Source organism: Macaca nemestrina, chromosome 11 (genome assembly GCF_043159975.1).
Source record: "Macaca nemestrina isolate mMacNem1 chromosome 11, mMacNem.hap1, whole genome shotgun sequence".
NCBI lineage: Eukaryota > Metazoa > Chordata > Mammalia > Primates > Cercopithecidae > Macaca > Macaca nemestrina.
Genome location: NC_092135.1, coordinates 69,360,113 through 69,504,291, shown reverse-complemented (window position 1 = coordinate 69,504,291; position 144,179 = coordinate 69,360,113). Strand labels below are relative to the sequence as shown.

Here is a 144,179-nt window from a genome sequence, read left to right as displayed (position 1 = left end):
CTCCCAAAGTGCTGGGGTTACTGGCATGCATCACCATGCCCAACCCTATTTCCGTGTCGTTACCCTACTGTGCCATTGAAGTATTTTGCCATTGAGGCATTGGAGAGACAAAATAACCTCCAGTTAAGAATCGCTACTCTAGGGCCTGAAGTCCAGTCTTTAAACTTTTGCTTGATGCCCAGAGTCCTGGTATCTGCTGACAAAACTTCCTAATACCAAACGCAAGGCAATTTCTCCAAATATAGCTTATTCCTGACATTCCCATTGTCATGCCCCGCTGTCCTGGGAAGATGCTGCTGTAATTCTCGCAGCCTCTTTCTCATGCCAACAGCTTGGCTGGACTGTTGATTGTTCTTTAGGGAGGTACCATTTTCTCTGACTTGAGAAAGTGACCCTTCATCTCCCATAACAAGATTTCCTATGGGGATGGGGTGGGGCTGGTTTCGGTCTTTGGATCTGGCCTGTTGAGATCCAGTTTGTTCTTCCAAGAGTGGCTGTGTCATGAGATATGACACTGAGGAATGTGTTTGTTTTCCTTGAGAAAGTAATCTTCCCAGTGGTTTTATGTGAGAGAGCATGTCCTTTTCCTATGTAAGAGGACATGGAGTTTTCCAAAGGGGATAAATTGTCCCATTTGACTGTGCAACAAGTCAGTTGGGAATGAGCAGCAGAACCACAGAATTGCAGCATTAATAGATGCCAGCAGTACAAAGGTGGTGAGCTTAATAACAGAGCCTTAGAGAGGGGGAGAGAGTGATTGATTGACTGAAAGCTTAGAGCAGAGAACAGAAGGAGGGAAAAAACATTGTGTAATGCTTTTCACAGAGAATATGTCTAAGAACCACAGGGTGGGGAGCGAGAGGGAAAGTATAGAACAAATTGTACCTTGCACTATCCTAAACCTGGCCTAGTTAATTACATTGGGATAGGGGGTGCCAAGAGGGCCCAGAACCTGAGACAGATACGACATTGGGTGGAAATCCACTCAAGCATGTAAGAAATCGTATCCAATGGCTTTAACATGTGAGAAGATTATTCCTCTCTCACAGGAAAACATGGTGGCTTTCTTTTGCTAGGTAGTCAAGGGCTTAGGTCTTAGTCTTAGTGTTCTCTCTTGTTCTGTGATGTGTTGGGTGTTGCCTTTATCTTCATGAACAAGATGACCCACTCCCACCCCCATATTCCTGCTAGCAGAAAAAGGGAAAGAAGAGAATCATATCCCTTCATCTTAAAGGCATAACCCGGAAGTTATACACATTATTTTGACTCGCATTCCATTGGCCAAAACCTAGTCATCTGGCTAATATGGTCACACCTAGTTGCAAAGGAAGCTGGAGATTCTGGGAAGCTGTGTGCTCAGATAAAAGCAGGGGTTTCCTCTGAGAAATTTCTCTACCACCACTAGCCTGAGTGCTTTTTGTCCTCAATCTTCTTCCTTTTCCTCCAAATTCAATTTCCTAAAAGCCCAGAGAACATATCTGGCAGACCCATCCTCAGAAGAAAGAAGATGAAGAAGAGGAGGCAAAGATGGGATCCTCTTTAATAATAAGGGGTTGCTAAATAGTTAGATTTTGTTACCACTAAAAGAAAGGGGACATTAAGCATCATCAGGAAAGCCAAGTGATACTTAAGGTCCTCTCCTGGGGTCCCCACTTCTACCAGAAGAGTGACCAGCTAGTCATTGCGATGAAACTCTACAGAAAATTCAGAGGCAATGCTGTGGGCTCTTGGCCAGTGAGGGGCACAGGCTTCTTGAGTTGGGACCTGAAGTACATCCAGTGTTCTAAGACAATCACCCGTAGGAACACTCATCTTCCAAAAGGGGTGCAATTTTATTTATGGAAGTCAGCACTTCTCTGGGGCTGAAAGAGTTAGAGACCCAGTGGGGAAATGTCTTTGGCCACATTGGAAGAGATGCTTCATTATACCCAGAGACTCTCGATTCTGTGGGCTATGGTCTGTCAGCTGGAAGATCACAGCAGTCTAGCATTTACCTGGAGGTCGGTGTTTGCCAAACATCACAAGATTTTTTTTTTTTTTTTTTTTTAAGAGATGAGGTTCTTGCTTGTTGCCCAGGCTGACCTTGAACTCCGGGGCTCAAGTGATCCTCCCGCCTCAACCTTGAGAGTAGTTAGGACTACAGGCACATGCCACTACTCCTGGCTAATCACAAGATTTTAAAAGCAGTAAAGACAGAAATGGAGTTAGGAAGGAACTATTTAAATAAAAAACATTTTAACACAGTGTATATAATTTTGTAAGATTATATATTTTATTTTACATGTAAATAAACTTTTATTTTAGTTTTACATTTTTAGAAAAATTAAAAAGATAGTACATATAGTTCCAATATGTATCTTCTATTTTTAAATGAAGGCATTTCAATTCTGAACATTTTGATAGGAAATAAAGTTTAGGAACAAAAACTCATCAGTAATAGAAAATTTTAATAGGTACCATTTTCTGTTCCACTTCCTGAACATGAGATTTTTAGAAAATCACTTAATGTGTTTGAATCTCAGTTTTCTCACTTATAAAACAGAGATAAAACTAGTGTTTCACAGAGTTGCTATGGTGACAACGTAATAAAGTACATGTGAAATGTCTGTATATGGACACAATGTAAATTCTGAAACACTGATCAAATCTTAGTTCTGGTAATGATTCTGCAGTACCCTCTAGTATTTTAACTGATTGGGCACAGTATGTGAGTTGACAAGCAGGGTTTAATGTGCTTAATTAGCTTGTTGTAGGGTGGGCTGCCATCTTACTAATGAGGGGTTGCTAAACTGATGCCAGGGGAAAAAAAAGCTTGAAACTACTAAACAATTAAATTTCCATTTGTAAAACAAGTGGAGTAATTTTGCTATGAAAATAAATATAAAATTTTAGATGATTTAATGGCTTTCCCCAAGGAAAACATATTTTATATGATTCAGAGGGATATAAAGAAGAAATCATTCTTGGCTGGGGATAGTGGCTCATGCCTGTAATCCCAGCACTTTGGAAGGCTGAGACGGGCTGATTGTCTGAGCCCAGGAGTTTGAAGCAAGCCTGGGAGACATGGCAAAACCCCATCTCTACCAAAAATAGAAAAACTAGCTAGGCGTGGTGCATGCATGTAGTCCCAGCTACTCAGGAGGCTTAGGCAGGAGGATCATTTGAACCTGCAAGGTGGAGGTTGCAGTGAGCTGAGATGCACTATGGCCTGAGTGACAAATCAAGATTCTGTCTGAAAAAGGAAAGGAAGAGAGGAGACGAGAGGAGAGGAGGAAAAAGAAAAGAAAAGAAGTAGTTATTAAGAGTGTCTCAGATTGACTATGCCTACTTCCTAGGATAAGGGGCAGTAAAATTGGACAAGATTTGTGTCTGGAAATGAGGTATAGAATTTTACAAGACAGAAGAAATGAGAATTTCCCTAATTTGCTGAGGCATCTGGAGGCGTATGTCATAGATTTTTAATAATGGTTGTATCTGGATAATGAGATACAGGAGTAATCTTTATTTTCTACTTTTCAATGTGTCCAAATTTTCTACAATGCACATGCATTTTTCTTTCTTTTCTTTTTTCTTTTTCTTTTTTTAGACTTAGTCTTGCTCTGTCACCGAGGATGGAGTGCAATGGCCCAATCTTGGCTCACTGTAACCTCCACCTCCCAGGTTCAAGCAATTCTCCTGCCTCAGCCTCCTGAGTAGCTGGGATTACAGGCATGTGCCACCATGCCTGGCTAATTTTTGTATTTTTAGTAGAGATAGGGTTTCACCATGTTGGCCAGGCTGGTCTCGAACTCCTGACCTCAGGTAATCTGCCCACCTCTGCCTCCCAAAGTGCTGGGATTACAGGCATGAGCCACTGCGCCCGGCCAATGTATTGTATTCTTAAACATTGCTAAGACAGTAGGTTTTGAGTGTTCTTGCCACCAAAAAATATATGAAGTAATACATATGTTAATTTGCTTGATTTAGCGATTCTGCAATGTACACATATTTCAAAAATAACAGGTTGCACACAATAAATATATACAATTTTTATCAATTTAAATTTTTAAGAATTTAAAAGTTTCACTTTTTACACCATATACAAAAGTCAAGTCGAGATGGATTAAAGCGGACATGTGCGGTGGCTCATGCCTCTAATCCTGACACTTTGGGAGACTGAGGCGGGTGGATCACTTGAGGCCAGGAGTTCAAGACCAGCCTGACCAACATGGGGAAACCCTGTCTCTACTAAAAACGCCAAAAATTAGCTGGGCATGGTGGTGCAAACCTATAATCCCAGCTACTTAGGAGGCTGAGGCACGAGAATCGCTTGAACCCGGGAAGTGGAGGTTGCAGTGAGCCATTGCACTCATGGCTTGTTTGTCTCAAAACAAAACAAACAAAAACACACACACACAAAGAGATGTATTAAAGACTTAAATGTAAAACCCAAAACTATGAAAACCTTGGAAGACAACCTAGGCAATACCATTCCGGACACAGGAACTGGCAAAGATTTCATGATGAAGATGCCAAAAGCCATTGCAACAAAAGCAAAAATTGACAAATGGGGTCTAATTAAACTTAAGAGCTTCTGCACAGCAAAGAGTAAACAAAGTAAACAGACAATCTACAGAATGGGAGAACATTTTTGCAATCTGTGAATCTGACAACAGTCTAGTTTGAATCTAGCCTAATAGAACCATCTAATAGAATCCAGCATCTATAAATTTACAAGAAAAAAACAACCCCATAAAAAAGTGGGCAAAAGACATGAACAGATACTTCTCAAAATAAGACATACATGTGGCCAACAAGCATAAGAAAAAAAAACTCAACATCACTGATTATTAAAGAAATGCAGATCAAAACCACAATGAAATACCATCTCACACCAGTCAGAAAGGCTGTTATTAAAAAGCCAAAAAAATAACAGATGCTGATGAGGTTGCAGAGAAAAGGAACACTTATATACTGTTGGTGTTAGTTCAGCCATTGTGGAAAGCAATGTGGCAATTCCTGAAGAGCTAAGAACAGAACTGCCATTCAACCCAGCAATCCCATTACTGGGTATATTCCCAGAGGAATATAAATTATTCTGCCATAAAGACACACACACATGAATATTCATTGTAGCACTCTTCACAATAGCAAAGACATGGAATAAAAAAAAAGACATGGAATCAACCTAAATGCTCATCAATGACAGATTGGATAAAGAAAATGTGGTACATATACACCATAGAATACTAGGCAGCCATAAAAAGAGAACGAGATCATGTCTTTTGTAGAAACATGGATGGAGCTGGAAGCCATTATCCTTAGCAAATTAATGCAGGAACAGAAAACCAAATACCACATGTTCTCACTTATAAGTGGGAGCTAAATGATGAGAACTCATGGACACAGAGAGGGGAATAGCAGACCTTGGGCCTACTTGAGGATGGAGAGTGGGAGGAGGGAGAGGAGCAGAAAAAATAACTATGGGGTACTAGGTCTAGCACCTGGGTGATGAAATAATCTGTACAACAGACCTTGTGACATGAGCTTACCTAGATAACAAAGCTACTCATGCCCCAAATCTAAAATGAAAGTTAAAAAAAGAACCCAAGTTATTTAAATGCCAAGTGTCAATATTCCAAATACTAAAAACTGAGCAGTATTTATTTTAATCTGGCCAAAAAAAAAAAAGTCGTGTTTCCCAAAACATTCCAATTACAGGCATGTTCATTATACTTCAGATAAGCCACCCATGAAACGATTCCTATAATGAATGGATGAAAGAATATTTCTGCTTTGATGTTCACTTCTGAAATCTTTGATATATCAATCTCAGCTATAAAATCTTAGAATTTCTCTTTTGTATAATTACTAATGTTAAAAGAAAAGCTGCCTGTAGTCACCTGGAAATTAGAGAGGACTAAAAATAAAGGAAAATTTTTTTCTTTCAAAAACAAGGTTCAAATGAACTGACTTGAATAAACACATATTAAACATAGATATTCGATTCGACCCTGCCCCTTTATTTGTGGACGTCATTTCATTTATACAGTTGGGAAGCTCAAAGATGAAACACAGGTGTACTCAGCCGAATGTGATAGAGCGGTGGCCTGTGCTCCTCAGGTGTGGTCCACTGACCAGTGTCTCAGCGTGCCCTGGGAGCTGGTTAAACAGTGCAGAATCTCAGGCCCCACTCCGGAGAGGCGGGGGCTGAATCTGCATTTTTGACCAGATCCACCAGTGATTTGTATGCACATCAAAATTTGAGAACCCCTGTTTAGTGAATGTTTGGCTAATTTTGAACCACCCTGCATGATAGTATTGGCTAGGAAAGCCACTGTTCTGGAGGCACTGCTGAAATGAGGAGGTAGTTCATTGATGAGCACCTTCAAGAAGCTCAGCTACCTGTCGCTGACTCATCTAGAATCCTGCCCGAACGGGTCAGGAGTAAATACTAAAAGTGAGGTAATGGCTGGCTGTGGTGGCTCATGCCTGTAATCCTAGCACTTTTGGCGGGTGAGGCAGGTGCATCACTTGAGCCCAGGAGTTCAGAACAGCCTGGGCAACATGGCAAAATCCTGTCTCTACTCAAAATACAAAAAAAAAAAAAAAAAAAATTTAGTTCAGCATGGTGGCAAGGGCCTGTAGTCCCAGCTACTTGGGAGCCCGAGGTGGGAGCATCACCTGAGCTTGGGAAATCGAGGCTGCAGTGAGCTGAGATTATGTCACCGCACTCCAGCCTGGGCTACGAGAGGGAGAACCTGTCTCAAAAAAAGAAAAAAAGAGAAAAGAAAAAAAAGTAATTATTCAAAGAAATTATCAGGACTGCATGCAAAGAGTGTATTGAAGGAACTTCTAATGTTTTTAACACAGAATAATTGAAAACAACTTAATATTAAATAATAAGAGATTAAAGAAATTGTGTATCCAATAGCTGCAAAATATCTATTAAAAACTGTGTCATAAGGCCGGCATGGTGGTTCACTCCTGTAATTCCAGCACTTTGGGAGGCCAAGGTGGGCAGATCACTTGAGGTCAGGAGTTTGAGACCAGCCTGGCCAACACGGTGAAACCCCATCTCCACTGAAAATACAAAAATTAGCCAGCTGTGATGGTGGGTGCCTGTAATCCCAGCACCTCAGGAGACAGAAGCAGGAGAATCGTTTGAGCCCAGAAGGCAGAAGTTGCAGTGAGCCGAGATAGCACCACTGCACTCCAGCCTGGGCAATAGAGCGAGACTGTAAATATAAATTAATTAAAAAACTGTGTCATAGAAAAAAGTATTGGCATGGAGAAATGTCCACATTGTGTTCCTGAGTGAACAAAGCTGGCCATAAACATGCAGGGTTCCATTTTCATTTTAGAAATACATATTTATGCACAAGGGAAAAAACCCTGCAAGGACACGTGCCAAAGTGTTAACAGCAGCTACAGATTAGGAGTGCTTTTGTCCGATGTGTTTGAACCAGAGAGACTCCATCTTGAATAGGGGCTGAGTAAAGTGAGGCTGAGACCTACTGGGCCACATTCCTAGGAGGTTAAGGCATTCTTAGTCACAGGATGAGATAGGAGGTCACCACAAGATTCAGGTCAAAAAGACCCTGCTGATAAACAGGTTGTGGCAAAGAAGCTGGCCAAAACCCACCAAAACCAAGAGGGTGATGAAAGTGACCTCTGGTCCTCCTCACTGCTCATTATATGCTAATTATGATGCATTAGCATGCTAACAGACACTCCCACCAGCCCCATGACAGTTTATAAATGCCGTGGCAATGTCAGGAAGTTACCCTATATGGTCTAAAAGGGGGAGGAACCCTCACTGCAGTGAATTGCCCATCCCTTTCCTGGAAAACTCATTAATAATCTACCCCTTGTTTAGCATATAATCAAGAAGTAACTATTAATGTAAGTATACTTAGCTGAGCAGCCCACACCACTGCTCTACCTATGGAGTAGTCATTCTTCTGTTTCATTTTTGTTTTTCTTTTCTTTTTCATTTTTAGGGATTAGGGTCTCACTATGTTGCCCAGGCTGGTTTTGAACTCCTGGGCTCAAGCCATCTTCCTGCCTTGGCTTCCCAACAGGTGTGAGTCACTGCGCCCAGCCCTTTTGTTTCTTTACTTTCTTAATAAACTTGCTCTCACTCTACTCTATGAACTCACCCCAAATTATTTCTTGCACAAGGTCCAACAACCCTCTCTTGAGGTCTGGATTGGGACCCCTTTCAGGTAACACTTTTGTTTTGATTGTGCTTTTCACACTTTCTGCATTAAGTGTGTATTTCTTTGTATAAAGTCAGTCATAAAAAGAAAAGTAATCAAGACACAGCCCTGTATTTCTAGCCACATAGTTTTTTTCCAATTAGTAACTCATTTCTACTGACTGATGACAGCCAATATTCAACAATGACACTAACTTCCCTGTCAATGCTGACTGCATGTTACCATTGCCAGGGGACCTTCAACCCACCAACCAAACACCACTAAAACGATGGATGCTTCTCTTCTGCTGGCCAGCAAAAAAAAAAAAAAAAAAAAAAAAACTCGTGAGCACTGGGACGTTTAAAAACCTTCCCAGTGTTGAGAACCGCTGTTCAGTAATGTTTGGAAGGATATTCATAGTTCATTCATTTTTGAAAATCATTCCCGCCGGGCGCGGTGGCTCAAGCCTGTAATCCTAGCACTTTGGGAGGCTGAGGCAGGCAGATCACCTGAAGTCAGGAGTTCAAGACCAGCCTAACCAACGTGTAGAAACCCCATCTCTACTAAAAATACAAAATTAGCCGGGCGTGGTGGAGCATGCCTGTAATCCCAGCTACTCGAGAGGCTGAGGCAGGAGAATCGCTTGAAACCCGGGAGGTGGAGGTTGCAGTGAACTGAGATCGTGCCATTGCACTCCAGCCTGGGCAATAAGAGCAAAACTCTGTCAGAAAAAAAGGAAGGAAGGAAGGAAGGAAAGAAGGAAGGAAGGGAGGAAGGGAGGAAGGGAGGGAGGGAGGGAGGGAGGGAATCATTCCTACAATATGTGTCTTAATTACTAAAGGAAAAAAAATGTTTCTCATGATACTCCTGACACCAAATGCATGGGTTTTTTTCCCCCTCATACTAACAAATTTTCCAACTCTCTGACAACTTTGTATCTTATCATTTAATTCAATTCTGACACTAACTACTGGGAGTTCACACAGACCCCACAGGTGGAGTACCCAGTCCCACAAAACTGCCCACTTACAACTTCAGATGCCAATTGCAAGTCATGGGTCCCTGGGTGACTCATGCTTCTGTCTGACTTGGCTACAAACCAGACTTCCATGTACCACTTAGGTTCCATCTTTTGCTCTAGCCCCTCACAGCGAGGAGAGTGAAATCAGCTGGTGACCACTGAGCACGCACTGGAGACAAAAACTCCTTATCTGAGGAACTTAGAAGGGAACAAAGACACCTGGTGACCATCAAACAGGCAAGACTCCTTGTCTGGAGGAATTTAGAAGTAATTAAACTTCCCTAGTATCTAAAGTCAGCTTCTGGTTCCAGGCCTTTTTCCAACTTAAAATGTATAAGTAACTAGAATTTCTATACATCTCCAGAATGCCATGCTGAAACTCAGTGTGCAACCCTTGTTGACATTAAGGCACCAAAATGTCTACAAATGTAATCATTTATCATGACCTACAAGGCTAATATGGCCCAAATTACCCTTCAGCTCCTGCCTTAAGGTCCATAAATACCCCTAAGGAAAAAAAAAAACAGTGTGTGGTGTGCTCAGTCTTCTTGCTGAGATGCCCCACTGCACTCTTCTGCAGTGTTCTTTCTTTCTTTCTTCATTTTTTTTTTTTTGAGACAGAGTTTCGCTCTTGTTGCCCAGGCTGGAGTGTAATGGCGCGATCTCAGCTCACCGCAACCTCCACCTCCTGGGTTCAAGTGCTTCTCCTACCTCAGCCTCCCAAGTAGCCAGGATTACAGGCATGCACCACCACGCCCAGATAATTTTTTGGTATTTTTTGTAGAGATGGTGTTTCTCCATTGGTCGGGCTGGTCTCGAACTCCCGATCTCAGGTGATCTGCCCGCTTCAGCCTCCCAAAGTGCTGGGTTTACAGGTGTGAGCCACCGCACCCGGTCTTCTTTCTTTTTTCAAACCTATCTGTTGTCAGTAAAGTCTTCTTACCAAACCGGGAGTCAACCACTTTCTGATGCCGTGGCTCTGACACCTTGCCGGCACACAGAACATAGGCAAACACTTTGCTATTGCCAGATTATTATAAAGGATATAGTGAAGAAAACAAATGAACAGTCAGATGAAGAGGTACCTAGGGGGTGGTCGGGAAGAACCCTGAACACAGGAGCTTCTGTCCCTGTAGAGTCTGGGGTGCAGCACTCCTCCTGGCACATGGATATATTCAGCCCGGAAGCTCTCCAAACCCCATCATTTAGAGTGGTTATGGAGGCTCCGCTACATAGGCATGATTGATTAAATCATTGGCCATCTGTGACTGAACTCAATGGCCACCTCCTCTCTTCCCTTCCCAGAGGTCTGGGAGTGGGACTGAAAGTTCCAACACTCTAATCATATGGTGGGTTCCTCTGGCAACCAGCCCCATCTTCTAAAGTGGACTCAAGTGTGGTGGACTCAGGTATGGTTGAAATGCTTATTATGAAAAACAAAAGACATTCCTCTCACCCCCATCACTTGGAAAATTCCAAGGGTTTTAGAAGCTCTGTGCCAGGAACTGGAGACAGAACAAATACATATTTCTCATATCACAGTTACAAAACTCTATGACTATGTACTTTTGGCAGTCTATAAAAGTCCTCTCATCATCATTTATTCAACATTTATTGAAAATCTAGATGATTCCATTTGAGTTTCACAGCAACCCGTAGGTCGGCAGGAGTGGTGTTATTAAGTTCGTTATACAGAAGAGACATCCTAGATTCCACAAAATGAGGCAGAAAATTAGGCGGCATCTGCTGAGAAAATTCTGAAGGCCACCATCTAATCATCCTTCAGAAGACGGGCTGTCAAGGGTTCAGAGCATCCAAATCTGGCACAGAAAGACACAGCCTTGATGTGCCATTTCTCAGCCGATTCTGAATTTTAGCAATAATGCCCTACAAGAAGAGACGGCTGGATCCAGTTGTAATTTACCTGCTGTCAAATGATTCTGTCCTTTATAAAATGCTAATTATTTGGAAGACTGTTTCTCTTTGAATATTGTAGATATAGATTTTTCAGGGTACCTTTCCTATATAATTGTCATTATTTTGTAAATGTTGACATACCTAGCACACTTTTGGAAACAGGTATTTTTTATAAGATTTTATTTTTTAGAGTAGTTTCATGTTTACAGCAAAATTGAGTAGAAGGTACAGAGATTTCCCATATCCCCACCCCTGCCCTGCATATGCACTGCCTCCCCCATTATCAACATTCCCCAGAGGGTACATTTGTTACCTTATCACCCAAAGCCCACAGTTTACCTTAGTCCCAAGTGCTGGGATTATAGGTGTTCACTCTTTATGGTGTACATTCTATGCGTTTGGACAAATGTATAACTACGTAGAAGTCATTATGCTATAATACAGAGTATTTTCACTGCCTTAAAAATCCTTCGTGCTCCACCTATTCATCTCTCTCCTCTCCAACCCCTGGCAAACCGCTGATCTTTTTAGAGTCCTCATGGTTTGGCCTGGGCATGTTTTTAAAGTAATGAAGCATTTCACCATCGAGTGTCCAAAAAAGAAAGAAAAAAAAAGGAAAGAGAAGGCTGCTTATACTAGATATCGAATTATGGTTGTATGATTGGCATGAATAATTTTTAATTGAAAATAATCACAATGTTTGTCTAAATCCTACCGCTCAAGGAAACAACCAGATCTGGTTTTAAAACCAAGACCGCCCTGTTGGCGATGAGGAAGTCAACTGCGCAGCCTCAGTCGCCGGTGGAGGCCCCGGGCGGGCGGCCGTGACGTTGCTGCCACCTCGTGTATATTGTAGGTAGTGCAGCCAGCGAGGAGTCCTCAGCCACGCCGAGGTAGCAAGCGCTGGACAGCCCACTCTGATGGTCTTCAGCTTAGCTCATGTACTACCTAGGAAGACCAGGGGCCCGTGCAGTTTATTATGGGTTTGTGGTGTTTATTAATCCACAGAAGTATTGTTTTTGATAGACAACCTAAGATTAAGGCCAATAAAAGACTCTGAGAATGTGGACTCAATAATTTTGTTGGCTTGAGAATAAAGAAAAAAGTCAGTAAATGGTACCTGGATCCTCCAGTAATTACTCCATCTTATAAACTACTATTTTCTCTCATTCCAGCCCACAGTCTGTCATTCTAGAAAGTGTGATATATTAATTTTTAGCTAAGCAATTTCCACAGGGAGTAATCAGAGTTGGCACTGTACAGGTGTTTTTCCAATGAAAAGGTTACTTTTGGAATTATTTATAAGCAACATCAGAACACTGAATAACAAAGTGAATTTCACCTGGTTATTAAGTATCAGGAGATACATATGCACCAAATCATCCCGCTTTGACCTTGAATGGTCGTATGTTTATCCAAGAAAGAAGCTCCCCCACCTTCAAGGTGCTATTAACCTTCCTTTTTATCCTTTCTCATTTCTTCCCTTTTAAATTTTATTATAATGAAATAGTTAAGTCCTACACAAAGGTGTAAACCTATGATACTAATCCTACATGACTCTGCCGCTCAGCTTGGGAAACACATTATTATCCAAACAGGTGAGGCCTTTGTGCCCCCTCAGCTGTATTCCCTTCCTTCTCTTTACAGTTTCCACTTCTCTAAATTTGGTGTTCATCATTCCCATTTGTTTCATTATGCTTTTGTCAATACATACATATTCTTAAATGGTACAACGTATGGGTTTCACGTTTCTGAAATGCTGTTGAGATGGCATCCTTGTTTTCTGTAACTTGGATTTTTTTCATTCAGTGTTAGGATTGTGAGACCCATGCATCATATTAATTTCCCAGAATTGTCATAGCAAACAACCACAAACTGGGTGACTTAATAAAATGAAAATATATTCTCTCAGAGTTCTGGAGGCCAGAACTCTGAAATCAAGGGGTGGGCTGGGCTGGGCTCCCTCTGGGGCTGTAAGGGAGAATGTGTTCCTTCCTTCTTCCAGCTTCTGGTGGCCCCAGGCATTCCTTGGCTTGTGAATCTCTGTTTCTGTCTTCACATGGCTCCTGCTCTCTGTTGTGTCTTCCTGTCTTAGAAGGACACTTGTCATTGGATTTAGGGCCCACCTGATCCAGAATGATCTCATCTTCAGGTCGTTAATTACATCTGCCAAGCCCCCAGGAAATACATGGTGGAGTTGGGTGTCCAACCCATGCATTTTGACCAACTCCTCCAACCATTGGGTGACATTGCCTCTAAGCTCAGATAGTTGCAATTTCTGCTTACGCAAATAATGGGCATTTAATGTGGCACTGGATCCAATACTCAGTTTATATAGGTGAGAACTAACTAGTATTGGGGGGTTACAGGGCAAGGAATTGGGCATCAGTTGGAAAGGCAGGCAATCTGGGTCCTAAAGCTAATTCTCTGTTGATCCCTAAGCTCCAAGAAGTAGGATGCTGCTTCATCCCTGCCCCTCTTCCAAGCCACTTTACCTGATTTAACAAGAATGGAGGTCAGTGAAAAGAACTAATCTAGTTTGGACTGGGAATGCACAATAAAAATTTTAAAATATATGCATTTATTTGGATTGTTAAAGTAAAAATATTACAGAAAATTAGGGCAATGGAAGAAAAAATCATTCCCCCACCACCACTCCTCTAATCCCTCTACTTCTCTTCTGTGCACACTTAGAGTTGTAATCATTTGATTCTAGTGTTATAACTGTGGAGTCAAATGTGGCTCCATCTTGGACGCTAACCTGTCAGGTTGACTTCTGGTTAGCCCCAGTCCCGTGGATGCCTCCTGATTCCTACTTTATTTGCTGTCCTTAGCGTAAGAACATGTCAACTTTGCTGTTATTACACGAATTATAGGATATGACACACAGCCTTCTTGCCTGTTCTAGAGAGTTGCCTTTCATTGTCTTGCTGGAGCACATATACCTTTTCCCCATGGTACGTCAGCCCTAGGTCTGGGGAGTAACCGTGCAGAGATCTACCTGTCTTGCTGCTGCCCAAGACCACACTTCTGTCTGTAAGTTCCCCCATAAAATGTGCTTTACCGACACACTGGATTTGTCGGCTACCTTCTTTGGTTTCTCGGCTCTTCAGCATTTGGGAGCAGCTTTGCCTATCTGACCATTTCACAGAACAATAGCCTATAATATATTACCATTTTTCTTCTTGTTACATCGCTTTCGTAATTGCTTTTCTACAATAAGACAAGTACTGATATACAACATGGTGACTCAGACAGCCAAGGAGTGCCCACTGGGGTGGAGTCTCCGGAATTTCGCTCCGTTCGCAGGCGGGGAGGAGCCTGGCCTCTCCTATTCCAGGGTGGAACCTGGAATTCAATCTGTGATTCTGGAAAACTAGCTAGCAGGACTCTCACTCTGCTGAGAGTCCCTGTTCCCCCCAACAGCTCCCCCCCCCCCCGGCTTTTTGCCTAATAAATTCCATTTTTCTCATCCTCCAAATTGTCTGTGAGCCTAATCTCTCATGGCCATGTGAGAAGAACCCGGCTTTCAGCTGAACTAAGGAGAAAGTCCTACAACTGCAGTTAATGATATGGTACCGTGTACTTAAAACTTGCTCAGGGAGTAGATCTTAAGTGTTCTCACTAAACACACACACACAAATGGTAGGCTTTGTAGGTGATGAATGTGTTAACTAACTTGATTGTGGTAATCATTTCACAATGTACAGTATATTGGTCATCACATTGTACACTTTAAATATATATAATTTTGGCCAGGCAAGGTGGCACAAACCTGTAACCCCAGCACTTTGGGAGGCTGAGGCAGGAGGATTGTTTGCACCCAGGAGGTCAAGGCTGTAGTGAGCTATGATTGTGCCACTTCACTCCACCCTGGGCGACAGATCAAGACGCTGTTTCAAAAAAAAAAAAAGATGAAAGAAAGAAAAGAAAGAAAGGAAGGAAGGAAGGAAGGAAGGAAGGAGAGAAATAAAGAAAGAAAGAAAGAAAGAAAGAAAGAAAGAGAGAGAGAGAAAGAAAGGAAGAAGAAAGAAAAGAAAGAAAGAGAAAAGAAAGAGTTTTATATGTCAATTATGCCTCAATAAAGCTGGAAAAATAAAATGACAGGTATTCTAATCTTCACTTTATAGCTACAGAAACTAAAGCTCAGGAGCCTGACTTGCTGAAGGTTCCACAGTTGGTAAGTGATAAGCTGGGGACCATGAAGCCATTGTAATTCAGAATGTATAAAATGTTGCAACAGCTGCAAGATTTTATTTCAATATGTGGATTTTTTCTTTCTTTCTTTCTTTCTTTGGAGACAGGATCTTGCTGTTACCTAGGCTGGAGTGCAGTAGCACGATCATGGCTCACTGCAACCTCAACCACCTCTGCTTAGCGATCCTCCCACCTCAACCTTCCAAGTGGCTGGAACCACAGGTATGTGCCACTGCACCCTGCTAATTTTTTAATTTTTACAGAGATGGGATCTCACTGTGTTGCTGAGGCTGGTTTTGAACTCTTGGTCTCAAACGATCCCATCTCGGTTTCCTGAAGTGCTGGGATTATAGGTATGAGCCACTGTACCTTACTGATATGTGGATATTCTAAGTAGGCATTTGCATATCAATATCTGGTTACCTGTTGCTGTAAAACAAATCACTTTAAACTTTGTTCCTTAACATAATGACTGCATTTATTTTGCTCGTGAATTTGTAATTTGGGCAGGTCTTGAGAAGGACAGTTTGTCTTTGCTTCTCTTGGCATCAGCAGGGGTGACTTGAGGCTGGTGGCTGGAATCATCTGAAATCTCACTTATCCACAGGTCAGCCAGTTGGTGCTGGGAGCTCAGCAGGGCCTATGGCCACAGCACCTCCACACGACCTTTCCATAGGGCTCCTTGGCTTTTTCACACAGTGCTGGCTGTGTTCCAAAGGTGAACATCCCCAGAGAGAAGAGAAGAAGGCAAAAGCTGTGTCCCTTTTGGCGACCTCGGAGAAATCTTACAGGTTCACTTCTGCCATGTTCTATTGGTTAAAAGTAAGCCGCTGAGGCCAGCCACGATTCAAGGGAAGGGGAATTAGGTTCTACCTTTTGCTGAGAAGAATATCATAGAATTTGTGGACATATTTTAAAACCATCACAATTTGCCCATTGGACATAGATTACCTACATTTTCCCCTACTTGCAAAATAGACTCACTCCCCTCCCTAAACCCCTTAAACATTGTATCTCCTGTAGCATCAGGCTGGGGCTCAAGGTCCATGACTTTAACATGTAAATCAGGTGCAGGAGTGGCTGAGGCTCCTTGGGCACTGTTCCTGGAGTAGAGCTCCTGCAGTGCAGTTCCTCTCCACCTGAAGACCTGTGAATCAAAAGACAAGCTGCCTCTCTGCCCGCTGCACCCGATATATTGTACAATAGTGGAGCAAGCACAGGATAATCGCTGTAGAGGCTTCTGTTCAAAAAGGAGGCAAAGGGGAGGCACACAACAGCCACTGGAGCACAGGGATTCTGAAATCCAGCTGAGTGTATGTTGCCAGTTCCTTGATGGGGCTTGGTCCTACACCTGGAAATTGTCCACCTTGCTTTTAGCTCCACCCACTGCGCTCTCAGTCCCACCTTCTGAGCCATTCTTTCTTTTCCATTAAAAGTGGTCCATGTTGGGCCAGGCACAATGGCTCATATCTGTAATACCAGCACTTTGGGAGGCTGAGGCAGGTAGAGCACCTGAGGTCTGGAGTTTGAGACCAGCCTAACCAACGTGGAGAAACCCCATCTTTACTAAAAATACAAAATTAGCTGGGCATGGTGGTGCGCACCTGTAGTCCCAGCTGCTTGGGAGGCTGAGGCAGGAGAATCTCTCATGACCTTGGGAGATGGAGGTTGCAGTGAGCCAAGATCATGCCATTCCACTCCAGCCTGGGCGACAAGAGCGAAACTCCATCTCAAAAAAAAAAAAAAAAAAAAGTAGCCCATGTTTGCAGCTGAGTGACAGTCTTTTTGGACTGCTTCCTGCTCCTAGAAGCCTGGAATCCAAAGGCCTGAATGTCCTTTTCAGTCCAAGCTAATTCTAATTCTTTTTTTAAAAAATTATAGTCTTCTTGTAACTCCATTAGGCAAAATCCGTACCAATAAATCTCCTTTAGCCCTTCTCTCCCTTCTCTTAAAGCTGCAGTCCGATAACTCCCTTGAGATCTGTAGGCCTTTCAAGCCAGCAATGGTGTGTTGAAAACAAATAAAGAAGGAAAAAACAAACAAACAAAAAAGTTGCTAGGCCTTTTGTCTGCTTGAAAGGGCCTGTGAAACAACACCTTATAGACTTTCTGAGGTCTCAGCAAAGAGTTTTATAGTCACACCCAAAAATAAACTCACTTTATTTTTGGACCATGTTTTTCTTTTTCTTTTCTTTCTTTTTTTTCTGAGACGGAGTCTCACTCTGTCGCCTAGGCTGGAGTGCGGTGGTGCAACCTCCTCTCACTGCAACCTCCGCCTCCCGGGTTCAAGCGATTCTCCTGCCTCAACCTCCCTGGTAGCTGGGACTACAGGCGCATGCCAACATGCCCAGCTAATTTTTGTTAGTAGAAATAGGGTTTCTACATGTTGGCCAGGTTGGTCTCCTGACCTCAGGTAATCCGCCTGCCTCAGCCTCCCAAAGTGCTGGGATTATAGGCGTGAGCCACCCCACCAGGCCCTCAAATTGTAGATTCATGAAGAAATAGATGTTGTTACTGTTTTAAGTTATTAAATTTTGGGGTGGTTTGTTATGCAGCAATAGATAACTGGAACAGAGTTTGGTAGCACAGCAAAAACTGTTAACATGTGGCAATGGCTTCAGGACTGGGTGGCAGGCAGAATTTGGAAGGGTCTTCAAGAGACTGTTAGTGGAAACCTTATGGTTCTTGTAGAAGTCATTGGTTAGGGCTTATGGGAAAATGAGGAAAATGTTACTGGGAGCTGTCATATAGCAGCAAAAAGTTTAGCAACACTGTCACCTGTGGTAACATGGAGAATAGAAAATATACCAAGTTAACTTAACCATCTATCTAAGGGGATTTTTGGGAAAAGTGTTGAAGAAGCTGCCTGGTTTTTCTCACTGAGTATAGTAAAATTCAAGAGAAAGAGAGAAGTGAAAGAGAACTGTGAAATATAGAGGAGCCAGGAGTTGCTGGGTTTGAAAATAAAAGTTCCTCCTTTCTAGCTTCTTCATATGGCAAAATGAAATGGCTTCCCGGTGAAGATTGAAACCAGGAGGCGGAGGTTGCAGTGAGGTGAGATTGTGCCACTGCATTCCAGCTTGGGTGACAGAGCAAGACTGTCTCAAAAAAAAAAAAAAAGAAAGAAAGAAAAAAAAATTTGGGAAAAACTAGAAGGGGACAGTTTATCTCTGCTCTACTCAGTGTCAGCTGGGGTGGTTCAAAGATTGGGGGCTAGAATAAACTCAAAACTCACTCACTCACATGTCTGGAGGCTGATGTTGGCTGTTAGCTGGGAGCTCATGCAGAACTGTTGTCCAAATATCAACTTGTGACTTTTCCATGTTGATATGGTTTGGCTCTGTGTCCTCACCCAAATCTCATGTCAAATTGTAATCCCTATGTGTGGAGGGAGGGACCTGTCATCCCCACATGTTGAGAGAGGGAGGTGATTGAATTATGGTGTTAGTTTCCCCCATGCTGCTCTCGTGATAGTGAGTGAGTTCTCATGAGATCTGATGGTTATATAAGGGGCTTTTCTCCCCTTTGCTTGGCACTTCTCTCTCCTGCTGCCATGTGAGGAAGGACACATTTGCTTCCCCTTCCACCGTGATTGCAAGTTTCCTGAGGCCTCCCCAGCCATGTGAACTGTGAGTCAATTAAAATTACTTTTTAAATTACCCACTCTCAAATATTTCTTTATAGCATGTGAAAATGGGTTAATACACATGTAGTGTTTGGTTTCCCCATCAAATGACAAGGTGGTTGGGTTCCCAGAGCAAGCCTTGCAAGAGAGAGAGAGAAAGAGAGCTAGGAAACCTTGTCCCTGAAGTCACATAGTATTGTCTGCTGCCTTCTTGTTTTTTGTTTGCTTGTTTGTTTGTTTGTTTGTTTTAGAGATGGGGTCTTGCTCTGTTTGCTCTGTTGTGTAGGCTAGAGTGCAGTGGCAGATCATAACTCAGTGCAGTCTTGAATTCCTGGGCTCAAGTGATCCTCCCACCTAAGCCTCCTGAGTAGCTGGGACTACAGGTGTGTACCACCATGCCTGTTTTATCTTTATTTTATTTGTAGAGATGGGGTCTTGCTATATTGTCCAATCTGGTCTTGAACTCCTGGCTTCAACCTTGGCCTCCCAAAGTTCTGGGATTACAGGCACGAGCAACTGCACTAGTCTTGCCTTTGATTCTTTACAAGTGAGTCACTAAGCCTGGTCCATGTTTAAGGAGAGGAGAACAAGGTTCCATCTTTTGATGTGAAAGAGTGTCAGACAATTTGAGGACCTATTTTAAAACCAGTGATATTAATGTATCCTTAGCTCCATTTTATAGATGCATAAGCTATAATTCAGAGAACTTACTGAAGTTCTCGAAATTAGTAAGGGATAAGGCTTGGGACCGTAAAGTGACTATACTTTACATATTTAATTATATTATATATAATGTACAATCTGTAAGGCATTGTAATGCTATGACATGTTATTTACTGTCTCAATTGAGCTTTCATAGCTTCTTGACACAAGGAAGAGAGCCCATCAGGCATATGGGTTATGAATCAAGAAACTTTATTATTTTTTGTATAATAAAACATGAGTTTGTTTTATTCATAAGTGTTCATTTATCAGATCAATCTATCATAATGGCTGGAAACGCCTTCTGTCCTGATTTCAGAACATGTAACTAGGTTCTATATTCCTATTAACCCTCTATCTAACTTAACATACAGCGTACCTTAACCTTGCTAGCCCTATCTTTGGCTAAGACAGCTGAGTTGAGGGGAGTTCTTTGACATTGCATGACATGGAGCTCTCACCAAGAGAATGTCCTCACCAAATTTTGCTCAAAGGTATTTTTGATTTTATAGTTACATTTCTGGTTAATGATCAGTTTTGCTAATTGAATACCTCATATTTCTTTTTGTTAGATGGCATTTATCGGTATCTGTGTGTGTATGTGTTCAAATGTGAGTGCATATCCTCATGGGAGCATGTTTCCAACTAGTTTGTTTTCTAGTTGTTTATTACTAACAGACCTATGAATTTTCTTAATGGGCACTTTCTTGTACAATGAGGGAAAACAATTAACTGCACAAAATTTTTGTGTGATGGCAAAAGACAATCAAATTATAATATATCAAAAACAAAATAGAGCAAACCATTGTGCCTAGCAATGTATGGAAATATCTTCTGAGAGGCATACAAATAACTTTTCCGGACACCATGGTCTTTTTTAAGGTTATGTTTAGTTTGCATTATTTTTTTCATGGAAAAAAAACCAGTCTCTATTGATTTTGGCTCATAGTCCCCATATTTCTTAAAACCTGTGACCTTAGCCATTGTGTACAGTATTAGATCTTCAAAGGTGTTTTGCTCGACCTCTCCTTCTCTTGCAATAGTAGCGAACACATAAACACCATTTGGTACAAATTATTGTTGCCAGAAAAGAATAATGAATTGTACATTGTGGTGAATAGGTATTTAAACCACCATGTTTGGGAATTTACCACCATGATCTGTAATTTCTTTCATTGCTTTTTGCTCAGGGTTTCATTCCTCCTCCCTGCCCTCCAAGCTAATCTGGGCCAAGCGGATTCTGTTCTGACCCACGTCTAACTCTACTCAGTCTATTCCTTACCCCATTTTGCCTCTTTTTTTTTTTTTTTTTTTTTTTGACATAGCATTTCACTCTGTTGCCCAGGCTTAAGTGCAGTGGTACCATATCAGCTCACAGCAACCTTCGCTTCCCGCCTCCGGGTTTAAGCGATTCTCCTGCCTCAGCTTCCCGAGTAGGTGAAATTACAGGTGTGTGCCACCACGCCCAGCTATTTTTTTGTATTTTTAATAGAGACTGGGTTTCATTATGTTGGCCAGGCTGGTCTCGAACTCCTGGCCTCAAGTGATCCACCCACCGCAGCCTCTCAAAGTGCTGGGATTATATTCGTGAACCACTGTGTCCAGTCCCATTTTTGCCTCTTTTGTCACTTTCTTTTTTTTTTTTTTTTTTTTTTTTTGAGACGGAGTCTCGCTCTGTCGCCCAGGCTGGAGTGCAGTGGCCGGACCTCGGCTCACTGCAAGCTCCGCCTCCCGGGTTTACGCCATTCTCCTGCCTCAGCCTCCCGAGTAGCTGGGACTACAGGCGCCCGCCACCTCGCCTGGCTAGTTTTTTATATTTTTTAGTAGAGACGGGGTTTCACTGGGTTAGCCAGGATGGTCTCGATCTGCTGACCTCGTGATCCGCCCGTCTCGGCCTCCCATCTTTTGTCACTTTCACAAAGCCTACTAACAGTCTTTCTTTTTTGGAACCCTCGATACCTAGATTACAAAGGTTTATTCCACTTGTAAGCCATGACAATTGTAGGTAATTCTGTGCTGACGGATAGAAATGGTGTATGAATTAAACTGGCTGCAATAATCTATAAAATAACAGACTCATAGAATTCAGCATGAGCCCCAGGCAGTGCCTATGAGCGGTGCACACAGGAAAGCCTCAATCACTAACTGGTGAGTGAATATAAAAGGACCTGTTTTTTGTAGCAGATGGAGAGATGAAGCGGCTTGCCCAAGATTACACCCCTGGACCATGATAGAGTTCCTACAAGAATCCAGATCTTTCTGCTTTGTCCAGTTCTCATAAGTATATACTGCCCAGCTTCCAGTAATTGCATTACCTTTGGAAGACTTGTAAATGTTTATGTCTCTGCCATCTGGAGATTAACGATGCTACAAAGCAAATAGTCCCTCAGGTCATTCCGGTATCTGACCAAGTTAGGCTCTTGGCAAACGCTTTAGTTCCTCTTTCCTGGTGTTAGGAAAGCATTTATTTTACTTACAAATGTGTTATCTTCAATTTCTTGATAAATTAGACTAAGCAAACATTTGGATGATGTCAATAAGGCAGATGGGGTTCTGATAATACATGTTTTTCTTAGTACAAAAGTAACACTTAATTATAGAAAATACAGAGAAAACAAAAAGAAGAAAATGAAAAATGCCCATTATCCTACCATGTCTCAAAGATAACCATTTTTTTAAACGATTTTATTCGATTTTATTTTATTTTACTTTATTTTTTGAGACAGTCTTGCTCTGTCACCCAGGCTGGAGTGCAGTGGCACGACCTTGGCTCACTGCAACCACCACCTCCCAGGTTCAAGCGATTCTCCTGCCTCAGCCTCCCGAGTAGCTGAGATTACAGGCCACCACATCTGTCTTTTTTCTTCTTTGTATTTTTAGTAGAGACAGCATTTCACCATGTTGGCCAGGCTGGTCTCTAACCTTAGGTGATCCACCCACCTTGGCCTCCCAAAGTGCTGGGATTACAGGCATGAGCCACCACACCAGGCCAAAGATAACCATTATTAACTAATTAACTATTTGGTATATTATGCTTCCAGTTATTTGAGAGTGTATGCACATTCACATTTACAAACCTTTTATATTCCATTTATTTCACTTAATATTTTATGAACATATTTTCATATTGCTAATTATTCACTTGAACAATATAATTTTTGATGACATAGTTTTTGTATAGTATAACTTTGTATTTGCCATTCTTTATTAGACATTGTTTCCAAATACAAGAAATCTTTAGGATGATTTGCCATACACATACAATCACTACAGTGGTAATTCTCAGTCTCTGCTTGCATTCCATTCGCAATCTAGTGCTCTGGTAAATGAGACAGAGAGAGAGAGAGAGAGAGAGAGAGGTTGAGAGAGAGAGAATAATGGAGGAAGGCTAGGTAAGGAGAGGCCTGAATCCTAATCATCACTCTACACTCTTCCATGTCCTTGAGTTTTATTTGCACTTTTGCTTGTTCTTGGGGTGAATTAGCTCACACTTAAGGCTGTCACTGCTCCTCTTGCCTCGCACTCTTTTACTTCCTTCATGTGCATGTTCCAGGTGAGTTCACTGGGCCAGAACCTCCTACAATCTGCTCAAGACCTAGAGGTTTGAAGGGGAACGTGAGTGCTGATACAGACAGAGAGCCAGGTTGTGGGCTGGGGAGGGCAAAGATGCTTCCCACCCTCCTCCTTCATTACAGGTGGCTACTCTAGGGGAGGGAGACCTGCCTGCCTGTGTGTGCCAGGGCTGAGCTAGGGCCTGGCCCCCTGGAGTTCTACAGTCCCTCTGGCCCCTGAGCCACAAGAGAGGGACCTGTTCAGGAAATCTAAACTTTAAGAGGAATCTCAGAACTTATCCATTTCAACAATCACCCAATGCTTATATTTCTCTTTTTCACCTTCATTCCACAAGAGAGAGATCTGTGACATGTCTCAGTCTAGCCTTAATGTGATAAGATTCATATAAATAGATATGAGTATATAGAAAACATTTATTTGGACTAGACTTCAGACTAAATTTCTACCATAACATTAACCAAACTGAGGGATTGCTTATGTACAGTTCTGACCCTGAGGCTGACAACCAGATATTCTTCCAGTTGAAACAGAAAAACTCATACTATTCCACTCAGCCTAGAAATTTCCTAGTTATGTACCAGTAGATATTAAACCAACCAGATTGCCAACTGTGTTTGAAAGTCAATCAGAAAGCTCCTCCTTCCAAAATTCTCACCCTAATAGAACACTCACCAGCCAAACCCTGCATAAGCCTTCTTCCTTTCACTCTAAACCTCACTCGCCTACCACGCCCCTTGAGCTGCTACCAGAAGGAAAGTGATGGTAGCTAACTCACTCTAGTCAGATCTGAAAAGAAGGTTTCAGATAATTCTATAGACACTGTCTTTCTGACAAAACAAAAATGTATTCTTATGGATTGGTGATATAAATGAGCACTGCCCTGTGGGCTACCTCTAACATGAACAAAGGTCGGCAGACATGTGCTCCGGGACCGCTCCCTTGTCCGGCATCCTCACCCACCCAAATTGGCCTGTCCTTAGAATGGCTGGCCTTACGGGCTGTGCCTCTGTGGTGAGTGAGGGGAACCCTTTTCAGTTTGTGCTTCCCACTCCTCTATTCTAGCTCCCTGAAGCCTAGTATCCTATGAAGATGTATTCTCTTGGCTCCAAGACATTTCTTCATGCAGCCGATAATCATGGAAGAAAGTCCACATTCCTTTAAGAAGAGATGTGGACCCAGGGGAATAAATGGTAAGGAGTTGTTTGAAATGCTTGTTCCCAGGAGCTGTAAAGAAATAGCACTTGAACATAAATTTAATTTATTTAGTAAGGCCATTTTTTACTTCCTGCAGAAAGGGTACACTCGCCAGAAGTTTTGCCACGAGAGTACACTGAACAAATGAGACAGGGTCATTTATAACCTGACGCATTCACCCTAGTGCTGTGTCCGGTTTCCATTGGCTGGAACAGGACCTCACATTCTGTATTTTTCCCGACTGGCTAGCAACTTAGAATTTAAAAGAGGCAAAGGTAGAGGAGAACAAAGGAAGGAAGAAGTAACTTGTGGAATGCTGAGAAAGGTAAAAACACTTTTAAAGAGGAAGAGGAACAGGCTATGACCTCATGTTTGCTTGGACCAGTATAAGCAGGCCAGGGCAAATATTTAGGCTAACCTGTGGGAGCTAAGAACATAAAGCACATTGACTTCTTTATTACGGCTAGCAGATATTTAAGAATGTTAGCACAGGTCTTTGAATACATTTTGCTTTTAAGAGAAGTTACTATTTATTCCTAATTAGATGGGGAGGAAAGTCTTTGAAAAGGAACCTCTATTTTACTTTTTACAGAGTCGTCCTAGATCTTGTCTAAGAAGGCTACCTACAAGGGCAAACACTGTCTTAGAGCAGAAAAGCCGTAGGTATCACCAGATGTCTAGGCGCTGGCTAAGGACAGAGGAAGTGAGCCCCTTGGAGAGACGTGCTTTCTGCCCAACAGGCCCAGGCCTGGGGCAGCAGTGGCCTCTCCTTTGCTCCGTTATTGGAGCGGCAACCAGCCTGTCTCCCCAGCGTTTACATTTTCAAGGTGGAGGCAGACACTTGTTCATGATGCTCCCTAAGTTCCTAGGGCACATGTCAAGCTGCCCAAACAATCCCAGGAAGCTTCCCTGAGATCAAGGTACCCTCCCCGCCCCCATTTTGCCATACCATACACCTTAATATGAATGACTTTCAATGAGGGGAAAATAGTAGGCTTAGGGCACTGAGAAACTAAGGAGGGAAGAGATTAAGAAAAAATGTCAGTGATCTAGGAAGGGAGATTAAATTCAGCCCAGAGCGAATCCCACAGTTCTTACCATCCAGTCGCAGAGCTCTCACTGGTTCCACCATCCAAAGCTACTCTCTCTTTTCCCCCTACTTCCCAATTCTCTTGCTATGACAGTCTGCTTATCTTTTTGATTAACCTTCCATAAACATTCAACAAATACCTGTCTGGCCCTATCACAAATCCCAACTCGCCAGTACTTGTAGAAATCAATGGAGGAGAAGCAATGAGCCATAAATACAATGTGATAAGATGGGCTCGAAGCAGGAACCAAGTTCTTTGAATGCTCTGAGGAGAAACACTCCACCCAGACTGTGGCGTGGTGGGAGCAGGGGCAAAGGACATGAAGCAGGAGCCGAGAAGCTCTAAAATCTGAGTTTTAGAGGAGATGCTGAATTTCGCAAGGTGGAGAAAGTTGGGTAGGATATTTGAGTATGTTTTACTAGATCCTGACTATATTGTAGCTATTACAAGGCAGAAATCTTAAGCCTGGCAGAGAACCACTACTTAGAATAATTTGCTATTCCCATAGACTATATTAATAGTGTACTAGAATACTGTAGTATCCTGTACAATAGTGCTTCACGTACCACATGTACTTTATGAACTAATGACCATTATTAACTTCGCATAATCTTTTCTTTCTTTTGTCCCCTTGGCTTTCCTCTTCTATTTCACCCTTCTTTTCTGAAAGGGAACATAATTTCCGTACTAAAGAGGACATCATCTGGGACAAGATCTATATGCTTTCCTTAAGTGGATACTAGATGATATAATGCAATTAATTTATTCCTAGAAGATATCTTATCATGTCTGCAACTTACCTTAAAAACTGTGTGGGAAGGAAGAGATGGAAAGAAAGAGAAATCAAATGTAGCAAATGCAAAATGTAAATAATTGTTAAATATATTAGACAGTATGTGTCTTTATTATACCATTTTTCAATTGTTCTACAGTTTCAAATTTAAAAATAGAAAGTTGGGAAAAAATGAATAGCTTGCTCACTTGGAACAAAAGACTGAACTGGTCAGTAGTAGATGCAAAAAATGCCTTTGCCTTTACATGATGCTTTTTGCTTCATGTATCTATTTTTTGCATGAATTTGTTTCGTCCGTATTTCCATCTCAGTGTCAAGCTGCCAGAATACAATCTTACATGCAGAATTTTTCTCTCATCCAATAACCCAAACCTCGATGCTTAACATTTTTAAGTGGAGATCACAAGTACTTAATATACTCTTACCATACTTACCTTACAATGAGGGTCAAACTCTTGCCTTTAATTGCAAGGTATTTAAAGCAGCTATGATTTCCACAGCACTTAATTAGGCAAACATTAAATTTAAGTGGATAAAAAGCAAAGTCTGTAACTTGGCAAACAGTTGTAAGGGCATCTTGAGTAAAGCTGTTCTTGGACCAACTTTTCCCAAAACAGAGCAAAGTAGTAATTCTGTAGCTGTTCCATTAAAGACAAAAATGAAAACTCCTTGATCAAGTAAAGAAAATATCATAACTATAAATACTGTACATTATATTCCCTATCTTGGAAAATCACATTACATATTAGCAATTAAAAGTGTTAAAAGTTCTGGCTTCCAGCAATGGAGGCATTAGCTTCTATTGGTACAAGCTTCCCACAGATAACAACTAAAAATTCTGGGCAAAACATTTTTTTAAAAAACTACCTGAAGAGGCTGGGCTTGGTGGCTCATGCCTGTAATTCCAGTATTTTGGGAGGCCAAGGCAGGTGGATCAGTTCAGCTCAGGAGTTCAAGACCAGCCTGGCCAACATTGTGAAACCCATCTCTACTAAAAATACAAAGATTAGCCCGGCGTGGTGGCATGTGCCTGTAATCCCAGTTACCTGGGAGGCTGAGGTGGGAGAATGGCTTGAACCCAGGAGGCAGAGGTTGCAGTGAGCTGAGATCCTGCCACTGCACTCTAGCCTGGGTGACAGAGTGAGATTCTGTCTCAAAAAATAAATAAATAAATAAATAAACTAATTTTATACAATTTAACACCCATTCATGATTAAAAATTTAAAACTCAGCAAATTAAAAGTCCCCAACCCGATGAAGGCCATAATGACATATTTAGTGATAAAATATTGAATGTTTTCCTTCTATGATAGTAAACAAACCAAGAATGGCCAGCCACAGCAATTTACTGACGTTGCAATATTTTGAAATGTGTCAGAAATTTAAGATGATAAGGAAGAGAATCTAAAAAAAAATTTTAAGAGGAAATATTTGAATAAAGAGATGGATAGATAACTAGAAATGTGAATAAACAAAAATAACAAATTATTAAGAATAGACTATAGGGTAATGTATATTACCTATATGTTATGTAGTGCAACTGTAAATTAAATTAAATGAACTTATATATGTAAAATTGTATGGTAATCTGCTTGAGCCATAGAGTCGTAAGTGTTGAAAGTACTTGCCAATTAAGATATCTGAAATGAAATACAATTCTTCTGAAATTAATATAAGTTAGTGACAAAATATGATGTAACATAAAAATTCAATGCATACATAATATTATAGCTGTATGGGATAATAGAACATGTAGTATTATGGTGTTACTACAGCAACATGACATAAAATACCATGGAAACAAAAAGTAAGTGAGAAAGAGCTAAATGAGTGACCATATTAAGAGTGGATGAGTTTTGGCACTACTTGAATGCTAATGAAACTTCTTTCTTATTTGGAAAAAAAAAACCAGTTCACCTATTATAAATTATGTACCATTATAATTTATGTACTATAAACACAGAGTTCTGTAATAACTGACAGTTTTAATAGACTCTTCTTTCATGATTTTCCAACTGAAACTGCATCTGTGTGGGCTGCCTACATCTCTGGCACCTTTTCTACACTACAGAATGTGGCTCCAATTCAGATCTTGTATGGAAGAGAACACCATGACGATTTTCAAACAGTCCTCTGATACTTGTAGCAATGTAAAAGGCATGGTACCAATATACATTTTAATGAAAAATCGGACAGCATTTTCTATTGTAAACTAAAAATAAAGTCTTAACCCCACTCCTCACCCCCCACTGACTAGACTCCTTTTTGGCCAAAAGTACCCCAAAAAAGTCTTAAAAACTGCATTCCCAGCTACAATCAGAAGGGAGGTCAGACACCCTTCATGATAGCCCCTCCCTTTTGGAGTTTAGGTACAACAGACCAGCATTAATGTTAAAAATAGAGATCATACGACTAACAAAATGCCAATAAAATACCAAATTATATACAGGACTTAAGGTCATGTCAGATAGGGGTTAAGTCACACACCCTTACATTTCACCCCGATTCAGTGTATTGGTTAATGGAGCTTCTTATCTTAAAATATTCCTTTCTGTTGACTCCTTTTTTTTTTTTTTTTTTTTTTTTTTTTTTGAGACAGGGTCTTGCTCTGTCACTTAGGCTGGAGTGCAGTGGCATGATCATGGCTCACTGCAGCCTTGACTTCCTGGGCTTAAGTGATCCTCCCATCCCAGCCTCCAGCCTCCTGAGTAGCTGGAACAACATGCACATGCCACCACACCTAGATAACTTAATTTTTTTTTCAGAGATGGGGTCTTACTTTGTTTCCCAAGCTGGTCTTAAACTCCTGGGCTCAAGTGATCACACCCCAGCCTCCCAAAGTACTAGGATTACAGGCATGAGACATTGCACCCAGCCAACTCCAAATTTTCAGACAGAGCTCTATTCCTTTAGCCAATTGCAAATTAAAGAGTCTGTGAATCTACCTATAAACTAAGCTTCTGTTTCAAGTTATCCCACCTTTTTGGGGCAAACCAACGCATACCTTCCATACATTGATTTATGCCTTTCCCTATAACTTCTGCCTCCCTAAAATATATAAAACCAAACTGTAATTCCGACTGCTGGGGCACACTTTCTCAGGATCTCTTGAGACTGTGTTCCCCAGGTCATTGTCACTTGTGTTGGCTCAGAATAAACCTCTTTAAAATATTTTACAGGCTACTCTCTGCGTAGGGGGCAGCACTGCTCCACAGGATCAGTCATGGTGCTGTAACACTGCTTCTTCAGTAAAGCTGTTTTCTTCCACCTCTGGCTTGCCCTTGAATTCTTTCCTGGGCAAAGCCAGAAACCTACACCGGCTAAGCTCCACATTGGGGCTCCCCTGCCCTGCATCAGTTTCTTTAATCTCTTACTGCTCAGGAATCAGGTGGCCAGAGGTCACAAAATTTGTGACTTCCCCAGTTGCTCCTATAGATAACATCACTATTGTAGAACCTAAGATTGGTCAGGTAGCGAAGAGCTGACCCCACCCGGACTTGTGACTCATGACTTAATTGGTCCTGTGGCCCCCCTGCAGAGGGTACCCTGCATGAGGATCGTTTTCTACACACCTATGATTGCATCCCCAACCAATCAGCAGCATCCATTCCCTTGTTCCCTGCCCACCAAACTATCATTGGAAAACCCTAACCTCTGAGCCTTCAGGAAGAGCGATTTGAGTGATAACTGCAGTCCTTCTGCTTGGCTGCTTTGCATTAATTAAATTATTTACTGTGAAAAATTTTATATAAAATATTGAATATTATATATAATTATATAATATTAATATTAAATAATATTATAAAATATGTATTATATATTACAGAATCTGGTTTTTCAGTTAACATAATCAAGAAACTGAAAAAAGACTACCTCTTCTGAAAAACAAACAAACAGACCAAAAACCATGGCAAAGAAACTTTCACAACAATGCCTACCCCTGCTACCCCGGACAAATAGATAGCACACAAAGAGCTTCCAAAATAACTTTTATTACTATATAAAAAGAAGTCAAGAAAAAATAGATGCATATTTTTCCTACAAAATTATAAAATATTCAGGATAGTTAATATTTTTCCATAAATGCACTAAGATAAAAAGATAGAAATCTTTTCCACTTAAGGTTTTCAAGTACCTCGTAGGAATTAAAGAATAATAATTTTCTTTCTTCTACATTTTCCTGAAGACATAGCAGTTACAGTTTTCTGCTGGAGTTATCTAAAAAAGGACATACCAAGATAAATTTTCTATCATATTGAATAAAAATAGCATAAAGCTTTACTTCTTTGTGCTTTTAGATTGGCAACTGTGGTCAATCAGTGCTGCACTGGAATTTCCAGCTCAGCAGGGGAAAGAATCTAATTAAAAATGACATGCACTCTGTATTTTGTCCTTGAGAACACAGAAACCGCTTGTGAGTATCCCTTAAAAAGTGCAATTGCCTTCTTTGTCATTTATTTGTAAAGTCGGAGATGTTGTTTCTAAACAGCACAGCTTACATGAAACCATGCAAGGAAGGAAAGTGCTTTAGAGGGCAGGTTCCATTTGACACAAGCAGCACAGGAAGCCGTACACTTTGGATGACATTAATTCAAAAAGTATATTCATTTGAGTTTCTTAATAAGCGCTTTGAGAGAAAAGGCTTTAATGTTGATTCAGATGAGTGTTAAAATAAAGCTTTCCTTTCTGAAATTAGATTATGGGGTAAACCAAGCCAGACTATATCTGGAGATGACAGAAGTCATAATTATTTTGAGAAATTTCAATCACTGTTTTGGAATTGATACCTAAGGCTTTCTTCTCCCCTATTATTTGTGGGATTTTTAATGAGATATTTTTCTGGGGAGATGCTTAGGTAGGAAATATCAGCTTTTGAAAGATAAAGGTACAATTATCATTAGAATCAAAAGCCCATTAAAGAAGAGTCTCAAACAGAAAGGTTTTCTAGATATATTTTATATGCACTGTTTTCATAAAGATAGAAAGAAAAGAAATTCCTATAATATCTGTAAGATTATCCTCACATTAGCCCACATGAAAGATAAAATAAAGGGCTGAGATGAGGGGTGCTTAAATATTTTGCAACAGAGCTATTCTAGTGCCAAAGCCATAATTAACTTTTCACTGATAACCTGTTTCTTAGCCTATATAAAAAGGAATGGCTGCCTCAATTCTGGCAGCTTAGTCACCATCTAATCCCTTCCTCCAAAAACCCTGGAATTTTGGTACCTCTATGTAATGGAACATCCAACTTATCAAATGATGTGTGACTATGCAACTACTCCTTCTACGGCACCAAGACTGTATCATGCTCTACCCATACTGAATTTAATTGTGCTACCACTTTGTGCCAAGCAGATGGCTGGGTACTGGGGATCCTTCTGGCTCTATTACCAATTTTGGAAATAGAATTTAGTAGAGAAGAAGAGAACAGTGTTGCAGCAAGGGGATCTTGAATGGTTTTTCATGAAGTTTAAGGGATATGGTGGAGTGTGGCTTGTATTCAGTCTTTGGAAGTAATTACCAGTTACCTAAAAAGAAATCCACTAAGCACCAAAATGTTTAGTGTATTTGGTGTAGAGTTTCTACCCACATTAAAATGCTTCAGTTTAAAATTGAAGGGAAGGCAAAACAATCAACCAAAAAATGAAAAGTATCATTTCAGCATAAGCACTACTCTAGGTTTTAATTTGTCAGCCCAGAGCCCAGACAGAGATGATACTCCATGAATGAAAAGTCACCTCCAAGTCTCAATTCACTACTGAGGACCCAAAGCTCAAAATATCCCCTAAAATTCCATAAAAATCAGGAAAGACCCTAGCTATTGCCCCAGGGAAGGGCAGACCATGAGATAGGTCTCTTTTAGCTCCAAACTGAAAGTTGTTCAGCAGCTAAAATCCTGAAGAAAAAAAAAATTGCAATTAATTAACTTGAAAGCCACAGATGTGCTTGTCTAAATCTTTGTGTTACCAAGACACAATTTTAAGATCAAACAAGAATCAAGGTAGGCCATGGCTTGTTGGCAGTGGCAGGGGCCCTATGGCCTATTTCGAGGTATGGGTGGCCCCTTTTCCTTGGTTATCTGGGGAATCTGCCTCAGCAGACAGCAAAAGGTAAAAAGCATCCCCTTAACTCCACCCTACTCCAGCAATTGAGGTTTATTCAGGGGTAGGTCAAAGTAGTACAAGACAAAAATAGCATAGTGAAATGGTTAGAATCCAGACTGAGGTGCCAGGCTGCCTGCATTTGAGTCTCAGTCCCACCATGTATGAGCCGTGTGACCTTGGTGTGAGTTACTAGCCTCCCCAGCCTTCAAATCTCTCACCTGTAAAATGGGAATGGTAACAATACCTACTTCATCCTGTCTGTCTAGGAACTGAATGAGTTAATATTTGTAAAGTGCTTAGAGGAGTGTTTGGAGCATAGTAAGTGCCGTGTGAGTACTTTCAAAAATAAAAATAAGAACTTGGGAAAAAGTGCTCTTTGAGGTTTGTAGGGCAGTGTATGCTACTTAAGTGTTGAAGCATATTTGCATTCTAAGAGGTTTAGCATCTGGATCATAAAGTACACCAACCCTAGGGAAGTCTTGGGGCTAAGCTCAGTTTTGGAAATTCTTCCAAGTCTGACCAGAGAAGATCTCTTCAACCACCTGCTCTAATCTATCAATACCCTAACATAAACCCTTGTCTCCAGGAACAATTTGAGCCCAAACCAGCTGGGGAGGGAGCAGAAGGCAGGCATAGGGAGAAAGGAACCAGGTGCTTTCCTAAATTTTTTTTATACACTCTCATCATGGTATCTGTGTAGCGTCATGATCTAAACCCTGTCCCAGATATTCATGATCTGATTTTAAACCTTTAGGACTGCTTTCCTTGAGTTGTGAAATCATTGGCTCCCAGAATTAACAGGAAATGACTGCATGACAACAGGCCAGGGATGCTGCCAGTTTATCCAATTAACCACTAGTAGACACATATTGAGCATCTATTCTGCACAAGGCACCGTGCTAATGCTGTGGTCCTCAACAAGATAAAGGTAACGTAACCACAATTTGTATCTGCTATTATTTATATTAATCACTTCCTTTCCAGTTCAGGTCAGTTCACAGGCCTCAATCAATACAAATTATTTCAAGAAATCATCCTTTGTGATTAAAGTAAATATTGATACTACGTAGCCCAATAATCATATGGCTAATAGGAGAAGCTAAACTGTAGAGCTAGTTTTGAAACGTGAAGTTATATGGCTCTATCTCTACAGCATTTTACATGGTAGATCTCTGCCCAGCCTCATCAAGGGCTAAGTTTCTTTTCCTTGCTGCTACTTCATTGTTTAGCTCTGAATCTGATTTGTCCATGTTGTTGCCAGAGTAGGCTGGCATGGAACCTCTTGCTCCCTGTTCAGTGCCTCCATCTGGCTGAAGAATGGTAGAATTTGGCTCCTTAGGACGTTTCCATTGCGGTCTGGTGACTATCCAAAAAATGAGGGCCCCAAACACCAGGATCAGAAGGCCAAGCGTATTTACGAAAACACCTTCTGGTGGGAAGGTACTGTATGCAGGATTTCTCCTATGAAATAAAAGATGTATCCAATTACTAACAGGATGATACAGCAACATGCAAAACAGTCTTGAATTTATCTGCTCAAATGCACACTAGTACAGTTTCAATGTAAAGTCTCAAAGCTTGCTATTAAGGAGAAATATAAATTATACTACAATTCACTCAGGAATATATAATGAAATTGATTTAAAAATAATAAATACGAAGATAATATAGCATCTGTAACACTTGTTTTGAGGCAGGTAGGGTCTGGAGGCGGCAACCTCGAGTCAATTCACACAGACTTCCTAGAACTAAACCAAAAGGAAAACCCCAACTTTCCACATCTAAGCAGCAAAACGACCGGATGCTACTCCCTTTGCAAACCCCGCTTTTCTGCATGGCAGATGGAAAATTGAAAGTATCTCTGATTGGTTGCTTTCTATAACCAATCAGACATTTGCATAGGAATGTAACTTTGTAACTCAACTTCAGCCTCTAACTGGTTGCTTTCTGCAACCAATGAAACTGACTGCGGGCCACCACTTCATTTACATGGGGTGAACACCAAGTGGCCAATGGGAAACCTCTAGGGGCTATTTGGACCCAAGAAGATTCTGTATCAGGGCCCTTGAGTGGCTGCTCAGGCCACTCACACCCTGTGGAGTGTATTTTCATTTTCAGTAACTCTGCTTTTGTTGCTTCATTCTTTACTTGCTTTGTTTATGTGTTTTGTCCACTTCTTTGTTCAAAACGCCAAAAACCTGGACACCCTCCACCAGTATCACTTAAAATTTTAAAAAAGGATAAAACAAAAATGTATGTACACTATAATTACAATTAATATAAAAACATGAATATCAACAAGATTGAAAGGGAATGTATAACTTCAATAGTTGTTTTGTAAGAATAGTACAATTTGTCAGACTTTTTGGTCCTTCTAAACTTTTAGTAATATCATATTACCTATATGATATAACAGATTCTTTAAAATATTTTTTTAATTTTAATATCTAAAAAATTTTGTTATATTTATATTACATTTTCCCAGTGAACAAGTCTTTAACATTTTATGGCTTAAGTATTACAATTAAGAAGACTATGCAACTTACAGGGAAAAAATTAGTTTCTCTGTCACTCCCATAAGTGCCGTTGCAATCACTGTTCCAAAGATGACAAGTCCAGAATAAACATGTATGGGCATGAGAAATGCTCGGAGAGAAAGCCGAGCCCATGGAAGCAGAAAGATGAAAAAACCTGAAAGAAGCTAAATACCAAAAAGTGCAAAGGTTATCATTTAATTTTAAGTTTTAAACTAATTTTAAATTATTATTTAAAAAGCAACATGTGTAATATGAGAAAACCTTTCATATAGAACCAAAGAAAGTGAGGTTTCCTCACTCCAGTTCCACTACCCAATGTAACCCCTTTTATCACCTTCTCATGGATCCTTCCAGAAAATTTACTATCCCTATACATATTGTTCCGCATCTTGCTTTTTTCCCTTAACAGAATGTCTTGGAAATCTTTTTCATATCTATACATTTATCTAATTTATTCCTTTTAATGGCTAATATCCTAAGGTATAACAATTTATTTATACAGTTCTCTGTATGGATGTTTCTGTTTGGTTTTTGCTATCCTTAATCCGACTATAGTGAACTTTCTGGTACTTATAGGTTTGTTTTTACTAATCTCCTAAGGTTGCTAAATAGGAAGGGAAGGAACAGATTTTTTAAATCACTAAAACCAAGTACATGAGGACACAGAATTTAGTGAGTTCAACCTAAAAAGCTATGTGGAAAGAAGTTGACCTTTGTTTTATGAGAAAGAAATGAATTCTGCAGAAAAGTTTTCTTCATTTCCTTGATAATTAAATCGCTAGTGGGATACATCTTTGCAGAGAAGACAGCAAGGTTCCTATATAAACTGAAGTCTGTTATGTTTTCATGGTTTTGTCACCCAACACCTTTGCCCATCAAGTATCCTCTCTTCAACAAGATAAAGATGACTTAGTGGCTACTGAATTACTGAGTTTAAAGGAATTTTTTTTTCAGATGCCTATTTAGGATCTACCATCCTAGCAAAACAATTATGAAAAGAGAGGAGAGTGGGGAGAAAGCAGTAACATCACTGTTCAGTCAACTTTCTTGATTGAGATCCAAGGGCTAATGGGGAGATACTAGAAGAAGGGGGTCGGGGGAGGAGTCCAACACACTAATTCACACTGAGAATCAGCTCATGTGTGATACAAAATAGTAATAAATGGAAACTAATAACAAAACAATTTGTATGATTTGTCACTTTAACAGACTGCAGAGGAAAAATCATATAATCATCAGAACAGATGGTGAAAAACATTGGTAGGATTCAACTGTCATGTACGAGATGAGATGTTTTAACAAACTAGGAATAGAAGATAATTATTTTAATCTGATTATATTAGGACAGAACATGGTATAGGAACTAACAGGCTCCATTTTCAAGAGCTTAACATATAAAAGTATATTTCTTGCTCACACACAGTCTGCTTGTGCTCTATAGGCATTTCAGATTAGCTCTCTTCCAAGACATGACTCGGATGCAGAAGGGATTTGTCTTACATCCCTTATCACCTATTCCTATTCAGCATTTTTCTGAAAGTCTCAGCTACTGAATTAGGCAAGAAAAAGAAATATGATGATAGAAAAAGAAACAAAACTTATTAATCACATAAGATTATAAAACAATCCAAAAGAATCCTGAGATTAATTAGTAACATAAGTTTATCAAGTTTGCTAGGTATAAATTTATACTTGAGATCAGTTGCACTTTTTGTAAAGAGGCAACAAGTGAATTAATTTTTAATGATACCATTTTTAATAGCAAGGAGCTAGCAATAAGTTGGAGACAACAACTCTACAAAGAAAATATAAAGCTTTGCAATATTTTGGAGAAGGCTAAAAAAAAAACAGGCTCATGATAATTAGTTGGATGACTTGTATTATACAGATGTCAGTTCTCAAATTCATCTATAGATTAAGTAAAATCCTAATAGATTTTTTGGTGGAATTTGATGCATTGATTCTAAAATTTACATAGATCAAAGGGCCAAGAATAGCCAAGATTAACTTTTGTTTTCTGAAGTATATCCTAATACAATAAATTCTGTAATTTACATTAAAAAAAGTAATAACAAATGCATTTGATAGGTTGGTTTGCATATTTTATTATTTAGTTAATACCCAAAATGCCTGAATATATTAGAAATGGTTCAGAGGGTTCCCTCTTGGTGGTTCAGAATATTCCTAAATCTTCAGTGAACTTCAGTGATTTTATTAGTATCAAAGAGCAAGCTTCCTGATGTCCATGTTGTGCTTTCTGTATGAAAATGGGGTCCAAGTGCGGTGCCTCATGCCTGTAATCCCAGCACTTTGGGAGACCAAGGTGGAAAGATCATTTGAGTCCAGGAGTTCAAGACTAGCCCGGGTAACATGGCAAAACCCCGTCTCTACAAAAAATTAGCTGGGCGTGGTGGTGCATGCCTGTGGTCCCAGCTACTCTGGAGGCTGAGGCAGGAGGATTGCTTGAGTCTTGGAGATGGAGGTTGCAGTGAGCTGAGATTGTGCCACTGCACTCCAGCCTGGGTGACAGAGATAGACCCTGTCTGAGAAAGAAAAAAGAAAAGAAAGGGAAAGAAAATGGGGCTCAGGGATTTAGCACAAATATATCTCCATAAATCATCATATCTTTTCTGTGGCTTACCCACAGAAACATACATTTCTCATTCCTGCTCTCCTATTTTCATTCCTAAGATTCTTTCTGTTTTCTCTCTTTTCCTGGTGTATTTTGCTGTTCTCTTATAGTTAACTAAGTGAATAGCTTATATATTTTAAGTTTTCTTTCCAAAAAATGTAATGAAAGCATTTAAGCCTATATTCCTCTGGGAACCATTTTAATTAACTCCAGAGATTTTTATTTATTTATTTTTTTGAGATCAGGGTCTGTCTCTGTTGCCCAGGCAGGAGTGGCATAATCTCAGCTTACTGTAACCTCTGCCTCCTGGTCTCAAGGGATCTGTGCACCTCATCATCCCAAGCAGCCAGGACAACAGGCGTGCACCACCCTGCCCAGCTAATTTTTGTGTTTTTGTTTTAGAGATGGGGTTCCGCCATGTTGCCCAAGCTGATCTCAAACTCCTGGGCTCAAGCGATCCACTGGTCTCAGCTTTTCAAAGTGCTGGGATCACAGGAGTGAGCAGTGCACTATGCCCAGCCAAGACCCAGATTTTTAAATAGGTATTCTCTTTATTGCTAATTGTTAGATCGAGCTCTCTCTCTCTCTCTCTCTCTCTCTCTCTCTCTCTCTCTTTCTTTCTTTTATTTGTGGAGACAGAGTCTCCCTATGTTGCCAAGTCTGGTCTTGAACTTCTCAGCTCAAATGACCTTCCCACCTCGGCCTTTGAAAATGCTCGAATTACAGGCCTGAGTCAGTGTGCCCAGCCTGATATTTCTTGATTTTACATATTAAGATATAGAGCAGAGTATAAGTTGGTTTTTAGAGAATCCAGATTAAAAGTTATATCCAGCATAGGAAATCTTGATTTCTTATTATTTTATTCTGCGAATTCTGCAATTTTGGTGCCTCCTTAGGGGAAAACAGTTATAATAGAAACAAATGTAAAGAATGTTTAGAAAACATTTGCAGTCGCCAGGCGTGGTGGCTCACACCTGTAATCCTAGCACTTTGGGAGGCCGAGGCTTGCGGATCAACTGAGGTCAGGAGTTCAAGACTAGCCTGGCCAACATGGTGAAACCCCGTCTCTACTAAAATACAAAAATTAGCCAGGCATGATGGTGGGTGCCTGTAATCCCAGCTACTTGGGAGGCTGAAACAGGAGAATCACTTGAACCCTGGAGACACTGATTGCAATGAGCCGAGATCGCGGCATTGCACTCTAGCCTGGGCGGCTAAGTGAGACTCTGTCTCAAAAAAAAAAAAAAAAAAAAAAAAAGTACAGTCTCTGAATTGTTTTTATAACTTGCTTGTAAATACACTGAAATACTGACCTGTAACAAATACCATATGACAGCTATCAGTCCAACCCAGCTGTGCAGACTGTACATATTGGGTATATTGTTAACATTGTGGTTCTCAAACACGGCCACCAGAGCGATAATTGCAAGAATGGCAGCAACTGCATTTAACCCTGCATGGATGCATTTCATCAGGAACTTGCTGCATTTCCAGGTCCATGGCAGTCTGTAGACGATGATGGCTAGGGAGAGATGAAAGGACACAGAATGTGTTTTGTTTTGTTTTTTAATCAACACAAAACGAACAGTTTGATACACTGGACACTCCCTTTTTGAAACCTTTTTCCCTTGGCTTCTGCTTCTCCCCTCTTCCCCATGTTACCCCTGCCTCTCAGTAGCTCCTTCTAGGGGACGGTGGAGGGGCTCCTTTGCTGGCATTTTCTTTGCCCGCAACTTGTGAATGAACCTTGGTGCCTCTCAGGCTCGGTCCTAGGGCTTTTTCTCCCTCTGGACTCCCTCTGTGGGTGATCTCATTCACTCTTTCACTGAAATGCTCTCTCCATGGCAGGGACTCCAAAATTTATATCTCCAGCCCAGAACTGTCTTCTAAGCTCCAGACCTGCATAATCCAGTGTCTTCTTGGTATTTCCATACGGTGTTTGCTTCCCAGACATCTCAAACTTATCACATCCAAAACCAAATTCCTAATATTAACAATCTGATTTATGCCTGTTGTCTTCTTTCTTCTTAAAAATGTCTTAGTTTGGCTGGGCCTAGTGGCTCATGCCTGTAATCCCAGCACTTTGAGAGGCTGAGGCAGGGGTATCACTTGAGGTCAGGAATTCAAGCCCAGTCTGGCTAACATGGTGAAACCCTGTCTCTACTAAAAATACAAAAATTTGCCAGGCATGGGGTGGCGTGCACCTGTAATCCCAGCTATTCTGGAGGCTGAGGCATGAGAATCACTTGAACTCGGGTGGCAGAGGTTGCAGTGAGCCAAGATTGCACCACTGCACTCCAGCCTGGGCAACAGAGCGAGACCAAAAAAAAAAAAAAAAAAAAGTCTTAGTTTGATAAGAAAAAGAAAGCGACAGAAAAACATGCAAATTTAAACCATGCAATAGAGAAATACAAATTTAAACCAAATGAGAATACCTCTACCACATATCTGAATGGCTAAACCTGGAAAACACTGAATATCAAAATGGATATACAGCCGTCAGAACTCTAATGTTCTGCCGATGAGAGCTTTAATGAGAACAAACTTTGGAAAACTGGCAGTATCTACTTAAGGTAAAGTTATGCATACCTTATTGTCCAGCAATTTCACTCTCAGGTATATGCCAAAAATAAATATGTATATATGTTCATCAAAAGATACTAGAATATTATTAGCAGTACTATTTATAGTAACCAAAACCTGGAAACTCCCCCAAATACCCATCATCAATAGAATGAATAAATAAATTTACACCATGGAAAGAAATGATCTACAACTAGAACTATACCCAGTAATATGGATCAACCTATAATGTCAATCTCAAGAAGTCAGACATTAACAAGTATACAGTGTAATTCAATTTATATGAAGTATAGAAACCAGCAAACCTCATCTCTGCATTGGAAAAGTCAGAATAGTAGCTGCCTTAAGCGTATAGCAACTACAATGGAACACCCAAGGGGTTTTGAAGACTCTACTAACATTCTGTTTCTCAGTCTAGGTGCTGGTTTCACAGGTGTCATAGAAGATTCATCATTCTGCATGTAGAACAAACTCCAATTACATTTTTTATGGCCGGGTGCAGTGGCTCACGCCTGTAATCCCAACACTTTGGGAGGCCAAGGTGGGCAGATCATTTGAGGTCAGGAGTTCAAGACCAGCCTGACCAACATGATGAAACCCTGTCTCTACTAAAAATACAAAAAAATTAGCCAGGTGCGGTGGTGCATACCTGTAATCTCAGCTACTTGGGAGGCTGAGGCAGGAGAATCACTTGAACCCAGAAGGCAGAGGTTGCAGTGAGCTGAGATCATGCCACTGCATTCCAGCCTGGGTGACAGAGCAAGACTCCATCTCAAAAAAAAAATTTTTTTTTACAAAGTGCTTTCTTAAGCATCCTGGTTTAAGCAATAAATTATATGGCCACCTTAACCAACATGCAGTTAATTTTTGTTCTGAAGATAAAATCCTGCCCCTATCCATCCCTCCAGTCTGTGTCAGGGAAAATTTAGATATCTGGAAATGTGTGGCAGATTGAAAAAGTTTATAGAATACTTCCTCAGAAGATGGATTCCACTATATCAGCAGGGTATCACGTATATTTCTTTCTTTTTTTTTTTTTGTTTTTTGTTTTTTTTTGAAACGGAGTGTCGCTCTGTCGCCTGGGCTGGAGTGCAGTGGCGGGATCTCAGCTCACTGCAAGCTCCGCCTCCCGGGTTCACGCCATTCTCCTGCCTCAGCCTCCTGAGTAGCTGGGACTACAGGCGCCCGCCACCTCGCCTGGCTAGTTTTTTGTATTTTTTAGTAGAGATGGGTTTCACCGTGTTAGCCAGGATGGTCTTGATCTCCTGACCTCGTGATCCGCCCGTCTCGGCCTCCCAAAGTGCTGGGATTACAGGCTTGAGCCACCGCGCCCGGCACATATATTTCTTTTATTTTATTTTCTTTCTCTGTCACCCAGGCTGGAATGTAGTGGTGCGATCACAGCTCACTGCAGCCTTGATCTCCTGTGCCCAGGTGATCCTCCCACCTCAGTCTCCTGAGTAGCGGGGACTGCAGGCACACACCACCACACCCAGCTATTTTTTCTATTTTTAGTAGAGATGGGATTCCATCATGCTGCCCAGGCTGGTCTTGAACTCCTGGGCTCAATTCAACCACCCACCTCAGCATCCCAAAGTGCTGGGATTACAGGCATGAGTTACAGTGCCTGGCCTCATGAACATTTCTTAATTCCAGAAAATAAAAAGGAGCCTCACTTCACCAAAGGCTTTTATAATTTTAATATATAAAACTTCAGGCCAGGCGCAGTGGCTCACGCCTGTAATTTCAGCACTTTGGGAGGCCAAGGTGGGTGGATCGCCTGAGGTCAGGAGTTCAAGACCAGCCTGGCCAACATAGTGAAACCCAGTCTGTACTAAAAATACAGAAATTAGCCGGGCATGGTGGTGGGCACCTGTAGTCCCAGCTACTTGGGAGGCTGAGGCAGGAGAATTGCTCGAACCCGGGAGGCGGAGGTTGCAGTGAGCCAAGACTGAGCCACTGCACTCCAGCCTGAGCAACAGAATGAGACTCTGTCTCAAAAAACAAACAAACAAATAAACAAAAACCCAGGAACTTCATAGGATTATAAAAATATAAGGGATTGTCTATTCCTTTTTCAGGCAGAAACACATCTAAACCTACAAACACAGATGTGAATTCAGCCCCTTTAAAGCTTTCAGCACAAGATGTCATTTTTCCTATTCTTTGGTTCCATTCTAACACTTAACAGTCCTCACCATTAGGACAATATTTCTTTTACTTAATCCCAACCCTGAAGGATTGCTACTTACTAAATGTAGTGTGTATATGGGTATCCTGTAAATGTTGATTGGTTATTCTTCCTTGAGAATGTGGAGACTTTTTGGATAATCATTTCTATATTCAAGGAATCTTTTCAAATGATTTAATGCAATACCTTAAAAAGTATACTTTTAAAGCAAGCTCAAGGCCCCTCTCACCCTTACTTCATCTTCTCTGAGGGCATTAATGTGTCTTGCTGTTTCTCTACTGTATCCCCGGAGCCTAAGGCAGCCCTGGACTCAAAGCATGTAGCTCCTCCATAAGTATTTTTAAAATCTCTGTATTTTTCTTTTTGAGATGGAGTTTTGCTCTTGGTTGCCCAGGATGGAGTGCAATGGTGCAATCTCGGTTCACTGTGACTTCCATCTCCCGGGTTCAAGAGATTCTCCTGCCTCAGCCTCCCGAGTAGCTGGGATTACAACCCAGCTAATTTTAGTAGAGACGGGGTTTTGCCATGTTGACCACGCTGATATTGAACTCCTGACCTCAGGTGACCCGCCCACCTTGGCCTCCCAAAGTGCTGGGATTACAGGTGTGAGCCACTGAGCCCGGCCTAAAATTTTAACTTGACATATAATAATTGTACATATTTATGGGGTACATAGTAATGTTTCAAAACATACAATGTATAGTGATCAGATCAAGGTAATTAGCATATTTATCACCTCAAACTCATTTCTTTTTGTTGAAAACATTCAATATCCTCTCTTCTAGCTACTTGAAAGCATATAGCATATTATTGCTTAGTCATCCTACAGTGCTATATAGAACACTAGAACTTATTTTTTAAACTATTTTGAGATTATCGTAGATTCACAAGCAGTTGTAAGAAACAGTACAGAGAAATCTCATATACTCTTCACCCAGTTTTCTCTAACATCTTATATAACTATGGTACCATAGCACAACCAGGAAATTGACATTGATATAATCCTCTGATTATTCAGGGTTTTTTAAATTTACTTATTTTTTGTTTTTTTCTCTCCCTCCTCCTGCATCCCTTATTCAGATTTCACTAGGTTACTTGTGTGTATGTGTGACCCATAAGTTTTGTTTAAATAAACAAGCGCAAAGCACTTTCTACAGACTCATCAAATCTAGAAACTAAACTGATGTCAATGCAAACACTGTGGTTTCCCCTCCTCATGCTTTTTCTCCTCTAAGCACACCGTATATAATTCTCTAGTTTTCTGGGAAAGCAAATCCCTCTTTACCCAATGACCTAGTGACCTTTTATCTACAAAGTGGAGCCTTCTGCAATCTGTGTATGATCAGACAATAGTAAAATAAAAATGTGCGATATATGAAGACCTAATAACACATCTCCCCTTTGCCTGGGTTGGGCTCATTTATTACACACGCGCACACACACACACACACACACACACACACACACACACACACAATTCAGTCCTTGCTAGATAGTAGGTATCATCTAAGTGCTTCCCGGTTTCATTATAATTCTCACCTCAACTCTGTGAAGATAGAATTATTACTACTGTACAGAGGAAGCCGAGGCAGAGAGGGTAAGTAGTTTGTCCCTCCTCAATTCATGGTTTAAAATTAATATTGTTGTTTTTTTGTTATCATCATCACCATCATATTATACAAACACCACCCTGGGTAAGGAGTCTTAGATGAGTGAATTTGAATATCTACATACAGAAAAAAAAATACTCAGGGTTTCAACACTCGAAAAGCAAATTATGAACAATGAACCACAGTAGCATTTTCTCCCCAATCTGGATCATATTATATCAAAATTTCCCAAAATAAAAACTAATCTCTGATATTAAAAGTCAAGAGTAGGCTGGGCGCAGTAGCTCACACTTGTAATCCCAGCACTTTAGGAGGTTGAGGCAGGCAGATCATTTGAGGTCAGGAGTTCAAGACCAGCCTGGCCAACATAGTGAAACTTTGTCTCTGCTAAAAATACAGGCTGGGTGCAGTGGCTCATGCCTGGAATCCTAGCACTTTGGGAGGCCAATGTGGGTGGGTCACTTGAAGTCAGGAGTTTGAGACCAGCCTGGCCAATGTGGTGAAACCCCGTCTCCACTAAAAATACAAAAATCAGCTGGGCATGGTGGCGCATGTCTGTAATCTCAGCTACTTGGGAGGCTGAGGCAGGAGGATCGCTTGAACCAGGGAGGCGGAGGTTGCAGTGAGCAGAGATCATGCCACTGCACTCCAGCCTGGGTGACAGAACCAGGGTCTGTCTCAAAGAAACAAAAAATTAGCTGGGCATGGTAGCATGTGCCTGTAATCCCAGCTACTTGGGAGGCCGAGGCATGAGAATCGCTTGAATCGGGAGGCAGAAATTGAGGTGAGCTGAGATCGCACCATTGTACTCCACCCTGCCTGGGGGACACAGCAAGACTCTGTCTCAAAAAAAAAAAAAAAAGAGGAACTATCATGATATCATGACTCAAAGGAGTTACAAGGGTTGCTGGGGGGGTTCTGATGTGCCTAGAATATTGCTTCTTGGTCTGGGTACCTAGAAGTGTTCATGTGATAAAAACACATCCCTTCTGATTTAGGTACTTTTGTGAGTGTACGTTGTTCTTCAGTAAAAAAAGTTTACTTTTTAAAAATGTTGGGGCCAGGCACAGTGGCTCACGGTTGTAATCCCAGCACTTTGGGAGGTCAAAGTGGATAGACTGCTTGAGCCCAGGAGTTCAAGACCAGCTTGGGCAACATGGTGAAACCCCATCTCTACAAAAAAATACAAAAATAAGCCAAACCTGGTGGTGTGTGCCTATAGTCCCAGCTACTCAGCAGGCTGAGGCAGGAGGATTGCTTGAGCCCAGGAGGTGGAGGCTGTAGTGAGCTGAGATCGAGCCACTGCACTCTAGCCTGGGCAACAGAGCAAGACTCTGCCTCAAAAATAAATAAATAAATAAATAAATAAATAAAGCCAAAACTTCAAAGACAACTGTGTTCCCAGTAAAGACTTCTTACTCTTTCTAATACTATGAAGCATCACAGAGAAATGTGTCAAATTTGCTGTAAAACTGAACTTCACCCCCTTTGAGTGTGAAAACTTGATTTTAAAAAACCTTTTACATTTATGCAAATTGGCTGCACACTGGCTTTCCCTGTCCAGCAGTAGAATGAATAGAATACATTCAATCTTTTATTGATCATTTGGGGTCATCAAACACCGATTATTAACCTGTTACTCTAAGGAGAAGCCCTTAGGGGTTTCTGAAGCAGGAGAGGTGCTCACCTCTGATCCAAATGAGCCCGGACAATTATGGTGTGAGAGTCTCCCTGGGTCTCTTTAAGAGTTTTTCTATCTCGTTTTGTTTCTGGCTTGGGTTAGGGCACCTACTTACAACCTCTCTCCTCCATCACTTTGTCTCATCCTTGATTTCCACCAGCTCTAAGTTTTAGCTTATAAAATGTCTTATTTTTATTTATTCATTCATTTATTTTTAGACAGGGTCTCACTCTGTCACCTAGGCTGGAGTGTAGTAGTGCGATCTTGGCTCACTGCAACTTCTGCCTCCCGGGCTCAAGTCATCCTCCCACCTCAGCCTCCAGAGTAACTGGGACTACAGGTGTGTGTCACTATACCCAGCTAACAGCTTATAAAATTTTATGTTGCTGAAAAGCTTAACATCTGTTAAGTCTGGGTCGTGGGTACTTAGGGATCTATTATGTTTTTTCTTATGGTTGAAACAGCTCATTCCAGTTGTAAAGTTAAAACAATATTTTCATAAGCCTGCAAACCCACTAGCCAATTAGTCTTACCTACTCAATAGGCATCTTGCGGAGATTTGAGGAGCTCTCCCACAAGTGAGGCATGTGACCTCTAGCACATGGAGTTTTCACAGCATCTATCCTGGCTACATAGAGGCTCTGCTGCAAAGTTCAATATGCTTCAAAATGCTCTCTGGATAAATGAAGGATAAATGCAAAATGTTGCATTTGCATAAGCTGTTTACATTCTTTTTAAAATGTATAAGCAACTGAAATATGGTGGACTTTGGGAGAAAAGGGCAATCTTAACAAATCAAGCCATATTTCCTAAACAAGAATCTATTCTCGACAGTTATAAAAACTGCCTGGAGAGTGGAATTTAAATATTTCTTGCTTCTTTGGCTTGGCACTTACCTAGACACCATTCCTGAGGTTCAGTGAGAAGGAAGAAAAAGGTCCCCTAAGCCCACAAGAAGGGGAAATGGTATAAAACAGCTACTTGTGACCAAAACAAGGGTTTGCTGTTAGAGGCTCTAGTTGGCATTCCATTTCTCCCAGAAAAGGAGGGGAAATACAAACATATATATGAGAGAAATATACTTTAAATCCTTTAAAAGAAAAGATATTGATGGTGGACCATGCTAACATGATAAACTTAAAAAGAAAGGGAGGGAGGAAGAAATTAATACCTGTGTATAATTATCTTAAGACAATGAAGAGAAAAATATAGTAACTTGAATTTGGGTTTAATTATTAGAAAATGTCGGCTGGGTGCAGTGGCTCACACCTGTAATCCCAGAACTTCGGGAAGCCAAGACGGGCGGATCACTTAAGGTCAGAATTTCAAGACCAGCCTGACTAAAGTGGTGAAACCCTGTCTCTACCAAAAAATACAAAAATTAGCCAGGCATGGTGGCGTACGCCTGTAGTCCCAGCTACTAGGGAGGCTGAGGTGGGAGAATTGCTTGAACCGGGGAGATGGAGGTTGCAGTGACCCACTACACTCCAGTCTGGGCAACAGAGCTGGAGTCTCTGTCAAAAAAATAAAAAAGAAAAAAAGAAAGAAAAGAAAAGAAAATGTCTCAGCTCCTTGTTGCATAACCAAAACTCAGGAATATATAAAAATATATACTCTCTAAAATGTATACATTTTAGATATTTAAAAATGTCTGTGGTTTGACACCAGATTTCCATCTATATACCATTACAAAACTATTTATATATATGAGTTTGTCTTATAGCAGGCAATGCAAATTTGGAATCTGTCAAAGTGTGTGTGGTAGGGGAAGAGTGCTTAGAGGGAGAGAAATGTCCTCAAACATGGAAAACATTTTGACTCTAGTTCTTCTGTGTTAAAATCTTGTGACTCATGAGGGTGGGAACATGCCTATCTTGTTCACTGTCACATCCCAGTATTTAGCATAGAGCTTGGCATACAGTAGGAATTCAGTAAGTATGTTTTTGTTTTTGTTTTCTGAGACAGAGTCTCTCTCTTTGTCACCCAGGCTGGAGTGCAGTGGCGGGATCTCGGCTCACTGCAACCTCCGATTCCCAGGTTCAAGCAATTCTCATGCGTCAGCCTCCAGGGTAGCTGGGATTACAGGCAAGCACTACCACACCTGGCTAATTTTTGTATTTTTAGTAGAGATGGAGTATCACCATGTTGGCCAGGCTCGTCTCAAACTCCTGACCTCAAGTGATCCGCGCACCTCAGATCCCACCTCCCAAAGTGCTGGGATTACAGGCGTGAGCCACCATGCCCGGCCCAAATAATTCTAAATAAAGCACAGGAATAATTGCTAATAAAGCACCGTAGTTCATTCAGTATGCCCAGCAAATGAGCAAATCCTCTTTTACTTTTTTTAAAATTTATTTATTTTTTATTTTATTTTATTTTATTTTTTTTGAGATGGAGTCTCACTCTGTCTCCCAGGCTGGAGTGCAGTGGCCGGATCTCAGCTCACTGCAAGCTCCGCCTCCCGGGTCTACACCATTCTCCTGCCTCAGCCTCCCGAGTAGCTGGGACTACGGGCGCCCGCCACCTCGCCCGGCTAGTTTTTTGTATTTTTTTAGTAGAGACGGGGTTTCACCGGGTTAGCCAGGCTAGTCTCAATCTCCTGACCTCGTGATCCGCCCGTCTCGGCCTCCCAAAGTGCTGGGATTACAGGCTTGAGCCACCGCGCCCGGCCTTAAATTTATTTTTAATTAAGAGAGTTGACAAATAAAAATTGTATATATTTGTGCTATACAACATGATGTTTCCATATATATACACACACACACACATTTCCATATATATACACACACACACACACACACACACACACATCATGAAATGGTTAAATCAAGCTAATTAACATATCCATCACCTCACATATTTATTTTTTAGTCTTTTTTTTTTTTTGAGACAAGAGTCTCACTATGTCGCCCAAGCTGGAGTGCAGTGGCGTCATCTTGGCTCACTGCAACCTCTGCTTCCTGGGCTCAAGATATTCTCCTGCCTCAGCCTCCCGAGTAGCTGGGATTACAGGGGCACACCACCATGCCCGGCTAATTTTTGTATTTTTTTGTAGAGACAGGGTTTTGCCGGCTACCATGCCAGGCCCATAAAATGCACAAATAAAAAAACTCAGAAAAATTGTACTGCTGATCCAAGTATTAGCTAATAGAAGACCAAATGGCCCTTTCAAATAAGTAAAAAGCATTCTGCACTTGGACCCACTTAACAACTTGAAGTGAATTCAAAAATAAAATAAGAGTAAGTTATTGAGTTTGAAGTACACTGGAATTTTACAACACTTACGAATTCTACTTAAACATGGTGTGCCCATTACACTTCCCTTCCCTCTTTGAATAAAGTATTATTTCTGTCTCCTTAGCAGAATGCTCAGAACAGGATTATCAGTCTCCATAACTCATTTCCCTCTGCACGCAAGAGCTTACCAGATTCTATCCAAAGGATCTTAAGTTTAAATGAAAAAGCAGAGAATCTGCTTTAAATAAACTTCTTGAAAAGATTCCTGCAGTGGCTGTCAAAGAAAATCAGAGCTTTGAAACATGGCTGTGCATTCAAACTGTCTCACAGCATGAAAGTCATGAAACTGAAAATCTCTGAAAACTCAAAATGAAGGAAGTGATTCAGATGATTTGGAAGATATTTTTAGGCCTAGAAACATCTCTGAGTGATTAAAATCCTTGCAAAGGCAGCTACATCGTACCAAATACATGTATAAAAAGAAAAAAAATCAATTAATTGAATACACATTTAAAAATATTCAGAAATTGTGTGTTTTCAGAAAGATCAGCTATATTTTCTTGTGCCTCATATCAGTATTATGATGGATTAGAAAGAGTACTGGCTCTGATACTAGCTGGTTGTCTGACCCTGGCCAGACATTTGGTCTCTAATATGAAGGGTAGAACTTAAGGTCCCAGCCAGCTCTAAATATTTAAGGATCAGTATAAACTACATCTCTAAACAAAACAACAAAAATCCCCATCATAATTTGAGCTGGGACGGTGTGGAGGTTCACAACTGTAATCCCAGCACTTTGGGAGGGGTGGAAGAGTCACTTGAGCCTGGGAGGTCAAGGCTGCAGTGAGTCATGATTTCGCCAATACACTCCAGCCTGGCTGACAGAGCAAGACCCTGTATGAAAACAAACAAGCAAAAAGAAAGAAACCATAATTCGTGTCCAACCAAATCAAATGGGAACAGCTTGCAGACTGAGTTGTATCTTACTTGTTTTACAGTGTCTGGCACACAGTAAGTACTTAATAAATATGTTAATTAAATGGATAGGATAATATATTAAGAAATTGAACAACAACAACAACAAAAAACTTAGAAAAGTACAGCCGAAGTCTGTATAGACATTTCAAAGCTTGTTTTGACCTTTTAAGGAAGTTTCTATATAAAGAAAAAAGTTATAACAAAGATTTCTAGTCTAACCTTCTTTTGTTCTTTTTTTTCTTTTTCTTTTTTTATTTTTTTTGAGACAGGGTCTCGCTCTGTTTCCCAGGCTGGAGTGCAGTGGCATGGTCACAGCTCACCGCAGCCTCAACCTCCCAGGCTCAAGTGATCTTCCAGCCTCAGCCTCCTGAGTAGCTGGGACTTACCAATACACACCACCACGCCTGGCTAATTTTTGTATTTTTTTTGTAGAGATGGGGTTTCACCATGTTGCCCAGACTTGTCTCCCTACGTGGCTTCCCAAAGTCCTGGGATTACAGGCATGAGCCACTGTGCCTGGCCCTCTATCTTTCTTAAAAAGGAAGAATGTTCTACCTTTTAAGGGAAAAATGTAAAACCTTGCAAAGTCAAGTCAGAAAACCCTAGCAGGAGTCACCTGTAAACTGGAAGCTATGGACTGGAATTTGGTCCAAAGATGTTGTTTTGTTTGATCAGCCCAATGTTTTAGAGGTTTTGTTTTTGTGGCTGGTTTACTTTTCGTTTGAACCAATTTTTTAAAAATCTGGATTCTCTCGGGACAATTAGAAGCCCTGGCAACCTTGGACTGGCATCCTCACGTAGCCATGACCCACTAGGGCTAAGTGGAAACTTCCTGTTTTGCCAGGAGTGGGCACTCTGTAGTTCCCTACAGTTCCCACCTCTCACACCTGTGCTCTGCTGCATGACGATCTGATCTTTAATTAACTGTCCTCGTAAACAGATAAAGTGGCTTGTCACCAGTTATTAGGCAACATTGGTAATAATAAAAACTGACCCAATTGGTAAACTGTGTCTGGACTGAAACAATGAAAAATCTGTAAATACCTGATGACGATACCAATACTTTGGGCTTCCCAGAGTGCAGTGATAACTGTTATATCCTATATTAATCCTCTAGAGCCACCATAACAAATTACCAGAAATTTAGTAACTTAAAGCAACACATTTATTCTTTCACAGTTCTGGAGGCCAGAAATTAAAAATCAAGGTGTTATAATAGCAGGATGGTCTTAAGGAAGAAGCCATGCCATACCCTCTTTGGCCTCTAGGGGCGCCGACAATTCTCCATTTTCCTGGGCTTGTGGTCACATCACTCCAATCTCCGCCTGTCTTCACATGGCCTTCCTCTCTGTGTGTCTTTGTCTCAAATCTCCTTCTCCTTTCTCTTATAAGACGCCAATCATAGGATTTAGGGCCCACTCTAAATCCAGGGTGATCTCATCTTGAGATCCATAGTTAACATCTGCAAAGATCCTATTTCCAAATAAGGTCACATTCACAGATACCTGGGATTAGGATTTGGACATATCTTTTTGGGGGCCACTATTCAACCCACTACATATCCCTTGCAGGGATCATGGAACTAGGCATACAGAGTACTACAAAAGACAGTTCCTATGTGGCATGGGGACTTTAAGCTCTGATCTCACCAGTGCAGATCTCATCTCCCAGTGCCTGAGCTGTCACCCGAGGAAAGGATAGCTTACTGAGGGCTATGTTGACTGCTGCTGCAAGGATGCCCACTGCCACTGCCCTGCCACTGCCCTGCCAGCAAGCTCTGGCTTCTGTCCTACATCATTCTGAGTAGACTGGTGTCCAGTATGGTCTTAATAGTCCCTCATGTCTTTTTTTTTTTTTTTTTTTTTGAGACGGAGTTTCGCTCTTGTTACCCAAGCTGGAGTGCAATGGCGTGATCTCAGCTCACTGCAACCTCCGTCTCCTGGGTTCAAGTGATTCTCCTGCCTCAGCCTCCTGGGTAGCTGCGATTACAGTTATGAGCCACCATGCCCGGCTAATTTTGTATTTTTAGTAGAGATGGGTTTCTCCATGTTGGTCAGGCTGGTCTCGAACTCCCGACCTCAGGTGATCTGCCCGCCTTGGCCTCCCAAAGTGCTGGGATTATAAGCGTGAGCCACCGCCCCTGGCAGTAGTCTCTCGTGTCTGAATATCTAGTTGAATCCAGAAAGACACCCTGGTGGGTGCTGTATACTAAATTGACTTCACCTATTTACTTTGTACACTGATCCTTGTAGGTGTGACCCTCTGGTTTAAAGAATTGGCCAAACTTCCATCAATTTAGTAAATATTTATTGAATGCTTATTATGTGTTAGGTAATGCTATGGATACAGCATTGAAGAAAACAGACAAAATCCCTTCCTTCTGGGAGCTTATATTCTAGTAGGAGAAGACAGACAATAAATTAATAGTCAGTGGTCAGAATTTGGATAATACTGTATTTTGAATTTGGAGTCTCTAAGATTTTCTAGTGAAATGCCTGAGGAGTATGGAAGAGAAGAATCATAGATGACTGCATAATTTTGTCCTGAACGGCTAGAAGGGTAAAGTTGCCATTTACTGAGATGGTGGAGCCTGTGCTGGGAGGAGTTGGTTTTGCAGGCATGAGGAAGATCAAGAGCTGAGATTCGGATATGTCTATTTGATATTCAAGTAGAGAGTTTGAGTAGGCAAATAGATATTTGGATTTGGAGTTCAGGGAACAGTCTGGGCTGAATACACAAATTTGAGAGGGTTCAGTGTGTAGATAGTACTTAAAGCCAAGAAGAGACTGGATAAGATTGACCACTAAAGAAGTGAGTGTAGAAAAAAAAGAAGTGGTCAGAAGACTGAGCCATGGGATACTCTAACCTGAAGTCATCAGGAAGATGAGGAAGAACCAGCAAAGGAGACTGAGGATGAGGCAGCCAGGAAAGAGAGAAGAGTCACGAGAATCAGGTGTCCTGGAAGCCACCCAACTTACCAGGTGAAGAGAAGCCAAGTAAAGAAAGTGTCCTGGCTGGGTGCGGTGGCTCACACTTGTAATCCCGGCACTTTGGGAGGCTGAGGCGGGTGGATCACCTTAAGTCGGGAGTTCAAGACCAGCCTAACCAACATGGAGAAACCCTGTCTCTACTAAAAATACAAAATTAGCTGGGCGTGGTGGCGCATGCCTGTAATACCAGCTACTCAGGAGGCTGAAGCAGGAGAATCACTTGAACCCGGGAGGTGGAGCTTGCAGTGAGCCCAAATCGCACCATTGTACTCCAGCCTGGGCAACAAGAGTGAAACTCTGTCTCAAAAAAAAAAAAAAAGAAAAAGAAAAAAGAAAAAAAGACAGTGTCCCAAGGAGTGAGGGGTCAATTATGTCAAATGCTGCCTTCCACTCAAACACTATGAGGACTGAGAATTGACCAATGGAATTAGCAACATGGAGATCATTAGCTACCATGTTAAGCACAATTTTGGTGGAGCAGGAGGTGAAAACCTAATTGGAGAGGGCTCAAGAAAGAATAGGAAGAAAGGAACTAGAAACTGCAGGTATGGACAAAAATTTCAAAAAGTTCTGTGGTAAGGCAAGCAGAGAATTGAGGCAGTAGCTGAGGGACATACAGGGTCAAGAGTGATTTTGTTTTGTTTTCGAAGATGATAGAAATTATACTATGTTGGAAATAAGCCAGTTAGGGGGGAAACTTGATGCAGAAAAAGGAGAGAAAACTGGGATGAAGGGAAAAGGAGGCACAGACTGTACTTAAGCAGCAACATTCTCATCAGCTAGAGGCCTTAGAATAAAGATGCATTTGCAGTGCAATAGATGTCCATTCTTCCTGGAGGTTGATAAGCCAGTGCTTTTAAACTGGCTGAACAGGAGAATCGCTAGGGAAAGACAAGCGTGTATTTACTTTAGACACTATTATTATAGTCACAAATAAGTGGCTGTAAATTGCATTTTGTTACTAACAATTCAATGATGGTACGGAAATAATCATTCATTCAACAACTACTTACTCATCTACCATGTGCCAGTTCCCAGTGTTATTCTAGGTGCTGGGGATATAGAACTGAGCACCACAGTCGTATCTAAAACATTTTTATTGGTTGCATTATTTTAAAATCTATGTGTATTTGTTTACAACAAAAAATATGTTGGGGATATTTTTTGTGGTTTTCTTCACAAAATTTCTTTAAATCATCTCTTTATGCTTTGTAAAAACCCTTGTATCGCTAAGATTGACAGGTTTTATTATCAATGGTGTCCCTGAAGCTTATTTTAGAGTAGGTATTTGGGGCACTTTCTCCATTTTCTTATTTGCTGGATTTTACCCCAAGAGCTTTTCAAGTCTATTTAAGTAATCATGGAATTTGGTCACTTTTAGATAAATTAATAGGATATCCCAACTGCTTTTTAAGAACTGCTCTTAATTTCTGTTAGTCTTTTAAATGTTACTTAAAGGTAGTTATATTCTCTCACAAAATCAACTTGAGATCATTAAACTATTTAATTTCTCTTCCTTCAGTTTATACAATAAAACGAGTTCTACACAGGAAAGGAAGGAGTATAGAATTGCCAAGGCTTCTTTTCACTAAACTTAGATACCTGAATTTTCTACCTTTCACTAAAGAACACATTCCACCTTGCTGAACCTTTAAAAGGTCAACAGCCACTTTGAGAGCGTTTGTTTCAGTCTTTTCTGTGGCCTCCTTTTCAAGGTTCATTTCTCTGATTTCCTAGTAGTATACTTATTTCATGGGCAACATTTCTTTCAGAGAAGCACAAAGCCTCTTCTAAACTCTTCCTCATTCATGTCAGTCTGTTAGCTAGATTTCCCACTAGTTTAAAATTTTATTTTAGTTTTAGATTTCCCATGATCTGCTATACTTGAATATAGAATATATACATTTTCCAAAATATACTTGGAGTGTGGGAGGTGGGGAGAGAGAAGGGGAAAGGAAGGGAGAGCGAGAGAGGGACACGGAGGATAAAATGGGACAAGGAGAGGGAGGGTTAGCGAGAAAGGGAAAGGGGAATAAAGGAGGAGAGGGATATTTGTTTTGTAAATTCTATGTTAACTTTGCTTCTTTGGAGCTTTTTCTTTTCTTTTCTTTTCTTTTTTTTTTTTTTGAGACAGAGTCTTACTCGATTGCCCAGGCTAGAGTGCAATGGCACAATCTTGGCTCACTGCAACCTCCGCCTCCCAGGTTCAAGCAATTCTCCTGCCTCAGACTCCCGAGTAGCTGGGATTACAGGCACGTGCCGCCACACCCAGCTTATTTTTGTATTTTTAGTAGAGACAGGGTTTCACTATGTTGGCCAGGCTGGTCTCGAACTCCTGACCTCAGGTGATCCACTCACCTCGGCCTCCCAAAGTGCTGAGATTACAGGCGTGAGCCACCATGCCCGGCCAGAGCTTTTTTTTTTTTTTTTTTTTGAGATGGGAGTTTCGCTCTTGTTGCCCAGGCTGGAGTGCAATGGTGAGATATCCGCTTATCGCAACCTCCGCCTCCCGAGTTCAAGTGATTCTCCTGCCTCAGCCTCACAAGTAGCTGAACTGCGCCGGCCCAGAGCTTACTTCTTAAAGGTGTTTCAAAGGACTCATACCTGTTCTTAATTTCAAATATTGTTTACTATTTGTATATTGCATTTCTAAAACATCTTATACTTAGAGTAATAACTGTACTTTAGCCTTCCTTTCCTCATCTCCAAATATTTGTGTATTACAGAAGAGAAGAACTCCATTACATCGTGTTCTTTGTTAGAGATCTGAAATCTCATAGCCTAAAATTTTCCTCCTTGCAGCAATCACACACAGTAAAAAAGTCTGCTATAACATGGCAAGTCTGTAACGTGTGGGTCCCTCACGGCCTATAAAGTTTATTTATTACTCCCCCTCCTTCCACTGGAGCCTTCCTAATACTTAGGGTGAGGAATGTGGGTGGGTGGGCCAAGATATGGAAGAACTGGGGAGAACTATGCATGTGCCTATATTTATGAAAACATTTATGCTCATGTCAATTAAATGCATTATATGATTAAAGTGATTTGCACATCCAGGCTCCAAACAGGAAACACGATGAGTAATGACGGGACAAACTCTGGACCACTGATACAAATACAGTAACTGAACCCAAAGAAAACAAGATCGGCTGGGTGCGGTGGCTCACATCTGTAATCTCAGCAGTTTGGGGGGCCAAGGCAGGTGGATCACTTGAGGTCAGGAATTCGAGACCAGCCTGGCCAACATGGTGAAACACTGTCTCTACTAAAAATATAAAAATTAGCTGGGCATGGTGGTACGCACCTGTAATCCCAGCTACTCGGGAGACTGGGGCAGGAGAATTGCTTGAACCTGGGAGGCAGAGGTAGCAGTGAGCCAAGATCGCACCACTGCACTCCAGCCTGGGCGACAGAGCAAGACTCCGTCTCAAAAGAAAAAAAAAAAAAAAAAGAAAGAAAGAAAAAAAGAAACAAGATTTTCATAAGAGCAGCAGATGAAAATTGCCAAAATTTACACATTTTTGTCCAAGAGTAAATATGAACAGATTAAGAGAAGTACAAAGTTTAGAGAAATTAAAAAACCTTTTAGGAAAACTGTATATTGGACTCTAACATGAATGAAGAGTTTCAAAACATATTTTACATGAAGGTTTTCGCTGTCTAAAAAGATTTGGCAGAAAATAAGCATATTGCCATAAAAGCAGAGAATCAAACTTTGACGATAAGGTCACTGAAAAGCCTTAAAACAGCTTTCATGGGTAAGTTACATAACTCTTCTCTGTCTCAGTTTACTCTTACATACATGTGACATAATGCACTTAGTGGACATACAGCATGCAATCACTGTTAGCCATTCTGACGGCTTCTCCTCTGTGGCAAGTCAGGCAACGAGTAATAACACTTGTTCCCTTAACCTCAATTATGAGAAGATATTCCAAGACCTCCAGAAAGTTTTTTGGTATTAGAAGCTGCTCTGAAGAGTTGGGTAGAAGAGGAGACTGGTTCTACTCTTTGAGCAAACAAGCTGTAGACAGCTCTGGGCCAAACTTAAGGGTTCCAACCATGAAGGAAAGAGTGCTTCTGACAGTTACTTTGGAACTTGAGTATGTTTTTCTCTTATAAGCGTAGTGGCAAAATAACTGAGAGTTACGCAACGAAATGCCTTAGGTGCCCAGTGGTGCTCACACCCTGATGCCGATCTCACATCAGGGAACCCTTTGAATGCTGAGGGTTAGTAACACCTTCCACTACATTCCAGAGTGGGAGAATGCTGGCCACACTTGCGAAAGCTGCAGTACAAGTTTAAAACAACCAACAAAAACAAAAACCAAAATCACTTTTCTTTAGGAATGAGGTCAGCACTATGTTGCACACTCGTTTGTGGGGAGTTGAATATTTGGTGAAGAAAAGGCAGCCTGCCCGGAGGCAAAGCTAGAGATTTCGGCCAGTGGGCATATCTTTCCAAACCCTTGCTACTACTCTCGATTATCTTCTGCGACATAACCCCAGTCCACCCCTTGCTGCCTTTCTCTAACTACTTTCTCAAGGCCATGCCTTTTGGGAAGTGGTTACAAATAAGCTGTTTGCGCCACAAGCTAGAGGTTCCTCCAGCTACACGGCAAACCGAAGGAAGCTGTCAGGACATTGTGAGAGGCACTACACAACGACAACAAACACTGCCAGCGACTGCCGAGCCCCACCCCCACGCCAGCCTCAGCCCAGAGAATGCAGGCCCTGGGCTGGCTCGCCGCGGGCCAAAGACGGACGCAGCTCGCGCCGCTGGCAGCCGGAGCACAGGCATCCCTCGGTGCAAGGCAGCCGCGGGCCCTCTCCAGGGATCTCCCACCCGGAGTGCTGGGCCAGTGCCCAATAGGAAGCCCGGCGGGGGAACTTTCGCCCTCGGCTGCCACATAAACCAGTCGGGCTCAAGACTGTCCAATGACTGGGCAGGGCGGCGAAACATTCTTTGGAGTCCTGGCAGCTTCCAGGTCTCGACTGAGCTTAACGCTCTAGGAGGAGAGGAACCTAGGGCGGATGCTTCACTCGCCCCCCTTGGGCTGCCCCTTCACCCAGGGCCGAGGATGTTACAAATAGGGGCAAATTCTCGCCCCGGCAATCTTTCCCTGGGGCCTTGCCCTCCTCGTCTGCAGGCTGGAAGCAAGTTCAGCAACAGGCTGGGGCGAAAGTGTTTCCGCGCCCCCGACTGCGCAGGCTCGGTACACAGAGGCGACTTTCCGGGGGGAGTGGGCTGCAGCGGCCCGACTGCGCGGCGCTCGGGTATCGCTCCCTGGCTCAAGTTTCTGGGTCTTGGAGGCGCCTCCAATGCGTCCCAGCCACTCGCCGCAAAGAGTTAACCAAGTGGGGCGGGCCACGCTCCGCCGCCCCCAGCAGCGCGTCTCCACCGCGCACCCCCAGCCCCGCGCTCGCTGCTATCCGCCCGAACCGCAGCTGCGTCTCGCCCCCAGAGCGGCCAGCCTCCCTCTCGCGCCGCCTTCCCACCCCGCCAAATTGGCTTCCCGCGCACTCCTCACCGCACTTCTCTGGGCCCCGCGATACTCCAATATTTCCTCAGCTGGGAGGCGCTTCACGGAGGACCCTCTGCCCCCAGTCGCTTTCCCCGCTTTCCTCCCCGCACCCCCCAGGAGGTGCCAGTACCGATGCCCTGGATGAAGACGAAGCCGGTGACCACGAGCACCGGGTGCCAGTTAAACTCGAGTGCGCTCCCGTCCCAGCCAAGCCCCTCTCGGTAGTGGAGGACCCAGACGAGGGTGAAGATCACCGACAGGAAGCCGACGAGCAGTGCTGACCCCAGCAGCGCCAGGAAGCGCCAGTAGCCCTCCATGGCCATCAGCGCCCCATACTCCGCACCGCGGGGTCCACAGTAACTTGGAGAGGCGGCGGCAGCCTTTGGGTAGTGGCCGGGCGGCGGGACCGGGGCGTCGACTTCTTGGGGCTGTCTCCGCCTGCGGGGAGGGACTTTCTGGGCTGCTGGCCCGGAATGTGGGGCCCTTGGGGGTGGGGAGCTAGCCCCAACTCAGAAACGGGCCCCACCCCCGGGATCACGCGGCCGCCGAGGGCGCTCACTGCCTGGTGGCCTCACTCTCGCCCAGCATCCAAGCTCGCAGAGGGCTTCAGTAACAGCCCTAGTTAGTTGCTCAAAGAGAGAATTCCGAGGATTTTATACCCACCACTTGCTTTTAATCCTTCCCGTATCTCGTCCTTATTTGTGGGGAGGCTGAGTAGGGCAGTGGTGCGCCCTCTTGATTAAGAGAAGAGAGGGATCCGTTGGGTAAGGTTATGTGTGTGCTTTTAACTCTAAAGAAGCCTCCTTAGCCGCAGTGCTGGAGAATTGCTGTCTCTGACATCAAAGGGTGTTAAGGAGGAACCCGTAGGGTGGTGTAAACTAAAAGTAAAATCCTAAGCCCCTCACTGACTGAATGGACCCCCTTGGCCAAGCAGACCCCAGAAAACCTTAAAGCTGAGTTTCTAGCTACAGCCAGAAGGGAAATCAGGAAGTCTATCCCCTCCCTTTTGGAATTTAGACTCAACAACTCACTAGCATTAATGTTTAAAAGAGAAATCATAAGGCGGACGGAACAGACTCTTTGTAGCAATAGGACATCAAATTATAAAAAGGACCTAAGTCACACCCTCCTACACTTAAGGAATAAACTATGGTCTAACTGCCACAAAGGTTTTCTGTTTCTCTAGAGGCACTGGTTTGAGATAAGCGATGTTAAAACTATTACAACTTAATCAGCTCACAGACGCTGACCAACTGAACCCCTGTTCCACAAGCCAGAACTACAGCATTCATTGGACAAGAAACTGATTTCAGGAACTTTTTCCTGATAGGAAGACCACCGACCATGGACTAGTTCTGGCCAGTTTACAGGATTTGCACTTGTATGCATTCACGGCCTAAAAAGACCTTTTGAAGTATAGGTTTGAAGTAATACATTTAAATGTATTTGAAGTAATACATTTAAATGTTAAGTCTCCACCCCAAAGAGAACATGTTACATGCATGTTTGTTCAATATGCATGTGTAAGGACCACCTCCATCAATATTCATAGTTCCTCCTGTAACCTGTTAAGTATGTATGTTTGGCCAAACTGTTCAGCATAAAGCTTCTACCCCAACCCCTCTGCCTTCCAAGTGCCTGTCTCTGGTCTTAGGCCAGAGGCTGTGTTTATCAGCCTATGGAATGGCCACCTTGCAGGCTATAACCTTTTAAAAGAAAGTCTCCTCCTTTTTCAAATTTATAATTTTTTGTTTTAAGTTAACAGTAAAGGCCGAGCGCAGTGGCTCACACCTGTAATCTTAGCACTTTGGGAGGCTGAGGCGGGCAGATCACTTCAATCCAGGAGTTTGAGACCAGCCTGGGCAACAAGGTGAAACCCTGTCTCTACTAAAAATACAAATGTGTGCACCTGTAGCCCCAGTTACTTGGGGACTGAGGAAGGAGGATCATTTGAGCCCAGAAGGTCGAGGCTGCAGTGAGCTAAGATTGCACGACTGCCTTCAGCTTGAATGACAAAGTGAGACTCTGTCTCAAAAAACAAACAAAAACCAGTAAACCGGGGTCCGCATGAAGTGTCTCACGGCTGTAATCCCAGGGCTTTGGGAGGTGGGGGCAAGAGAATCACTTGAGCTCAGGAGAGCTATGATCGCACCACTGCACTGCAGCCTGGTGACAGCTAGACTTTGTCTCGAAACAAAACAAAAACAGCATGGGCAGCAGTGGGCTTGGCCTTATCCTGCAATGAAACTACTTGCAGTTTGCTGTTGAGAGAGGGAAGACAGGAACCTCCTGGACCTGGACTTGCCATTTAGTGTGATAAATGGATTTTCAAAGTGCCAGGCCACCCAAACCGATTTGAACCAAAGCCCCTGTTGATGAAGTGAAGCTCGCTCCCTGCCCTATTTCCAACATCATCCTCACCCTTCTCCACTGGACAAAAATAGTATCAGCATTATCTAATGCTATCAAAGAAAAAGGGTTCTGACCGCCAGGGCCTCCAGAATGCATTTGGGAACGTTCACTTCTAGCCCTCTTCTGTAGCTTATCTCCAAGGACTAGTTTGCTGTATTGTCTTGTTGCTGTCTTGAAAGACCTTAGAATGTGCAGGAAGTATATGGAGGTGATTTTCAAAGCAGACTAAAGAAATAGGAGTGGCAGGCCATGGTAGTAGGGCAGGATTAAGGGCTCAGAGTAAGAGGCTGTAGACCTCACCTGTGTCATTATTTTTCCCTTGGTGGGGAGAGTAAGCAAATGGAAGAGAAGGACACCTTTCCCCAGCACAAGGCTTTGATCTGGTCCAGCTTAGCCCTCCCCTCTAGTCTCTTACCATAACCTGACTGGCTCTGATGTCCTTGGCTGTAAACTGCTCTGGCAGCTTCTGACCACTTCCTACCCACGCCCCTGCCTCTAAATTTCCCTGACCCCATCTCCTCTGAGAAACCTTCCCTGAGTCTGCCCCTGCCCAGACTTTTATATCCCACTGACCTCCCCATCCAGTGCCTCCTTGTGTCACCTGTCAGGATATAATATAATGATCTGCCTCTCTGGCTGTCTCCACTCTCAGACTGCCCTATTGAAGGCATTGATTCTCCAATTAGTCATTTTATTCCTCCTTGACGTGGTGGTTACTCAATAAACATGTGTTGGGAGGCTAATAAGACTGAGTGTGTTAATCAGGGTCCTGGCAGAAAACACACAGCATATTGGAATTGAGTAATTTAATAATGAACAAGACTGTTTATGAAGTTGTGGGCAGTGTGTGGCAATCCTCAGGGTTAGGCAGTGCCCCAAGTCTGAAGGGTAGAGAATTACTGGAATCCAGAGAGAAAATTGTGTGGAGGGGGAAGTCCGATAGAGGCCTTGAGTACAGGGATGCAGCCAGCCTGCAGAGACCCCATAGGGAGAAAGATGGAAGCAGATAAATATTCCAGCCTTACTCTTCTCCCCTCTGATCTTCTGCCCAGGGTCTCCCAGGGGCTAACCAGAACCTAATCAGATGCCACAGGGCAGTTCATGTAATCCATCCCAGGTCAATTTAGGGCACAGAGCAGAGGAGAGAAGAGTGAGATCCCTAGGAATACATGGAAACTATCCCTGAATCTTCCACTTTTATTTTTTCAGACCTTTTTTTTTTTGGTGGTGGTTCCTGAGTGCTGCAAACATTCCGTGTTTCATCTTACATTGATTCTTTTCGTTTGTGAACTTTAGCTTATAATTCTATAACGACATCATTGTATCTCTATCCCTCTCCCTAAAAGTATCTAGTCTTTTTCCCCAATTAATGTTTTCACCCCCTTGAAACATTACTCCTAACACCTTCACTCCACTCTTGAGTTAATTTTGCTTCATAGCAGCAGCAGATGAGAATCTCTGGGATTCCAGACCCCATTTAACAAAACGTTTCAGGAGGATGAAAACATGGCCAAATGGTACCAATGGTATTGAATCATCTTGAAGTTATATGTAAAACTGAGAGAATTTCAACTTTTAAATTATCTTTTAAGAATCTGGCCGGGCGCAGTGGCTCAAGCCTGTAATCCCAGCACTTTGGGAGGCTGAGACGGGTGGATCACGAGGTCAGGAGATCGAGACCATCCTGGCTAACATGGTGAAACCCTGTCTCTACTAAAAATACAAAAAAACTAGCCGGGCGTGGTGGCGGGCGCCTGTAGTCCCAGCTACTCGGGAGGCTGAGGCGGGAGAATGGCGTAAACCCGGGAGGCAGAGCTTGCAGTGAGCCGAGATAGCGCCACTTCACTCCAGCCTGGGTGACAGAGCGAGACTCCGTCTCAAAAAAAAAAAAAAAAAAAAGAGCCGGGCGCGGTGGCTCAAGCCTGTAATCCCAGCACTTTGGGAGGCCGAGACGGGCGGATCACGAGGTCGGGAGATCGAGACCATCCTGGCTAACACGGTGAAACCCCGTCTCTACTAAAAAAATACAAAAAACTAGCCGGGCGAGGTGGTGGGCGCCTGTAGTACCAGCTACTCAGGAGGCTGAGGCAGGAGAATGGCGTGAACCCGGGAGGCGGAGCTTGCAGTGAGCTGAGATCCGGCCACTGCACTCCAGCCTGGGCGACAGAGCGAGACTCCGTCTGGAAAAAAAAAAAAAAAGAATCTAACTTTGATATTAAACAAAACTGTCACTGAGAAGGGGAAATTTTTCAATAAATATTGTTGTGGCTTACTGTTAACCTTTTAATTAATTATTTTTCTTTTTGAGACAGGATCCCACTCTGTCACCCAGATTGGAGTGCAGTGGCATGATCTCGGCTCACTGCAACCTCCACCTCCTGGACTCATCCTCCTACCTCAGCCTCCCAAGTAGCTGGGACCACAGGCATGTGCCACCATGCCTGGCAAATTTTTGTATGTTTGGTAGAGAGGGGGTTTCATCAGGTTGCTCAGGCTGGTCTCGAACTCCTGAGCTCAGAAGATCCACCCGCCTTGGCTGCCCAAAGTGCTGGCATTATAGGCATGAGTCACCACCCCTGCCTGTGAACTTTTTTAAAACAGAGTTGTTAAATGATAGAAGTTTCCCTCTGGAGATTGTAAGCAGTTTGTCACCAAAGTATCTAATCAGACTCAATAACCTGCAGCAATGCTGTTGGGTGATTCCTGATGTAGCAGGTAGGGGACAGCATTGAAGAAGATGGCCTTTCTGAAAAACCTAGATGCTGGCTGGGCACGGTGGCTCATGCCTGTAATCCCAGCACTTTGGGAGGCCGAGGTAGGCAGATCACAAGGTCAGGAGACTGAGACCATCCTGGCTAACACAGTGAAACCCTGTCTCTACTAAAAATACAAAAAATTGGCCAGGCGTGGTGGTGGGCGCCTATAGTCCCAGCTACTTGGGAGGCAGAGGCAGGAGAATGGTGTGAACCTGGGAGGCGGAGCTTGCAGTGAGCCGAGATCCGGCCACTGCACTCCAGCCTGGGCGACAGAGCGAGACTCCATCTCAAAACAAAAAACAAAAAACAAAAAAACACCTAGAGGCTAGAAACATGTTGATGCAGAATTTTTTGTCCCTGACAGAGATGTAGAATGTAGAGTAAGGAGACATGTTGTGAGGGTTGTGGAAAGAAAACCAAAATCCCACCCATCCGGAGATGAGGTACCGGGTGCTCTAGATGCCATCTGTCTGTTGAACTTCCACAAAGTAAGTCGTAATAAGCCGCCCACGGTGGTTTGCTTTGTGGGATAAGCTGACCATTTTTCACTTCTGATTGTTGACTGTGTGTTGGTTCCTCTCTGTTTGCCCCTCCGCTCTCCACCCTTTGCCTTGGCTTGTGCTCTGGGAGGCTGACGCCTACAGACTGTGTCATCTGACACTTCTTGTCCTCTGGCTTCCAATTGGGTTTGGCTGATGGCTGGTGCTGACCGGGGATTAGAAGGCAGGAAGCCAAGTCAGCCTATTTATCCCACTGTGACTCCTTGTTGGGACATGGTTTTGCAGTGGCTGCATTCCTCTTTGCCACGGGACTTTCAGGTGTTCCCTCCTCCACAGCTGTGGCTCTCACAGGGGTCAGGTAACACCATCACCACTTGCTTCTACGCATCTATGAGTGGCACTGGCTTCCTGCTGTGCTTGTCCCTGGTCTTCACCACTCTTCGCCGAGTTCCCTTAAGGCTGTTGCACCTCTGTAAATAGTTCATTTATTAAACTCACTTCAATTAAATGATTTATGCAAACCAGCTGTTTCTTGCAAGATCAGATACGAGTGGGGAAAATATTCTGACCTAATACTCCTGTTCCCCTAGCCTTTTGTTCATGCCTTCTGAGGACATATGATGAATGGAGGAACGGACGCAGTATGAGAAAATCACAGGCAGAAGGGATGAGCTCACATGCTTTCCCATTTTTTCTTTTGTCCCTTCTGCTGGTTAAGAGATTTGGACCAGTGGCCGGGCACAGTGGCTCACGCCTGTAATCCCAGCACTTTGGGAGGCTGAGGTGGGCGGATCACAAGGTCAGGAGCTTGAGACCAGCCTGGCCAACACAGTGAAGCCCCATCTCTCCTAAAAATATAAAAGATTAGCCAGGTGGGTGCCTGTAAGTGTAGCTACTCGGGAGGCTGAGGCAGGAGAACCGCTTGAACCCAGGAGGCGGAGGTTACCGTGAGCCGATATTGTGCCATTGCACTCCAACCTGGACAACAAGAGTGAAACTCCGTCTCAAAACAAAACAAAACAAAACAAAAACAAAAACAAAAAACCAGATTTGGACCAGAAAGCTGCCCCAGATGACCAAGACAAAGGAACTCCCTGCCGGCACCATGACTCATGAGGCAAGCCAAAACTGGAAGTGCTCAGAGGCTTCTTAATGAAATAAAGCAAGGATTACTGCTTTGAAGAGAACATAGCCAAACCCATATTAATGGGAGGAATAGCTTTCTTCATGTGAGGCTGGACTATGTTGTCTAAAACAAACACCTGCATTGCTGAGGGACTTTTCCTCTGAGGGAACTGGAGAGATTAGCCTCTGCTCTCACTGTGGGGATAATGGCTGTGGAAGCAGCCTCTACCGGTTCTCCAATTCAAGAGGCTCTGGGTCCACCTGCTGCATGTGGGCAGGGCTGGGGCAGTGGAAGGTTTCATTTGTATTGGTCCGTAGTCTCTTCCTTTGGGAAGAGGCAGGAAGGAACTCTCTTACTAAGGGAACAGAGTAAGACACTGGACTGACAAGCAGACACAAGGATAAGAGAAAGGTGTCTGGGAGAATGGGGAGTGAGCAGAGCATCTTTGAGAGGCATTCAAGCAAAATGTCTAACTCAACAGAGCTTCTTTCATGCTACGTGGGGAGCATGGGAGAAGAACATGGGAAGAAGAGTAGGTTAGACCTAGGCATGACTTCTGTTCCCTCCACACTACACTGCTTTGTAAGATCTGCCTCATCCTCCATTTAATTTTTAAATACTTCTGTGAACTCCAAGTGACTGAGACAGGCCCCAGTCAATTTAGAAAGTTTATTTTGCCAAGGTTAAGTACATGTGCCCATGTCATAGCCTCAGGAGGTCCTGACGACATGTGCCCAAGGTGGTTGGGGCACAGCTTGGTTTTACACATTTTAGGGAGACATGAGACATCAATTAATATATGTAAGATATACATTGGTTCAGTCTGGAAAGGCAGGACAACTCAAAGTGGGGAGGGGCTTCCAGGTTATAGAAAGTTGCAATTTTTAAAGTTTCTGATTAGCCTTTTCAAAGGAGGCAATCAGTTATGCATTTATCTCAGTGAGCAGAGGGATGACTGGATAGAATAGGGAGGCAAGTTTGCCCTAAGCAGTTCCCAGCTGGACTTTTCCCTTTAGCTGAGTGATTTGGAGGCCCCAAGAGTTACTTTCCTTTCACACTTCAGTCAGCATCCAGTGCAAGTTTGGTTTAAGGAAAACTGGTAAGGCAGGAAGCACTCAGGAAAGACATTGGTAAGTCTTCCTAATCATCTCCCTCCCCCTCCTTTTTTTTTTTTCTCTCTTTTGAGACAGGCTCTCCCGCTATCACCTAGGCTGAAATGCAGTGGCATGATCACAGCTCACTCCAGCCTCAAACTCCTGGGCTCAAGCAATCCTCCCACCTCAGCCTCTCGAGTAACTGGGAGTACAGGTGTGTGCCACCACACTCAGCTAATTTTTAAAATTTTTTATAGAGACAGAGTTTCCCTATATTGCCCAGGCTGATCTTGAACTCCTGGACTCAAGGGATCCTCCTGCATCAGCCTCCCAAAGCGCTGAGAGTATAGGTGTGAGTCACCACACCTCTTCCTAATCATCTTGCATCTTCCTAATCATGTGGCAAGAAAAAATTAAAAGGACCCTATCCTGGTCCTTTCTCTCCAGCCTAGGCATTAGTAGGTGGAGTGTGCTCTAGGTAGAGTCTGGTCTTTATCCAGGCAAAAGAGAATTAGGATTAAATCCTTGATTCCCCAATTCTCATCTACCACCTTTACCCCACATGTTAGCAGAAAATACCCAGGTGGGGAAGAAAAGAATGGTGCTTGGTCACATCTAGGTTCTATTTATTTTAGAGCCCATGCTCATGCAAATTTATAAACCCTAGGCTAAAACATAAGCTCCTTCAAGGATTTTCAGCTCTTCAAAAACAGATTTGGTGTGTCTTACTTGCTGCTGTTCTTCCATCCTATTGTCTAAAAATGTACCTGGAAATTGTTTTGAGCAGATATAGTACAACACAGAGACATAAAATGATCGCCGTGAAGGAAGGAGGTTTTTTATGTTCACAGTCCCCTAGAAACGGGAGGCAAGGCATGGCAGGCAGGGCCACACAGGGAAGGACCAAAGCCAGATGAGCAGGCAGAAAGTGCAGAAGCCTTTGTTGTGGTTTTTGAAAAGAGGAAAAGGGAAAGCGAAGTAAGCAAGCAGAACAACCTTATGATTGGACAGTTTGAATAATTTCAGCAGCCCTGTAGCGATCTGATAAAAGGAGGTAGGTTGGGCTTGGAACCCTAATTGGTTGGTTTGCATATCAAAGATGTGCTGGCAGGCAAATTGTTATCTCTAGGAATTAGTTAACTCTGGAGGGGTGGTTCCCCAGGTCCACAAGGCTCCACATGCCAGAGATCTAAGAATACAGACAAATAATATAGCCTAGAACAGTTGTCAACAGAGAAGAGGCCATTAAAAACAATTCGTGCACTGACTGGCTGACAGACTAACGAGAAGTTTAGACGGCCTAAGACAGAGAATTAGCAAGGAAAGAAATGCCCTGGCACATTTTTTTTAAAACCAAATTTTATAAGACATCGAACTGTTTGGATGGCACATTTTAGTATGTAAGAACTGGGTTATACTATTATTGTAGAGTAGCCAGAAACATTGTTTTACCTTTGGAGTTTTTTTTTGTTTTTTTGGGTTTTTTTTTGAGACGGAGTCTCACTCTGTTGCCCAGACTGGAGTGCAGTGGCACGATCTTGGTTCACTGCAACCTCCACCTCCTGAGTTCAAGCAATTCTCCTGCCTCAGCCTCCCAAGTAGCTGGGACTACAGGTGCGTGCCACCACATTCGGCTAATTTTTTTGTATTTTTAGTAGAGACAGGTTTCACCATGTTAGCCAGGATGGTCTTGATCTCCTGACCTCATGATCCGCCCACTTCAGCCTCCCAAAGTGCTGGGATTACAGGCCTGAGCCACCACGCCTGGCCCTGAAGAATTTTATTGGATGCTTTCTTGTTTGGCTTTGTAATAACAGGAATAAATGTTCTAATTATAATCTCTATCACATGCGTTTTTTTAAAGGACGTTCACTGGCAGTGTCTCAGAATTTTGGCTCAAAGGTCTGAGGGCCTTATTGAAGTATGGAGGAATCATGCATGTACAAAAAGAACTCTGAATGTAGACCAGAGAGGCCCTCTTAATAGGTCAAGTGTTTGGCTAGATAAATTTTGCCTACAAACTTTATCTTACATTTCAGTGGATCTTAGGAAGGCTTGACTACATTTCTGTTAGCAGATAAAGCTTTTTTAAAAAGCGAAATCAAATGGTATAAGTCAACCTTTTACTTTTGTCGCAAAATAATTTAGCTTGACTTCTGTCATTTGTATGTTGCTAAAGCCAATGCTAAATCTCTGAGATTCTAGTCAACAGGAAGCAGTTTGGAATAAGGGAATAGACATTGTTCTAGGCCTTCAATCTGCTACTAGTTTACTTTGTCATCAAACAATTCACAGGGGTCAAAAACTGGGCTGCAGTTTGCTAATCCATGACAGGACACTTTGGGACTAGATTAGTGTTCTTAACCTGGTATATGTGGACAGAACATGGATGAGGGGAAATTGCATCTTTATTTTCAGTAACTCCTAGCTGAAATTTAGCAATTTCTTTATTATGAATGCAGCAAACCCTACTAGTATTCATAGGACCTGTGACCTTGTCACCAATAGAAATCACTGATAATTTCATGTTGCGTCAGAATTTTTGCAGTTATCTCAATTTATCAATTATAATCAGCACTTCTTCAAAGTAACCCATTACTTTGTAGGGAGGGAGGAGGGAGCCTCAGAGGGAGGCTCCCCTGCTGAGCCTCTCTGGCTATAATTCCTGTCACTGCTGTACAGCCTGTTCCTCGGCTACTGTTACCCGCTCAGCTCTGGGTTTTTCATTCAGACTCTTCCTATTGCAACTTCATCATCTGCTTCCTCTTCCCTAAGGCAGGAGCAAAAACACCTGTTCCACAGGAAATGACCTGTTTACTCTGTCCTGACAAACTCTGGGAGAGACAGGCTGAGCTGAACACAGCTGCAGACCTTCATCCTCTGAAACCAAAGCAGATCACCAGCTCATCTTTCTTGCCCTTTAGGTTTCCTGAGCAGCAGTTAGACTGAGTCCTTTGTGGCCCCAAACTCAAGGGGATACAGATTAAGTTCTCAAAGCCCCTCTAATTAGTGAAGGGAAGGGGAAGATACCCTCTGTCCCTTCCCACTGGGAGGGGGAGTGCAAAGTCACTGCACAGCTCTGCCCAAAGAAAACCTCACAAAGTAGTCCATCTCTGTTTTGCCATCTTTCTATATCTTCCGTTGAGTTTGAGAGCCGCATCATATATTCTAGGCCATCCACTTGGAAATTCCCACTTGGTATTCTGGCATGCATGGTGGTCTTGACCATTTATTATGTTATGGTGCAGTATTAGTTTTCCATTGCTGCTGCAACAAATGACCACACGGCAGCTTAGCTAACACAAATGTATTATCTTACAGTTGTGGGGCATGTAAGTCTGACATGGGTCTCACTGGGCCAAAATCAAGGGCTCACAGGGCTGCTGAGCTCCTCTTTGAAGCTCCTAGGGGAGAATTCATTTATCTGCCTTTCCAATTTCTATAGGCCACTGACATTCTTTAGATCATGGCCCCTTCCTCCACTTCAAAGCAAGCAATACCTGCATCTCTCTGACCCTTCCTTCCATTGTCACATCTCTTTCTCTGACCCTCTTCTCCTGCCCTCTTCCACTTTTATCCACTCTTAAATATTCCACCTAGATACTTCAAAATAATCTCTACTTTAAAGTCAGCTGATTATCAACCTTAATAATTCTATCTGTAACTTTAATTCTCCTCTACTGTGTAAGCTAACATATTCACAAGTTCTGGGATTAGGAAGTGGCCATCTTTGGGATGCTGTTAGTCTGTTTGCCATAGCAACTCAATAGCATTTCGTATTTACACAACCAGGTACAATAATAATGTATTGTGAACATATGTTCATGGGCTTAAACATCCTTTTATGTCCTTTATAATATATTTTAATTTCAATTTATTTTTGAGACAGAGTCTCACTCTGTCGCCCAGGCTTGAGTGCTGTGGCACAATCTCAGATCACTGCAACCTCCGCCTCCCAGGTTCAAAAGATTCTCAAGCCTCAGCCTGCTAAGTAGCTGGAATTACAGGTGTGTGCCAGCATACCCAGCCAATTTTATATTTTTGGTAAAAATGGGGCTTTCACCATGTTGGTCAGAATGGTCTTGAACTCCTGGTCTCAAGTGATCCACCCACCTTGGCCTCCCAAAATTGGGGATTAAGGGCGTGAGCCACGACACCCAGCCCTCTTTGTAATATATTATAATGTGTGGATGTTTCATATATTTTTAACCATTTCTGTATTGTTGGAAGTTAGGTTATATCCTATTCTTTATTATTACAGGTAATACTGCAATAAAAATCTCTGTAGTTAATTTGTGACAAACATTACACAATGACTTTGTATGGTGTCAAGTAAACTGGACTTTACATTTCCCAGACCCCGCCTCCCTGCATGCTTCTGAGCTAATGAGAACCATGAAAAGACTGCATGAGATTTGGATGGTGGAATAGTAGCAGCAATCATGCTTAGGCTTGGAAGATTGGTGCAGAGTCAGGCACCATTGCAGCTCATGTATATTGTCATGCTGGCCCACCTTGTTAAAGGAGCCAGCAACCAGGCCAGTAGCAATTCCAGCTCTATCTCCATGGGGTAGCATCTGGGCCCAACAGATCCAGCTTTCAACTTCTCCAGATTTTGGCCCTGGTACATGTGCAGCTCCATGGTGGAATGCATTAGATCATCTCAAAGTCTTCCACGTCATTGAAGTTGGATGTTTGGAAGCAATGAGAGGCAGATGCAAATTTCAGTTTTGGTTTATCAGTGTTAGCTCATCCTGTGAATCCCCATTTGTCCTTGCTCACTCCCACTTCACATGCATCTTCCCTTTCTAACTACAGGCCCTGCTGACTTCAGGTTCAGTACCACACAAAGGACCACAGTCATACAAAGACAATGCAACCAGCTCCTATACTGACTTAATGTGTAAGGTCTGTCCTCTACACAAATCCCTCTGGATCACTCACAGTGGTTCTGCTTCTCTGATCAAACCTTAATTGACATTCATAATTATTTCATTTGGATAAATTCCTAGACATGCAAAAGCTGAGTAAAGATAGTTCAATTTTATATTACCTTAAATATTTATTTTTTGTTCATTTTTTTGTATTTAGTAAAATCTTTTTTTAAGAAAAATTCCAGTTTATTTCTATTCTATCCAGAAGAATTAAAAGAAGGTATTTTTGCCCACTTGTGCCAGAACTTTAATGGCATAGTAGTACACCACTGAACCACAGTGCCCATGGCAATAGCAAGAATCCAGAGGAGGTGAAATTCAAGGTGACACCTTCTGAATCACTCCTTGATGACACCCCGAGCTGACAAAACCTATAAGATTCTGTTTTCTGTTAAAGACAGAAATATTTCCTTTTGGGTCCATCTTCTTATTCTGGAGTCCTACCTCTGAATCTTTGACTATTGGTAGGCTTTCTCTGTTCCAACTGTATATATTTCCTATTTAGACAACTATTTATTTATCATTCCTGCATTCCCAATCTATGCTTGGTCTATTTGTTAGGACATACCATCTACATAAATAGCATCATCTAGGGTTGTGCAGTGCATGATCTGAACAACCATATGTGGGAGCCTGGATCAGCTTTATGATACCTCGGGTTGCATTTTCCTGTTATTGAGTTGGTTTTTCTAACTGTTGTTTATGGCCATAGCTTTTGGATACCATGTTCTGACTGCTGGGCTGGACATCCACTCATGGCCATCATTAGCTGGGTCTGTCCCTTCAGGGTCTTCTGCAACCTGGTAGGTCAATTAATTATGAAATCAGAAACTATAGAAAGCAGCGCAACCCAGATCATAGCCATTAACCAAACCAAGTCCAGGTCTAGCCATGTTACAAGCTATGACAAACCCAGCTTCTAGAAATTCCTCCAAGTCCACCTGCCCGTCTCGTAGGTAATACATTTACATTTGAGGTGTGTCAAGATGGTTACTTAGCTCTAAAGTACTAAAACGGTGTTAGTAACCTCCTGGCTTTCCTCCTGTAACATCATAAAGGCTTTCTTTACTATTTAATCAAATATAACTTAATCAGTGCCTCAAGCAAAGAAAGTATAAGAATATATTCTGCTAGTAAAATACACATAAGCTATTAGGTCCTTGAAGACGTCAAGTAACGTGAGCATTAACTTGCTTTACTCTGAAGATATTCTGCATTAGATACCCTGGTGTTCTAAACTGGAAAACTTGGAAGACATGAACATCCTTTTTCTTTATTTGCTTCCAAAACCTTACAACTATAATCTTAAAGCAAGAAATGGACTTCAGTTCAATGAGTAATGTACTAAGTTAATGATAATTTATATCCTTATCATTTAGATTTATTTGTTTATGAATGCTTAAGAGGCAGGGCTAGTTTTCTATCATAAAAATATCATGGGAAGGTGCTATTAACTTCTGTGTCCAAAGGAAGAAAGACAAAAGAATCTGTTACTCATTTTAGCATCATACCTTCAATTCCATGACATCTAATCTGTTATGAGACTACAGACTTGCATGCACAATTGCATCATTTATTGAACTACTTTCAAATAAATGATTCACAAATTTATTGACTAGATTAAAAGTTTGACAGTAATAAATCTTTGTAAAGATTGGTTCTTGATAGGGAAAGAAAAACAAGATATTCTTCCACATGTAAAGAATAGCATTTGAGACACTTGAAGCTCATGAAGCAATGAACTTGCTTCATGGTCCAGCATTTGATCAATTTTGCTTAGTATTCCAAGAGTACTTGGAAAGTTTTACTTTTTCCTTCAAATCTCATAAAATCTCCTTCTTAATGAGTTCAGTGAAATATCCAAATTGTAACACTGCATTGATTCTTTGTCAAAAAGTAATGTGGTATATTTCTTTTAAATTACATAAAGCAACTATTCCATGTAAATTTCAGCATGTATAAACAATATAAAATGATAAATTGATACAACCTCTATGAGGGAAATATGACCCAGTAATTTTATTTCTAGGAATTTATAATACAGATATACTCACACAGGTGTGAAATGACACTGCAACATTGCTTGTGATAGCAATGGAATCTACAGATCAATAATTGGGAAACTGGCTAAATAGATTCCATACAACAGATGGCTATGCAGGCTCATAAAATGAAGAAGCTCTATATGTAATGATCTGGAGCACTATGCAAAATATATTATTAGGGACTTTCAAATATCCTATAAAGGCTGACTAGGTTTGCTGACGCACCCTTCCGCTATGGAATAATTAGACCTTGGATAGACTCATTTCTCTGAGATATTGTTAGTCTCTTAAGAGTTAGGGGAGGTCTCTAAAGAAACTTCCCCTCCAAAAGAGAAAACAAACCCAGAGTTGTCCTGAGAAAAATGCTGATAGTAGTAGCACTGCTATTAAAATACTAAGGTTTTGGCCAACACATGGTTGGGAAGGATGAATTGAGCCAAGACGCTGACGTGATCCTGAAATGGTAGTAGGTTGGTGCAAAAGAAATTGTGGTTTTGGCCAAGTACAGTGGTTCACGCCTGTAATCCCAGCACTTTGGGAGGCTGAGGCAGGTGGATCAGCTGAGGTCAGGAGACCAGCCTGGCCAACATGGTGAAACTCCATCTCTACTAAAAATACAAAAATTAACCAGGCATGGTGGCATGCACCTGTAATCCCAGTCACTTGGGAGGCTGAGGCAGGAGAATCGCTTGAAACTGGGAGGTGGAGGTTGCTGTGAGCCAAGATTGTGCCATTGAACTCCAGCCTGGGTGACAAAAGCAAGACTACATCTCAAAAAATAAAAAATAAAAAATAAAAAAATTGTGGTTTTTGCCATTAAAAGTAATTGCAAAAACTGCAATTACTTTTGCACCAACTTAGCATCTTTGGCTACAAACAGAAACAGGAACAAATCCTCTCTGGAAGAGAGCTTTCCACTTTGGAGCTATAGGATCCACAGATTCAGATCGAGCTTGCAATCAAAGATGATCAAGTTCATGAGAAGAAAAAGCAAGCCACCATTAGTGAGAATCTGCATAAACAATAAACAAAATATAAAACAGCTATAAATGAAATGTTTAAGGAAAGTTTTTTAAAAACACAAAAATCAGTTCCAGGGATATGAAAGACCTAGCTAAGAAAAGCAAAATAATGCTCCTAGAAAAGAATGTATAATAATATCTAAAAACAATGCAGTCTTTTGAGGAATAGATGTTCTTAATTTTAATGTGGTTGAATTTATCAGTCTTTTATTTTATGGTTGTTATAGTTTGGATCTTTTTTCATAAATTCTTTACTATTCTAAGGCCATGACCTGCAACAAAGCAAATAACCACATAACTCATTCCCCAGGTCAAAAAATAGATTATCATTGCACCCTACAAGCTACATGCATATGGCTTCCTGATAATAATTCTCTCTCTCCTCCAAGATATAACCACTATCCTGACTTCTATTATACTAGTTATCCTGCTCTACTTTATAAATTTACTCTCTCTGTATGCATATCTAAGGAAAAGAGCTTATTTTATTCTCTTCTTGAACTTTTTAATTCCCTCATACCATACAAAACTTACTTTGTGATAGATTATGAACTTAAATATAAAAGCTAAAACCATAAAACTTTTAGAGAAAATTGAGTATCTTCATATTCAGAGATAGGTAAAACATCCTTAGATAAGACACAGAAAGCAATAGCCATATAAGAAAATGTTGATAAACTTCATCAAAATTAAAAACTTTGGCTCACCAAAAGGCACCACTGAAAATAAATATAGCTCTGGATGTGGTGGCTCATGCCTGTAATTCCAGCAGTTTGGGAGGCCAAGGCAAGGCAGATGGATTGCTTGAGCTCAGGTGTTTGAGACTGGCCTGGCCAACATGGTGAAACCCCCGTCTCTACAAAAAAATTAAAACTAGCTGAGCATGGTGGCTCACGCTCGTAGTCCCAGCTACTTGGGAGGCAGAAGCAGGAGTATCACTTAAGCCTAGGAGGCAGAGGTTGCAGTGAGCCGACATCATGCCATTGTACTCCAGTCTGCGCAACAGGGCGAGACTCTGTCTTAAAAATAATAAAATAAAATAATAAATAAATCAATAAAAAGAAACATAGCAAACCACAGACTGTGAAAGAATATTTCCAAAATGTATACCTGAGGGCAGTTTAACATAAGAAAATCAATCAATGTTGTACACCACATTAATACAATGAAGAAAAAAAAGCATATGATCATTTCAATTGATGAAGAAAAAACATTTGACAAAATCCAACACCCATTCATGATAAGGAACACTCAGAGAACTAGGATTAAAAAGAGAACTTCCTCAACATGATAAAGGGTATTTATGACACTTCCCTCCAACATATACAAAGCCCTCAGTTAACATCACATGCACTGGGGAAAGACTGAAAGTTTTCCCTTTAAGATCAAGAAAAAGATTGGGATGCTTGCTTTCATTGCTGTGGTTCGACACTGTACTGGAAATTCCAGTGAGAGTAATCAGGCAAGAAAAAGAAAAGGCATCCAAATTAGAAAAGAAGAAATAAAACTATCTTTATTCGCAGATGACATGATCCTATGTATAGAAAATCCCAAAGAATACACACATGCACACAAAATACCACCGCCACAACTAACAAGAAAACCACTAGAGCTAATAAATTCAGCAAATTTGTGGAGTACAAAATCAACACGCAAAAGTCAGTAGCCTTTCCTTTTTTTTTTTTTTTTTTTTTGAGACGGAGTCTTGCTCTATTGCCCAGGCTGGAGTGCAGTGGCCAGATCCCAGCTCACTGCAAGCTCCGCCTCCTGGGTTCACGCCATTCTCCTGCCTTAGCCTCCCGAGTAGCTGGGACTATAGGCGCCCGCCACCTCGCCTGTCTAGTTTTTTTTTGTATTTTTTAAGTAGAGACGGGGTTTCACCGTGTTAGCCAGGATGGTCTCGATCTCCTGACCTCGTGATCCGCCTGTCTCGGCCTCCCAAAGTGCTGGGATTACAGGCTTGAGCCACTGCGCCCGGCCTTTTCTTTTTTTTGAGACGGAGTCTCACTCTGTCACCCAGGCTGGAGTGCAATGGCACAACCTTGGCTCACTGCAACATCTGCCTCCTGGGTTCGAGGAATTCTCCTGCCTCAGCCTCCACAGTAGCTGGGATTATAGGCACCTGCCACCACATCCAGCTAATTGTTTGTAGTTTTAGTAGAGATAGGGTTTCACCATTTTGGTCAGGCTGGCCTCGAACTCCTGACCTCAGGTGATCCACCTGCCTCAGTCTCCCAAAGTGCTGAGATTACAGGTGTGAGCCACCGCGCCTGGCCAGCAGTGTTTCTATACATCAGCAATGAGCAAATTCAAAAGAAAATCAAGAAAACAATTCCATTTACAATAATGTCCAAAAGAGTAAAATACCTAGGAATAGATTTATCCAAGGAGGTTGTTCTGCAGTGGGCAGGTCTATGCAAATCTGCCCCAGAGTCTGAGGAAGCTGAAAGGGTGAAGAAAGAGATTGACAAATCCAATTTCTTGGAAAGAAACATTTAATAGGAACTTAAGAACAGAAGTCATGTCTGTCTTGGGTGGTGGTGAGACAAGATGGTGGATCCCTGCAACATTACCCCTCAGACCCAGGGCTTATCTACCACAGGGAAAGAGTGACTCAGAAGGGATGTGTAGGACGAATGAAGTACAATAACATCAAGGTCGTTTGACCTAAGGTCAGAACTCCTGACTAGCCTGGTGAAACCCCGTATCTACTAAAAATACAGAAATTAGCCGGATGTGGTGGCGGGTGCCTATAATCCCAGCTACTCAAGAGACTGAGACAAGAGAATCACTTGAACTTGGGAGGTAGAAGTTGCAGTGAGCCAAGATTATGCCATTGCGCTTCGGCCTGGGCCACAGAGCGAGACTTCATCTCAAAAAAAAAAAAAAAAAAAGATTAAAAAAAATAAATAAAAAGGTGGGGGGTTCATTAGGGTGCGTAATGGGTAATGCGACTGATGTCTGTATAAGAAGAGGAGATTAGGACACAGACACACACATAGAGGGAAGATCATGTGAGGACACAGGGAGGATACTGTTATCTACAAGCCAAAGAAAGAGGCCTCAGAAAATACAACCCAATTGACATCTTTTTCTCCCCTCATTAGTCCATTGGGAGAAGACTAATTGACATCTTGATCTTCAGCTTTTAGCCTCCAGAAGTGTGAGATTATAAATTTCTGTCTTTTAAGTTTTGTAGTCTGTGGTACTTTGTTATGGCATTCCTAGCAAACTAGTACTGTGTTAGTCCATTATTTTGTTGCTATAAAGGAATACCTAAGGTTGGGTAATTCATAAATAAAAGTTTATTTGGCTCACAATTCTTCAGGCTGAACAGGCATGTCACCAGCATGAGTGACAGACTAGTTGTGAATTTGTGAAAGACTCGTTTCCCTTCGTAGAATTTTTTTCCCTAAGCAGAACGAGACAATGGGAGAGTTCAGTTTGCCTTTTTGGCCCAGCTCCCAGCCTCACAGATCACCCTAAAACTCAGACGAGAAACTAGCCTTGTATTTGGGTTTTTTCAGTTTCTTACAGGTCACAACAGCCCTGTGTGACTGTCAAAAGTTCTACTGGTTCTTCTGCTACTAGCGTCTTTCTGCCTGGGGGTCAGGCCCACAGGTGAAGAAAACAAAGACAATTGTTAGTTCATCTAGAGAGGGTTCTTACCCTTCTAGAATTTTAGTTCATCTATTCCTCCTTCTTCCACAACTCTGATATCTTTAAAAATATAATTTTGCAATTTATTCATTTTATTTTCTAATTGTTGCAGCAAAACATTAGACTACTTCAAATTAATATAAACTGCTTATAAGTTAAAATCTTCATTAAACAAAATAATAGCAAACTAAATCTAAGAAAACATAAAATGATACATCACAACAAAGTTGGGTTTATTTCATGAATACATGATTTTTTTTTTTTTTTTTTTGAGACAGAGTCTTGCTCTGTCACCAGGCTGGTTGGTGGCAGTGGCATGATCTCGGCTCACTGCAACCTCTTCCTCCCAGGTTCGAGTGATTCTCCTGCCTCAGCCTCCCAAGTAGCTGGGACTACAGGTGTGCACAATCGTGCCCAGCTAATTTTTTTGTATTTTTAGTAGAGACAGGGTTTCACCATGTTGGTCAGGCTGGTCTCGAACTGCTGACCTTGTGAGTTGCCCGCCTCAGCCTCCTAAAGTGCTGGGATTACAGGCGTGAGCCCCCGCACCTTGCCGATTGTTTTAACATACAAATAATCAATGTAACTTACTACATTGACAGAAAAGGGAGAAAAATTATGATTATCTTAATAGATGTAAAAACGTAAAATTCTACATACAGTCATGAAAAAAACCTCAGCAAACTAGGATAGAAGGAAACTGCTTTAATTTGTTAAAGGGAACCTATTTTTTAATACTACAGAAAACATTGTACTTAATGGTTGAAATTGTTTACTCTAAATAATTAGAGTACTAATTATATTGGAGGTCCCAACCAGTACAACAACAACAACTACAAAATGGAATTAAGGATAGAGGAAGTAATAACATTCAATTATTTGCATTCCTAGTTAAGCATCAAATGATTAAAAAATGAAATTTAAGTGAGATTCCCTTTACCATAGCATCAAAATGTATCAAATACTTAGTAACAACTCTAAAGAAAGGTATGTAATACCTCTGTCAGGCCTCTGAGCCCAAGCTAAAGCTGAGCCCCTGTGACCTGCATGTGTACATCCAGATGGCCCGAAGCAACTGAAGAATCACAAAAGATGACATTCCACCATTGTGATCTGTTCCTGCCCCACCCTAACTGATCAATTGACTTTGTGACAATACACCCTCCCTGCCCTTGCAATAATGTACTTGGTGATAATCCCCTGTCCCTGTGAATGTACTTTGTATGATACACCCTCCCCATCCTTGAGAAGGCACTTTGTAATATCCTCCCCCGGCCTTAAGAAGGTACTTTGTAATATTCTCCCTGCCCTTGAGAAGGTACTTTGTGAGATCCACTCACTGCCAGCAAAAAATTGCTCCTAACTCCACCGCCTATCCCAAACCTATAAGAACTAATGATAATCCCACCACTCTTTGCTGACTCTCTTTTCAGACTCAGCCTGCCTGCACCCAGATGAAATAAACAGTCTTGTTGCTCACACAAAGCCTGTTGGTGGACTCTCTTCACACGATGCATGCGATAACCTCTATACAGAAAACCTAAAAAAAATTTTAAAGAAATGGAAAATGACCTAAATAAATAGAGGCATGTGCTTTGTTGATGTATTGAAAGACCTAAAATAGTAAAGACGTCATTTCTAGTTAAGTTTGTCAATAGTCAATGAAGTTCCAATCAAAATTGCAGTGAGTTAATTTTTGTGGAATTGACAAGTAGATTCTAAAATGTGTATTTGTTTGGGTCAAGAATAGTCATGACACTCCTGAGAAAGAAGAATGTGCAAGGACATACTCTACTAGATATTAAGACATGTTATAAATCTACACTAATTGAGACAGCGTGATACTGGTACAAATATGGACAAATAAACCAATAGAGCAGAGTCCATATGTAGAGAACTGACTTATGACAAAGGTGGTATAGATGATGCTGGATTAATAAACTTCTTCTTTTTTTTCTTTTTTTTGAAACAGCATCTCACTATGTTGCCCAGGCTGGTCTTGAACTCCTGGGCTCAAACGATCCTCCCACCCTGGCCTCCCAAAGTGCTGCAATTACAGACATGAGTCACCACACCTAGCCTAATGGAAGTTTTTTATGAAGGCAAGGAAGAGTTAGCCCCCATTTCACATTATAGATAAAAACAATTCTAGGTAGATTGTAGCTCTACATGTAAAAGATAAGGATCAGGAAGAGAGATAATATGGTTTGGGTGTTTGTCCCCTCCAAATCTCATGGTGAAATGTGATTCCCAATGTTGGAGGTGGAGCCTGGTGAAAGGCCATTAGATCATGGGGGCCCATTCCTTGTAAATGCTTTTGAACCATCCCCTTGGTGATAAGTGAGTTCTTGCTCAGTTAATTCACACAAGATCTGATTGTTTAAAAGCATGTGGCACCTTGACCAGGCACAGTGGCTCACACCTGTAATTCCAGCACTTTGGGAGGCTGAGGCGGGTGGATCACGAGGTCAGATTGAGACCATCCTGGCTAACACAGTGAAACCCCGTCTCTACTAAAAATACAAAAATTAGCTGGGCTAGGTGGCGGGTGCCTGTAGTCCCAGCTACTGGGGAGGCTGAGGCAGGAGAATGGCGTGAACCCGGAAGGCGGAGCTTGCAGTGAGCCGAGATTGCGCCACTGTACTCCAGCCTGGGCGACAGAGCAAGACTCTGTCTCAAAAAAAAAAAAAAAAAAAAAAATGCATGTGGCACCTCCCCCTCCACTCTTACTCCCCTCTTACCCTCTGATGTGCCTGTTCCTGCTTCACCTTCTGCCATGATTGGAAGCTTCCTGAAGCCTTACCAGAAGTTGAGCAATGCTGACCCCATGCTTGTACAGCCTGCAGAACCATGAGCCATTAAACCTTTTCTCTTTATAAATTACCCAGCCTCAGATATTTCCTTATAGTAATGCAAGAACAAACCTAGAGAGTTCAGAAACAGACTGAGAAAGGGGATGAGAGGGTGATTTACTTTTCATTTTTGAACATTTTGAATTTTTTTTTTTTTTTTTTTGAGATGGAGTCTCGCTCTGTTGCCCAGGCTGGATGGAGTGCAGTGGTGTGATTTCAGCTCACTGCAAGCTCCGCCTCCCAGGTTCACGCCATTCTCCTGCCTCAGCCTCCTGAGTAGCTGGGACTACAGGCACCCGCCGCCTCGCCCGGCTAATTTTTTGTATCTTTAGTAGAGATGGGGTTTCACCGTGTTAACCAGGATGGTCTCGATCTCCTGACCTCGTGATCCGCCTGCCTCGGCCTCCGAAAGTGCTGGGATTACAGGTGTAAGCCACCGTGCCCAGCTCGAATTTTGTAATTGCAAATGAACTTTTGTGTGTGTGTGTGTGTGTACTTTCTTTGCCAGTGACCATACAGCAAATTAACTTTGAGGTACCCTGCTACAGTATATCTAAGTGACACTGAGACATGGTAGTTCACAGTAATTCTTGGGTCTTTGTTTTTTTTGAGACAGAGTCTCACTCTGTTGCCCAGGCTGGAGTGCAGTGGCACCATCTTGGCTCACTGCAACCTCTGCCTCCCAGGTTCAAGCAATTCTTCTGCCTCAGCCTCCCGAGTAGCTGGGATTACAGGTGTGTGCCACCATGCCAGGCTAATTTTTTTGTATTTTCAGTAGAGATGGGGTTTCACCATTGTGGCCAGGTTGGTTCCCTGACCCCAAGTGATCCATCTGCCTCGGACTCCCACATTGCTGGGATTACAGGTGTGAGCCACTGTGCCTGTCCAGGTTCTTTGAAGAGCTCTAGACCTCTTTCCTGAGATACAGCTCAACTTAGGAACGACGCTGTCAAAAACCATTTCAAACCAGGTTCTTTCCTTTGTGATGCTGATCATGAGGCCAAGAAGCTCCATCAAACTGTGATCCCAGGGTTTCTGTCCTCAGTTACATCCTGAAACAGTCCAGTCCCAAGTGGGGCATTTCCAGCTGCTTCGAACATCTTGGATAGCTGCTGCATGAAGACATTTCCCTATCCTGCAGTGTAGTTCATTCACAGTCCTTCATGAGTCTGGGCAGTTCTGCTAAAAAGAACCATGTGCCAATTCTGCTCCTTCCTGATAAATCTGTGGATTCTCTTTGAATCGCCAATATATTTCTCAAAACTTCTAAGACAAGTATTACATGTTCTAGGTATTTAAACACATTAACTGCAGTACCATAACCCAAATGACATTCTCAGAATGACTGTCAGGGACTATGTACTTCTGAACGCACCTAAAAATGGGATTTCTTATTCAACAGAATTTTAAAGTAACATCAGCACAGATGAAAATAGTTTTGCTTCATCAATCTGTATATAATCATAGTATTCTTTGATGTGGAAATTCTACTTTCTAGCTACATCTCCCTATCTAATATACATGTCTTCTAGCAGGTATCAATAGTTATCAAAATGCATTTTGTTTATTTTATTCCTACATAATTAAAAGCACAATTGACTGCTGTTTCTTTCTTTTTTTTTTTTTTTTTTTTTCTGATAGAGCATGTACTGAGTTCAGTGATCAAAGTCATGAAATAGACACACAGGTCATTGTGTATAAATATAGCTGTTATTATTTTGTAATGTAGTTATGACTACAGTAGTTACTACTCTGTGATGGGGTTATTACTCTGTGATGACTCAAAAGCCTACTTAGACACTTGTATGTAGTCTATTAAGTTCAAAATAACGAATATTTATCACAGCACATTGACGAAATTCTGATAGGTTCACAGACACAAAAGGTTAACAATTGCTCGCATACAAGCTAATAACATAGTCACTATTTTGCTGTCACCTATTAGTGTCAACATTTATAAAATAACAGGTATTAATTTCATAGTATCATAGAATGTGTAGTCACTTACTGTAGGAGCATATGAAAACCATATCCACCTGAAGATTGGGGAAATATACTTAAGATGATAGAATAGATAGCCCCTCTCAGTGAGCCTGTACTGGTGTGTTGGCAGTATCTTTGTGTTTCTCCCATACTTCCTCTTAGGAGTAGATAAAATCTTGTTCCTCCAGCTCTAAGTGAGGCCAGTGGCTGGGGCTTGCTTCTGTCACCAATTCCTGTTTCAAAGTGGGCTCCCAGCAATATCTCTTATGGCCCTCATGCTCACCCCTCATGGGGCAGTCCCCAGCCTTGTATTAGTGAATACACTTAGAATCAAACACCATTTGTTTCCTGTGTAATAGAAGGAGGGAATAAGAAAGTAAATAGTGTTAACATTAAATTCCATTCGTTCTAAGATTATAGATTAAAATAATGTAAATGTAAGAGCTAACTGAAACCTCTTAGAAGAACACATAGGAGTAAGTCTTTGTGAACTTAGACAGTTGTTTCTGAAATATAACATGAAAAACATAAGTAACAAAATTAAAAAAATGAATCAGACTTCACCAAAACTAAAACTTTTTGTGCTTCAAAGAACACCACTGAGAAAAAGACAACCCACAAAATGAGAGAAAATACTTGCAAATTACGTATCTGATAAGAGGTTTGTATCCAGAGTATATTAAAAAATTCTTACAACTCAACAACAAAAAGATCATCCCGTTAAAAATTGGCCACAGATTTGAGCAGACATTTCTCCAAAGAAGTTATACAAATAGCCAATAAACACATGAGAAGACGCTCAAAATCCTTAGCCATTAGGGAAATACAAATCAAAATCATAATGAAATACCACTTCATACCAACTACGATAGCTATAATCAAAAAATGGAAAAGAACAAGTGTTGGCAAGGATATGGAGGAATTGAAACTTTCATACCTTGCTGCTGGGAATGTAAAATGGTATAACAGTTTGGCAGTTGCTCAAAAAGTTAAACATAGTTACCAAATGGCCATTAATTTCACTCCTAAGTATTTACCCAGGAGAATTGAAAACATATGTCTACACACAAACTTGTATATAAATGTTTACAGCAGTAGTATTATTATTTAGAAACAGCATCTTGTTGTATTGTCCAGTCTGGTCTTGAACTCCTAGTCTCAAGTGATCCTTCTGCCTTGGCCTCTCAAAGTGCTGAGATTACAGGTATAAGCCACTGTGCCTGGCCTACAATAGCATTACTGATAATAGCTAAAATATGAAAATTATCCAATATCCATCAACAGATGGATGGATGTGATACACACAAAATGTGATAGATTCATAAAGTAGAATATCATTTGGACAGAAAAAAATGAAATTCTGATACGTGCTATAGCATGGATGACATTTTGAAAACATTATGCTAAGTGACAGAAGCCAGACACAACAGGTCACATTTTGTGTGATTTCATTTATGTGAAATGTCAAGAATAGGCAAATCCATGGAGACAGAAAGTAGATTAGTGGTTGCCAGAAGTTGTGGGGAGAGGGGCATGAGAGTGACTGCTAATGTGTACAGGGTTTCTTTTAGGGCTATACAATGTTCTGGAATTATATAGTGATGATGGTTGCACACCTTTGTGAATATACTAAAAACCACTGAATTCTACACTTTAAAAAAAAATTAGCAATATTTATTCTGAAAAGTAATTGTATGTTTCAAGTAACAGATATTACCTTCCAATATAATCTCTAGGCATACTTTGTAGTTCTGAACCATGTTTTAGAAAAACATTTCCAGCAGTCTGTGCAGAATTTATTTATATTCCATCACTGGCAGTAATTGCACTTGTTGCAGCAGAAACTTTAAATTATTCTGCTGCAATCTTTAAGACTGCTGTGAAAGGTGTACTTTCAGAAACACTGTGTACTTTGTACAGCAGCCGCAGGTCGGACGTCAGAGTGATCTTAAAGGAAACCTTTTACATGGTGAAGCTGGTAGGAGCAGAGAACCTGTGCCAACTCCAAGTAGCCCCCTTTCCTCCATGAACTGTACACTTTGAAAGGGTGAATTTTATGGTATAGGAATCAGAGCTCAATAAAGGTATTACATTATAAAAAAGCAGTAAGGCAGAGTCTCCCTCTGTCGCTCAGGCTGGAGTGCAGTGGCTCAGTCTGGGCTCACTGCAACCTCGGCCTCCCAGGTTCAAGCGATTCTCTTGTCTCAGCCTCCTAAGTAGCTGGGACTATAAGCGCCTGCCACCACACCCAGCTAATTTTTGTAATTTTTTAGTAGAGACGGGGGTTTCACCATATTGGCCAGGCTGGTCTTAAACTCCTAACCTTGTGATCCGCCCGCCTCGGCCTCTCAAAGTGCTGGGATTACAGGCGTGAGCCACCGCGCCCCACCTTTTAAAATTTTTTTTTTTTTTTTTTTTTTTTTTTTTTGAGACGGAGTCTCGCTCTGTCGCCCAGGCTGGAGTGCAGTGGCCGGATCTCGGCTCACTGCAAGCTCCGCCTTCCGGGTTCACGCCATTCTCCTGCCTCAGCCTCCCGAGTAGCTGGGACTACAGGCGCCGCCACCACGCCCGGCTAATTTTTTGTATTTTTAGTAGAGACGGGGTTTCACCATGTTAGCCAGGATGGTCTCGATCTCCTGATCCCGTGATCCACCTGCCTTGGCCTCCCAAAGTGCTGGGATTACAGGCGTGAGCCACCGCGCCCGGCCTAAAATTTTTTTTTGAGATAGAATCTCGCTCTGTTGCTCAGGCTGGAGTGCAGTGGTGCGATCTTGGCTCACTGCCTCCTAGGTTCAAGCGATTCTCCTGCCTTAGCTTTCTGAGTCGCTGGGACTACAGGCGCGCCACCATGCCTGGCTAATTTTTGTATTTTTAGTGGAGACAGGGTTTCACCATATTGGCCAGGCTGGTCTCAAACTCCTGACCTTGTGATCTGCTTGCCTCAGCAGAATTTTTTTTTTTTAGAAAGATAATTTATTTTTTAGGAAAAGAGCCATAATTATCTTAAATGTGAAAAACCACATCCAATAAACTGATATAAGTTTCTGGAACAAGGCAGTATCTTGTTACGTGTTCACAGTGAAACCCATTTTAATGCAGGTCCAGCGCCAACTGCAGTCCTGTCCAATCCCCCGTAGGTACAAGGGCCTGGCTCCTCTTCCTGTGTACTGCCGGACTTCCTCATCTCATGGGGTCCAGCCTAAAGCAGATGCCCATTGTCTTCCTCGCATATTGTGATTGTGGCTTAGAGGTAGGCACAGTGCCGCTCCAGCAGCAAGGGGTTAGCGTTACTTAAGAACAGCAGCTCCTTTTTCCCTTCTTCTGTATGAGCTTTCTCATGTTGAAGCCAATTGTTTTCCAAATAATACTGAATACAACTTTCGAATTCCTTTGGCTTATAGCTGGAAACCAGGATGGGAATAAAGGGATCCAGGGCATCAAATCCGTCCTTTCCCAGCAACTCCTTGAGCAGATACCCTTTCCGGGGCTGAAAGAGAGACCCAGTCTGGCTCAAAGTCAACACAATGGCACCTCCATGCCAGTCGTTTTTCATCATTTTCCTCAGGTTGTGAAACAAGTGCTAATTCCTCTGGGGCAATTGGGCACTTATCTTCTCTTTTCAGAGCGATCCTTCCCCAAAGAGCATTGATTCCATCCATGGCCACCAGGAGGTGAAAAACATCCAAAGAACTTTGCCTCTTGAGCTCTTTCAGCACAATTCCAGCTGCATCTGTGGCGTTCCTCACCCGTGTTATGCCCTATTGGGAGAGACAGTGGATTGCAGTGCTGCCAGAGGCCTTCTCTCATTCACGTTACATATTCTGTGTCTTCTTTTTTTCTTTTTCTTTTTTTTTTTTTGAGATGAAGTTTCACTCTGTTGCCCAAGCTAGAGTACCGTGGTGTGATCTCGGCTCACTGCAACCTCCACCTCCCGAGTTCAAGAGATTCTCCTGCCTCAGCCTCCTGGGTAGCTGGGACTACAGGAACATGCCACCATGCCCAGCTAATTTTAGTATTTTTAGTAGAGATGGGGTTTCACTGTGTTGGCCCAGCTGATCTCAAACTCCTGACCTCGTGATCCTCCCACCTTGGCCTACCAAAGTGTTGGGGTTGCAGGCGTGAGCCACTGCGCCTGGCCTCAAGAACTGTTATTCTTACAGTGGATCAGAACTCAAAGACATATATGAAGAAATCTGAGTCCAGGATCCAAGTTTTTTTCATTTACCTCTTTTTTAATTCCAATCTTTTTGGTCTCACTATTCTCTTGTTCCAGCCACTGTTACCAAGACTGTTCTGTGTGGACTCTGAACTTCTAGCTGGCAAGACCTGCCAAGCCAATAGTACTTCATGTACGTCATGTTGCTCTGAGTCCTCCTTGCTGCCTGTCCACTGATGTCAAGGTGAATTCTGCCTTGGGCAATCTGAAAATTCAGGAGAGATTATGTTCTGGGGTGAATCTTTGAGGAGTGGCAGATAAGAGCTGAGGAATCATAAATTCTTCCCAACCCATCTCACACATACTGTTTGGAGGTGTGGTTTATGTGGTTTCTCAGAGGTGTGACCACGAGATTAAGCATTTCATTGCACTTATTGGTGGCCAGCTTGATGTCACATCCTCATAATGGGTTTCCTTCTAGGTCTGCTTCACTCTGCTTACCCCCCATTTTTGCTCTCTGAGATTTCACTCCTTACCAAGGAGGTAGCATATAAGCTTTTGCCTCAGGGTCTCCTTTTGGGGGAACCCAAGCTAAGACATCTCTCAATCTTTTACAACTATTTTGAACACACTGCATTTGACAGCAATTTCTAGTGACCCAATTTTAGCGAGTCTTTCCAAAGTACTCAATCTTTTTAAAATAAAAAGCAAATTTTTAATCACATTTCATGAGTAAAGTCATAAATATATAATTATAATAACACACATAACTGGCAAAAAGAGGTTTAGAAATAAACACACTTGGCCCTTGCTAGGTATACAGCCCATGAGTATGCTGGAGAGAAGCTTGCAGATTAATTTTGTTTGGCTTGTGCAATATTTTAATATTCTAATTAAGGGCTGTCATTTAAAAATTTGAACATTTAACATAAATCAAAATTTCTACCATTAAAAAAATTGCAAGACCTGGCAACACTGGACTCGTATAAATGGACTCCAGATAGGTATGGGGAAGTCTAGGCCTGCTAAGGGATATTAAATCTAGGAAATTAGGGTCAGGTACGGTGGCTCACGCCTGTAATCCCAGCACTTTGGGAGACCGAGGCGGGCGGATCACAAGGTCAGGAGATCAAGACCATCCTGGCTAACATAGTGAAACCCGTCTCTAGTAAAAATAAAAAAAATTAGCTGGGCATGGTCGCGGGCGCTTGTAGTCCCAGCTACTCAGGAGGCTGAGGCAGGAGAATGGTGTGAACCTGGGAGGTGGAGCTTGCAGTGAGCTAAGATCGTGCCACTGCACTATAGCCTGGGTGACAAAGCGAGACCCCGTCTGAAAAAAATCAACAAGAAAAAAACCAGGAAATTAGACTTCATCTTATATAGTCTCAGAGTAAAAACAGGCATGTGCTGAGATTGCTTTCTACTAGTTGTACCTGGTGAACAGGTGGCACTTAGAGTCTCTAGAACCAGGAAAGTATAAAATTCCCTGTAACAGAGCAAAATTGAGTAGCTCATGCCTGGATGAACATCACTCTGCGTAACGGGTAACATCGTCAGCTATATAACTTAGTGAGAATTTGTAAACCCTGTGCCTCCAGCATGCTGTGTTGTTCTGTCATTTTTGGGATCATCTCTGTACATTTCATATACTTTTCTATTACAGAAATGTTTCCCATCCTGTTAGTGTGTTTGTATTACTTTATATCACTTTCCTGTTTGACAATACAAATTGGTGTCAGAAATGAGACTAATACAAAGACCCCAGACCTTAAAGCCTAGGTTAATTTGAGGGAGACATAGATGCACTGCAGGAGAAAATATGATCCTGGAATGCCAGGGCAGCAATAGGACCACCCTTGGCAGAAGAGACTGTAAATGATTTGTAGATAAAAATGGAAAATTGTTTCAATGGACTATGTCCATTACCCCTTTGACTGATTATGGGAAGTCTGGCATACCAGATTGAAAAGAAATAATAATCTGTAAATGGGCAGATTTACGATTTCCTGGTTACTTTTATTAGCTCTAGCTGGGGTGACCATATATTCCCTTTTGCTCACAATAGGCTTGGTTTGTGCCTGTTGTCCAGACATAATGATTATTGGTATCTCCTTTCACTTTCAAAAGTGTCTGGGTTTGGACAATAAATTCTATGATCACTCCAGAGGGGCAGAGGCACTCAAGACTTTCTACAGAAATTGAAAGAGGAAACTACTGGATCATGATTCCAGCTGGTAGGGCAGACCAAGACAAACTCTGAGAATGGGACATTTGGGATGTTCTATTAGGTGTGGCAGTGAGGCCGAAGGACCTCTTCAAGTCTACATTGGATTCAGCACATCGTCAAGCAGATGTTGTGTAATAGCTGAGGTTTTAGATGAGGTAGGGATTGGGGATTCCTTTAATTCCCACTGGTTTTGCTCTTTAAAGAGAGGGAGACAGATTAGAGACAGGAAAATTAATTGTTATAATGGCTTTTAAAGTGCAATTCTTTTAACATGCTTTAACTAGTCTTGTTTCTTTAACTAGTCTTGTAACAGGTAAAACTTGAAAAGCTGTGCCTTTGGAGCTTGTGCTTCTCAAAAACACAAGTGGTGTTTAGAATAGGATTCGAAAATGGCTGTCTGCTTGAGCACATACCCTTTTAAGAGAAAATAAAAAATACTTGAGCCATAAAACATTTATTGTTACAGAGCATTTGCTCGTAAATGCTATATGGCAAAAAAAAATTTGCTAAATTATTGGTAAGTAATTCTCTTTTGAAAATTTCACTTAAGAGGTCAATTTATAGATGCATATTATCTGGGCAGGTAGAGTGTCCTGAGTATGAATTTCACTTTCACCGACTGTTATCTTTATGAATTTTGTTAACTAGAAGTTTCATCACTTCCATGGTGATTCAAGGTTTCAAAGTACATTGAACTAAAATAGGTTCAAGGCATTAACTAGGTCAGAGCAGGTATTAACTAACTTTAGACATAATTTATTAGATATGAAGTACTTTCGATAGAATTTTATTCAGTATATGATCCTTCTGAACTGAGATAAGATTGGGAGAGGCTGGCAACATGCCCAGAGCTTCTTCAAGGTTGTAAGTCCTAGGAAGAAGATAATTTGAGTCTGTTAATATTTGTGCCTTTGGCCAGGTGTGGTGGCTCACGCCTGTAATCTCAGCACTTTGGGAGACCGAGGTAGGAGAACTGCTTGAGCCCAGGAGTCTGAGAACAGCCTCGACAACATAACATAGTAAGACTTTCTCTCTCTCCATATATATATATATATATATAATTTTTTTTTTAAGGGCTGAAGATTTTGGTTGGGCACCTGTAATCCCAGCACTTTGGGAGGCCAAGGTGGGTGGATCACTTGAGCTCAGGAGTTTGAGACTAGCTTGGCCAACATGGTGAAACCCCATCTCTACTAGAAATAGAAAAATTAGCTGGGCATGACGGCGCACACCTGTCGTCCCAGCTACTTGGGAGGCTGAGGCATGAGAATCTCTTGAATCCGGGAGGCAGAGGCTGGAATGAGCTGAGATTGCGCCACTGCACTCCAGCCTGGGTGACACAGCGAGACTGTCTCAAAAAAAGAACTGCAGTTTACTGCACGTCAACTATACCTCAATAAGTCTATAAAGAAAATTTAAAGATCTCTGATAATTCTAAGTAATAATTTGATTTTATTTGCTGACATCTTTTAACTGGATTTACCACCTTTGCAAAGTTGGTTATTCTAATTCTGAGAAAAAAAAGTGTAGCCAAAATTCTTTATGAAACTCAAATTCAATGTTGTCTCTAATCAGGAATAACACTTGTATCCATGAAAACAAAGAGTTAAAGGAGAGTATCAGACAAATCTTACAGGGTTTTGCTGATCTCAATCCTCCCTTTCCTTGCTATTGTCTGTTAATCTCAGTGGGTTCTATCTGAGAGCCTAGTGTTCAGAGCATGGTGTTTTTTAATGTGCCCATATAGGAGGCTGAGAGTCCCCCTTCTTCCCACCTTTACCCTTATATAGGACTCAGGTTATAATGAGGAAAGGAACTGAACCTGCAAACTTCGGCACAAATTCTAAGACACTTGAATAGAGAGTCAAAAAGAGTATAAATAAATAAATACTTCTGAAATTTTGTGCACCTCTAAAATTTGAATATACTAATTTGCTATCACAACATATCCAGCCTAGAATACTACAGTTAGTGAGAAAAGGATACAGCTTGTTTAATATGCTTTCATATTAGAGAAAAAAAATCACCTGATTTCACCTGTTATCATGTTTATGAAAACATGAACTCATAACTTTTAAAGAAAAAAGTCACCTTTCTGCTTTTATTACAATGATTGCTGTGACCTCTTCTCCAGTGCCATTTTGTCCAGCTCCAGTAGTCATGTGAAACACATGTCCTTAGAACCCAGGTTGTTCCCAACTATAATCTCCATTAAAGGAATCAGGGTTCTTTGATAAGCAATGTATCCCATGTTTGAGAAAGAATAATTCAAGCTGAGTTTTGGGGTATCTTAACTATTATCACAAATAATGTTTTCAGCAGTTCCTGGGGAAGGAAAGAGGTCAAGTTGACAAGAGGGTTGCTAACCACAAGTAGAAACAATCTGAGTTATCAACTAGAAATGATTACACACCCAGCATAAATACTAAGATAAAGAAGACTAACAACCACAAATGTTGGAGAATGTGTGGAGCAAGTGGAAGTCTCCTACATTGTTGCAGGCATGTAAAATTGTACAATCCTTTGGGAAAAAGGCCTGGCAGTTTCTTATTAAACTAAACATACACCTACCCAAGGACTCGAAAATTCCATCCCCAGATATTTACCCAAGAGAAATAAAGACATGTGTTCACAAAAGAATTGTCTAAGAATGTTCATAGCAGCTTTATTCATAACAGTAAAAAAAAAGCAGAAAGAGCCCAGTGTCCATCAACAGAAAGATAAACAAACTGTGTGACATAGTCATACAAAAGAATACTCAGCAATAAAAAGAAATGAACCACTGACACATGCAACAACATGAATAAATCTCAAAAACACTATGCTAAGTGAAAGAAGCATTACATTTTGTATAATTTCACTTATATGAAGTTTTAGAACAGGTAAATTTAACCTTTGACATAAAAGAATGAGAACAGTAGTTATACCTGAGGGGTGGGGAGGGGATAGACTGGGAGAAGGATTTAGGAAACTTTCTGAAGATGACTGCAATGTTCTAAATTTTGGAAAGGGTTTGGGTTACACAGGTGTATATGTCTGCAAGATCTCAGTAAATTTATACTTGAGATTTGTGCATTTTATTGCAGGTAAATCTTAAATCAAAAAAATTAAAAACTAAATAAATACTAAACTCTAGTTAATAATATGCAGCTGAAGTACTAGGGGGAAGTGTATCAGCAACTGCAATTTATTTTGGAATCCATCAAAAAGTATGCTGGATAGTAAAATAACAAAACAAGTAGAGTAAGATGTAGAATCCCTGTGGTCAGTATTTCAGTATTTACTATAAAATTCTTTCAACTTTACTGTATGTTTGAAAATTCTTCATAATAAAATGATGGGAAAAAGACCTCAGTAGGTCTTATCTTTCTATTGTATGTCCCTTGTTTGAAATAAATTATTCTTTCTGCAAGATACAGATTTGATAGCAACACAGGGAACAGAAATTAGCTCCCTGGGATTCCAAAAGATGGATGATACATGTGAACATGGTAAGAAGGAGAAGAAAATATAAAAATTATTAATAAGGAAGCCAAATAATATGAAGACTAACTACTAATACTTATTTTATTATCACCACAAAGGGAAAGTACCTTTTAATGACTGCTAACCACTGAATGAAGAACTACATTTTCTGTCAATTTATGTGTGACTTGTATCTTACCCAAATTTGTTCAAAATTTAGACATTGAATAATCAGTAAAAAACAATTATTAAGCATTTTCCTATATACCCAGTATTATAGTTGTTGGTATGCTATATATGGGATAAAATAACACACATTGCCTTTTGAGAGCTTTGGAGGAAATTGGGCACAAGTTTATGCCGAACAAATCTGGTTCTGCTTCCCACCTCTGCACTTATTAGTTGTGGGACCCTGGGCCAGTTATCTTCTGTAAGCCTCACTTTCCTCATTTGTACAAAGGGGGAAGATAACAGCAGTTCATACTTAATGTGGTTATTTTGAATATTAAATAAGACAACCCATTTTACTTATACTGTATCACAGTGACTAGTAGATAGAAAGTACTCAATAAATGTATTATTAAAAAAAAAGAACTGTAAGACACAAAACTTTCAATTGGTGGAAGAATGTGAAGTGCCTTGTCTAAACAGAGCAATATCTCTTCACTAGGGAGCACAAATAGTAAATAGGATAGGATTTGTTTTGTTTTCTCCCAGAGCTGTGATAAATATTGTAAAAAATTAAGGAACAATAAGCTTGCTGCATCGATGCTCTGAGAATACAGAAACTCAGATCCAGGAGTGCAATGCAGAATGTACCTCTTTTCAGCTTAACATCTGCACCTGATAGAAGCTACCCTGCTTCACCTGGGCTTGCATTAAACACTCAGAATTGTTACCCATAATGTTTTGTACCTGTCACTAGTACCTGTTAAGTAGGTGGGCACGTAGCTAGCATCTCGAATTAAAATAGTCAGGTAAAGAGGGGGTTTATGTAGGGCAGGAAGACATTAATGTCTGGCAGGTGGCAGAATGAGCAGCTGTGTGACACTCTGGCGAGCTAGGAAGCATGCTTCATTGTCTCTTGCTATATGTGGTATCCAAATTCCCCACATTCTTTGCTATCTTCTGTATCTTTTGGCATATTTTTACCACCTATCTTGTTAACAATCATGCAGCCTATATTCCCACATACTGTTGCAACTGGCTGAAACTAAGCAGTAGCAGCTCCTCCTTTTAGTTGGGGCATCGCTCTCCTGTTACACTGCCCACAACTCCTTACTGTCTTTCACATGAGGTACATTTCCTGCCTGGCCTGGATGGCCTCTGGACCCTGGTCTAGTTAGATTTAGGCAATGGTGACATGTTGGGGGTTTCTTAGTGGTAAGTTATATCTAGATGAGAAGTATTCTACCCTCTACCCCCAGCAAAAAAGCAGCCAGGAGTCTCAGATATTTCTCAAATGCCTTTCAGAGCAGATGAGTTCCTTACTATCATTTCATAAAAAGAAGGTGATGACTTAAAAGGAGAAGGAGAAACTCAATAATCACCTAAAAAAAAAAAAAAAATCTCTGACATGATTGAAGTCTTAAGACATCCTATTCTGAAACACTCTTGGAAATGGAGAATGAACATTCTACTTTTACACAGCCTTGCATCTGCTTTGAAACTCACACAACATTGGTTTCTTTCTTTAGTACTTTCCCTGTCCTCTTACTGGTCTTATTTTTCAAGATGTAAGTTTACTGAGTAGGACTATTTAGCTAGTGTCTAATTGAAAGTTTGGGGCAATGTCTAGCACCAGGGCAGAACTGGGAAGAATTCACATCATTCTTAACATGGCATCAAGCCAAAACTGAAGAAAAAAATGGAAAGATTTTAATGTAAATCATCCAAGCTAAAAATTCCATATTTTAACTTTAAACTTGAATCAGCAATGATTGTTGCTGCTGTTTCCTTCCTTTATTACTAATTATTCTTTTGAGGTTAAATCAGAGAAATGTGCAGAACATGTGAAATGGAAGCAACTGAATTTCTCAAACAGGAAGCACAAAGAAACATTCTCTCCCTTTAATTGGGTTGCCTTTATTTAACATTCTAAAGAATGATTATTAAAGTTCAAGGATCATATTTAGATCTTTCCTAACAAAGAAGAAATAATGCTTGTTTCATAAGCAAGCCAAAATTTTCTCTGGTTAATCAGGCAACTCCCAAGCTAGTAAGAACTCCTCCTGGGACCTTATCTATTCTTTTACAGGAAACAGAACTAGTGCAGGCAAGGGTACCTTTATCTTACTGCATAAATATCAAAATATTGCCTAAACAAGATCAGAAAACTCCTAAATGAATAGAATGGTGAGATGAGAACATCCTTAATACATTAAGAGCTAAACAGGATGCATATCAGAAAAAAATTTCACTTAAGGTTTGCTTGGATCTTTTACATTAGTCTATATAGAAACACAACCAACTATTCAATGTGAACATCAAGCCAGGAGAACAAAACCAAGGAAGAAAAGATAATTTGGGAACTAGAACCAATTCCTGATACTATATACAAATACAAAACACATATAAATACATGTATAAGATTTTAAAAACCTGTGATGACATATTTTGGGCTCAAAATAATGTTCTCACATAACACATCTCATTTATCATCCTTAAGCAAAGTTTGGTATAGAGGATATGTGGTTTCCTGCTGCGTGTTTACTTTTGTCTCTCCCTGTCTTTCCTAGCCTTAACAAACAAAATTCCAAACCATCCTTTAAGAACCCATCAATGACCCATCCCATCAATGACTTACTCCTCAACAATTGGAATTAACCTGTCCTTTTCTTTTCCCAGCATTTGATATTTGCATTACCATCTAGCTCAAAGCTGCAAAACACTAAACTTCTTGGAACAGTATTCTAAAAAACCTTTACAAAAAATGATGTCCTCACCATCTTTTATAGGAAGAGTTTAAAAAAGAAGTCATAGTTATCTGAAGTCAACACAAGACTTTTTTGGAAAATATTGGAGAATGTGCCATGCAGATAATAAAATGGATTGGACACAGCTGCTGGGATGTTTGGCTAAAAGTCTCTTAGGTTACAATTATCTCACTCTTTTTAACAGCTTCTGTTTATGGTTTCTTCTTCTTCTGCAGTGTTACATACCATCTGGTAAACATAGCAGCTGAAGACTCTGTTGGGTTTCTGCTCTATGTGTAGCACTAAGTCTCTGTCAAAGTAGACTTCATGGCTATATGTCTGTAACAAAAACACAATCAAATGGACTCTCCTTTTCACACAGCCATATTCACTACTGTGTTACTAAAATGTCACAGTACCTATGCTAGGGATCTTCGAATATACACTTAGAAGAAAATAGTTGCTAGAAAGAGGTTTATTTTTCATTATTTGTGGATATGCATATTATTAACAAGAAAAGGCATTCTACAAAATATAGAGAATAGAAAGAACTCTGGACTTGGGAGTCTAAATACCCAGATTCTATTGCCAACACTGCTACTATCTATCTTATTGTGTGATCATGTATGAATTGCCAAACTTCCCAGGTTCTCCACTGATAAAACAAGACCTGGATAAAATAGTGTCTATTGTTCCTTATAACTTTGACATTCTATAATAGTTGAAATATCAGACAAATGTATTCAAGAGTACCTGGGAATCCTACATACTTAGATACGGTCTCTATTAAATAACTGTCTGGATTTATTACTGTATTCTCTTATTTTAAAAAATTTTTCCAAATTTTTAATTGAAAGAAAATCAAAGACTAGGGTAAGGAAAGAGACAATAAGTCTCAGGAAAACACATGAAGTTTTATCTTTAAGGCCACTGGTGCCAAGGGGAGGAAGGCTTAAGAAGTACTCTTTTGTTCTGTATATAGGACAATAACCTCTTTCACGTGGTCATTGGCATAGGTGAGTCTGGACTGACATGAACACAGTAACATCTGTTCTAATAAACGGCACCTATAAAGAAAAGGTTTACAACTTTGTATTCCATGGACTCTACTTACCACATCCCATGACTCCACTAGTGGAATGCTTTTAAGTAAAGTTCCATATTCATTACAGTGGAAATCCAGGTGAGCTTTTCCTTCAGCGTCTATTTGAGTAACCGCTACCACAGAAAGCAAATCTAACTCATCTTCATAGTCCACAATTTTGAAAGTCTTTGGGATAGACAGATAAAATAGAGGGAAAGGGGCAAAATCCAGTTATTCAGGCAGGCTTATTTCTGCATTTATAGTTTAAGTATTCCATTACTTACAAAAATATGAGAGAAGAATGAATTAATGGGAAGAATAATAGGTAGAAATGTATCTATTTATATGCCTAGTAAAACATCAGCTCCAAGATTTTCAAGAGTTAAGCAGTATCCTACAGATTTGATAAACAAAACCAAGTCTATGTAGATCTCAAAGTATAACTGAAATTCTCTACGGTGACAACAAATCAGAGCTTCTCTAAATTTAAAAGAGTATTCAACTGCTGCCTCTCACAAGTGTGTTTGCTGATTCCTGGACAGGACTAAACACATGAAGCTCAGTTCTGAAACCTGAAGACTGCTCACTGAGCTCTCAAATTTCTCACACTAGAAAAACATAGTCATTTCTAGAAGGATGGATAACCCATCATACACTATTTACGATTTTTTACCACCTTTAAAAAAAATCCTTTTGGTTTTTTAAATAAAGCAAAAATGGCTGCTTATTCTTGAGGAAGACTATTAGGAAATGAAATCCAACCCACAGAACAGGACTGGGACAAAAGGGTTATCTATGGTAAAAAGAGAAAAATCCCAGAACTGTGTCTCAAAGAAGAAAACCCAAGATTTCAAAAACCTTGCAGGGAAAGCAGATCAGTGCCCAACCATCCAGGAATGGACCACAGGAAGGTACATCTTGGCTGAATGCCTGGCATCAACTTTAAAGACAGGCATAGCATGTTTCTCTCAATCACTATGCACTAATTCTTCGCCTATGTTTGGTCAACTGCTCTCTAATACACTGACATTTTCTGCCTTTGCCACCTTAATACATAAAAATTTATATGGATTTATCACCTTTGATTAAAATGTACTTTTATGTTATTTCCTTTTTGCCTTCACCTTACCATGGTCAAACTTCAAAGGGTGACTTCTTGCCTTGGTGTCAGTGATTTTATAGATTTTAGTCACAATTTCTTCAAACTTTTCCTTTACAGGCTAAAATATTTTGTTTTTTAATCTCATGATATAGAGCATCTCTCGTTTAGCTACCACCTCTCCCCTCTGAATGAATTATGCTACCTTTTGGAAATTTTAGTACATCTTTCTGGAATACGGTTTTATATGCAGAGTATGTTGCTTTCTTCTTTGTTCTCAATAGGTGTGTATGGTCCAAAATAATAATTTTTTGTGTGTTTTTTGGAGAACTGCTACATATTGGGCCACCTCTAACATATTTTAAAAGAAGTTCAAAAACTGTCCTTAGAAGGCCACTCTAATGTTTCTACCTAAAAATGGTCATACAAATAATATAGTTAGATAGTCTAAATGGATTTAGAATTTATGCAATGGTTTATATATTTAAGGCATGATCACTCAGTTGATTTCATAAATACTTCCAATGCTTCTTTAAAGGAAGGGGATAAAAATGTTTTAGCTCAGTGACTCATAAAGTCAACTTGAAGATAAGAGCTGAACTGATTTATCACACCCTCACATCCTCTTCCTCTGACCTATGGGCATTAACAAACATATTCAAGTCTAGCAAGTAAAAAATAAGGCAAAAACCATAAAGTCATCAGGATATAACTCAAGAATTTTCCCTTAAGAGATTTCCCTAGAAAATATACACATCAACAAAACAAAACAAAACAATAAGCTAACAGTGTTTTCAAATTATTTTGGTCCTATGAACAACTTTTCTGCAAATAAAACTTTAAGAATAATTACAATATGAAAAGAGAGGATGGTGGGGTTGCACTGGTTGAAATAGCACGCACAACCCCAACCAACTGGCCTGCCTGGAACCCCTCAACCCCAGCCTCTACCCCAGGGTATGGGGAAATATTAATATGAAATTCACAATGCAAGGACACACTGGTTTGGTTTGTCATCTCTGGCCAAAGCAATACCTCTTGTTCTGGGTCATCATCCAGAAGGTTAAAACTTTTTTTTACCACCCGTCCAGAAGCTGTAACAGTGAGTACATTTTCATTCTATCATATGGAAAGAAATAAAAAGATATGACAAGTTCTATTACATGCAGTCAAAAGTAAAATTGTATTAACAAATTTGGTAAAACTTACCAACCCTTCTCCCGCATCACAATTATTTCCTCAACTGAGAAAATTCTGAATCAGATTTCTGATCCTCCGTTTCATATTTTGAGACAGGGTCTCATTCTGTTGCCTAGGCTGGAGTGCAGTGGTGCGATTTTGCCTCACTGCAGTGGTACAATCTTGGCTCACTGCATCCTCTGTCTCCCAGGCTCAAGCGATCCTCCCAGCTCAGCCTCCCAAGTAGCTGGGACTACAGGCATGTACCACCATGCCTGGCTAATTTTCTACTTTTTGTAGAGACAGGGTTACACCATGTCACCCAGGCTGGTCTCGAACACCTGAACTCAAGCAATCTGTCTGACTTGGCCTTCCAAAGTGCTGGGATTACAGGTGTGAGCCACTATGCCTGGCTCAAAAATACTTCATTAAAGTTTTTAATGGCTAAAATGCCAGAATGGGCAAAAAAATAAATTATTTAAAAGATTATAGATTAGCTGCCTCATTCACCTGACTTTTGCCTTAGTATACAGTACAGCAAATAAAAAGTGGATCTGTTTTAGATACTTCCCGCCCCATAATTTTCTTTGTGGTCTTAATTTATACACTAAAAGAAAAGTACCATCTGGAGTTAAAGTATGGTATGTGATTTTTAAAGATTTATATATTACCCCAATTAAATTTAAGTTTGCACAATTAATTAGACCCAAAGGTTGATAATTCATCAATAAAAACTTAAAAGGAAACTCAGAAAAGAAACAGAAATAAGCAAAAGAGAAACTCAATATAGTCAACTTTCTTTAAATCTCAAATGTACATGGGGTTAAAACTGGCTACCCATGTAGACAAAATGAACAGACTTTTATAGGGCTGTGCTGTTGTTTTCTGCTACACTCAAAGGCAAATATATTAGCATATTATAGTCTTCTACAGAAAGACAATGATATACAAAGGATTTTAAAGTACTCTTGACTTACTTTATTGTTCTCCCTGTCGGCCAAAATGACAAAATCTTCAGAGATCTGATGCTGAAAACTATTATTTTCTATTTCAGTTAGCTTCAAAACTCTGAGAAGGGAAAAAGGATTCTGAGAACATAAGACTTCAAAACACCATCACAGTGCCAAAGTTTAAGTACTGAAATAAAACTCAACAAATAAAAATTATAGTAACAACACTGAGGTAGTTCTCTTGATTACTCTGCAGTACTAAGTGATCATTGAATGTCCATGAGCTCCTTCAAATTCAGAGATTCTGTTAAACAGAAAAACGTGGGAACTTACAACAGGTACCACTGAAGTAGGTAATGATCAGCTTGGTCAGGCCTAAGCTATTTTCCAAACTGGCTTAATAAAAGTTACTCTGAAGAACCTTATCTCTGCTATGCTATAACAGGTCTCTAACATTTCAGCTCTAACAATTATAGCAGATATTTGCATTTTTATTTCTGAAGTAGGATGAGATATCTATGAGCAACACTTGGGGTTAACTATAAAGAAATTCAATTAGCAACGAAATCTATACCAAATAGAAACTAAGAGTTTTCATGATAGAATAATATTTAAAAGTAACAACTGAAAATACTCTTCTTTTTTTCTTAGGATTGATTATATTTAAAGATTTGGGTTTTTTGAGTGCAAATGGCCTCATGGATCAAGCCTATTTGCTCACCACCCACGGAAATCTGTTTACATCGTTAACAAGCTTCAAAAGCACAATGTTTTACAAGCTCAAAGTCTCAAATGCAGAAAAAAAGAACAGCAGAGAGAAGCAGCTATGTGTCCAGAGAGTGCTGGAGGCCTCAGAGTTCCCGAAGACCAAGAGATCAAATAATAATTTAAATTACTCACTTAGTGTTTTTAGAGGCAATATTTTTAAATGCTTATATTTTAAAACCTGGCAAAAGGCCATACACTCTTTTTGGGCCTTATTTTCTTAAGTTCAAACTAATATGGGTGGTAACAAACATTAAAAGTAAGGCTTACTGAAGTGGAACCACAGATTAAGATGTGTAAAAATTAATAATCTTATTTCATTAAATCCTTTCATCTTCCTTATATGAATAGTAGATCCAGAGAGGTAGACTGATTACCATGAAGCATAAAAAATAAAGGCAGACACTTCCCTTTTTTATTTTTTATTTTTTTAGAGACAGGGTCTTACTCCATTACCCAGGCTGGAGTACAGTGCTACAATCATAGCTCACTGCAGCCTCGAACTCCTGGGCTCAGCTGATTCTCCTGCCCCAGCCTCCTGAGGTGCTAGGACCACAGGTGCCCACCATCATACCTGGCTATTTTTTATTTAAATTTTTTGTAGAGACGAAGTCTCACTATGTTGCCCAGGCTGGTCTCAAACTCCTGGTTTCAGGGGATCCTCCTGCTTCGGCCTCCCAAAGTACAGGATGATAGACTTAAACCATCATGCCCAGCCCCTTCTCTTCTTACTCAACAAATACTGAGCATCTACTCTGTGCCAAGGACTATGCTTAGTGCTGGGGTTATAGGTGTCAGCAAAACAGACTCCTTCCCTGTCATCATAGAGTTTATGATACCAAATAAGGTATTTAAGCAGAGGATCACAAAAATAATTTATTTAAGTTGCCCTAAGTGCTACAAAGGAAGATGACACCATGGGTAAAATGAAAATACCATGGGCAAGCAAATCTGACAAGGGGCATCAGGGAAGGTCTGTGGAAAAGTGACATTGAAGCTGGGTCATAAAATATGAATAGAAATTAGGCAGAAGAACAGGTAGGGGAAACAGACTCCAAACAGAGGGAACACGCCCTCCATTTTCTGAAAAGACAGCATGACTAGAGTAAACTGAGTGGGAGGAGGGTCTTTCGGACCATGCTAACTATGTTGATTTTTATCCTAAGAGCAATGAAAAGCAATAAAAAGGTTAAAGCATTTGAATTCACTTGTATAGGTTTTTGTATTTCTTCATGTTCTTAAAAATCATGCTAGCTGCTGAGAAGAAAACTGACTTAGTGCAAGAGTGGATCCTGGAGCCCTGGAGTGGGCTATTATTGTAACCTAGGCTAGTGATGACAGTGACCTGACCAAGACGATGACAGTGGCCAAGGGCAGAAATAGGCAGATTTAAAAAATATTTTGTAGCAAAATAAACTGGATTGAGAGGATATATGGTGTGTATGTATGAGAGAAAGAGAATGCCTCTAAGTGTTTAAATGTATGTATACTGATGAAAGACAAACTGGTAAGAAGGTATCAGGAATGATTCAAGATTTCTGGAATGAGCTTAGATGAGAGGTTGGGGTTAGTATATACATTTTGGAGTTTTCATGTATACATGATCTTGAAGCCAAAGGAATAAACAGAATCAAGCAGAATGGAAATAGTGAGAAGAGAAGAGGGCCTAAGACCCAACTATGGACATCCAACAATTAAAGTCTGGGTAGAGGAGGAGGAGCACAAAAGCATACTAAAAAAGATAGACGAAAGAGGAAAATATTCAGAACCGTGGTGTCAGGGATGCCAAATGAAAAGTGTTTAAGGAAAGGAAAGGTCAGTTTGTGAGAGATGTGTGTGCCCTGAAACCAATCAAAATAAAACAAGATTTACTTCAAACAATCCACTTCCTTTCCTGTGTCTAGGCTGTCTTTCAGAACAAAGAGAAATACTTTTCTTTCTTATTGACCCTAGAGAATTAATTAAGATCTGATGAGAAAGGGCCAGTCTGTAATTACCTTTTACTTGCATATCATCCATCAAATAACTTTTTCAAATTTAATACTTACAAACAGTAATGTTGAGGCTGAAAGAATAAATTCAGGTTTTCTATATGCCAGTCTCTGAGAAAGCACTCAACAACAAGCTAATTCTTTCCATTAATTGGCTCACTAGTTCGCTGGCAAAAATAAAGATGCCAATAAATGCTACCAAAAACTGCTCTTAACTTTCAAGAACTAATGAGATTACTCACTTGACTTGATTTGGGCCAACATGTATTATTCTACCAGAAGCATCAGGATGGAAATAGATCCAGTCAGATTCTAGAGAACAACAATCCATTTCCTGGATCCCGTTTTTTGCCTGAAGTTGGAAAAAAAATATTAAAGACAAAGATTAAGGGAAAATCAAATGATTTTCAAAATCGAACCCAAGTGATAGATCAGTAGGTCAAAGGTACATGGAAGAAAAAATATTAACCAATTAAAGTGGAATATATTTGAGGACATTTCTCAAATGAGGACATGCAAATTTGAGAAATTCTGAACATTTAAATTCAGAAATATCATGGATTTGCTCTGTAACATACCCTATATCTCACAAACAGGTGTAATAACACAAGAGATACCATATCTCAAGCATCTACTTTGTGTCAGGAACCGCATTCGATGCTTTACAGTCACTGCTTCGTTTAATAATAACACTCAAAGGAAGTACTGAAAACTGATAGACAAAGAGAATAAATCATTTGTCCAGTTTTTTTTTGGTTTGTGTGTGTGTGTGTTTTTAAATAGAGATAGAGTCTCGCTATGTTACCCAGGCTGGTATCAGACTCTGGCCTCAAGTGATCCTCTCACCTCAGCCTCTTAAAGTGCTAGGACTACATGCGTGAGCCACTGCACCTGACCTTGTCCAATATTTTGAACCTACTAAACAGCAGATCTGACTCAAAATCCGTGGACTTTCCATTATATAACTCTGCCATAATCACGCACATGCAGTTCTCCACAACTTCTTCCTCTCTTCCCTGTCCCCAACTATCTTTCAATGAGAAGAGCAGATAACAAAAAAATGAACATGTAAACAAACCTAAAGTCTCAGACATGGGTCACAGAATCTTGGATAAGTCAAATGTTGAATTCTAGTATCTGAGGAAATGATCTAATACTGCTTAGCTTTTAAGGCAAGAAGAGATTTCCCTGTAGTATATTTAGATATCAAAATAAAGAAAAAACCCATCTGATATGTTATCACATGTGTACACAAATGTTTTACCTTATATCCAGGAGCACTGGGAACGAATACCAACTTGGATATATTAACTCCACTGGCTTTACAGAAGTCATTTAATTTAATTTCTCTAATGTAAAATGAAATGATGCCATATTTCCTACTAGATACTCATGAGTTTTGAAACACTAAAGCTTTTAAATTCCATTAGCATACATTGATAGGCTACTATGTTCTAGGTATCAGACTAGGCATTCATGCCTCACATCAATTAAACAATCCTTGTCGTCAAGAAGCTTATAGTCTGGAGGGAGGCAGAAACATAAATAAAAAAAAAATAAGGCAGTTATTGTGAGCTACGATTGTGCCACTGTACTCCAATACGTAATTGACCCATGCACCAGACAGCCAAGTGAAGAGAATTTTGGGAGTTAAAAAAAGGTTGAAATGAGCCTTAAAGGATAAGCAGAAAATAGCTACAAATAACAGACAGCAAAATCAAAAGTACAGAAGTGTTACTCGGCCGGGGGCAGTGGCTCACGCCTGTAATCCCAGCACTTTGGAAGGCTGAGGCAGGCGGATCACTTGAGGTCAGGAGTTCGAGACTAGCCAGGCCAACAAGATGAAACCCCATCTCTACTAAAAATACAAAAATTAGTGGCTATGCTGGTGTGCGCCGGTAATCCCAGCTACTGAGGAGGCTGAGGCAGAAGAATCGCTTGAACCCAGGAGGTGGAGGTTGAAGTAAGCTGAGATCATACCACTACACTCCAGCCTGGGCAACAGAGTGAAACCGTGTCTCAAAACAAAACAAACAAAAAAACCAAAAGTATAGCGGTGTTAATCCATACAGTATGCATATAAACATGAGTAACTGGTAAAATTAAATTAAAAAGTATAGTATTCAGCCATGAGACTGGAGAGGTAGGCTGGGGTTATATTGTAAGTGCTTTGTATGCCATGATTTATTTTTATTTTTAAATTTTTGAGACAGGGTCTCACTCTGTTGCATAGGCTGGAATGCAGTGGTGTGATCTTGGCTCACTGCAGCCTTGACCTCTTGGCCTCAATCAATTCTCTCACCTCAGCCTTCCAAGTAGCTGGGACCACAGGTGCACACCACCACACCTGGCTAATTTTTGTATTTTTTGTGGAGGCAGGGTTTTACCATGTTGCCCAGGCTGGTCTTGAACTCCTGGGCTCAAGCAATCTGCCTGCCTACGCCTCCCAAAGTGCTGGAATTACAGGTGTGAGCCACTGTGCCTGGCCTCATGATTTTTAAATTTTTGGAATGTAATACATTTTATGTATCAAATCAATGAATGAGTTTCAATTTTTCAAGAATTTCTACAAGAATCCTAATTATATCTAATAGAAATAGTGGTATTATTACATTTTACATAAAAGAAAATTAATGTAATTAAATGTTGATTGTAACCACTGAAATTAATGTGTCCATGATAGTATTAGCTCCAGATGCTCCTTTGTTTAATACAAAATATGCACATACTATACATATCTTTTTTTAGGAGATTGTTCTCTTTACTGTAATATCTAATTAAAACATGCAAAAAAAGATCTTTGCATGAAATACTAGGCAGTTTATTATCAGCTTCTATTGTTTTTATTTGCTCAAATGTTAGATTTTAAAGCTCAGTTTAATAGAGAAAGCTATGAAACATTTTCTGAAATCTTAAGTTAGGCTGCTTATGTGTTTTTTTAGTTATCTACTCTTCTGACTAACAGGTGGGGAGTTAATAGGTATACAAATCATTAAGGCAATGTCACAGTGATAAAATTGTTCAGTAAAAAGACTAAAAGCTTCCCCTGAATTTGGCAGCTCTTTAAGAGTATGCTGAAATATAGATTTGAATAAATGTTATAATCAGTTATTGTAGAAGGAGAGTGTGTGACAAGCATGCTTGATATACATGTTCAAGTCCATTATTTAGATATAAAGTAGTTCCTCGGAAACCATAGGGGATTGCTTCCAGGACCCCTTACAAATACGAAAACCTACTGGATGCTCAAGTACCTTGTATAAAATGGTGCAGTATTTGCATACAATCTATGCATCTATGCACATCATCCCTTATACCATCCTTTTTTTTTTCCTGAATATTTCCAATCCATAGTTAGTTGAATCCACAAATGTGGAACCCATGGATATAGAGGGCCGGCTGTATGTGTACGTGTGTGTGTGTTTGTGTATGAAGTAATAGGTACTATTAGTTTTTATAAAAAAGAATATGTGTTAAATGTCCAGAATGTGAACTGTGCAGGATTTCACTAGATCCAAAGTTAAGTGAAAAAGAGATGTGACAGGTCCTGGTGGCTGAATGATGTTCACTGGGTGGGAGGTGACCAATGAAACCAAGACTTGTCACAGTGGAAAACAGCCCTTAGAGAGTCCTTTAGAAAAGAGAATGTCACTGGGCTGGGCCAAATAGGAGCTGCCATGTAATAAGTATTTGGGGAAATGGAAGGGAACAATGCTCCTACAAAAGAAAACTAGAAGACACTACACACATTGTCCCCTGATGGCCATGACATCAAGGGAAGTGGATAAATGGACCCAAGGCTATGCTGATCTGCAACGTGGTAAAAGGTGATCTGTAACGTGGTGAAAGCCACTGGAGCCAACAGTGACTGATTGAGCAAGGTCAGCATAAGCTGAACCTGCCTCAAAAAAAAAAAAGGCAAATTCTTCTGCTATATCAAAAGGGAGGATCACTTGAGGCCAGAAATTCGAGACTAACCTGGAAAACGTAGCGAGATCCCATCTCTACAAAAAATAAAAAAGTAGCCAGGCATGGTGGTGCGCTCCTGTAGTCCCAGATACTCGGGAGGCCGAGGTGGGAGGATCACCTGAGCCCAGGAGGTTGAGGCTGCAGTGAGCTCTGATTGTGCCACTGCACTCCAGGCTGGGCAACAGAGTGAGACTCTGTCTTTAAATAAATAAATATAAAATAAAAGTAGTGTTGGCCGGGTGCGGTGGCTCACGCCTGTAATCCCAGCACTTTGGGAGGCCGAGGTGGGTGGATCACGAGGTCAGGAGATCGAGACCATACTGGCTAACACGGTGAAACCCTGTCTCTACTAAAAATACAAAAAATTAGTTGGGCATGGTGGCGGGCGCCTGTAGTCCCAGCTACTTGGGAGGCTGAGGCAGGAGAATGGCGTGAACCCAGGAGGCGGAGCTTGCAGTGAGCCGAGCTTGCGCCATTGCACTCCAGCCTGGGCGACAGAGTGAGACTCCGTCTCAAAAAAATAAATAAATAAAATAAAAGTAGCGTTCCACTGACACGTCCATATGAAATGAGAAAAAATATCAACAATGAAAGCTTGAGTGATTTTTCTGTAGTGCTAGCTACTCAGGAGGTTGTGGCAGGAGGATCACTTGAGCCCAGGAGGTTGAGGCTACAGTGAGCTATGATTGTGCCACTGTACTCCAGCCTGGGTGACAGAGTGAGATCCTGTCTCAAAAAACAAAGTAACCAACAAAAAACATAACCAGCAATACAAAATAAAAATGGAACTGCCCCCTTAACTCACTTTTTGCACTGATCACAATCACTGTACTTAATACACTGCATCTTATTTTTCTATATGTTTCCTTTGAGAGTATAACTTGAGGGAAGAGATTGTGTCCTTAGTCATGTCTGGCACATGGTAGGCCCTCAATGTGTGTTTATTAAATGACAAATCAATGTCTAAGCCATTTTTAAAAAGAAAATAAAAATGAATTCAAAGGGGAGAAATTTCCATTGTTTTACCATGTACCATTTCTACCTACTCTGCCATAGGTAACTTAAGAATATCCTTACAAATTAAAAGTGCTTCAATTTACCTACACTGTGACCACCAGAGTTCCATCTGGTTCTGCTCTGGAAGGCAAAGAGCAATAAACCATGGAGAAGCAAAACCAATAATACATTCCACCAGCAATTTCAGAAGCAATGTGAACACATTCCATTGGTGAGTCCCACTGTGGAGAGGTTTTACATGAGATCCCTTGCTGGGAGATTGGTGAGATTAAAAAAACTATAAAATTCTTGGTGCTATAAGAATTTTCAAACGTTAATGTTTTAAAATTATGGGTGATACACACAAATGTTTTCTATATTGTCTCTATTCTGTATTTTAAATGGTTTGCAAATTATTAAAACAAATACATAAAAAAGTAATTCTTAGGAATGTGGGCCTATTTGAGAGGTAGAAAACAAAGAATTTGATACAAATTTGCTACTAAAAAGTCTGATCACTCATTTACCAGGCAATTATCTTTTAGGGCACAAATATGGAAAACTCCTTTCTGTTTCCTCTTATTAGGTGTGATGATGTAGTGCCAAGGATGGCCTCCAATCTGAAAAGCATTCTCCAGGGATGACACCTCAAAGAGCAGTGGTGGTAGGTCTGCAGAGACAGGAAAAGGAATTCATTAGCTGCACTGTTCTGGGAGCTCTGGACTATTCATTAACTGAATTCAACCTTTCTTTGCATGCAACATCTATAAATTTCTATTAATGAAAAATCACTATGTTCAAGGAAATAAAATACAATCAGGTAAGGAGCTTATTGTAAGAAAAGAAACAGCTAGTTGGAACCGAAATTAGGCTGAATCAACTTTCTAGTTATCTGTTTTCAGGAGGTATTTGTGGCCCACAGGTGAGCAGAGATTAAAACTTGGCTAAAGGTGTTTACAATGGTAAGAAACGACAAAGTACATTTAATTAAAGTAGCTGCCTCTTACTGAACATCTACTATGTAAAAGACTCTGGGTTAGATACTATTTCTAACTCTCATAATAATCCTACAAGGTAATTAGGTCTAACAATGCCTTCAAACGTGAGGAAGAGATCTTCCACATCCTGGACTGACAGGTATACTCAGGTATACATCTATCTTGCTTAAGATTTCCAGTACAGAGGCAGTATTAGTCCCAATGCATGTAACCACTTAGGAAAGGGCCTGCCACAATGGAAGTTTTATTACAGGATAGTCACTACAACTACTATTATCATCAGACAAGTTAACTTTAAGGTAGTTCAGATATATCCAGTCAGCTTCTTTTGAAGACTGACACTGTAAAATAAATTTCTGTTGATGCTTTTTAGTCATCTTCTTTTATCACAACTTTAGGGCATAATAGATCTATTCTTAGATGCATATAATGGAAGGTACAGCAATTTTAGAAGACCTGAATTCATTTCAAGCAGCCTTTAGGAAACACCACATGGTCTGTTCGGGCAGGTGGCTAACCTATGACTCTCTCATTTTCCCCTCTAACTTGAGAATTTAATTTTTAGTTTATGAGGCCACTACTATTAGAAAAGGGGCTTGTCTTAGGAAGATCATTTGTGTAAAAGTCATATGTTATATACAGAAATGCATACTTTATTAAGCCTCTTCATAAGGACAATGTACTACTTGAGCTATACATGGAAAAAACAACAACAACAACAAATGGTTCACCCTTAAACAACACGAGGGTTAGGGACACCAATCCCCTGTGTAGTCAAAAATCCACGTATAACTTTTCTCTCTCTCTTTTTTTTTTGAGACAGTCTCGCTGTCACCTAGGCTGGAGTGCAGTGGCACAATCTTGGCTCACTGCAACCTTCTCCTCCTGGGTTCAAACAATTCTCATGCCTCAACCTCCTAAGTATTACACAGCCTCCTAAGTATTACAACCTCCTCTAAGTATTACACCTGAGATTATGGGTATATGCCACCACGCCCAGCTAATTTTTGTATTTTTAGTAGAGATGGGGTTTCACTACGTTGACCATGCTGGTCTCAAACTCCTGGTCACAAGTGATCCGCCTGCCTCGGCCTCCCAAAGTGCTTGGATTACAGGTGAGCCACTGTGCCCAGTCAAACTTTTGACTTCCCCAAAACCTAACTACTAATAGACTACTGTTGACCAGAAGCCTTACCAATAACATAGTCAACTAACAGATAAACTAGTATCTACATATGTTTGATGCACTCATGAGATATCTTTTTCTTAATTTTTTCCATATTTCTAGGCTATGCGGTTCATCTGTGATTTTTTGTCAAATTGTGGCAAATCTCCAAAAAATTTTCCTGTATTTATTGAAAAAAATCTGTGTGTAAGTGGACTTGTGCAGTTCAAAATCTGTGTTAAGGGTCAACTTTCATAAAAAGTGGTTCACAAACAATCTTGAGGAAAAAGAAGAGACAGGCATAAACATATCAAATATATGTCAACTGCTTTTTTTTTAACCTTTTAAGAAAAGGGTAGTATCTTTAATACATAAAGGTCTTTTTAAGCAGTAAAAAATATAAACCCCCTAATAGAAAAAGGGACAAAGGCCATGAGTTGGCAAATTATAAGAGAAATACAAACATTGTATGTGATGATATGGTGGATGAAGAAGAGAAAAATTATTAAAAGAAAAACATACAATTAGAGTTTGAATTTGGGGTTGAAATCAACTAGGTACATTATAGAGAATGTGAAATTTAACATATAGAGAATATAAAATTCAATATATGAAATTCAATATCGAGAATACAGGAATTCAAAACAGAAAAAATAATCAGTAGAAACAGATGTATTTAAAAATAAATACTTTCCCCAGTAAATGCAAAAAATGACCCAAAAGTAGCAATATTACTCTGCCCACAACTCTGATGTGCCCTGCTAACCCAAAAGCCCCAATTGTGATCTCTAATACTATTCTTAATGAAAAAGGTCTAAAAGTTCTCAGAGTAGCTGATTCCATGCCTTGTGGTAAGAAAATTTTATGATGGGCGTGGACCATCTGTTGTTTCCAGAAAGCAAGTATGTTTACAAGGATATCAGAGGGTAGTGTTAAAAGAGTAGGAGAGCCAGCAAAAGGGCTTCCACTTGCTACATTGTGGGAAAAAAAAGGGGCCTTAAAAAGAAAATAAATATTATTATTAATTAAAATACTCTGGATCTGTGAAAGGTCAAACAATACTTTAAAAGACAATTTTAACATAATGCATACAAAAGAACTGTATTATTTATCAAAGAAGGACTACACCTATAATACAATATGATTTTTTCTAGAATTTTTAAATGTAGGGGATAATTAACTTGACATATTTCTTCTACCAAATGTTTACTTAGAAAATTTGCCCAGGTGTGGTGGCTCACACCTGTAATCCCAACATGTGGGAAGCCAAGGTGGGTGGATTGCTTGAGCCCTGGAGTTCAAGACCAGCCTGGGCAACATGGCAAAACCTCGCCTCTACTAAAAATAAAAAAAAATTTTTTAAATTAGATATATGTTAAGTAAAATTATAAGGTATAGAAGAGAGGATATAATATACTGCATTTGTTGTGAGAAAGAAGATTACATATTTAAAGTATGCAAACATACATTTGCTTATTTTTGCAAAAAGAAACAATAGTAAGATAAACCAGAATCTAAAAACAATGGTTATTGATGGCAGTAACAGGATTAAAGAAAAGAATAAAAAATAAAAACAGAAAGCAATGAAATAGAAAATGGGGCCAGGCACAGTAGCCCATGTCTGTAGTCTCAGCACTTTGGGAGGCCAAGAGGGGTAGATCGCCTGAGGTCAGGTGTTCAAGACCAGCCTGGCCAAGGTGACAAAACCCCATCTCTACTAAGAATACAAAAAAACAATTAGCCAGGTGTGGTGGTGCATGCCTGTAGTCCCAGCTACCCAAGAGGCTGAGGCAGGAGAACTGGTTCAACCAAAGAGGTGGAGGTTGCAGTCAGCTGAGATCAGGCCATTGCACTCCAGCCTGGGTGACAGAACAAGACTCTCTCAAAACAAAAAGAAAAGAAATTTCTGAATGTGTCTTTTTATACAGTTTTGATCTTTCAACTATATACACATTTCACAACTTCAAGAATAAACTCAAAAGGAAAACAACAAACCCCAAAATCGAAAACAAAATGAAACAAATGAATCTAATTAGATCATGTTGGTAGCTTAATCCTATAGAAAAATGATTTCAAATTGTCTTTGAACACATCACTCCATGTGTATACTTCCTGGGCTGTACACTAAGGAGAAAAGAAACTGCAGGGAAATCTTAACCTTCACTCCATACTTTAGTTTTTTGTTTTTTGTTTTTTCCTTTTTGAGACAGAGTTTCACTCTGTCACCCAGGCTGGAGTGCAGTGGTGCAATCTTGGCTCACTGTAACCTCTACTCCCAGGTTCATGCAATTCTCCTGCCTCGGCCTCCCGAGTAGCTGGGATTACAGGTGTACACCTCCACGCCTGGCTAAATTTTTTGTATTTTTAGTAGACACAGGGTTTCACCATGTTGGCCAGGCTAGTCTCGAACTCCTGACCTCAAGTGATCCACCTGCCTCGGCCTCCCAAAGTGCTGGGATTACAAGCGTGAGCCACTGCGCCTGGCCCATACTTTAGTTCTTAGTAGTAACACTGGTACTGCAATTTTAAGACTATCATATATATATATTGTAGGATAAAGTCTTATTTAGAAATCGAGAAGTTCAGTATGAGTTAAGAGAAATACAAATATAATCAAAAAAGAATCGCTAAATTTGGAAGTATGAAAATGAGCTAATGAATTTTTGTTTTAATGTATTTCTCAGCTCTGTTAATCAAAAGGACCTAAAAGTAAAGATATCCAACTGCAGTGAACACAACTAGATTTGGGTCTCTGTTGTGAGCTGCCTTGTGTTCCCTCAAAAGATATGTTAAAGTCCTAACCCCCAGTAATGGTAAATATGACTTTATTTGCAAATAGGATCTTCATAGATATAATCAAGTTAAGATCATACTGGATCAGAATAGGACCTAAATTCAATGACTGGTGTCCTTATAAGGAAAAAGAGATTTGAAGACACAGAGGGAGAAAGGCCATGGAAAAGTCAGAGGCAGAATTTGGAGTTATGCTGCCACAAGCGAAAAACAGCAAAGATTGTGAGTAACCACCAGAAGCGACAAGGGGTAAGAAAGGATTCTTCCCTAGAGCCTTCAGAGGGAGGCGACCTCTGCCAATACCTTAATTCTGAATTTCTAGCCTCCAGAACTGTGAGAGAATAAATTTCCATTGTTTAAAGCTGCCCAGTTTGTAGTGCTGCAGGAAACTGATAGTCTTTAATGACATTCTCTACTAAAATGGCCCCCTATCAGAAATAGGAAAGTTAAAGGTAAGCCTGGGACACATTGTTGTTCTAGAAAGCAAGGAAATTCTCTAAGATTACTTGAGTATGTCAAAATGAAGTTTCTGTTGGCCAAATTCAGGACAATTTGAACATCATTAAGAAGAGTAACTATTACTATATAATAGTAGACAAATAAAAAAATCCATGAGTCTGTTGTGTTTATGTATGTGTATTTATCTGTAAAACATTTTGCTGCCATCAAAAGTGACTATTATACCAACTTCTTGCTCTGAATATTGATAATTAAAGGGAAGAAATAAGTCTTTAACTTGCCTTTTGGAAGGAATTACAGTTTATCTCTAGTTGATGAGTTAAAGCTTTTATTTCTAGAAAAATGCCAGCTATTGAAGGTAAAAAGGAGGAACAGAATTTTAAAAACTGCCATTCTGCAACTCACATGACATAACTGATTCAGGCAAGGATCCCTAATGGTTACAGAAATATGCTATTTGTTATCACAAAATTAGAAACAAACTAAATGTCCAAAGTAGGGAACTGGTTAAGTAAATTATGGTTCATCTGTAATGTGGCATATAGGTCAAGTTCTTAACATCTCAAGGAGATGCACACACACAGAGAGAACCACTTTTTGGCATAGGTAATACAAGTACTACATTTTAAAAGTATTAGAAAATATAACGAAAACTAAGTCTTCCTTTGATCTGTATCTCTTCCAATATAACTATTTATCAAGTTTTTATGTGTCCTTTCAGATATTCCAAGCAAATCCAAAAGCATATCACCATATATATGTATTTTTTTTCTTTAATACGTAAGTATGAATACTTACACAAATGAAGATTTTTACATACACAGTTTTGCACCCATTTTTTTTTACTTAATAGTACACATCATGGAAATTATTCTCTACCAGTACAAAAAGAATTTCTCTTTCTGGTTTTTTTTTTTTTTTTTTTTTTTTTGCATCTCACTCCATCCCCCAGGCTGGAGTGCAGTGGCACAATCTTACTCACTGCAACCTCTGTCTCCTGGGTTCAAGCGATGTTTGTGCCTCAGCCTCCTGAGTAGCTGGGATCACAGGTGCGTGCCACCACACCTGGCTAATTTTTGTATTTTTAGTAGAGACAGGGTTTCGCCATGTTGGCCAGGCTGGTCTCGGACTCCTGACCTCAAGTGATCCACCTGCTTCCACCTCCCAAAGTGCTGGGATTACAGGCATGAGCCACTATGTCCAGTTAAAACTCCTCCTTCTTTTTAACAACTTAGCAATTAAATTTATGATACAGCTATACAATGATAAAATAATACTAATGTCACTTACCAATGTATAGACTGTTTCCAATCTTTTGCTATTAGAAACAACGTTTTAATTGTACATTTATCACTTTCTATACAAGTGAATATATCTAGGATAAATTCCCAGTACTAGAATTGCTGGGTTCAAGGAGTATATGCATTTAAAATTTTTATACATATTAACAAACCATCATATTGACAAACTGTTGGGGGCCATAAAGGGTCCCAACAATAAATGAAAGTGCCTATTCTAAACTTTTACCAACCATATTTTATCGAAAGTTCTAACTTTTTGATATTTAAGAATCTGAAGAGATGTATCTTATAGTAATTTTAATTTACGTTTCTCTTAGCAGTGACATTGACCTTTGCATTCTCCTAATTAAAAGTCATTTATATTTCTGTTTCTTTTAAACAATATCCTTTGATCGTTTTATAATTGGACATCGCTCTTTTTCTTATTGATCTATAGAACCCTTTACATATTAAGGAAATTGCCATATTATAGTATGATTTGTAACTATGTCTCCTGTTTGTTATTTGAGTTGGTTTATGTTGTATATGTCTAGGGATTTTTTGCCTAATTTATCAATCTCTTCTTTTATGGCTTTGGGTTTTGTGTTGTACTTAGAAAGGTCTTCCCCACACTGAGATAAAAAGATTCTCCCAAGTTTTCTTCTAAAACTTTTAAGTCTTTGATCCATCTGTTATTTATTTTGGTGTAAAGAGTGAGACAGGATTACAACTTTGTTGTTTTCACAAGGCCACCTATTAAACAATCTAGATGGAAATATTCATAACATATTAACAACAAAAAGTGGGTTAGGCTATAGATACTTGCAACAACATGAAACGAATCTCAAATATAATATCCTGAGTGAAAAAAGCCAAACCAAAAAATACACGCCATGTGGTTTCATTAATATAAAACTCCAGAAAATATAAATTTAATCTACTGTGAAAAAAAAAGCAGATCACTGGTTGCCTAGGGCTGGGTTAAGAGAGGAATTTACTGGGTAGGGCACAGAGGAACTCTTTGGAATGATGAAAAGATTCTAAATCTTGACTGTAGTGGTGATTTCATGGATGTATACATTTGACAAAACTCAAACTGTACAGTTACAATGGATGCATTTTAATTACATGTAAATTATACCTCAATAGAGTTGATTTCTTAACAAATGAGTTATGAAAGAGCACTTATGGTATGATTCTTTTCTTGGTTTTAAACATAAAGAAACACACACATTGTAAGATTAGAAAATAACACATCAAGGGGATAACAACCCCATGTAAGAGGACTACAAATGTTTTACATTTTCTCTTCTGCTTATCTTTATTTCCCAATTTTTAAATTTTATTTTTTTCTTTTTTTTTCCTTTTGAGACAGAGTCTTGCTCTGTTGCCCAGGCTAGAGAGCAGTGGCACAATCTCGGCTCACTGCAGCTTCTGCCTCCCAGGTTCAAGCAATTCTCCTGCCTCAGCCTCCTGAGTAACTGGGATTACAGGCATCCGCCACCATGCCCAGCTAATTTTTGGGGTTTCACTGTGTTGGCCAGGCTGGTCTTACACTCCTGACCTCAAGTGATCTGCCCACCTCAGCCTCCCAAAGTGCTGGGATTACAGGCATGAGGCACCACGCCTGGCCAATTTCCCAATTTTTTAAAAAATGCAAAGGAACTGCTTTTGCACTAAGAAAAAAATTATTTAAAGTTAAAATAAATACTATTTGTATAGACCTTAAGATTGCAAAACAAAATTGGAGAAATGAATAGGATTTCAGTCTCTACAGTATGAAATAAACACTGAAAGCTTCCAATATAATGTGCTACTTTTCTTAGTCAAACATACAAAAATCATCGAATTTTTTTTTACAATGAGAAATTATTTCATAGATTATGTTTTCAAATATTATTATTTCAAAGTTTCAAAATGTGAGGCCCAGAGAGGTTAAATAATTTGCCCACTATCAGCTGGGCACAGTAGCTCATGCCTGTAAGCCCAGCACTTTGGGAGGATAAGGTAGGCAGATTGCTTGAGCCCAGGAGTTCAAAGCCAAATTGAGCAACATAGTGAAACACCATCTCTATCAAACAAAAAATACTAAAATTAGCTGGGTGTGGTGGCACACACCTGCAGTCCCAGCTACTTGAGAGGCTAACGTAGGACAATCACTTCAGCCCAAGAGGTGGAGATGGCAGTGAGCTGTGATCTCTCCACTGCACTCCAGTCTGGGCAACAGAGTGAGATCCTGTCTCAAAATAATAATAATAATAATTTTTATTATTATCATACCACCAGTTAGTAGCAGAGTGTCACCCTTACTAGTCAGCAGACTAAGATTCTGATCCCAAATCCAGTCTTCTTTCTAAAAAAAGGGACAAAACTCCAGGACAATTCTTCAGGCTCTGTGTGCTTTGTCTTTATCATCGTTGTTCTTTTGTTTTACTCACTTATTTTTATTTTATTTTATTTTTTTTTGAGATGGAGTCTTGCTCTATCACCCAGGCTAGAGTGCAGTGGTGCGATCTTGGCTTACTGCAACCTCCATCTCCCAGGTTCAAGCAATTCTCCTGCCTCAGCCTCCCAAGTAGCTGGGATTACAGGTGCCCGCCACCATGCCTAGCTAATTGTTGTTTTTTCAGTAGAGAGTGGGTATCACCATGTTGGCCAGGCTGGTCTTGAACTCCTGACCTCGTGATCTACTCGCCTCAGCCTCCCAAAATGCTGGAATTACAGGCTTGAGCCACCGTGCCCAGCCTTTACTTACTTTTTATTTGCATTTCAACAAGAATAATGCTACCATTTGGAAAAACTCTGTCCGAAATAACCCTTTTCAACATAACCCAGTTACCACTGGAGCCTACAGTTTAAAAATTCTTAATAGATTCCTTTTAAAGTATTTGTATTGAATACAGGAGGTATTGCTAGGGCTGAATTTTCATACAACTGCCTAATTCAGTTTGTCCAAGGCATCTAAAAACTTGAGTAATTTTTAAAATATTTATTTTGAACTTCATGAATAACTTACTTGAACTCCCAGTAGTTTTTATAATTTGTCATTTACTACCAAAAATAATATTTTTTCCTTTTGAACAATGACATCTTTCATTTCTGTTTCTTGGTCTATTACTAATACAATGTTAAAGAAAATGATAGAAAAAATTCTTATCTTATTCTGTCTATATTAGAAAATCTTTTGGCGTTTCACCTAAAAGTATAATGCTTATTGGTTGATTATAAATAAGAGGAATGTCTTCAACATGATAAGGAATGACTCTTAATGAACAAGAATTAAGATAAACAGATATTAGGATAATGAAAATATACTTTCTCTTTTAGTTTACTCATGTGCTCTTTATAGCTACTAAATTTGTAAACATTAAACCATCCTTGGATTCCTGATATGAACTCTGAACAGTCATGATTTCTTTTAATGTACTACTACTGAATTTGAGTAATAGTTGATTTCTTTTCTTTTTTTTGAGATGGAGTTTCGCTCTTGTTGCCTAGGCTGGAGTGCAATGGCATGATCTCAGCTCATCACAACCTCTACCTCCCAGGTTCAAGCAATTCTCCTGCCTCAGCATCCCTTGCGAGTAGCTGGGATTACAGGCATGCACCACTACGCCCGGCTAATTTGTATTTTTAGTAGAGACAGGGTTTCCCCACATTGGTCAGGCTGGTCTCGAACTCCCAACCTCAGGTGATCTGCCTGCCTCAGCCTCCCAAAGTGCCGGGATTACAGGCATGAGCCACTGCGTCCGGCCAGTTAATTTCTTTTCTAACAACTGAATTTGATAAGCAAGTTAAATATAGAACATTTTTACTATATTTATAGAATTGTATATAATTTTCTTTTTTGTGCTTTGGTACTCTTTAAGTATACTGGGAAGTTCTGTCTGTGTCTAAGCTCTATGTTCAGATGACATGGTAATAATTTTTTCTTGGAAAACACCTTTCTTAGAGAGGGGGTAAATTTCATTGAACTGTAAAATATTAAATTGTAAGACAGCTAAGATGGTATCATTTGCTGCAATTCAGTTTGCAGATAAGGAAATCAAGGATCAGAAAAGTAAAGTGAATTGCTAAAGGTCTCTGGCCAAGCAAGGCTCAGCATCCCCAGGCCTTCGTTTCAATGAATAACTAATAGATTTTCCTCGACACTTATTTGTTATTGAATAGCAAGGTATATGATGTATAGGAGTAAAATGAATTGAGTTTTTTAAATAAATGAGAAAAACATTTGGATGACTATAATTAGTAACTATTTATATGACCACTTATTTTTTTAAGGTGAAAAAATACTATAGAGTAGCCATACCTGTGATTTTAATATTACAAGGAATGCCAAAAGGAGCCTCTCCTACAGTTCCAGTAGTCCCACCCCATCTGCATGCACACCCTAAGTCAAGTTTCTGTTGCATGAACTAAAAACAAAACAAAACAAAAATGGTGGCTTTAGCACCTATTTTTTTGATATCTGGAGAGAACAAAAATAAAATTCACATGTATATGACAAAGAAAATGTCTTTTTCCAACGGCCTTTCTGTTTATCTTCCCCACCCCTGCTTTAAAGGTTACTTGTCTTTCTACATTTCTACAGTTTTTTAGAGTCAAAATCTACACAAGTGCCTTACTCTAAAAGCATCTCACTAAAAAAAAAATCATACTTTAGTCAAAACATCATGCTAATAGTAATATGACAAATTTGTTTTCTCTACCTGTTCAGTGATGGTTTGGAAGCTATAGAGTCTGACCAGTCCTGAGCTGTACATCACAATCAGTATTCCATGAGACAAGGTAGCATCTGTAACGTTCCCAAAAATCTGTTGGGGGGGGAAGACAGATATCACCTGAGAAAAGACTGGAAGTCCAATCCTCTGAATGTTCACAGTGGTCTGTACTCTTGCTTAATATTTATGTCGCTACTATAACACTGCTGCCTAGCATTAAAACCTAATTATAATTTATCACCTTGAGGCTAGGGTGTTATTAGGGGTGAGCAGTGAGCCACTGGATTCTCATACTGGAGCACTAATGAAAGAGTGGCACATATCCCTCAGAATAATGCACCAGCATTCATTTGCTTCATAGCATTGTCAACAGCTATTAATAACAAATCCCATTTCTCACAGACACTGGCATACACCAAGGCCATGTCGTTCTAAATGAATATTTAATCTACTGTTCATACTCTTCCAAGGATCCATTCTTTATGCTAAAATGTTCTTTATAAAGAGACAAATGTTTAGTTAATTAGAGGTGCCGAGCCCCTGGATAGTTTTTCATGCATGGTAAGTGAAAGATGTTCTTCAATCCCAAGTAACAATATTTAAAACCAAATCTCTCTGATTGCATATTTTTCTGTTATTCTTATTTTTATACAATTCACCAGCTTAATCAAAAACAAACTATTTAAATGAAGATGTCCTTGTTCAATTACCTTGGAAATACAGGAATAGAGGAAGATGTCCAATTACCTTGGACATACAGGAATAAATACAGTTTATGACTTTGCCACGTGTTCATTTCTGTTGTAGACTGTAATAAGCATACATAATTACTTAATCTACAAGCACAGAGAAAACAATTAAGAGTTGTATTTTTTGTCATCTCTTAGAAGGATAAGTATTGTTTACTCTGACATTGACTAGTTCATGACTTTTTAATTCACTGATCCTAGTTTCCCACTTTGAGAAAAAGACAATTTGTCACTCCCCTTGAAAACCAGCACAAGACAAGGATGTCCACTCTCACCATTCCTATTCAACAGTGTATTGGAAATTCTGGCCAGAGCCACCAGGCAAGAGAAACAAATAAAAGGGATTCAAATAGGAAGAAAGGAAGTCAAACTATTCCTCTTTTCATACGACATGATCCTGTATCTAGAAAACCCCATTGTCTCATCCAAATCTTCTTAAACTGATAAGCAACATCAGCAAAATCTCAGGATACAAAATCAATGTGCAAAAATTGCTAGCATTCCTGTACAACAACAACAGTCAAGCTGAGAGTTAAATAATGAACAAACTCCCATTCACAGTTGCCACAGAAAGAAAAAAATACCTAGGAATACAGCTAACAGAGGAAGTAAAAGATCTCTAGAAGGAGATCTACAAAGATGACACAAAAAAATGGAAAAACATCTGTGCTCATTGTTAGGAAGAATCAATAGCATTAAAATGGCCATATTGCCCTAAGCAATTTATATATTCAATGCTATTCCCTTAAACTACCATTGATGTTCTTCACAGAACTAGAAAAAACTATTTTAGAATTCATATGGAACCAAAACAGAGCCTGAATTAGCTAAGGCAATCCTAAGCAAAAAGAACAAAGCTGGAAACATCAGGCTACCTGACTTCAAACTATACTACAGGGTTACAGTGACCAAAACAGCATGGTACTGGTACAAGAACAGAAACATAGACTAATGCAACAGAATAGAGAACCCAAAATATTAGTAAAACTGCACACCTATAACCATCTGATCTTCGACAAACTTGACAAAAACAAGCAATGGGGAAAGGATTCCCTATGGTGCCAGGATAACTGGCTAGCCATATGCAGAAAATTGAAACTGGACCCTTTCCTTATACCATATACAAAAACTAACTCAAGATGGATTAAAGACTTAAATGTAAAACCCAAAACTATAAAAACCCTGGAAGATAACCTAGGCAATACCATTCTGGACATAGGCATGGGCAAAGATTTCATGATGAAAATACCAAAAGCAATTGCAACAAAAGCAAAAATTGACAAATGGGATCTACTTAAACTAAAGAGCTTCTGCACAGCAAAATAAACCATCAACAGAGTAAACAGACAACCTACAGTATGGAAGAACATTTTTGCAATCTATGCATCTGACAAAGGTCTAATATCCAGAATCTACAAGGAACTTCAACAAATTTACAAGAAAAAAAAACCCCAGTAAAAAGTGGGCAAAGGACATGAACAGATACTTCTCAAAAGAGGACATAAATGTGGCCAACAAACACATGAAAAAAAGCTCAACATCAGTGATCATTAGAGAAATGCAAATCAAAACTACAATGAGGTATCATCTCATGCCAGTCAGAATGGATATTATTAAAAAGTCAAAAAACAACAGATGCTGGCAAGGTTATGGAGAAAAAGAAACACTTATACACTGTTTGTGACAATGGAAATTAGTCTGACCATTATGGAAGACAGTGTGGTGGTTCCCCAAAGACCTAAAGACAGAAATACCATTTAACCCAGCAATCCCATTACTGGGTATACACCCAAAGGTATATAAATCCTTCTATTATAAATATAAAAGACACATGCACATATACGTTTACTGCAGCACTACTCACAAGAGCAAAGACATGGAACCAACCTAAATGTCCATCAGTGATAGACTGGGTAATGAAAATGTTGTACATATATACCAGGGAATACTATGTACCCACAAAAAGAACAAGATCATGTCCTTTGCAGGGACATGGATGGAGCTGGAGGCCATTAACCTTAGCAAACTAACACAGCAACAGAAAACCAAATACTCCATGTTCTTGCTTGTAAGTGGGAGCTAAATGATGAGAACACATGGAATGATGAGAACACATGGACACACAGAGTGTGTCCATACTCGGGCATATTGGAGGGTGGAGGGTGGGAGGAGGGAGAGGATCAGGAAAAATAACTAATGGATACTAGGCTTAAACCTGAGGAATAATATTTTAAACCTGAGGAATAAAATAATCTGTACAACAAACCCCCATGACACATATTTATGTAACAAACCTGCACATAATGCACATGTACCCCTGAACTTAAAAGTTAAAAAAAAAAAAGAAAAAATATGAAGAAAAGCTTTAAAAAAGAGAAAGAAAAAGTAAAAGAAGAAAAAGAGGACTTGTGTAATTCAAACTTTTTTTTTTTTTTTTTTGAAATGGAGTTTTGCTCTGTTGCCCAAGTTGGAGTGCAGAGGTACAATCCCGGCTCACTGCAACATCCACCTCCTATGTTCAAGCAATTCTCCTGCCTCAGCCTCCTGAGTAGCTGGGACTACAGGCATGCACCACCACCCCTGGCTAATTTTTGTATTTTTAGTAGAGACAGGGCTTCACCATGTTGGCCAGGCTGGTATCGAACTCCTAACCTCAAGTGACCAGCCTGCCTCAGCCTCCCAAAGTGCTGAAATTACAGGTGTGAGCCACTGCACCAAGCCAATTCAAACATATTTTAAAATAATGAGTGCTGGCTAGGCGTGGTGGCTTATGCCTGTAATCCCAGCACTTTGGGAGGCTGAGGCAGGCAGATCACAAAGTAAGGTGATCGAGACCATCCTGGCTAACACGGTGAAACCCCGTCTCTACTAAAAATACAAAAAATTAGCCAGTTGTGGTGGCGGGTGCCTGTAGTCCCAGCTACTCGGGAGGCTGAGGTAGGAGAATGGCATGAACCCAGGAGGCAGAGACTGCAGTGAGCGGAGATCACACCACTGCACTGCAGCCTGGGTGACAGAGCAAGACTGTCTCAAAAAAAAAAAAAAAATAATAATAATAATAATGACTGCTATAATAAAGTAGCCAATCTATTTTAATTCTAACTCCTCTACTTGCCACCTTTAGGATTTAGGTAGCTGCTTTTTACTTTTTATTTTAATTTTTTTAGAGACAGAGTCTCACTCTGTCACCCAGGCTGGAGTGTAGTGGTACGATCATAATTCATCAAAGCCTTGAATTCCTGGGCTCAAACCATTCTTCTGCCTCAGCCTTCTGAGTAGCTGGGACTGCTGCTTAACTTCTTAATTACATATGTATGTTACAATGTTGTAAAATATTCAAAGTGCATGGCACAAAATAAGCAATAAATGGTAACTAGTATTACTCTTTAGCCATTATGCAGTTTAGTATATAATGCTTACATAATGTAAAATTTTAATACATTCATCTTGTTTGCTTATAAAGATCAGTAGATCCTCAAGATACAGTCCTCTACAATACTTCAGGTACTGAATTAAAGAGTAATAGAGGAGATCAATAAATAACTATTCACCAACAGTAACTTTTTTTTTTAAGTAGAATCCTATTCATTCTTTTACTCAAAGGAAATTTGTTCCTTCTTTCCTCCCATGTAACCGATCCACAAGTCAAGAACAAATGGGAACAACAGTAAAACCCAAAACTGAATGAATTGGAAAATTTACATATTTAAATACAAGGCTTGTTACATATCATAAAGCGAGTTTTAGACCTATACCTTGCAATTAAAATGAAATATTTTGTTGCAACTTTTCACCTCCTTTAATGATCTTTTTAACAAGCTTTGGAATGTTCCCTCTGAAAAAAAAAATACCTTACTCATTCTGTAATTTCATAACATAGTAGTTTGTTAATAACCACAGGTATCCAATATGATCCACTTGAGAGGCATAAAAACATGCAGAAAGATGAAGGGATATTAAGCAAATGTTCTCATGTGTTTTGTTACAATATAAACCAGGTTAGTGAACTTTTTTATAGTGAGGGGAGCATTTCCAATCAAATATCTCATAAATAATTAAATGACATTACTCTTATTGTCAATAAAATATTGCAATTAAATAAGAAATGAGTTCTTACCTTTTTATTGATCTCTAGAATCCCTACAAGTGAAAAAGGTAGAACTCGGAACACTGCAAGGTACAGCAAAACAGGTTGTTGAATGCCTGCCTAGAAGGAAAGACTAAAATTACACGCAGCTCTCAAAAGTGCTTCCAGAAACACTCTGTTTTCATTAGTTGAAAAAATCCATCTGTTCGTTATGCAGACGTTTTCATATTATGAAAACATCCATCTATCTAGATTGCAAAGTTACTTAAACAGGAAGGCAACATATTCAAAACATGTCCACTAAAGCTTCAGCCCTTCAGATACACACATGTATATATATACAGACAAAAATCCATAGAAGTAAACATTTCTTAGCAATAAAATACCATGCATTTATATTTTGAATTGGAGTTTGAACAATAAAGAACCTAATAAAAAGATATGTAGTTATTACGCTCATATCATTTGAAAGTTGCTGGATCAGGTAGCTCATGCCTGTAATCCCAGCCGTTTGGGAGACTAAGGCAGGAGGATCACTTGAGGCCAGGAGTTTGAGACCAGCCTGGCCAACACAGTGAGACCTCGTTTCTACAAAAAATAAAAAAATTAGCCAGACATGGTGGCGCATACCTGTAGTCCCAGCTACTCAGGAGGCTGACATGAGAGGAACACTTCAGCCCAGCAGTTTGAAGCTGCAGTGAACTCTGATCAAGCCATTGCACTCCAGCCTGGGCATCCAGACAGGCTGTCTCTAAATAAATAAATAAATAAATATATAATGAAAGTAGTGTTGTGCTGACTCCTCTACAGGAAATGAGAAATAATATCATCAATGAAAGCTTGAGTGACTTTTCTGCTTGAAAAGGATAGCCCCCTTGCTTTGAAGAACGAGAAGAAAAATATTTCTTGCCACTACGAAATGTAAAACAATCTGTAGTACTTCTCCAATACAGTTTTGAAGGAAATTTCTTAAATTTGTGTTAGGCAAAGCTGTCTGCCCCATCACAGCCAGTCTCTGCTTCAATAGAACTTTTAAGGCTGGAACCACCAATCAAAACTGCTATAACTAAAAGTTAGAAAACAAACGACAAAAAAGATTGTAATGTTTAAAGCCCAAAAGACTCTCCCTTTGAAAGGGATAAGTTTTTATTAAACTAGTATCTTCAAGGTAAATCAGACTCCTTCTGTGTTCCTTAAACCCAAAGGAAAAGTACAGTTTATATACCCCAACTAAGAGCTACTACTTGTTGGCTGGAGACTGTAGGAAAACAGTCCAGAATACAGAAATACTGACAAGACTTTTATTAACATTATCAGGTGATGGTAAATGTAAAACATTAATATATAATAATGTATAGAATTAAACTTAAAAAAATTCTTGGCCGGGCGTGGTGGCTCACGCCTGTAAATCCCAGCACTTTGGGAGGCCGAGACGGGCAGATCACGAGGTCAAGAGATCAAGACCATCCTGGCCAACATGGTGAAATCCCATTTCTACTAAAAATGCAAAAATTAGCTGGGCTAATTTAGTGGTGGTGCACACCTGTAGTCCCAGCTACTCAGGAGGCTGAGGTGGAATTGCTTGAACCCAGGAGGCGGAGGATGCAGTGAGCTGAGATCTTGCCACTACACTCTAGCCTGGCAACAAAGCAAGACTCCATCTCAAAACAAAACTAAACAAAAATTCTTGCTCTTTAGCAATTTAAATTATTAAAAAGGTACATCAGACAAGACACTTTAGAATTCTCAAAGTAGCAAACTGTTTTGCTACTTTGTTATACTGTCCCACTTTTCTGAATTTTTCTTTACCAAGTAAAATCAAGGTAGTGAGTAAGAGTATAAAGCCAGGAGTATTACTAAGAAAGAGACAACATTTCTCTTTCTTATATGTCATACTAAATAAATCAGGAAAAGGGTAAGGAGATTCCAATAAAAGGCATGCAGTTAAGTTATTAATGTGACTGGGCAGGATTAGTAAAGGCTAGGAAAATATTTAAATAACCATGATAAAAAGTAAGTAGAAGTAGCCAACAAATAGTTTGCTTGGCTTCAGGGGAATACAGAAAAAGTAGACAAGAGAGATGAGAGAGGAATGAAAAGCAGAGTTCACAGACCCAGCGTGTATGGGAATACACTGGAGGGTTAACAAGGAAATGCTTGATGTAGTTATCCAAATAAGGTAAAATTAGAGGAACTACTTAATTTTTTTTATGCTAGAATTATATATAAACTTCACCTGCCAGTTCAAATTACAGAAATTTCAAGAAGGGGTAGCATGCTATAGTGCATAAGAGCAGGGACTCTATAGAGCTAAACTGCCTGAGTTTGAGCCTAGGTTCTACCACTTACCAACACTATGATGTTGGATAAGTTACTTAGCCTCTCTGGGGCTCAGAATCCTCATCTGTAAAATGGGATGATGAAAGTATCTACTGAAAGGAGTGTGCTGAAGATTAAATTAGTAAATACAGGTAAAGAACTCAGATCAGTGCCTGCCTGTTTTGCAATCAAGGACACTAGTGAGAAAAAGCTGAAGTAGTTCAAATTAAAAATGAGAAAGAACTACAACAAACTCTGCCAAGATGAGACAGAAAATAAGTATTTTTCTAGATGTCCTGGTGTACAAAGAAACAGAAAACCTCTAAAAGCAGTCTATATCTATTTTTTAAGTGCTCAATAAATGCTTTCCATAGTATTTCCCCATAAGTCACCAATAAAAACAAAAAGTTTCTTGATATAAATTTCCAGACTTTATAAAATTTAGTAAATCCTGGATAATTCTTTGAGAAAGAGAGAAAAATCTTTTTAAATAGCACGCTTCAGGAAAAAAAATCTACCTATCAACTTTTCTTTTTTAAAATATTTTTATTATTATTTTATTTCAATAGGTTTTTGAGGAACAGGTGGTGTTGGGTTACATGAATAAGTTCTTTAGTGGTGATTTGTCAGATTTTGGTGCACATATCACCAGAGTGGTATACGCTATACCCAATGTGTAGTGTTTCATCCCTCACCCACCTCCCACCCTTTCACCCCGAGTCTCCAAAGTAAATTGTATCATTCTTATGCCTTTGCATCCTCATAGCTTAGCTCTCACTTATGAGAAAATACGTCTGGTTTTCCATTTCTTAATTACCTCACTTAGAATAATGGTCTCCAAATCCATCCAGGTTGCCATGAATCTTATCTTTTATAGCATGCTTCAGAAATAAAAGATCATTAGATTTTTCATAACAAATCTGCAGACAAATTCCTATGAAAAAAATTCTACATTTTATTGAATGTTTAAAAATGTATACCTGCCGGGCCACTGCTGAGCCTCTGTTCTGAGCTGACTTAACTGTAATGACTTCTTGAGGAGTGTCCCAGCTCAAGTATCTTTTAAAAGAATGAAGAGAAGTTTATTTATTTGGGTCAGTTTCCTTATACTTAAAATCAAAATATTATATTTTATAAGTAAACTATTTTTTAGTTATCTAAATTATAAAAGCAAAGTGATCTATTTTGAAAAATAAATAGCTAAAATAATTTCCTCTATATCCCTATATGGACATATCCCTATTTAAATATATACATAATTTTAATCTTTCTAGAGCATTGGTGAATTAAAATTGTTTTTGATCTAAGAGTATTCAAAACTTAGGAAACAAAATAATCATTTCTACTTTAAAATGGAAGTTATAAAAAGCACTAAAAATGTTACTTTCACACATTCCATAAACATATTCACTCCAAACATTTACATCTAATTTATAAAACTAATAGTTAAAATAGCAGTTCTTAGATTGTATACAGCAGACAATTTAACTGAAACAGACTAGCCTTCAGGAAAATCTACCATAAAGTGCATCTTACATAGAAAATACTATTTGTAGAATACAGGGAATTTTTTTTTAAGCTTATTTAAACTACTACAGGTTAGTTACTTATTTGGGATACAAAGATAAATGACAACTGGGTGCGATGGCTCATATCTGTAATCCCAGAACTTTAGGAGGCTGAGGTGGGTAGATTACTTGAGGTTGGGAGTTTGAGACCAGCCTGGCCAACATAGGGAAACCTCATCTCTACCAAAAATACAAAAAGTAGCTGGGCGTGGTGGTACACACTCATAATCCCAGCTACTCAGGAGGCTAAGGCAGGAGAATCGCTTGAACCCAGTAGGTGGAGGTTGCAGTGAGCAGAGATTAGGCCAATGTACTCCAGCCTGGGAGACAGAGCAAGACCTTGTCTCAAAAAAGAAGAAAAAAAAAAAAAGATAAATCATAGAGGGTCTCTACTCAGACCTCTAAATGTAGTCATGAGGGGAGAAAAAAAAAAATAGGTTTATTAATTGAGATCTGGTTATGGACTAGAAAACTGAAGGGGGAAAAAAGGTTTGAAATTTCCTGGGCCACAGGTTTCAAATTTTTAAAATAAAACCTTTTTTTTTTTTTTTTTTTTGAGACGGAGTCTCGCTCTGTCGCACAGGCTGGAGTGCAGTGGCCGGATCTCAGCTCACTGCAAGCTCCGCCTCCCGGGTTTACGCCATTCTCCTGCCTCAGCCTCCTGAGTAGCTGGGACTACAGGCGCCCGCCACCTCGCCCGGCTAGTTTTTTGTATTTTTTAGTACAGACAGGGTTTCACCGTGTTAGCCAGGATGATCTCGATCTCTTGACCTTGTGATCCGCCCGTCTCGGCCTCCCAAAGGGCTGGGATTACAGTAAAATAAAATCTTGAATAATAAACTCATAGTAAATACCTGAATTTGCAATAATGTGCAAGATATATTTTCTCAAGGATTTTTCCCGTAGTTGCTGATATACGAAGTAGCCAATTATGAGCAGTCAGTGCTATGAGTGAGGACTTATAATCTGATGAATTGGGAAGGATATCTCCCTAAAAAATAAAAAAATGAGATATAAAAATGAAATTGCTTGGCCATGAACAATTTGCAGTAATCAATGTCCAAAGAAAATAGCTAAATATTCAAATAGCCAAATAAATAAACCACAAAAGAAAGATTAAATGCCCAAATAGAGAATTAAGACAAGGAAAGATAGGATTGTGGGAAATTATTTTCATTATCACTTATTGAGTTTATTCACATAAAGCACTTAAACATGGCCTGAAATAATTTATTATTATGTATTAGTTATTATTTTATTAAGTATTCACAAATGTTAGTCATAATAACAGTAGACGAATAATGATGATGCTACTTCTGTGAGAACAATAACAATAATAACTAGCTCTTAAAATTATGTATAATATCACAGCGATTAAGAGTCCTCTGCTATTAGCATGGTGGTGAGTGCCCAGAGTCCCAACTACTCGGGAGACTGAGGCAAGAAGATCACTTGAGGCTGGGAGGTCAAGGCTGCAGTGAGTGATGACTGTGCCACTGCGCTCCAGCCTGGATGACAGAGAGCCTGTCTCAAAAAAAAAAGTGTTCTCTGCTGGAATAGACATTCATATTGCCCCCTTTTCCTTTACCACAAGACTTGTTTCCTTTAGATGGAAGTTAAAACTGGCAAAATGCAAATTACTCCATTATTCACTGTGGTTCTGACCTAAGCTCAAATGAAAAGCTAGAAACCAATGAAGACAGCCGAAGTACAGAAAATGGACCTGGTTTGAAAGATGACCTGTGTCACCAATGAATTACCCTAGAAAAAGGAGAGGATAGCTGCATGGGCACTCCTGTCACTGAGGAGCCACCACAAGGTGGAAGTCTAAGGCAGGAAGAAAAAGAGAAGCAAAGTTTTCTACTTTAATTTGTAGACTAAAAGCGCGTTGTGGTCCCCACCTGTAATCCCAGCACTTTGAGAGAGTGAGGCAGAAGGATTACTTGAGCCCAGGAGTTCAATATCAGCCTGGGCAACTAAGTAGACACTGTTTCTAGTTAAGAAAGAAAAAAGCAGCAGCCAGGTGCGGTGGCTCATGCTTGTAATCCCAGCACTTTGGGAGGCTGAGGTGGCCGGATCACGAGGTCAAGAGATGGAGACCAGCCTGGCCAACATGGTGAAACCCCATCTCTACCATAAAAAACACAGAAGTTAGCTGGGCGTGGCGGTGTGTGCCTGTAATCCCAGCTACTTGGGAGGCTGAGGCAGGAGAATCGCTTGAACCCGGGAGGTGGAGGTTGTAGTGAGCTGAGATGGTGCCATTGCACTCCAGCCTGGTGACAGAGCTAGACTCCATCTCAAAAAAAAAAAAAAAAAGAAAAAGAAAAAGAAAAAAAGAAAGAGAGAAAGAAAAGAGAAGCTGAAATTAATCTAGTATCTGCGTAGGCCAAAAAGTAAACAGAAAAAAATGAAGACATAGTTATTTTATATATGCTCCCTAAAAATTTGTCTTGCCTTTCAAATGTTAAGGAAAAAAATAGTTTTTGTTTGTGCGCTAGTTCTTTTTTTTTTTTTTTTTTTTTTAAGTCTATTAACCCTTGAAGTCTTACACTGGATTCAAGGCAATGATATACATGCATTTATTTTACAATGTCTTATCTAAATGTTGTTTCATGGAGATTTAAAAGTTTTTGGCTGAGCATGGTGGCTCACACTTGTAATCCCAGCACTTTGGGAGGCCAAGGCAGGCAGATCACTTGAGCCCAGGAGTTCAAGACCAGCCTAGGCAACATGACAAAACCCCACCTCTACAAAAAATACAAAAATTAGCTGGGTTTGGTGGTGCACACCTGTAGTCCCAGTTACTCAGGAGGCACAAGTGGAAGGGTCACTTGAGCCCAGGAGGTAGAGGCTGCAGTGAGCTGTGATCGTGCCACTGGACTCCAGCTTAGGCAACAGAGTGAGACCCTGTTTTTTAAAAAAAATTTTTTTAATTTTAAGTTTTAAAAAATATACTATTTATATCTTGCCTATCAAAATAATTTGAAACAGCAAATATAATATGTTTGAACTACGTTCTTAAACAAAAAGTTGTAATTCACAGAGTCTTGGAAAAGATGGACACTAACTTAAAAGTAGTTTCATATCAGTGTGTTAACAACAATTCAATATGCTTCCTGGTTTTTCTTAAGGGAAAATCTTGCTGCAGTTGAAATGAGAATAAAATGTTTAAAAATAAGTGAGAATAGGGGCCGGGCATGGTGGCTCATGCCTGTAATCTCAGAACTTTGGGAGTTCGAGGCGGGCGGATCATGAGAGGTCAGGAGTTCAAGATCAGCCTGGCCAACGTGGCGAAACCCCGTCTCTATAAAAATACAAAAATCAGCGGGGCATGGTGGTGGGTGCCTGTAGTCCTAGCTATCTGGGAGGCTGAGGCAGGAGAATTGCTTGAACCTGGGAGGCGGAGGTTGCAGTGAGCCGAGATCATGCCACTGTACTCCAGCCTGGGCAACAAAGGGAGACCGTCTCAAAACAAACAAACAAACAAACAACAAAAAAAAAACGGTGAGAATAGGAATTAGGTTACTAAATTTTTGGTGTTTTATAATAGGGTATTAAAAACTTTCTCAATTAAGAAATCTGTCATCTTCCCCCATACTCCCCAATGAAAATGGATCAAAAAGCTTTAAATTGCTAAAGGCATGACAGTTATTTTCAGCTTTCAATAAGGAGCTGAAGAAGAAAATATAGGTTTAAAAGCTTTCTAATTTTTAAATAGGAGCCTTCAATAAATAGACCATAAGTATTCAGAGAAAAAGCAGCAGCCCCAGAAAACTAAAACTTTATGTAAAAATGATAGCCTGAAAAAAACATTAACAGTAAATTTAGCGTATAGCCTCTTATCCTTTAAAAATTATTTTTGGTCACATATTATGAGTTCCGTTTTTCCTCAAGGACAACCAACCAGATTCAAAGACCTGATTAATCTGTTGTAGTATTTCCTAAGTGCATTTCTTAGAATAAGCACTGATCCTATAGAAAACAAATACAGGTCGATTATCCCTTTTCCTACTGAAACGCTTGGGACCAGAAGTGTTTCCGATTTGAATTTCTTTGGATTTCAGGATATTTGCATATACATAACGAGGTATCTTGGGGATGGGACCCAAGTCTAAATACAAAATTCATTTATGTTTCATATATATCTTATACATGTAGCCTGAAGATAATTTTACATAATATTTTAAATTTTGTGCCTGTCACATGAGGTTAGGTGTAAAATTTTCCACTTGTGGCATCATGTCGGCATTCAAAAAGTTTTGAATTTTGGAGCATGTCGGATTTCAGATTTTCAGATTAGGGATGCTCAACCTGTATTTAGAAATATTCCTCAAACAAGGAAGTTCTAGGATCAAAAGAATTTGGGGAAATGGCTTGACAATCATCATACCTATTAGTATTATTGTATTATTATTATTAAAGGCTCTGAGGAGTAATTCTATCAATAAACATGTTTAAGTTCTCAAACTCAGTAGCCCAATTCTCCCTAATTCCTCTGGCACCTGTTAATATTCCATGAAAACAGTGTTCTGAAAAATATACACCCAGGCAAAGCTAGTCTTATGAAAATGAGCTTATCCTATTATTTTATCTTTATTATTTTCCTAACAACATTCATGTAAAATAACTGTTGATCTAAATACTTTGTTATTGTTTCAGTATATTGAGTGGAATGATCTCTTAAACACTAAGATAATTATACATAAGCTTATGCTGCTTATATAACTTTTAATCGATTTCTAGTTTTCAGGATCTAAAAAAATTCTGTCTAATTTTAAAAACACATTCATAATATTAGTATTTTTAATACAGAAATTATTTCATGAGGAAAATAAAAGATATATCTCATCTTGATTGCTTTAAAGATGCAAGAGTCACTATGATATTTAAGTTGTATTCTTTTATGCAGTATGTTAATAATAACCAGTTCTTCTAGGCTAAAACTGCTTTATAAACAAATGCTCTAAAAACAAATCTTACCACTGGGCATTCCCATAATAAAGCATCCTCTATTTTTTCTGATTTGGAACATTTTGGCATTTCATAAAGTTTTCTTGGCTCAGATGCAACACTGGGAAAAAACAAAAATAAATGATTATTATTCTTGATAACCAAGACAGTATTTGTTCAGGTTTGCGAGACTATTTTTATTCAGAGATTTGAAATACCAAGGCACATTTGCTTTCCTCTTCTTAACTAAATGTTAGTATTTTTTCTGATCACATAATTCATAGAAAAAAAATCTTAAAAATATAACAAGATTAACACAGTTTACAATACTATAAAACTGCCAAAAATAACCCTTATTAACATTTTGGTTCATTTCCTTCTGATTTACATACATATATGTACCTGCACATTGTTTTCCAAAGCTGTTTCATATTAAATTCTTTCTTTACTTCTGAATATTTACTAAGAATATCTGAATTCCATCAAGATCAAAAACTATTGTTCTGATATTTAAAATGAATATTACTGGATAAAAAGGGTCCCATTATTTTAGGATGAAAACTAGTAGATTAAAAAAAAACAGGGCTGGGCGCAGTGGCTCAAGCCTGTAATCCCAGGACTTTGGGAGGCCGAGACAGGTGGATCACGAGGTCATGAGATCGAGACCATCCTGGCTAACATGGTGAAACCCCGTCTCTACTAAAAAATACAAAAAACTAGCCGGGCGAGGTGGCGGGTACCTGTAGTCCCAGCTACTCGGGAGGCTGAGGCAGGAGAACGGCATAAACCCGGGAGGCGGAGGTTGCAGTGAGCTGAGATCCGGCCACTGCACTCCAGCCTGGGCGACAGAGCGAGACTCCGTCTCACAAAACAAAAAACAAAAAACAAACAAAAAAAAAACCAACAACAACAAAAAAACCTTTATGGCTTTTTCTTTATTCCCAAATTACTTTTCAGAAACGTTAAGTTTATACTTCTGCTAATATTGAATGCTATATCTTTGATGTGAAAAAGTCTCTTTTAATTCATACTTCTCTGATTAGTTGAGATGTGATCATAAATGTTTAATTTTATTTTGTTTCTTTCCTTTTTTTTTTTTTTTTTTTTTTGAGACAGTCTCTCGCTCTGTTGTCCAGACTGGAGTGCAGTGGCATGATCTTAGCTCACTTCAACCTCCACCTCCCAGGCTCATGTAATCATCCTGCCTCAGCCTCCCAAGTAACTGGGACTACAGGCTCATGCTACTATGCTTGGCTAATTTTTATATTTTTTGTAGAGGCAGGATTTTGCCATGTTGCCCAGGATGGTCTTGAACTCCTGGACTCAAGTAATTCACCTGCCTCAGCCTCCCGAAGTGTTGGGATTACAGGCGTGAGCCACTTCACCTGGCACTTTTCTTTTTGAGACAGTCTTACTCTGTCTCCCAGGCTGGAATGCAATGGCGCTATCTCGGTTCACTGCAACCTCTGCTTCTCAGGTTCAGCCGATTCTCCTGTCTCAGCCTCCTGAGTAGCTGGGATTACAGGTGCATGCCACCACACCCAGCTAATATTTGTATTTTGTATTTTTAGTAGAGACAGGGTTTCACCATGTTGGTCAGGCTGGTCTTGAACTCCTGACCTCGCGATCTGCCTGCCTTGGCCTCCCAAAGTGCTGGGATTACAGGCATGAGCCACCACGCCCAGCCCCTTTTCATTTTTTTAAATGAACTTTGAAATTAAATTACTGTTGAAAGAGAAACAATTTTCAGGCTATAATTTTATTATATCTCTTTGACATTCTCTCACTGATTCAAAAGTTTAAACCAAACAGTTTCACAGGAATGAAGGCAACTTCATATGCGATTATAACCTGTAGATAAAACACCCCTGGACATTAAATAACTCAATAATATTTAATCATTAGAACACTAATGAACACCACTTACTCTAATTTTTTTTTAAGTTAAAGCAGGTATCTCTAAATCATGGAAGTTATAAACTTGACATTAAATGATCATTTCTGTCATTGTTGCTCATTTTCCTAGGTGTGATAATGACATGACAAGATAAGAACATGTCCAGATTTCCACTTCTAGCATGAGGGCATGAAGAACTCTGTGGACAAACTCTTTGGCAAAACTGGTGAAAATCATAAAAGGAAAACTCTTTTAAAGTCTCTGCAAATGGTCCTGGGGACATACGGCATATGAAGAAACATTTATTCAAGAAAACCTACTGCTAAGTAAGAATAATGAGTCTGTGGTGTCTGAACCAGGACATAGTCCCTTCCTTCCCAATCCCAGCTCAGCAAGATGGAAACTCCACTCCAGACTGGTGCAGCCAAGAGGACAAGGCTCCCTGTATTCCAAGCTTCCACTCAGAGGGCTATCTTCCCAGGAGGGGTGGGATGACAGCATTTCTCATCAGTCCCCAGCTGCCTATTGCTGGGCCTGAGTCCTGGGTCAGTACAGTCAAGAGGTGGGGCTCCCTTCTTCCACCCAGCCCCTATTCATGGGATGGAGGAGCTACCTTGGATGTAGCACAGCTGAGGATACTGAGGCCCTAATTGGCTTTATTCCTCCTTAGAAAACAGTGGTCCTATACTGAGAGAGAGACAAGCTGAGAAGATCTGAGGCCAGTGTTTCCTCAACTCCAAGTGCTCAGCTTCAAGTAGGGGAGTCACTCAGAGAGAAGCATGGCATTGACTCCCACAACCAGCTAAAGACCCTTAGCTCAAAAACTGTGCAGGAGGGGAGAAGCAGGCCATAAAACAGATAGCTCTGCAGCTCTTTCCAGAAAAACTAACTTTATTTGCAACACAGTGTGGAGAAGTTAAGGCCTAAGAGCACTCACAAAACCTGTGGAGTTTGTGATGAAAGGCAAATGGGAGGAGATTGGTAGACTAATTGGAGATATAGGCTAAACTGTAGGCTGGCTAATTTGCCAGAAATCACCAGAAAAAGATAGCAGGACAGAGCCCTCTTGGGGTTAGAACAAATCTCAAAAGCTGATTATTCTCTCTAAATTCTGGTTTCTGGTCCAAGATGAAAACAGCCTGGAAGTGCCGCTCCTGTCTGTCCACACAAGACGAAAAACGCTGAACAATCTGAAAATCCATAATTCTTCCTAGATCCATCAGATAATTGAGGTCACCGGACAAACTGCTGCCTCCAAAACTGGAGAGAAAGGTGCATACTGACAATCACAGCTTTCCAGGAACATAAGCCCAGGAACAAGCCACTGGAGCCAACAATGCAGGAGACAAAAATAAGGACACTAGAGGAAATTTTAATCTCCGATACCCACAACTACAACAAACAATAATCATAGCCAAACTCCTACTCAGATAAACACAAAATCTCACTCTAAATGCCTATTTACTTCAATTCTTTTAATCCAGTATATCTTAAATTTGTAAATTCTTTTTTGAGACAGAGTCTCGCTCTGTTGCTCAGGCTGGAGTACAGCGGCATGCTGATGGCTTGTGCAGCCTTGACCTCCCGGGCTCAAGCGATCCTCCCACCTCATCCTCCCTGGTAGCTGGGACTACAGGTGTGTGCCACCATGCCCAGCTAATGTTGATATTTTTTGTAGAGATGGGGTTTTGCCATGTTGCCTAGGCTGGTCTCGAACTCCTGGGCTCAAGCAATCCCCAGACCTTGGCCTCCAAAAGTGCTGGGATGACAGGGGTGAGCCACTGTGCCTGGCCTATCCAATATATCATACATAGCCCTTAACCAAAAAAATTACAAGGCATGCTAACAGGCAAAATACAAAAGTTTGAAGAAACAAAACAATCAGAACTGGATTCAGATATGGCAGAGATTTTAGAATTAGCAGACCAGGAAATTAAAATAACTATGATTAAGCCAGGGGCGATGATACGTGACTGTAGTTCCAGCTATACTCAAGAGGCTGAGGGAGGAGGATCACTGGAGTGTAGGAGTTTGGGGCTACAGTGCACCATGATCATACCTGTGAAAAGCCACTGCACTCCAGCCTGGGCAATAAAGCAAGGCCTCATTTCTTGTTTTTTATTGTTTGTTTGGGGTTTTTTTGGGTTTTCTTTTTTGAGTCTCGCTCTGTTATCCAGGCTGGAGTGCAGGGGCATGCATTCACAAATCACTGCAACCTCCACCTCCCGGGTTCAAGCAATCTTCTGCCTTGGCCTCTGGAGTAGCTGGGATTATGGGTATGTGCCAGATGACCAGCTAATTTTTGTTTATTTAGTACAGATGGGGTTTCATCATGTTGGCCAGGCTGGTCTCGAACTCCTAGCCTCACGTGATCTGCCTGCCTAGACCTCCCAAAGCGTGAGATTACAGGTGTGAGCCTCCGCACCTGGTCACAAGACCTCATTTCTAAACTAATTAAATAGCTGATTAACAGGATCAGGGATGGGAAAAGTGGACACCATGCAAGAAAAGATGGGCAAATTAAGCAGAGATAAAAATTCGAAAAAAAAGAAAAGAAAAAAAAGAAATACTAGAAATCAAAAAACACCATAAGAGAAATGAAGAATGCCTTTAACAGTCATCAGTAGACTGTATGCAGCCAAGGAAAGAATCAGTGAGTTTAAAGATAGGTCAACAGAAACTTCCCAAGCTGGGGAATAAAAGAGGAAAAAGAAAGAAAAAGTAGAACAGAATATTCAAGTACTATGGGAAAATTGGAGAAGGTATAAAACATCCACATAATGGGAATACCAGGAGGAAGAAAATGAGAGAAAAATAAGTATTTGAAGTAATAATGGCTGAGAATTTTCCAAAACTGACAGACACCAAGCCACAAATCTGGGAAGCATATTCAAACTGCAGAAATTCAAAAGTGAAGAGAAAATCTTGAAAGAAGCCAGATTAAAAAAAAGTACCTTAACTACATAGGGGGAATAATAAGAATTAACTTGGATTTCTCTTCAGAGACCGTAAGAGCAAGTAGAGAGAGAGATGTGAAATACCTGAAGTGTTCTGGTGGCTCACATCTGTAATCCTCAGCAGAGGCTGAGGTGGGAGGATTACTTGAGGTCAGGAATATGAGATCAGCCTGGGCAACACACCACGACTGAGACCCCTATCTCTAAAAAAAAAGTGTTTTAAAAATAGCCACATGCCTATAGTCCTAGCTACTTGGGAGGCTGAGGTGGTCGGACTACTTTAGTCCAGGAGTTCAGGGTTACAGTGAGCTATGATTGTGCCACTGCATTCCAGCCTGGGAGACATAGTCAGATCCTCACTTTGTGGGGGGAGGAAAAAAAGGCACAGATAGATTAAAAGTAAATGGCAAAAGATACAATGTGCAAACACTAAACAAAAGAAAGCTGGAGTAGCTATACTAATTTCAGACAAAGTCGAATTTGGCAAGGAAAATTACCAGGGATTAAGTGGGCATAAGATAATGAAAAAGTTGTCAATTCTCCAAGAAGGCATAACAATCTTTAATATATATGCATCTAACAACAGAGTATCAAAACACAATATGGCAAACACGGATAGAAATGCAAGGAGAAATAGATAAATCCACTCACTATGATAGAGATTTCAACACCCATCAGTAATGAACATCTCCAGCTGGCGGAAAGTTAGTAATTACGCATATACTTAAACTGCAAGGTACCATCAGTCAACTCGGTATCTCATCCAACGACAGCAGAATACACATTCTTCTCAAGCTTACACGAAACATTCACCAAGATAGACCACATTCTGAGCCATAAAAGACACCTTAACAAATTTAAAAGACTAGAACTAATATAAAGTATGTTCTCAGGTCACAGTTGTATTAAACCGCAAATCAATAAAACAATGATAACTGGAAAATCCCAATATATTTGGAGAGTGAACAACACACATCTAAATAACACACGGGTCAAAGAAATCTCAGGAGAAATTTAAATATATTTTGAACTAAATGAAAATGCATATACAACATATCAACATTTGTGGGATGCAACAAAAACAACGCTTAGAGGAAAAGGTATAGCAGTAAGTGCATATGCAGAAAAGGAGAAAGACTTAAAATCAGTAACCTAAGTTTCTACCTTAGGAAACTAGTACAAGAAGAGCAAATTAAAACCAAAGTAAGCAAAGAAATAACAAAACTTAGTCAGAAAGTAGTAAAATTGAAAACCAAAAATCAATAGAGAAAATCAACAAAACCAAAAGCTGTTTTTTTGAAAAGGTCAACAAAATTGATTACTAATATGAGAAATTAAAGAGTGGCTATCACTACCGATCTCATGGTCATTAAAACAATAATAAAGAAACATTATGAATAAGTGTAGGCTCACAAGTTTGGATAATTTAGATGAATTCCTTGAAAGACACAATCTATCAAAATTTACTCAAGGAGAATTAGATAACTTGAATAAGTCTGTATCTATTAAAGAAATGTAATCAATAATGAATAACCTACCAAAACAGAAAGTGCCAAGCCCAGATGCTTTCAATGGTTAATTCCACTAAGCATTTAAAGAATAACACAGCAGCAGTGATCAAGACAATGTGGTACTGACATAAGGACAGACATACAGATCAGTGGAATAGACTTGAACGTCCAGAAATAAATCCAAAAGTGTCTATGGTCAACTGATTTTTGACAAGTGTGGCAAGGCCTTGCAGTGAAGAAAGAAAAGTCTTTCTAATAAATGGTGCTGGGACAAATGTACAGCCACATGTTTAAAAAAAATGGAGTTGGATACCTACCTTATATCATATACTAAAATTAACTCCAAGTGGGATCAACCACCTAAATATGAGCTAAATATAAACCCTTTAGAAAAAAATCTAGGGGCAAATCTTCATAACCTCAAATTTTGCAATGGATTCTTAGATATGACACCAAAAGCATGAGTAATGAAAAAAATTTAGAAAAATTGGACTTCATCAAAATTAACCTCTCTGTGGCTGGGCGCAGTGGCTCACACCTGTAATCCCACCACTTTGGGAGGCTGAGGCGGCTGGATCTCCTGAGGTTGGGAGTTCAAGACCAGCCTGACCAAATGCAGAAACCCAATCTCTACTAAAAATACAAAATCAGCCAGGCATGGTGGCACATGCCTGTAGTCCCAGCTATTCGGGAGGCTGAGGCAAGGGAATCACCTGAACCCGGGAGGTGGAGACTGCAGTGACCCGAGATCACACCATCGCACTCCAGCCTGGGCGACAAGGGTGAAACACTGTCTCAAAAAAAAAAAAACAAACAAAATTAACCTCCCTGTGTTTCAAACAATAACATCAGGAAAGTAAAAAGACAATCTACACAATGGGAGAAAGTATTTGTAAATCATATATCTGATAAGGGACTTGTATCTAAAATATGTAAGGATTTTTGTAAAAAAAAAAATAATTTACAAATGGGCAAAATATCTAACCAAACATTTCTCCAAAGAATAACATACAAATGGCCAAAATGCACAAGAAAAGATGCCTGACATCACTAGTCATCAGGAAAATGGAATCAAAACCACAGTGAGATGCTGTGTGTCACATATCAAGTGTTGACAAGAATGTGGAAAAATCAGAACCCTCATATACTGCTTATGGGAACATAAAATGGTACTACCACTTTAGAAAAGCGTATGGTAGTTCTTCCAACTATTAAACGCAGTTACAATATAACCTTATGACCTACCAATTCCATTCCTAGGTATAATCCAGAACTGAAAATAAGTGCCCACATAAAAACTTACGTGGAAATGTTTATAACAGCATTATTTATAATACCTAAAAGGTAGAAACACCAATGTCTAACAACTGATAAATGGATAAGTAATATGTGGTAACTGATACAATGCACTATTATTCAACTTTATAAAGGAATTCTGATGCATGTGACAACATGGATGAACCTTGAAAACACGCAAAGGGAAAAAGCCAGTCACAAAAGACCACATATTATATGACTCCATTTATATGAAAAGTCCAGAATAGGTGAATCTACAGACAGAAAACAGACTAGTGGTTGCTTAGGGCTGAGGGTAATGGTGGTATTGAGGTGATTGCTGAAAGGTACCTGGTTCTATTTTGAGGTGATGAAAATGCTCTAAAATTAACTGTGGTAGTGATTACATGCATCTGTGAATGTACTAAATATTATTGAAATGTACACTTTAAATGGGTAAATAATATGGTATGTGAATTATATCCTAATAAAGCCTTTAAAAAGAAAATGCCCATTTTTTAAAAAATGCAAACTGATGTATGTTTAGAATATGCTTTAAAAGAGGTAATGCAAAAGGAAAAGTGGGTTAGATAAAGCAAATGTGGCAAATCTTGATAGTTTTTGAATCTGGGTAATGAACATATGGGGATACATTGTGGCTTTCCTTCCCCCCTCATGGTGGACAGTTGTGGATGAGGTTGACTGTTAAACATTTTGGATCTCTAAATACTAGGCTTTTGTTTGAAAAAATGTCTCTTTAAAAAAAAAAAAAAAAGGCAAGTACTTCCAAAACACAATCCATCAATTCTCCAAAGCAGCATCTAATTATTTGGTTGGCAACTGAATTTCTTGACTGTGGTGTAAGTAGAATAAAATACTAAACAGTACTCTGAATACTACCTAAAAGGTAGAAACACCAATGTCTAACATTGGTGTTTAGACCAAAACTATAGTGCAGGCAAAACTATAGTTTTAAGTTGGTATTTACAAAAATGACACCTGCAACTTTAACAAGATTTAAAATTTACATGCATTTTTTACTCCCTACTCTTATTTTGGACCCATTTTTTCATTTTATTTCACTAGGCACTAATGTAGGCATGTGGTTCTATACGAATTAGTTAAGATCAACAGTGAGGTGAATTACAGCAAAATTATCAATAAAAAGTTACCTGCTGACACAGCGCCGATAATTGTCAAAATATATTCTTCCTCTCTCATAGGCTATAGGTGACCTGGAATGAGTTGTCCAAACATTCTTAAATTTAGTACTTTCCTAAAAGACACAAAGAATTTCCGTTTAGGAAAGAACCCTTAGGCTTCCACTGTGCACCAATTTTAAGTTGGATTTTAAATTTTCAAAGCAATATAATTTCACCTATGTTATTCAAAAACATTATTTTGCATCCTTCCTCCACTCTGTCCTCATGTTTTGGCTTAATGAGGTGACCAACTATTAGAATAATTGTTCCCAGGTAAGACATAAGAAGCGTAAAACTAAAAACATCTGGTGGCCCTATTACCACCTATTGACTAATCTCCCAGATTCCGGGCTTGTATCCTCCTCCCCATCACATGTGACCCTATAAAGGGGGGGCCCAGCGCGTTAAAACCGCATCCCCTCAGGAGGCTCGGCCTCCAGGCGCCCGAGGCCCTCCGTCCCGCCCTGGCCGGCGGGCGGTCACCTGGCACACCAGCGCCCGCAGGATGCCCAGGTTGGTCCTCTGCACCACGCCTGCGTCGCGCGAGAAGCAGCCCAGCGCCCGGCGACTCAGCCGGCGGCACACGTTGGGCTTCCGGGTCGGGCCCATGGAGGCGCGGGCCGAGCCCCGGGTAGGCTGGGCCGCTGAGGGGCGAGCCCCACACTCCCGTGCTGGGCAGCCGCCGCTGCCTCCGAATTTCCAGGCCCAGACTTTCCCGGCGGGGCCCAGGAAAAGCTGACACGGGGAGGCGGGCAGGGGGCACCCGACGGCGGGGCGAGGGAAAGCAGAGCCTCTTGCACAGCCAGAGCACGGAGAGGAGGGAAGAAGTACTCCCTTTTCGATCTGCCCCTCCCAGGCTCTCTGGCCGCCAACAGTGCGACGCTCCGGTATGGCGCGACCGGCCGGAGCCGCTCTCTCACCGGGAAATGTAGTTCCCAGTGCCTCGTGGGGCAGCCCGTCTTCTCCCAGGAACTACAATTCCCGTCAGGCGGCTGGGGAGCGAGGGCTTGCCCGGCCCCGCCTCTGCCCGCCGCGGCCCCGCCTCCTCCGGCCCGCGGAGGCTGCGCTGTCTAGCAGGCGCGCCGTTCTGGGCTGCGAGTGGCTCGCGGGGCAGATCCTTGGGGACGTGGTGCTCCCGCTTCCAGGTCTCCGCTGCGTGTGTGCGCCCTGCACTTAGGGATCCGTCCCTCACTGCCCTGGTACCCGCAAGCCTCTCGGCCCCTGACCTTCGCCCTGGGAGGTTCTGGCCAGGTGCCGGGAGGGACGCTGTGTCGAGGGCGATCCCCCCAAAGCAGCGTCCCGTGCTAAAGGTACGCCCCGCGGCTTTCCCTTCAGCCGCACGTTGGCTGAGAAGGACGGTAAACTGTGCTTTTGTATTAGGAAGATGCTGGCTTCCCATTCACTCTTAGTTTCACCCTCCAAACTGGGATTGAGTTACTCTTTCCCGGAGGCCAGTCCTTGGGTGGCCTGACGGGACTCTGGCTGGTTTTGCGATAATTGCTTTATTTTCTTTCCTCTCGCTTCCATTCTTTTTTCTTTATAGGGAATAAAATATGAAATGCTTACATTCTTATTGGACGGCCTAAGATATTCCTTGTCGATGTCTCTAAGTAAAAGATACACTTTAGCCTTGCCTGTGTGTTCAAATTTCCCAGCACACTAAACTTTCAGCAAGCATGTACCACATGTGTCCATAAGTCCCTTAAGGGTGATGCTGCTGTATCTCCCACGTGGACTTGGGCATGCTGCCTCTTTTTCATAGGTGCTGACTGGCAGAGCAAAAAGTACAGTACAGCAGGGTCTCTTATCGCAGTTTTTCGTTCAGTGTCATTTTGTATAACTTGAGGAGAAAAAAATAATAAGAAGTTCCTACCGGGGCTACTATTTTTGTGGACCTTGCCCCTTCTCCCCACGTCTGCATGGGTTTTCACCAGGTGCCCCAGGGTACTGCCTGCCACATCTCAGTGCAGGCTGGGTGAATTGGCCTTGTCTGTTTTTCCTGTCTGAGTGTGGGTGTGAGTGCTCCTTGCGATGGAATGTCCTCGTGTCCAAGGGTTAGTTCCCACCTTGCACCCTGAGCTGAGTGGATAGGCTTCAGCCACCCTCAACCCTGAACTGGAATAATTGGGTAAATAACTATCTTACTTGTTTTTATTAATCTTCCTTAAATGTATGTATAGCTCCCATTTATTTCAATGTATAATATTAGAAGTGTTTTGGTTTTTATTTAGGAGTTTGGTGATGTTTTTGTGACCAGAAATATAGGAACTTAACTCTTGTTTATATAAATTGGCCTATGGTAAAATGGTTTTGTTATATGTCATTTTGCTTACAGTCAGTTTCCAAGAATCTGTTGATAACATTAGGTGAGTACTTACAGTACTGGGTGAGTGTGTTAGGTCACAGTTTAAGTGTTTAGTAAAAATTGGCCATATCTCTTTTTAATACTGCTGAATTTCCTTCAGGCCTCAAGCTTTTGCTGATTTTTCATGACTTATTTACAGCATACGGTAGAGTGCTTTGTATATTTTTAGAGAGTGCTACAATAGTTAATTTGGTAATTCATGAATGCAGCTGTCACTGAGACAACTGGAACCCTAAAAAGATAACTGGGTTTTCTTTGGCTTAAAGGAAATTCAAATCATTGCTGAATTGAATTCATCAACTCTCTCATTTCTTCTTCCTCTTTGCCCCCACTTGTTTGT

At 40.4% G+C, this 144,179-nt stretch overlaps 2 protein-coding genes, 1 long non-coding RNA gene and 1 pseudogene across 10 annotated transcripts; all 4 read right to left on the bottom strand.

The window, feature by feature from the left end:
• Positions 1-28,851: 28,851 nt before the first annotated feature.
• On the bottom strand, positions 28,852-58,778 carry LOC105483245 (cytochrome b reductase 1). 2 transcript variants are annotated; one of them, XM_071072928.1, is made up of 4 exons: positions 58,494-58,766; positions 38,882-39,090; positions 34,946-35,100; positions 28,852-33,860 (listed from the first exon to the last, which is right to left on the bottom strand). In XM_071072928.1, the coding sequence occupies exons 1-4, from the start codon at positions 58,684-58,686 to the stop codon at positions 33,557-33,559; spliced, it is 861 nt and encodes a 286-aa protein (XP_070929029.1). In that variant the 5' UTR covers positions 58,687-58,766; the 3' UTR covers positions 28,852-33,556. The 2 variants fall into 2 exon arrangements, with proteins under 2 accessions (XP_070929029.1, XP_011742314.2); XM_011744012.2 differs by lacking the exon at positions 38,882-39,090 and having other exon boundaries at positions 58,494-58,778.
• Positions 58,779-61,356: 2,578 nt separating this feature from the next.
• Positions 61,357-80,452, bottom strand: LOC139357141 (uncharacterized). Of its 2 annotated transcripts, XR_011609853.1 has the most exons (5): positions 78,911-80,452; positions 71,839-71,985; positions 70,766-70,921; positions 63,979-64,501; positions 61,357-61,746 (listed from the first exon to the last, which is right to left on the bottom strand). It is a non-coding gene; the product is annotated as an uncharacterized lncRNA (long non-coding RNA). The 2 variants fall into 2 exon arrangements; XR_011609854.1 differs by lacking the exons at positions 70,766-70,921; positions 71,839-71,985 and having other exon boundaries at positions 61,362-61,746.
• Positions 80,453-81,143: 691 nt separating this feature from the next.
• Positions 81,144-142,440, bottom strand: LOC105483248 (DDB1 and CUL4 associated factor 17). 6 transcript variants are annotated; one of them, XM_011744018.2, is made up of 15 exons: positions 141,958-142,374; positions 141,445-141,548; positions 132,663-132,753; positions 128,537-128,673; positions 127,095-127,173; positions 123,826-123,915; positions 118,948-119,052; positions 118,548-118,653; positions 108,071-108,213; positions 102,821-102,930; positions 99,850-99,940; positions 98,729-98,812; positions 96,625-96,780; positions 95,757-95,849; positions 81,144-83,095 (listed from the first exon to the last, which is right to left on the bottom strand). In XM_011744018.2, exons 1-15 carry the CDS (start codon positions 142,081-142,083, stop codon positions 83,078-83,080), a joined length of 1,533 nt encoding a protein of 510 aa, XP_011742320.2. In that variant the 5' UTR covers positions 142,084-142,374; the 3' UTR covers positions 81,144-83,077. The 6 variants fall into 6 exon arrangements, with proteins under 6 accessions (XP_011742320.2, XP_011742318.2, XP_011742322.2 ...); XM_011744020.3 differs by lacking the exons at positions 81,144-83,095; positions 141,958-142,374 and adding exons at positions 85,322-87,168; positions 141,651-141,928; XM_011744015.2 differs by lacking the exon at positions 81,144-83,095 and adding an exon at positions 85,323-87,168 and having other exon boundaries at positions 141,958-142,375.
• LOC105483249 (ubiquitin-fold modifier 1 pseudogene) lies at positions 83,104-84,715 on the bottom strand (annotated as a pseudogene).
• Positions 142,441-144,179: the final 1,739 nt, after the last annotated feature.

Excerpts from the sequence above, each read along its gene's own strand:
- LOC105483248 (XM_011744015.2), bottom strand. The coding sequence starts at position 142,083 with ATGGGCCCGACCCGGAAGCCCAACGTGTGCCGCCGGCTGAGTCGCCGG. Across the intron at positions 119,053-123,825 it reads TTCTAGAGATCAATAAAAAG|ATTTTTGGGAACGTTACAGA; the intron begins GTAAGAACTCAT and ends CCCCCCCAACAG. Across the intron at positions 102,931-108,070 it reads CCCTAAAAGATAATTGCCTG|GCAAAAAACGGGATCCAGGA; the intron begins GTAAATGAGTGA and ends TTCCAACTTCAG.
- LOC105483245 (XM_071072928.1), bottom strand. The coding sequence starts at position 58,686 with ATGGCCATGGAGGGCTACTGGCGCTTCCTGGCGCTGCTGGGGTCAGCA. Across the intron at positions 39,091-58,493 it reads CGTCTTCATCCAGGGCATCG|CCATCATCGTCTACAGACTG; the intron begins GTACTGGCACCT and ends ATCTCTCCCTAG. Across the intron at positions 35,101-38,881 it reads TCATATGGTATTTGTTACAG|CTTCTTTCAGGTTTTTTCAT; the intron begins GTCAGTATTTCA and ends TTTGGTATTTAG.